The sequence below is a fragment of the Photinus pyralis genome, unplaced genomic scaffold (assembly GCF_008802855.1).
Source record: "Photinus pyralis isolate 1611_PpyrPB1 unplaced genomic scaffold, Ppyr1.3 Ppyr1.4_LG3b, whole genome shotgun sequence".
NCBI lineage: Eukaryota > Metazoa > Arthropoda > Insecta > Coleoptera > Lampyridae > Photinus > Photinus pyralis.
In genome coordinates this window covers 17,920,232-18,063,191 of record NW_022170510.1, presented here as the reverse complement: position 1 = coordinate 18,063,191, position 142,960 = coordinate 17,920,232, and the positions used below count along the sequence as shown (strand labels likewise).

Here is a 142,960-nt window from a genome sequence, read left to right as displayed (position 1 = left end):
AAACTCCGCCCCCCATGGTACACTTCATTTCTTCGTAATTACGGTATTTGCGAAAGACCGCATATTGATTGTTGAAATACTCAGCATCATGAAAATTTTCCGTTAACCAGGTCTCAAGTCAGTAGAATAATGTCGTAATTTGTAATTGCTAATTTATTTCTGAAATATTGCGCTTTCGTTCGCATTCCACTTACGTTCTGATCATAGATTGAGAGCGTTGATCCGTACCTATTTCCTTGCTCGATTAGTGTTGGGGATGGCCTAAAAAATCAATTCTGCTTCTTTCTTGATCGAGTCGTTTTTTGTAGACTGGACAATCAACACTCCAGGCCGGGTGCTGCACATCCAGTTTCAGTTTTAGTTTCTCAACGGCGTTGGCACAGTTACTGCATTTGATTTCCGCGTCCGAAGCTTTACAGCTCGCTAGGTCATGGTCTCCCGCACATTTGGGGCAGGTAGTAGTTTTGCAACAGTCAGTTGCCTTATGTCCGAACCCATTGCACTTGTAGCATCTTCTAGTTGTCACAGCATCATAAATTCTGCAACGGTCCCACCCTATGTTAAGCTTCTGTTCACTTAGAATTTTCCGGTAACTATTACCGTCAACCTCAGCGTAAGCCAAATACCTGTTAGGATTTCTTTTATCTTCCGTTATGTGTACGACGTTTATGGTAAAACGTTGACAAGTTGAAAGTGTGGTAGTAGGATAATCACATTGTAACGGCAAGGGCATGACGTGCCAAGATGAAATTGAACATTCCGTTCAGTTTCTACCCAAGGCCTACGACATAAGCGGGAATGAAAACAGCGCGATATAATAGTATATTAAGATACAAGTGTATAATCAAGTCTTTAAAGCACGCGCAACGAGTTTAAGGGCACGACGCAAAGCGGAGTGCCTTTAACGTTGCAAGTGCTTTAAAGACCAATTATACACGTGTATCTTATAGTATTTTTTATTATACCTGCAGTATAATTTAAAAATAGGAAATACAATGAAGTCATATTGACGTTATACTCGAATACATGTCTAATTAAGTGGGCTGGGTGTTCGTAATTTCACGATTGCCATGGAAATGTCACTTGACGTTTGCTTATAAAAATCATCGTCTTTGTGAATTAAACGATTTCCGTTGAAAAAGATAATACACCGTCCATTAAATCGATTGTTGTAAAATCTAAACAAACGTTGGTAGGTGTAAAATCCAACTCCAGTAAAGCCTATTATAAAGAATATGAAAAGTTGTTTCCATGGATGAATATAGGAAGTTACTTACGAATAAAGTCTTAAATGCATCCATAATGCTGGCATATATGAAGGAAATGTCAAAGGTATTTAAATCTTCTATATTTTGGTGCATTCATTCAAAACTTTAAAGCAATGCTGCGATTAAAAAGTGGAACAGATTTGGAAGCATACCCTAAATTACGCGCGTTTGTGAAAGCTTCAACCAAAGGATAGGTACAAAAGCCAAAGAAATGTTCTGCATTTACAGAAAGCGACCTAAGAGGATTTTTTATTTCATCCAGATGACAGTTTCAAAAGTCATACTTGAAGTATCGTTACTTAGCAACTTTAAAGCACGTGTGTTTTAAAGGCCCTTTTTCGCACGCATTTGAGTGTTTAAAACGGAGATTGTGATTCAGGTATAATAAAATAGTTATTTGTTTCATTAGTACAAAAAATGTCAGTTTTCGGGACGAGGAAGATAGTTGCTGGACGACGCGTTAGCGGAGTCCAGCAACCTTCCGAGTCCCGAAAACGCATTTTTTGTACGAATAAAACATAAAATTTTTTCTCCAACCCCCTTTACTTCAAATTATATTCGAATTTAGATTCAGTTACCGTTTCACTACTATAGTATAAGAACTTCTGCTTTCTTGTCCTCACGTGTCATGCCACTCTAGTTTTTAGGTTAACTTATAACCTATTCGTTTTTACCTCTTACTTCTCACCTCTCGCGACTTTGTAGGGAGCAAATCTTGAGGTAGCATGTTCTGCCGTTTCTATAATCTCTGGCGGAGTGCAATCCATGTCGCTATCAGTTTCAGTCATTTTATTGTATAAACAATTAATATTGTTATATTTTGTATTGAAATAAAAAACTTACCATACAGTTTTTTAATTAAAATTAATTGCAATTAACTTTTTCAAATTTTGAATTCAAAATGACAGTTAATAGTGCAATTGGTCTGAAGTAGATGGCGTTACGCGCGACGGCGGGTTGTCTACGTATTAAAATTACGTTCACGGAATAATTTTCAATACATGTACATTCGTATAGGTAACATCATTATTTGCATTGAATCTGCAAAAATATTTGATTTGTATGTATAGAAATATCTTACAACCTGCAATGTAAAACGATGTCAATGTGACATATCTCCGTGATTGTAATTTTTTAATTGGCCAACTTTCAAGGTCAATTTCTTTTTGGTACTAGGACCAAAAGTATCCACTTTTTGTACAGTTGCCATGGTGAAAGCGATTAATCCGCAAAACGTCAATTTTAGGTACCGAACACTGTCACAAAATAGCGTCTTATTCAGGTGGTTGGAGAAAAATGAATTTTTATGCCTGAAATGAAAAAAAGAGTATGGTACAATCGTCACTTGATACGACACCGTTGTCTTTTCTGCATGAATGAAACTCGTAACTTTATCTACGAAACCATAAACATTCCCTATGTTAAAATCGTATGGAAAGTGGTACTTTTTCACTTTTCAACGGGTTGGAGAGGGAAAGTGAGGTACTCGTACTTATCTCATTTTAAGCATTTAGTAACAAAATGAAATGGAACGGAAACTGAATTTCAGACATAGCAGTATTGTGACTTGACACAACGAAATAACAGATAACGATCAGATAAGATATCGGTAGATACAATAAGATTGATACGATGTAACTGAAATTTATTTACATTTATACTCGAAAGTTGCTATAATTAATAGCACTATTTTCAGTTAATAAATTTTCATGTGATACAACACTCTTGCTGGCGTACTGAAATGCGAATAGAAGGTCCAGGTGTGATGACGTCTATAATTCTGTTTCTATTGACAATATTTGTAGACGAATTATCGACCAATATGTGCTTTTAATTTTTTGAGCAATGCTGTTTTCCACTAATATTCGGCAACTTTGCTACTTTTCCCTCCCCCTAATCGCTTTAGACGTAAAATATCCGCTCCGGAGTCAGCTAACAATGTAGCAGACGACCTACGCATGCCTAGTATATTTTTCCGGTTCTGATAATTTGGCAAACTGCGCAATTTTTTGAGTAATGCTCGCGAAAAAGTGCTCTCCACATACTTGCCTGGTACATTTGGCATTTCTAAATGATAAGAAGAATCGACGATTTTGCATATTTGAGGAGCGTGAAACTATATACTTTCAGACTTTCTATACAACTTTGATACAACTTTGTCTTAGGACCTTAAACTATGAGGATTGTATCCTTGTCTTCAATATCGTCTACAGTAATATTCCCCAATTGTTTTCCACGTAAGACCCTAAACAATACAAAAAGGAAAGCGACCTGTAAAGAAAATGAATGTGTACATCCATAAGCTTCAACCACGGCTTCAACATAAAACATTTTACTTTTACTTGTTAATTACTTTTTATACATTTTATGTAGTTTGTATGTTTGTAATTTTAATACTATATGTTCCAATGTTTTTATGTGATTTTATCTTTATCTTTTATCTATTTATTTAATGTATATGTGCCCTAAGCTTACAATGCAGTTTTTAGCAGTTTTTTGTAACATGATGTCTGACTTGTCCTACATTCAAAACTGGATATATTGGATCAATAAAGATTATGATTATGATTATGATTACCATTAAGAACAGGTCATCTGGTGCAAAACGTAAAAATTCATTTTTTCTTCTCTAGTAACAACTTTGGCCTTCTTCCCCTCATAACCAACGTTCTTCTGCTTAATAAAAGCAATCACTTTGTCTTTGATTTCCAAACAAGATCGTAGCATGGAGTATAGTAGGTACTTAAAATGTAACAATTTAGAGAAGCGCACAAACCAAAGAGAATCAGATCAGATCATCAGACTTTATAGGCGGTTCGATCTAACTAGTAGAAGCTATAAAAACGTCAGTAGGAAATATAGGCATAATTGACCGCGCCTCCCTCCCCTCCAAGTTGACGTAGGCATTTTTGATTTTATTTATAAAACTTTACAAATAATGAGCTTTAAATAAACGCATACTCACCGGTCGTGCTGGTCGTGATTAGTGCCAAGTATAACAGGAAATCGTTACCGTTTATCGAACAACACATTTGTTCTTCCTCACCCTTAAGCCCGCAACGTGCTTCGTCCAAATAGGCGGCAGTTTCATGGTATGGGCGACTCTTATACAACTTTGTCAGCTCCCGACAATCTTGAAAAGATATACACTGCCCAAGTTGTTTTCCAGGCGTGGTGCAATCTGACTGTTTAGATGGAGATACTAAAATGTATGGCAGTAATATGGTTAGGTTTCTAATTGGATTTGGCGAAAAGTTAACATTTCTCATTAACGCTTAGGCGAGTTGCCAATAGACACCAATTGAATCCCCTAGAAGTCAGCAGTTCTCAACACAATATAAATATTACACCAGTTAAATTTTTGATTTTAGTAGTCTATATTCAAAGAGTTAAAATATAGTAAATGCTGGATAAATATACACTACCAATAATATACAATTATAAATATTTACTCATCACAAATAAATAAGAAATTCTATACATTATTATTTTTGATACCTAATAATCGACATGAAATAAGTCCATAAAATTTCGCGTGTATTTACAGTAAAAACTAAAGGCCTTACATCGTCTACAATTTTTTCACGATTAAAGGTATCTTTTCTTCTGTATGGATATACGCAGGGACTATTTTCCTACTTCCCCTTAAAATAAAAAATGTATTATTATATCATATAACATTAACTACAATAATTAGATCAGTATGGCACCAGTACAAATCTGATGTAATAATTAAGTTCTAAGGTAAATAAACGATTATTGTTATGACCCGTAGCCTACTATATGCATTGCATTACATTGTATTACGTACACACAAGCGTTATAATTTCGTTCGAAACTGGTGGAATATTTATAATCTGTGGAGAAATGCTGACTTTTAGGTGATGGGTAAATTCATTTAAACAAGCCGTAAGGATTGTTTTGAACAACTTGGGACCGTAAAACTGCAGTCTTTCCCTTACATTTAAGATGCAAATCCAAGAATACCATTCCTCGCAATACCTACTATTGAGAACTCCCCTAAACTTTTTCGCTGAATCCACTATATTGCAACAGTAATATCCCAAGTGCATAAAAATAGCCGATTAAATTTTGACTTTTTCGTCAAATGTTTTGCTTAAAAATACGTCGAGTCAATTTACCATGTTACAAAATTGGGTGGATTGTGGGTGGAGAATTCAGGAGAAGTATTTCTTTTTAGCAAAACAATTTGATTGAAAACGACAAAATCTATAATATTTATAAGCACGCGGGATATTCGGCTTGATTATTCCTTGGATCACGTAAGAAATTTTTGACACATTTTCAACCGCGGTAAAATTTTGACGTTTTCAAACAATCGGTCACAGTCACCATAGCAATTCTGATTATTTTACTAAATGAAGGAAATGATCAATATTATCACATGAATGAAAAAGTAGTTCGTCGTTTAGCGAGCTATGCGAGCCTATTATTAAACACGATAAAGCAAAATAAACACTTACGTGCATGTACCCATAAAATGAAAATCTGTAATCCTACGTAATTCGCCATCTTTCGATGTATATGTACATAATGGTACACTGGGTGTAATATTCCAATTAATAAAAATTACTTTCGCAAAGGTCATAGGTGATATTATCGCGATAAGGACTAATATCTCTATTGTGTGTTGCCTATTTTCAGGTTTTTCCGTTACTTTAGAACAACTTGTGATTACCCTTACTGTATGCTTCTTTTTTTCTCCGCTACGATAATAATCAGCTTTCTGTGAACAGCTGTGCGCAATTTACTCAGCGAGAATTTCTTATGATTACTTATGATTTGTCGCCGTTGTCCGCTGATAGCGCCCATTGGGATTGAGGAAATATCACTTTTGCTTTTGTCTTGTGCTTTTCTCGTTGCCATGGACAGGTACTTACTTTGCGAAAGATGTGAAAATCTTATGAAATTCCAGAGGCATTAAGTTAAAATTGCCAAAATGATTTATCTAAACATATTCACGTGAATGAGGTTGTGCTCACTTTAATCTAGGTAAGGATATTTTTCATATTGCCGTTGTTTACAGTATTTTTCATTATTTATAGGTTAGTAGTAGTATGATCTATTCTCTATTCCTATTGTATTTATATGGGAACCCAGTTACTGGGGTAAGCAAGGTTAATCGTTTCTTTTTTTTTAGTTTTTCAGTACTTTTCCTGGATATCTTATGAGCACCGAAACAGTTATCGTTAAAGGAGTGTAAGAAAAACGTTCGAGTTACTCTCCTAAGCATGTTTCATCAAGAACAGTGAACTTTTACAAAACTTTTACTTAACAAATTCCAAAAAAATACATTCCTTTAAATTAAAGACTATTAGACAAAGATCTCATTGTGATTAACCTATCTTTTAAAAATCATGGCCTCAGATGTTTGAGTATCCACGGAACGTATTCTGTTACTCTTGTGTATACACTAGGCCACCCATTTAGTCCACATATCTGCGGTCCAAAAGAAACGATTCCGATAATGTACCAGTTTATTTCACCCGGGCCAGTGTATAGATGCATTAAAGGACCACCACTGTCACCTTTACAGGAATCCTTACCGCTTTCACCACCAACACAAAGTTGTTGTATACTCAGCGATACACGTCTGCTAGCATAAACATCTTTACAATCTAGATTTGACCTTACCGGTAACTGCAATGTAAACTTCTTTATTACTCGACCGAAGATCATAAACTACGCACCGTAACTTTCATTTTAATGCTGCTGCCGCTACGCTGAGTTTCGGTTCTTCCCCAACCAGCCGTAGTAGCATTTGTCCCCACGAAGTATTCGTTTATAAGATTGGGATAGATCGGTAAGCAAACGGGCTTGATGAAGTCTAAAATTGTATGAAACTTACTTGTAGGTGGAAAATTTTCTTGTAGATACCTGTGTAGGGAATATCTCGAGCCAACCTTAAGAGTGCAATGTCGTTGTATTGGTTGTCATCGAATGGGCGGTAGTGTTCGTGTACGACCATTTCTGCGATAGGAATGTCAATATGCTTGTCGGCACACATCGGGTATTCGGGTGTGCTGGTGCAATCCAAATCTAGTTCCAAATTGTATTCACCTAGGCGGACACTAACTCTGAAAACACAAGACCACACCGTCAGCATGGCTCAAAATAATAACGCAATCAAGGGCAATAGCAAAAATATCGCGATTTTTTATTCGGATGTATTTAAGGAAATGTGTTGTGCAAAATATATCGCCGTCTTAATAATAGTGAAGGTTCAAATGCTGAATGCTGAATGCATGCTGAAGTGAGAATGTAGTAATGCTGTAACGTTCGGAACTGGACATGGACGTGTAACGGGAACGTTTATTTTACGTACATTTTTGCGATCGTTTTCAGTGAAGGAAAAGTTTTCAAGTTTAAAGACGGTCAAAGTTTTATTCATTATGTCAGGTTCAAGTTTTTATTTTGTAGATTGTAGTTCAGCGAGCTTCATATGTAAATCTGCGTCACAGCTACCAGTCATGTCTTTGTTTTAAATCGCATTTGGCGCCTTATTGACGGAAATTTGTTCGTTTTACAAGCTAAAAAGAGGTTATATAATGTTTCATTTATTACACTGCGAATTAAGCTTTCCTTGGAAAAATTTTGTTGAGTCAGTTTTTTCTGTAGACAACCTTAGAGTCGACAAACCAATGAAAACTAACGAAGTATCGCCGCCATGGAAGTCAGCGTTTTAAGTCAGCTTATGGTAAAGAGAGGGGACGAATTTTGCACAAAATTACTGATTCTGACCTTGGAAGTCGACCTGGTTAGATCAAACCATATGCCTTTTCATATAGCGGCTTTTAGAGCCTAAATAATCCGATTTGTCATTCGGGATAACCGAGCTTAAAAAGAAGAAGTTGATCCCGTTCATAGCGACAACTAGTGTCAATAATATTCAGTCGTTTTTTTTTGGAATTTATCATTTTGCCCCAGTAGGGAAGTTACTTGAAAAAGTGAAGTTCGTATTTTGGATTATAATAGAAAAAGTGTATTTTAGCTTTCGGTACCCTTAGCGGAATTTACGTGCAGTTGCCGCGCACCTTAGTTTGCAAAAGAAGTGTCATTTCAATAAGGATTAACGTGATATAAAATTAGGTCAAGGAACATTTACACATTAACGTGTAGGACTTTAAAAGCTCGCAATCGTAATACAGTTAGATAAAGACACTGTTCGTATTTATAAACGACGCGACGTGCTATTCAGCAAATTCCACAAACATTTTGCCTCATTTTACGCAGTGCCACAAATTAGAAAGAAAGATACTCTAATATCCCGTGTAAAGTGAAATTGCGATCAAAAAACTGTTAGCAAAGTCAGAAAATGTTAACGTTCATTTTTGTGTCGCTAAAGTTAAAATTAATCAAAGTGAAAAGTCTCCAAATTACAAAATCCTATTTTAACATTCAAGTCCGTGAATTTAAATATAGAGGTTTTCGAAGACTGTTAAAGCCCCCCCCCCCCCAGAATTTTCAAATTTAGATTTCTTAAATTCACGGAACTCTTGAATCATAGGATTTCTTTGTATTTTACACATTTACAAAATTAAAATTGTAAGTCAAAAATTTTGTGAATTTGATGTGGAGTTAACCTTCAACTTTTAGAAATCTCAAACCCCAAAAAATACTGTCGGTCACACTCTCTCGTAATTAAATTTTATTAAATGTTATGCCTCAGAACCGGTCAGCAGTAAAAATTAAATTTGGGAACGGGTTTTAATTCTTGGCATGCTTCCCTCGATGAATTTGTAGAAAATCATTTTTCAAAATTCCAAAAGAAAGAAATATGACTGCCAGCTTCAACGATTGAAAATTATCAAGAATTAAAAAAATTTAAATTAAAAAAAAAGCATCTCTTAAATTTGAATTGCTGACATTTGTGAATTGTGTCTAGTGGCAAATAATTTCCGAATATAATGAGCAACAGTTTTACGACTTAACTGCTATGAGCTTTCGCAACTTAACACTCCGGTCTGAGGCTTACAAAATAATAAAAAATTTACATTTTTGAAAATTCTAATTTAAAAAAATGTTAACATTGCAAAATTCAAATGTTTTTAAATTAGAAATCTCCCCGGATTTAACAAAAAAAAAGCATGGCAACGTCTAATTAATTTGTTTGTAATTGAAAACCCCTCTGGAGGGGCGGTGCCCGCTATCAAAAGGTGATACAAGCTCTCCCAATTTCGATATTCCGATAGGAAATACTTTTTTAACGGTAGGACTACTGGGAAATGGTTTTCACATTCTTGGCGTGCGGTAATTACACTTGACGTAATCAAAGCGTTGGGCCGCCCCTCCATTCAATTACCATCCGAAATTCCCATTTCTCGTGAAGGGAAAACCAATATTGTCGATCAAATTCATTTATCTGTGATTTTATCAACGAGAGGTCATTCATTTATCTGCTATTAGGGTCAAACACGGGCTATAATGTAACGAGGTTTAGAAAGGCCTAGTGTTTGATGGAGTTTGGATTTATGGACGAGAACAATGATTTTATTATAGATATGTAGTACCTACTCACCCTCTCATTTTTACTGACTTGGAGCTTGTGAAGGATCTATAAGATAGCAAATAAATGATTTAACTTACGCTTCTGGAAGATCTTTTCCTATCAAGCAATGTGCGGCGGTCAAGACATACCTCGTGTTAATCAATGAACCACCGCAATGGAAACCATATCCATCAACTGAATCAGAAAAGGACAGTTGTGTAAATCACCGAAATACTATAATACAGTATAGGTACCAACACTGATCAAGGATGGTGCAATGTAATAACCGTTTAATTTAAAAATAAAAACTTACGTGTCTTATACTTAATTAGAGCTATCCAAGGGAAGTCGAACATATCCGCGACTTCTCCGCCGAAAATTTTTTCTGCAGATGATTGTCCGCAGTCATATTTGTCTGGTAATAAGGACGACATTGGCTGTAAAACCTTATAATTGGTGTAGTCATTTAATGTGCCTTGTTTATCTCTTGTAATACTTTCTTTGTCCTTTAAAGAACAGCAAACTTTTGGGTTGAGATCTTTAAAGCCACAATGGGCCCTTTGCAAATAAGTAACGCTATCGCGTGCTAACGGGCGACGTTGAAGTATTGTTTCTAGCTCCGGACAGTATCGTAGATCTATACACCGGCCAGGATCTCCAGCGGGAGTGTCGCAACTGTCGTAGTCTTTGGCTACTAAATGTTCTATAACGAAAGGTAATCAGCTAACATTGTTAATGACAAATTGCGATGAAATGCCTCTCCATTGATGACTTGATGTACTCGGTGCTTTTTCTTCCACAGTAGATGGTTTGAACTCATGCTCGTCCAAAGAACAGCAAACTTTTGAGTCGACACCTTCAAAACCACAAATGGCGCTTCTCAGATACGCGGCATCGTCGCTTGTTAACGGACGACGTTGAAGTATGCTTACTAGTTCTGGGCAATTTCGAATATTTATACAGTGACCAGGTCCTCCAGCGGGAGTGTAGCAACTGTCGTAATGTTTCAATTTTAGATGTTCTACAAAAAAGTCAGTCAGTCAATCGAAATTACAGTTGTTTTAGTAGAAAATTGAGGTAGCACAGTCTGGAAACACAGACCTCTTAGGTATAGTAAATTCCAGAATTAAAGTCACCAGATATTTACTTTTGGTGCATAGTAAAATATTGTGCAATGTTGAACAGAAACTTACGTGCATGTACTTCACCAGCAACAAAGATGCAAAACAGTAATCCTTTGCAATTCATAATTTTTCTTGGTCTTTCTATGTACTGTGATTTATTTACAAATTCCAGCAAAAAAAAACTATTTATGCGAAGTTTATAGGCCAAAAAAACAGATAATGGCATTTGACCCGATCACCGCGAATGTTAGGTTTGTGCTGACCGGCGCGCTGCGAGGTATCGCTGTTTATCTTGCTTTAAAAATGTCTATGCTGACCATTTTAAGTAAAGCGCTTGCGGCTTCGTAAATTAGACGCGGCATTTTTGGTACCACAAATGGTTATGATTGTTGTTTTTCAGATATAAATAATTGGACCGTCAATCCTTATGGAATCATTTGATATCAAGGAAGGATTAACTTAAAATTTTGACAGAAAGTAGACAAAAGAATCTATGTCACGCCAAAGGGCGCTTTCACCCTGGGTGTGGTTGCCACCCCAACTCGAGGGTGGCAATTTATTATTGTACTCGTAATTTTAACACAGAAATAGATGAACAATTAATTCTAAGCAAAACGCGCTCTATACATACGTTAATAACTACTTCTCTAGTTATTCGCGACCGAAAGTTGAGTTTTGCATATTAAAGATCAATGTTTTTAATTGATTATTCCCGAAAAACTCAAAAAGTATGCATTTTATTAAAAAAGCTTCCCCAGAACAAAATCGTAGCTTTAAAAAAAATCAAAGAAAATGTTTTTTTAAATAATTGCTGTACTTATGACCAATACGAACAGAGTTGTGGCTTTTTAATGGTTAGCTCTTGTCGTCAAACGATAAATATGCGAGTTTGCACAGTCAACTAACGGCAAAATTATGCATTTTCCGATAAAAACTAGAATATTCTTTAAAGTATTTAAAAAAACATTTGCTTCTTTTTTTTTTAAACAAACTAGCATAAAAATTGAGTGAGTTACGATGAAAATATAAGGTAGATACGTCCTTTTTTTATCGAAAAAAATCAGCGCAGGCAACCCCCAATTACCACCCTTATTAAAATTAGTCCTTCCCCTTTTCCAGTTTTTCCTAATTACGTATTATTAATTCATTCTAGAAGTGTGACCAGGTTAGACGACTTAATTTTGAAATAATTGACGCTAAAACTGAAAAACGAATTTCTGCAATTTTGTAAAAAACGCCCCCCCTCTTCAAAATACCTACAAAACAACTGAAGAGGCGTAAAAAATGATGCAGCATCCAATTATAGCTTTTTTAATTCCAAACATTTTCCTCGCCGGGAATTTTCTGTACGACACAAATTTAGTGAAATACCCATAGACGTTTAAAACGTGTATTTATATGCGAGTACTACCTTATTTTAGCCCTTTCTGCTCACCCCATTTTAGGAGTTTTAGACGGGATGTAAATTGCCTGGTAGATTGTAAAAACCTAGAACTTTCCATCATAAAAAATAAAGGAGTTATGATTAAAAAATGAGAAAAACGTTTTCGCCTTAAGGCGAGTAACTTTAGCGCATTTTCCATTAATTGATCAATCATTCCCGAAAGGTCATATAACGGATTATCTTTGTGTACAAAGGAAAATAAGTTATGGCACAAATATTCTTATAAATTAGAAATCTAGCATTGCGTAGTCTGCTACTACAAGAATCTGTGGTTAAAATTTCAAAAAATCTCTATATATAAACAAGTTGCCACGTCTGATTTTTACAGCATGCGATATGCTCGTCTTTACTAGAAGCATCTGTGGTTAAAATTTGAAAGAAATACTTCCATAAATAAGAAATTGCGTATGCGCACATTAATCGTCAAGATTTTTCTTGGTTGAGGTGCCAGGGTTATTAACTACCGAATGAAAACCGAACGAACTAAATATCTTGAAAACTGTATGAGTAGTCAAGGAGAAGGACGGACGGACTCGCTTTTTGTCGTTCGTTAATAAGGCAAACTCAAAACGACGTTTGTTGACAGTTTTGACATTTGTAGATAATTATCACTTCCAAAGCACATGGTCTATTTTTTTCATTACGCATGGGTGTAGGTAATGGTATCATGCCTCTAAATTACACTTTATGACCTCATCTTCAGGCAGGACGAAAAAAAAACACAATACGTACACCAACATGAGTTGGAAAATGCGCTAAAACAATCACAATTTTTTTCCGAAAAATTCTGAAAGCACAAATCGGAGCATGATGATCTATATGACCGGTATATATTTCGTATACTACACATTAGAAACTTACATACACTCTTACATCCATTCCATGCACCTATACACTATGTACTGTATATATAGGGCAGTTCAAAAAGAGTACCACCACTTTAATGAATCTGCAACATAGGTAATATAAGAGTGAATGATATCCAAAAATAATTTTAAGAAAGTCTTAGTTATATTCTCTCAGGTTTCTGATGGTACTAAAATAAACTTGTGGGTTTCGAGTAAATCACATCAACTTTCGTAATTCTTATGGACGCCATATTGGATTTTTATGTTGCTCGATAGAATTACAAAACACTTAATATTTCCTCTGGTAATCAACCTACCTACCAATCTATTGGAAATAATTCCAAAGCTGGCTTGAAATTATTTTAAAATGTTCGTTTATTGTCTCTCATATAGTCACCATCAACACGGCCACGGAATTATTGCCATAAGAAATATGTACTTCAAGGCAAAAATTCAAAGTTGATATCCACATGAAATACCAAGTGTTTAGTATCACTGGTTTTGTAATTTTTTTCTATCGAGTGACGTAAAAATCCAATATGGCCTCCACAAGAAATAAGAAAGTTAATATTACGCGAAAATTCGAAACCAGAAGTCATAAAAATGTTATTTTACAACAATGAGAAAGCTGAAAAAATCACTTACCTATGGTTGGTTAAACTTATTTTTTGAGTTCCTTAGAGTGAAAATGAAAAAAAAACTCACCCTGTATAAAATATAAACGGTAACTTCAAACTTCTACAAGAAATAGAAATCCGTAGGAAACGGCAAACATAATTTTAAAGTTCACAATTGTATATTTTTTATTACAGCCCGTAGATTTTTGTGGTAAATTAATGCCAATTCTCTTTAAGTTTTTGCTTCAAGTCGGGTACCTATAGTTCTTTCAGAATGTATCCGCAGTACCTTTTTCATCTAAAATTCATTTTAAAAATGGCACACAGTGGTCTTTCATTCATTTCATAGCTTTTTGTGCGGTTTGCATGTGGCGCCCCGTCGGCTTGTTGAAGTTCCTGTTCTATCCGATATTTTTCCTGGTATAAATGTGATTCTTTTAAAATTTCTAAACATTCGTTTGTATTTATAATTCTGTCAATAAAATGAGGTTTTCCTATTCCTTTGTCCAAATGCTGCCCCAGAACTTTTTATCACATTTTTGCAAATTTATTTTTAAAAAGCTAGCTTTTGATCTTACTTTGTCCGGCTGACTGGCTGGCAGCAAATGAGGAATCGTAGAACGCTTGTAGAAAGACGAGGAGTGTACATGTACCTACCGGGACCGTGTAATTAACAACTTTGGAGACAGGGCTACATGATGTGGGGTCGGCAACATTTGGGCGCCATCTCCGAGCGTGGGTTTACTGACGTGGTAAGTTTTTCCTATCTTCTGCTACAGTTTTCGTCCGATTGCTTTCAAATTTGTGCCGTCGGAAAGATCTTGTAAACGCGCATAACTCTTGCGCAACGGAATTTTGTTTTTTTTTGTTTAATCGTTTCTGTAATATTATTATTTTGTAAATAGTCCTCTCATTAATTAAATTAAAGCTATGTTGGTTTTTTCATTTCATTTGTTATATTCACATGTTAATTTCAAGTTCGAGTGTAAATTTCAAATTCAACTCTACATTCACTATAATTACAAGGCTTAACAACATCACTTTCTTATCAGGACACCTGATCTGCCAAACGACTACCATTTTGTGTGGATGGTGAACGCCAAAGCAAATTTGAGTCTTGGCTAACCTGCAATGACAGCGCTCCGTAAATTAGGGCTACTAGCTCATTGGGTCAATTATGTTTGTGATTTTTGAATAGTTTCCTCTTCAAGGGACATTTCGACGACGACGAAGTGAAGTAGCACGGCCTATAGGTCTTTGTGCAAAGTAGTTTGTTATGTACAAGATGTACTAGTGGTAATTTGTTACCTGATAGGGCCCATAGAGCTGCCCTTTAGAAACCTTTTATTCAGAAGTAAGTATACATCGGAAAAATGTACAAAATGTATAAACATCAGGGTTTGATGTGTTTCAGTATCCATGGAACGTAATTTGTTACTCGCGTGTACACATCGGGGCCGCAAGTTGAATGTTCAAAAGACATCATTCCAATGAGTGACCAATACCTTTCACTAAGATGAAAGTACATTAGAGGAGTACCACCATCGCCCCTACAAAAATCGCTACGATTTGCAGAATATGCACAAAGTTGTTGTAACATATTCGCTGGCAGACCCGATAATTTAATCGCATCGTCACAATGTGGTAATATGAACAGCTAAAAACAAAAACTGTATCAGTGGTCAAAAACATGCTAGGTACTCAATATTCACATTAGCTTTTCGTTTAATGCTCCGGTTTGAGGTTTCCCAACCTGACACGGTGAGATAGCTCCACGAGAATGATGTGTTTACCACGTCCGGATAAATTGGTAAGCATATGGGTTTGACAAAATCTTAAAATTGTTTACATTACTAGGTATTAATCAAGTCTCTTCAGATGGTCACCTGTAAAGCCGACATCTTTTTCCAGCCTTAGGAGCGCTATGTCGTTGAAATTGTTCATAGGGTTGTAATCTTCATGCGCGATTGTTTCTACGACTGGTACGTCGATAGCTTTTTCGGAACATGTCCTGTACCGAGGTGTACCGGCACAATCGATTTCTTTGTTCAAATTGTATTCACCGAGACGGACACCCACTCTGCGAAAGAGACAGGCCCATAGACGTAATGTAGGTACAAAATACTTATGTTCTATACACTACAATGTTATATGTGTACTTGCATTTATTATATTTTGAACACTCAATCCAATTTTTCTCAACAACAATTTCTCAAGCCTCTTGTGCATAACATCACATCACACTTTGACGTTATCGTTACGGAAAACTACTTAATCTTGCAAAGACATTTTGAAATAGATATGATATGAGCAATGGAATGAGTGGTTTTATTGTAGCATTAGATTATCTGACTTTTTGTGGTACACGGTGTTCCAACGCAAATTTTTACTCCCTCTGAAATCCGGTAATATAAATTTTAAACTAACGAATCGATTGCTCGAAATGACCTCCACTAGCTTCCATACAATCTTGATCCAAACCCAGACTTAAAATTCTGAAGACCTCTGGTGTCATCCTCCGGCATTGGGCGATAATTGTTTGTCGTAGTAAGTAGTTTTCGTTGGGACACCTGATACACATCTTACTTTGGCTCCCGCCAATTTGGGAAAAATAACAACACTACTATTTTAAGAAAAGATCACTACTTACAACTCCCCGTCAATTGGCAAGTACCTCGGCTTCAAACAGCGTGCGGTTGTCAAAACATATCTATCGCTAATAAGGGAACCAGCACAATGAAAAACCGATATTGCATCTGCAACATAGGTAATATAAGAGTGTGATAGCCCAGTCAATGGTTCCAAATCGGAACTTACGCTTCTCAAATTTAAGAAGTGCTGTCCAAGGAAATTCATATAATTCATCTAGTGATTCGCCGTGACTGTAATCAGCCGGTTTTCCACAAAAGTCTTTCTCAGGTAGCAACCAAGTTGTGTCTAAAAACTGAATAAGGTCAATTTTTTTTAATGCGTTTACTCACCATCGTTCGTTTTGGTATCTGGTGCAAAAACTAAATCGAAATCGTTACCTTCTAGAGAACAACAAACCTTTTCTTCCACACCCTGTAAACCACAATGAGCATTTCCTAAGTATGCGTCTGTTAGGCTTGATGGATGAGTTTTAAACACTCTTATCAGCTCCGAACAATCTCGAAAAGGTATACAGTGTCCAGGGGTCTTCGCAGGAGTGACGCAACTCTCATATTGTTTAGGTGTTGTATATTCTAAAAATAAACTCGTAAACATTTAACTTTTGCAAATAATTAGCGCTAAATTCAAAGCCGCATTTTGCGTCAGAGAGAGATATTTTAATGCGCCGAAAATGATATTGCGTGTGCTGCTGTAATTGTATCTAAGACATTATAGCAGTTGTAGAAAAACCATTAAAATTTTTAACGGTAATTCCTATTTGTAAAATTTGACATCCATCCGTCAATACCAATGTCCAATAGTCATAACTTACCTGCATATACACATGCAACAATCGCGCAAAGCAATGATACTATGTAATTTGTCATTGCCCTGATGTTTACAAATACAAGTTCCACCAAATATTGGCGGTAGTTCTAGGGTTATCAAAACCTGATAACAGCGACGGGAATCCCATTTCCTTACTATCCAAGTTAATGACGATTTCTTCGTAAACTAGAACAAACTCGATAGTGTTTTTCAAATATTACTATACCATCGATAAGTTTTTGCAGCACTCACTAACACTAACACTAGCACAATATATTTGATCTTCTGTTAGACTAATGAGTGTGACTTTGAAACATTCTTTTGGATAATTCTCTTGAGTGATGTCTAATTCTTTGAGCCGTATTTCCAGTAATTGAAACGCACTGCGCTTAATGTCTAAAGTGGTTCTGGTTGAACAGTCTCCATAAATGCAGTAAATGCCCGAGTAAAAGCACCGCGGGCCACAGTACGTCGTTTCTTTAGTGCTTCCGTCATCTTCCACCAGACAGATTTCACAATCTCGTTCTCCTTTCGTTGTACACCGCCACCGTCCTGTCACGGTCGCCATTTATTACAAAAACACACCCTGGGAACGGGAGCCGCTAATTGGAGTGATATACTTTGTAAATTAAATATTTATTAAAAGAAATACGTAGGCAGAATGCACCTTATTTTTTGTTTTGACCTTCTTATCATCTTATTTTTTCTGTTTGAATACAAACACTGCTCTCCACGTACACATCTGCCGTCGTTGTAATAGAGGCACTTGTTTAACACCATTAGTTAGCAGAACTTTATTCCAAGTAAAATTGCCCCTCCACAAATATAAAAATACTCCCCGATATTCAAAATTATTGATTAAATGTGCAATCATAAAAAAATAAAAATCTTACCTGTGGGTAAATGTGCAGCTCTCCACAATGCAACTGTCACCGAAGGCAGATCAGAAAAGAAAGGAAACTCAGTGATTAAATAATGACTGCCTGAGAGGCCAACCAAGACCTCTACTTGTACTCTACGATTCAATATCCGATTACAATAATTCACTCGTACACTACTTCTAAAGGAAGACAACGTACGTACACCAACCATTGGTAACACGATCAAAAATCAAGTATTTATCCCCTTTAAGAGGTGATAAACGATACACTTTACAACAAAATAGAAGAGAAAAGTATCCCCTGGTTGATTAAATCCTGTTATCCCAAATCTTATCTAATTCCCAAGTGGCCATATGTCAGTTGAAGTCGAGGCGGGCTTACGAGATGGTCGTTCTCTAACTGATAAGAGCGAACAGGTACAGCTCCTAATTACGACGGTAATTTGCAGAGGTACAAGCCCTTGTAGTTATTGTACCCTCGAACTGAGATTTATTTTTCGGCAAGGGTACCAAAAAAAACCCTATAAAGAGACTACATAGAACGCCCATCTCCAAATCTAAATGGCACCTACCCCAAATGGCAGATTGGGTACCACGTGTTAAATTTCCCAATTAGATCCTCATAAAGGAATAAGTGTAATTCGAGATATAACTCAACCTTCGAAGTCACAAAAAATACAGGTGAATCTTCAGAGATAGAAAAGCTTCTAACCTACAACCCACCGTAAGGAAATTAACACACCATTACACACAATGACTCTAAATATTGCTTCGCACTTTGGAATATAAAAAAAACTTTTGAATATAAGGCTAAACAAATCATTACTATCATTACTACTAGAACTGTTGAAGCGGTTTTTATTATAAGGTGTCAGCTAAAAGCATTTTAGAGAAGCTTTTAGAATTACTAAGACTATCCGGAACTCCAACTAGAACTCGAACCAGGCCAAAAATAAAGTACAAAGTTCCCAAAAAACTCCGAAGAAATTTTTCCAAAAACTGGAAAACTTAGAAAATGTTTGTAGTCTAATTGTGGTGCAATTTTTGGGAGACATGATCTTCTCCATTGAAAACATTCCATTTCCTTGCGTAATTCTCATCAAACTTTATTTTAATCTGGAGCTCTACTAACTAAAAAAATAAGTTTATTAGGAAGACTTTTTAGGAAGACTATTTTTGATTGGATATTCCAGAACATGAGAAATGATTCTTAAAATTCCCACGAATATTTATAAAAAGGTTCCTACCGAAATGTCTAAGGTATTTCAGACTCAAAATATTATCAAAATAGATTTCTAGGAGGACCTTTAATTTTTGAGAAAATATTACTGACATTTCTTAAATCCCGTAGACGGTATTCAAGAGCTCTAGGACTATTTTTAAAATGTTACTTTAGAAGAAAATTGCAAGGTTCTGCTAGGTGTACTTCGAAGAAGACTCCTACGGTATTTTTTATGAAAATAGCACAAAAAAATGTCTGCATTAGATAACAAATTACAGTACTTTTGTATACGAGGTTGGCAACTCTTTTTTCGTTTGGCGTTTTAGAATTACGGTATACAGTTAGATCTAATTTAAGATTTTAAGATTTTCGAAAAATGAGGATGGCAATATTTAAATTTGTAATAAGTTTACTCTACTGTATTCTTCGGATTTCAACTGTCATTTATTACACTTTAATGCAAACTTGTTACTTATCCGAGTGGTAATCATCAAGAACAGCGATTTTTTCAAAGGCTTTATTTAACCACTTTTCAAAAAAATAAATAGACTATTTACTATCTAATAAAACATAATTAAGTTAAATACTATTAAACAAAAATCACAATGTCATTAAATCAAACTATACGTTTTACATTATGGCCTCATATTTTTGAGTATCCATGGAATGTATTCTGTTACTCTTGTGTATATACCAGGCCACCCATTTAGTCCACATTTCGCAGGTCCAAAGGAAACGACTCCCATAACGTACCAGTTTATTTCACCTGGCGCAGTGTACAGGCTCATTAAAGGACCACCACTATCACCGCGACAGGAATCTTTACCGTTTACACCACCCGCACAAACTTGCAGCTTACTCAGCGATACACGTGTGCCGCCGTATACGTTTTCGCAATCCCGATTTGATTGCACCGGTAACTGTAAAGAAAACCCTTCAACATTCCGCCTAAAACCAGACACTACTTACAGTAACTTTCATTTTAACGCTGCTATCAGTGCCAGTTTCTGAAGTTTTTCCCCAACCAGCCACAGTAGCGTTGGTCCCCGCGAATGTCTGTTTTAGAAGATTCGGATAAACGGGTAAGCAAATCGGCTTGATAAATTCTAAAATTGTATTCAGCTTACATTTGAGAGACAACATGGTTAAATAGGTACCTGTGTAGGGAACATCTCGGGCCAACCTAAGGAGTGCAATGTCGTTGGATTGATTCGGATCGAAAGGATTGTAATACTCGTGTGCAATCTTCTCTACAACAGCGACATCGATGGGTGGTTCTGAGCATGTCTTGTATTGGGGTGTGTTGACGCAGTCGACATCTGTTTCCAAATCATATTCACCAAGGCGGACACTTACACTGAAATGGAATAAGTTTTAGTTTAAACTGAAATGGAGATGATGATGATTTTGGTACATTGTTCGCGAAAATCTTAATCCGCCAACGTTTCGTTATTTATTTATTTTTATTATTATTTTTTATTTTCTTTATTTAATTACGAAAAGGCGTATCGAACCCAATAAATGTTTACAGTTGCATCATGTAGAGTTGCTGAGCAACATTTCCGCAAGTAGTCATGATATGGTCAATAATCCTGAATTTGTTTGGGGGTATAGGAATTACCATGCTACGAAATTGGACTGCTTTCGCTGAGAAGTAACTATTTCACAAAACGTATGAGTTTAGATACAATAAGCGTAGAAGATTCCTAACCCAACAGCGATCGTACGTTGAGATTTGTTTATTTTTCAGTCGTGGGAAGACTCGTGGTTATTGAGCCTGTTGCGTAGTAGATGAGTCGATGTATGACTGTTAAGAAATCTGATTGAGTAAATAGAAATAGTTTTATTGATGGAAAAGATTTACGTCACGAGATGGGTGTAAAAAAGGTAAAATTGTGGGAAGTTCGGGGAGAATAGCGAGTGAATTAGCATCGAGCTGCGAAAGAATTAATAACGAACTGCGAGAAACTTCGCGTCGAACCGCGAGAGCATGAGAACCCGCGGGGAATTGTCACAAAATTCGTGTTGAGCCGTGAGCGCACTTAAGTCAACAACATGTAATTTACCGCAGGGTAGACTTTATTTTTGTGTTATTCAAATTTGCGCCCAGAAGTGAGACGGTTAAGTTAACCACCCGCAAATGATTATTTTTGCAGAAATTGCGTGCACCTACAGTGCCGAGATTTAAGTAGCGGAAGTATAAACCCGTGAATTAAGGTTTTGTTGAGTTTCATATTCAAGGCATAACTTGCAAATTAGAAACTATTACGATAAATACGAACAATATCGGAAATTAAATTCTGTGACTCGAAAACTAGAAGAATTGACTGAAATTCATCGTCACACGTCTGAAGCGGCTTATTGTGTGCAAATAATTTTGATATGATATTGTAATTTGTCGTCGGAATTTTTGAGTGATCGTATTTCAGCTTCAAATAAAAGAAACCATTCATTATACCAGATCTAGCATTTTGTATTGATCGCCTTTTTGAATTTAGTACTAAGATTGTGAATTGTTAGTAAAGAGGATAATAACAATTTTCAGTATACCTTCTCACAACCTCAGTACATGAATTGGACCTAGAATTAACTTTAATTTGCTATTATTACAAGGAATATACGGAGTGATCCAAAATAACTACAGACAGCTTAAATTTTGCCCTTAAGGTGAGTACAATAAAGACAAAATACTTTGTAAGGACTATATGTAACCTTACTTTTTGGCTTTAAAGGGGTGGGGTGGGGGGGGTGGATTTTCATGCATTTGTTTTTAAAGGTGCACACGTTTAGAAGATGCTCATATTCGACTCGCATGTGCTTACTACAAGTCAACGAAAAATATGCTAATGGAAGTTGTCGAAGATATCAGAGAGCGTAGGCCAAAGAAATTAATTCGCAAATTATCTAAACAACCTGGTGGGTAAATCAGTATGAGTGATAACGTCTCTATTTGTTATTATCACAGACATCGCATAATACGTGGCCCACAATTTTGCACGAAGATATATAGTTTCGATGACAAACCATAGGTTCTTTTATGAGAATAGGTTGATACTCGGAACCATCATGTGGTCAAATGAAAAGAACTTTACAGTGATTTTGGAAAATTGGTTGGTGTTAATTTATTTTCTAAGATATCAAAAAATACTTTGAACAAACCCTTAGTAATTTTTTCTCAGCTTTCTGATGGTGCTATAATAAAATTTTTATCACTTGTGGGTTTCGAGTAAATCACATCAACTTTCTTGTTTCTTATGGACGTCATTCGATAGAGAAAAAATTACAAAATCATCGATACTTAGTATTTTATTTGAGAGTCAACCTTGCATTTATGCCTCGAAGTTTACAATGTATTTCATGGCAGATTGCGACTGAAACTAAATTCATTTGTTTATTGTCTCGCATAGTCACCATCGACACGGCCATGGAATTATTGACTCCCAAATGAAATACTAAGTGTTTAGTATCGCTTATTTTGCAATCTATCGAAGGACATCAAAAGCCAATATAGCGTCCATAAGAAATAAGAAAGTTGTAATTTACTCGAAACTCGCAAGTTATAAAAATTTTATTTTGGCACGGTCCGAAAGGACTAAGGGTCTGTTGAAACTACGTTTTGGTATCTTTGAAAAACAATGAACGCCAGCTCATTTTTGAAAATGACATCTTTCGGTTTTGTGACAACTTCGTTGTTTGTAGAACGACAAGAAACTCTGAAAGGGAAACTTAATCTACATAAAATTCTGCAACTCTTTGCCCATTTAAGCGACTTTGTATCTCTTACGGTTTACGAGATCCCCATACTGCACATAGGAAAAAACTCACTCTGTAAATGTGACCATTTTGAAGTTGAGATATTTTCTCGTAATTTTCTATCAAGTGGTTTGAAGCGGAGGACCGATGATTATAAGTGTTCAGGCATAGACAAATACATAAACACCGCCCAACATAATAAAAAATATCTAACATAGCAAAAAAGAGAATTGAATGGAGAAAGGATGGGGGATAGGGTCGAGAGCGGGTGGACGAGCTGGCTCGCGAAGTCAGTAAGGGGGTCTTCGTCGGACCCGAGCCTACTCTAGGTTTGCCCCCTCTGTCTTGTCAGGTCCAGGGATTAAAGAATGGATCACCCAGTCAATTCCAGGATCAGTGGCAACAAGAACTTGACTTAGACAGTCCAGGTTTTTTTTAAACAAAGCCCCTTGGCAAATCTGGATCTTCTAAGCTTCTAAAACTGAATAGAATCCAGATTAGGAAGACCTCCGGTGTCCTCACGGGGCAGTAGATGGTCAACTATCACCTGTACAACATTGGGCTTACAGGAGAGTCCATGTACAGGTTCTGTGCCGAGGCAGATGAAACTACCGAGCATGTGGTCTGTCGCTGTAACGCTTTAACCAAAGTCCGACATCAGCTCCTTGGCAACAGTTATCTGGAACTGGGGAGGCTTTATTGAGAGGAACGGTGTAAGCACAATGGTCAGGTTGCCCCGACGAATAGAATAGAATATTGTCATCTGGCATTCGACAAGGGATCGTGAGGTAGCAAACCAGATCGTTCAACAGGTCACGAACATAGAATACATGCTGACACAAGGTTAGAACATCCTGACCGTTTCCACCTTTGAATTTACAAATCAACTACTGTGGTTATTTACAGATAGGAGCGTAACTAAATTTGGAAGGATTTTGAGACCTCAATCTGTACATTGAGCTTTTATGAAGGGTAACGATAAGCTTTTAAAACAGTGCAGTTGTTCGTTATTATACATTAAACCCACACGGATTTCCCTCAAGTTCTATTTTTAGTGCATTTGGATATGTAAAGTACGGATGAAGCATAATATCTACTTACACCTCAAAACCGCTTGGCAAGTCATTTCCTTTCAAGCAATGGGCGGCAGTCAAAACATATCTCTGACTAATCAAGGAACCACCACAATAAAAACCATATCCATCAGCTGAAACCAAACGTTGTGGTTTAACACAGTAGCTATCATATAGAACAAATACGCTAATTTAATGCTCAAGGTTGGTAGAAGCATACATAATTAATGCATTTGTCCTTTAACTTAACCAAAACAAAACTTACGTCTTTTGTACTCAATTAGAGCCATCCAAGGAAAATCAAACAAATCCGCGACTTCTCCGCCGACAATTTTATCTGCAGATGATTGCCCACAGTCATACTTGTCGGGTAATAGGGAAGATAGGGGAACTAAAAACATGGAATTAGCATAGTCTTTAATATCTTTTGCGTACCTTCTGTAGTCGTTTCTTTATCTCGCACAGTAGTTGGCGTCAAATCATGATCGTTCAAAGAACAGCAAACTTTCGCGTCAAGACCTTCAAAGCCACAATGCGCGCTTCTCAGATACGCGGCACCCTCGTTTGTTAACGGTCTACGTTGAAGAACCCTTACTAGCTCTAAACAATTTCGGATAGATATACATTGTCCAGGATCTCCAGCGGGAGTGTAGCAACTGTCGTATTGTTTGGCTGTCAGATGTTCTACAAAGGAAGGCTAATGGCAAATTGCAGAAGTACGCTTGGTAGCAACTTATAAGAGAAATAATTTAACATAGTAGTAAATTATACATAATTATATTTCATCAAACACGCACTGTTTTAACTAATCAAAGTCAATGACAAAAAACAAACTTCAAAGGTCAGGAATCAGTGGCCCTGTAGAATCAACTACTGGTCTAATTTCTACTTTTGGGCTAGTCTAATTATTGTGCAAGGTTTGTCAACAGAAACTTACGTGCATGTCCCACACTTGCAACAATAACACAAAGCAGTAATCCTGTGTAATTCGTCATTTTTCTTGCGATAACTATGCACTGTGGTGGTTACAACGCACTTGGTCACAAATACCAGTAGCGCAAAATATTTATCTCAAGTTTATAGGGCAGACAAACACGATAATGAGACCTGACACGACCATCACAAATTTTGAGTCTCGTACTCTCGAGCGTGTTTCACGGTACCGCTATTTATCTTGTCTGCCTTGGGAAATCCGCATGCTGTTCATTTTAAATAAGCTAACTTAATTAAAGCATTTCATTCCATGCGGTTAAACTGGGGAATTGTCACAACCGAAGCGTAAACTAAACAAAAAAAATCGTTAATGTCTATAGAAGTTCTTATGGTAATTGTATCACCATCATTAGTTTGCCACCTACGATGCTGACGTCTTAAGTTGGTGGGAAATTTGGGAAAAAATTGATTTATCGCTAGGTATTCAAGAAAATATGATCTTATTTAACGTGAATAGTTTGCATAATGTTTACATCACAATTTTCCGGAAATAAACCTCAATTTGAATAGGGCAACTGTAAATAAACTTGAGGCTGGGATGATGAATTACTGAAGTTCTCGTCACTTCCGGTAAGTATATCAATCATGTAACAATTACAGAGGCAGATGCCGGTCACAACTCGGTTTTCTGGTAACAGAATTTCCACTACTTTGGTTTATAAATTGAGTTGTGAAAGTCCTTATTACTAACGTATGCATGAAATCATAATTGCAGTTTTTCTTTTTTCCATCATTATCACATAAATTTAATTTCCTTGTGTCAGTGTACTTTCTGTGCAGGAATCTACCTTTGTGTATGTTTCATTGGGGCCTATATCATTATTGCAGTTCTCTGAGGTGGGGTTGGATTCATGTATGGAGAGATTAGCCCTATTCCACCCTCATGCGATAAAGTTCATATCTTTGAAAAAGTCTACAATCTTCCTGGCAGAAACACTTTGCAGCATTCGAGAGTGCATCCTCCGAGCAACCTGTTTAATCTACATAATAATAATAATAATAATAATAATAATAATAATTAATAAATACAATTAAAAAACACAAAACTCCTTCATCCTCACAGACACTAATCGTTACTTGATTTTAATCCGTGCGATTAGTTAACCAGGCTAGACCTGAGTTCTCACAAGAAACACCGACCATAATAATAATAATAATAATAATAATAATAATAATAATCACATTTATTGAGTTTTAATTAAGTAAGACAATATTTTAACCCATTTATAAAAAAAAAGAATAACTCAATAGGGCGGAGTTCAGACTGGAGCTACCAAGATAACCCCGTCTGCTCTACCACTCAACCCTTCAACAATATGTATTAATTACAGTGACAAGAACAGCTGTTATTAAAGACCCGGTAATGAGAGAGAGAAAGAGATAACTATAACTAAGAGTGAAAAGCAAAAGCGCAGACTGCTATCTATAGCTAAAGTACAAAAATTTATAAAAAAGTAAAGAAAGAATGGTGTTGCTAAGCATGTTTCTGTCTTTCAAGGAGTATGAGGTACAATTTCTTTTTGAATGCATAAGAAGATAATTGTTTTAAATCAGTTGGCAATTCATTGTAGAGGTTGGCTATATTATAACTGAAGGAACGTTTAAAAAGTGTCGTTTTATGGTGGGGTATCGTTATTGAAAGCTTATCTCTAATATTTAAATCGTGAACGGAGCTCCTAAAGATTACTTTTTCAAATAAATATGTAGGTGTTCTGGTTTGCAGTATGGTATGGAACAAACAAGCGGAATGCAACAATCTCCTATTACACATGTTTAGCCAATTCAAGTTCGTTAGCTTATGTGTCACTCGGTCGTATTTACGTATTCCAAATATTAGGCGAAGGCAAGAGTTCTGCATCTTTTGAATTCTCAAGGAATCTCTTTGGTCAATACATGGACCATACACACAGTTACAGTAGTTAAATTGCGACAGTACCAATGCTTCACATAACATTATCTTAATGTTACGATTGATAATGAACCTACTATTAAATATAATCTTAAGATTAATAAAAGCTTTGTTTACAACTAGATCAATGTGTTTTTTGAAGCGTAGCTTAGAGTCTAACATTAAACCAAGGTTTTTATACTTATCAACGATTGGTAATACCGTATCTTTTAACCTAACCATTAATGCATGCTTGTACTTGTCAACAATTAACGATCTACCGAATAACATAACAGCTGATTTTCTACAATTGAGCTGTAGTCCATGCTTTTCAGAGGTTTGCAGAATGTTAGATAAATCAACGCTGAGATGCATATTCACGGTGTCCATATCTAGGCATGCATCAGATGTTTTATATAAGAGTTGCGTATCATCAGCATACATGTGATATGTACAGTGCTTTAGACATTTATGAAAATTTGAAGTGTATAAAATATATAATAGGGGTCCTAACACTGATCCTTGAGGGACACCTGTACGTACTGCTATAGATTTGGACACACATTTATTAAAAACTACACGTTGAGATCTATTGCTAATGTAACTTGAGATAAATTTAGCTGCTGAACTACCAAAACCACTATAATTTAGAATTGCGAAAAGTATATCGTGATTAATTCTGTCAAAGGCTCTGGAGTAATCCAACAAAACGAGAACTAAGATATTTTTACTATCAATAGCGGAAAAAATTGAATCTGTAACTTGTAAAAGAGCTGTCGTGCAACTATGATTTGCCCTAAATCCCGACTGTAAAGATGGTAAAATGCTTTCGCTATTCAAATAATTTTTATTTGCCCAGCCATGATCCTTTCCAGAACCTTCGACAAACAGGGCAATATACTTATGGGTCGCAGATCAGAATATTCTTTCGGGTGTTTAATTTTTGGTAGAGGTATGATTTTGGCTTTTTTCCAGGCATCAGGAAAAGTACAAGTACTAATACATCGATTAATAATATGCGTTATTACGTCAGATAGATATGGAAGGCGCAAATGTAGCATGTTGAGACTAATCAGATCTTCCCCCACAGATTTCGATTTTAATTTATATAAACAATTAAGTACTTCTGATTCCGTGGTAGCCACAAAGTTAAATCTATGTTTCAGATCCCTACAATTATTATTATAAAAGTGCAATAAGCTATCATAATTTGTGTTACTATTTGTAAGTGTACAAAATGATTCATTAATTGATCCGGTAGTGAGCCTGCCAAAAGATTTTTTAACCGAGTCGCCACCTTTCCCATCACAGGCTACGCCACTGACCATAATTAAATTCAAAGGCTAAATGCAGCACTCCCTGAGATCGAGTATTATAGCAAATGAATAATTTACACTCTTATTGTTGCAAATTCTTTCAGGAAAGATCTGGGGCGTTGATCCTCTACTCAAATAAAATACCAAGTAGATAACATCTTTTAATCCAATGAGGTGCTGGTTTTTTACAATCAATTCGTAATATCATCATCTCTTGATAACATGTGATAAAGCCTAATTGTAATTTGCTCCTTTCACCATTGTAATAATACAATGGTGAAAGGAGCAAATTACAAAATGATACAATGGTGAAAGGAGAAAATTACAAAATAGGCTTCGTGGATGCCATGGTTTGGTTTTATATTTGAAAGAAGCGTATTCGTTGAAAGTAGGTCAATGATATATGACTAAATCAACGTGTTTTGTCATTCTTTTAAGGCACAAGTTTTTTTCCCGGAGGGAGAAAACGCGACGCGGAACAAAAAGTGACAGTACACACTGAATTGTCAAACACAATTTAATTATTAATGGTTACTTGTATTGTACATATTTATTCTTGCACCATATTTTACACTTATTATACCGGTTTTCCATATATCTTTTTGAATTTGGAAGGCAGTAGGTTTCCTTATACGAGGCATGTTCAATAAATACACGTTCGAACCCTGTAGCACGAATGTTAGTTTTGCTATAACCGCAGAAAGTTACATAAGACGGTCGTCGGTAATGTAGATGTCTACTGTGACAGTTTGCTGGTGATATTCGTAGAATACCTTAGAGTCTTAGACCATATAGTATATGGACTGCTAATTGTAACGAAAATATGGTCAAGGACATCGCCTGGGTATGTGAATTTCAGGGTAAACGAGTCTGTCCGAAGTTGTCCGATTAGATACGATTTGAGACTGTCAACCTATAAATTAACAAACGTCAATTAATTAATCGCCTAGATATGCCAAAAAAGCAAACCCATCCTTATTTGTGGAAGTATAATGAAGAGTATTTAAAGCTTCCCGTACTACGCGGTTACCATAAAAGCTACTCTTTACGCGATCCGAGTGGTGTTCATACGACTTTAGTTTACCCTGAGATTCACATACCCACGACTATAGCGCCCTCTATCCGTGACCACTCATTTTGTATTGAAAGCATAGGGCGAATAGCAGTCATATCGTTGGAGCGTCCAAGATCGATCACCGATACTACCTGCTTTTTCGATCACCGTGGACCATGAATTTAAAGACCCTCATGTTAACATCAATGCTGTCCGATACAGTGAAACTTTGACTCGCTTGCGTACAGCCATAAAGAATAAACGTCTTGGGATGCTTACGAAAGGCGTGATCCTCTTTCACGATAACGCCCGTCCGAATATCGCTAACATTATCACGTCACAGATAGCGCGACTGAGGTAGGAGGTATTAGAACCATTGAGTTAGAAAACTAATGGAGGGAATCAAATGCTTGGCCAGACGTAGACCACGGGAACCAAAAGTGGCCTCTGGCTGTGATTAAAGTACCACACCACTTCCGTTATCATTAGCGTCTCACTTCAGTGGCGTAGAGATATAATTTTCTTTCCACTAATAGGAATAATAACAAAAAAAAACGTATAGAGGGAGTAAAATACATGCTCGTGGTAAAGTAAACAAAATAGACAAGGATGGGAAAGTATGCAGATTTAATATAATCATGGATTACAAATCTAAATATACATCGATGTGTTCCACTAGTACAATTATTAAGGCCAGTTTACTATAGCCACTACAACTTGACAACTCCCATTAAATTCACTGTGTTGATCAATTTGATTGGTTGGTCTCAGGTTCATTACAACGGCAGAGAAATTCAATAATAATTTATTGTTTATTGGTCTCAAAATGTATCCGCACTCGTAAAAAAACTCACACCTGATATCCATATTATAAACTCACACGTTTAGCTGTAAAAACAAGTTTTGATAGTACCTACTGCATATTTGATGAACATTTTCCGGTGCAACCTTTGGTCGAAATCACAGTCAATGAAGCGTTGTGAGCACAAAAGCAAATTTCGAGAGCTGTTCTTGAGATATTTACAAATGTTAGGTAACCATTTTGCTCGAAGTACTGATTCGTTTGGAAAACTAAGAAACATAAACTAGCTACAACCACGCCTACAACATGATAAATGACATGTCTTACCGATGAAAGAAAATGCCCTGTTTCTTCCCTTTATGAGAAATTTTGCATGCAGCTAATCATTCTCAATTCACAAAATTGCGTGTGATAAAACATTATGTGGCAGTTAGTTATTTATATAAACCAGATCACAAACCGATCCGAAATTATTAGCTACTTTAAAATAGCAAATTTAATAAAATTTGAATTTGGTGGAAAACTGACAGTGACAGGACCGCGTTTTCATATGTCAAATAATGTCGGCCAAAATGTACCTTCACGGGAACCTATCCACGCGAGTGGCCTCTATCTGTGGCAACTTCCGTCTACAAAAATTCTTACCCCCTCTACCATTATATTCCCTCCATTAGTTTTCTAACTCAATGATTAGAACACCCCCGTTACAGTTCGGTTCTGTCACCCTATGACTTCCATGTCTTTGGACTCTTAAAGAAGGCACTCAAGGGACGCTGAAGTCGAGCAGGCAGTTTTCACATGGTTCTGTCGACAGCCACAGGAGTGGTATGCCAACGGTATACCGCGTTTTGTGAAGCAGTGGGATGCCTGCTTATGTAGTAATGGCAATTTTGTTTAGCTTAAATGAACCGCTTATATGTAACACCGCTCGAACGTGTATTTATTGAACCTGCCTCGTAGCTTGTTCTTCAGAGTTTTAAACGATCATTTGTACGCCGTAGTTTTAAAATCTTTAAATCAAACTGACATTTATCGTTATACGGTCACAATTTGACATTACCAGGTATATTGATCCTACAATCAATCAAATTTTTTCTTTCAAATTTGCACTTTAACATTGAAATTGCCGTAGCTGATTACCGGAGTACAAAAAATAGCGTATATACCACAGGACTAAAGCGCGTCCTAATCCCTCGGGTTCTTGTTGCCCTTAACTACGTTTCGGGCAACAATCTGCACCCTCGGGATTAAAACACACACTTTAGTCCCTCAGTATATAATATACTATTATTAACCTGTCAATCCTATTGTTTCACCGTTGACAAATCCCATAGGTTTGAAGTGTGCCCTTGCCCAATTAGTTATAGTCGAAGTCGAGGTAGACACCCACTACTTATGCCTTATTTAAGACGGTGTAGATGTATTAAGCTCACACACACACAAGGTGTCCCAACGAAGATTGGAACTACGACAAAGAATTATCGCTCGGGAATAATTCCTGAGGTATTGAGAAATGTATTGTATTGTAGTCATTTTGAGCAATACATTCGTTAGTTTAAAGCTTTTTGGGCTTTTAATTAATTTCAAACTCTGAAACCTTAAAACGCGATTTGTCCGTACGTAATCGATCGATTTAAACAAATAAAAACGGTTGCATTCCTTCCAAATTATATGAGCAATTCTGTTATATTTTAAGTTTTCTTAATACCCCGTTTCCATCAAAACATTTTCATTAGTTTATGGTTGTTTGGTAACGTATATTTTGATTATTTTACAGTTATGAAACGATTATTATCTATTATGTTATATATTATATTATATTATACAATATATTAAAATTTCTTATTAAATTAATTTAACTAAAAACGAGTAATTGTTTATATGGGACAAATGTTACTAATTACTATCGACGTACTCGCCGAAATCTTCAATGGTCAAGAGCAGACTTCTGAGGCGATGATAATTACCGACTGTTCCACGGCGGGGCTGGCGAGCGTCGATGTAACTTCTTGCAGTGGTATGAGTGCTGTACTGTGTCGCCACTATGGGTAGCTCGGAGTAGTCATCAGTTGTCTGACTATAGGACAACTTGGCTTTGTTGTTTGTGTTTGTAATGCCTCACTATGAAATAGCTCCGCGTGGTTGTCGTCGTACTCTTTGGTTAGTGTAGTATATAATCAGAGGTCATGCCTCGCTATAGGAAAGCTCGGCTTGATCGTAGGACATACAGGTTCCACGGAAGTATATAACGACTATTATTAGAATGAGGTTTGGGCATGCGTGCTACCCAGCCCACTTACACAAAATACATGTCCTGGATTCCAGTCTGTGTCAACTTTGTAGACAAACAAGTGATCTAAACCATATCTTTTTTAACTGTACAAAATATAGACAACAATCCGAAAACTTAATCCATAAATTAATTAAAGAAAATCTCTTCTCTCCTCATAATATATGCTCCTTATTAGCGCTAAATAGAAAAAGTGTTTATGAATGCTTGTTTGAATTTATTTGTGAAACGAAAGTATTCCTGTGAGTTCCCTTAGTCTTGTACCTCTGTTACTATCCTACTTGTGGTAAGCCTTACCGTGGCCTGTTCTTGTTTGTAACAAAAAAAAATGTCTTGAAGGGTCCCTTGACTAGAAGCGTGTGACCTCGTTCATTATCCTTTTTCTCCAATTAAATTAATACATATACAGTGTGTCCCAAATCGGGTGGGATTGCATGGGTAACTTTGTTATTATTAAAGATAGAGAATTGGTTAAATGGGCAATGTTTTGCAGTTTTGGAAGCGTATTTAAAATTTCCTTATGGAAATTCAAAATGTCGCGTAGGGTCGACGTAAATTCAAAAAAACTAAAATTGGTCATTCCCTTGAATGTCTTATATCATCGAAACTATAAGAGATATAAAAAAAAGTTTTATATAAAAGTGACTGTCTTTGATACGCTTAATTTAGAATTGATGTCAAAAAATATTCAAGATGGCCACTTTTGAGGAACATTTACCAACTTCCTAAAGTTAAATGGGCGCCATATTGGATTTTTAGATGACTTGATAGATTTTTAAATTCTCTTTTCAACGAGCTATAACATAAGATTGAAAATAAGATACCAGATATATTAACGGTTTTGTATTTTAATCAAGTAGTCTGTGACGAATAAAAAAAAACAAAACAAAATCTATTCGAGGCAACAAAACAATGAAAATAATTACACCAGATGTTTAAAATACTGGCCATAATTAGTGAAACACACTTCAAGACAGTTTAGTTTAGGCAACGTGTTGCCATTGATGATTATTATTATTATTATTGTAGTGGTAGCTACTTTCACTTTACTTTTATTTTTTAATTAAGTACTTACTTTTATAATGTAATGTACTGTACATAATTCGTGAATTGTGACCTCAGCATCCAGTTTGTTGGTAGATAGCATAAACTAACCCTTCCTTCGAAACATACGTTGTCGAGAAAAATCCTTTAAGGAAGTTTATTGGAAAATTTGTGAATAATGGTGAGCAGTTAAAGATCCATCGAAGATTACCGGTCCAATTACATGACTTCCCATTATGCCATAAAATACATTAATTTAAAAAAATATTACTTGATTTCGGCGTGAAACTACAACATGTAGGTTTTCCTGTGACGAGTAGTGTTCATAATGTCGATTTGAACACTTCGCAGTTAGAAAAATAAGATTCATCTGTCCATATACTCGGAATGGTAAAACTGTTAGTTTCGATATTCTTGCGGATAAACCACCTACAAAATGTGACCTGGGACAATGCATCAATGGTAATACATTGTGTAAAATAAAGCAAAGTGTCTTGAAATGTTTTAACTGGATAATGGCATGACATTTTTTCGAGGAGATAGTTTGTAGTTATACCACCATTTGTAGGTATGTAAGTATGGATAATAAGATAGTCAATAAGTGATGTTATAACAATCAAAATTTTTCTAGGCCTACTTATATAAAATTTTGGATGGAGTTGTAATGCCCAAACCCCCCCTCTCATGAGTGCGCCCCTGATTTTTTAAACATCTGATGTAATTATTTTCATTGTTTTGTTGGCTCGAATAGATTTTGTTTTGTTTTTTTTTAATTCATCACAGCCTACTTGATTAAAATACAAAAACCGTTGATATAACTGGTATCTTATTTTCAATCTTATGTTATGATGGCTCGTTGAAAAGAGAATTAAAAAATCTATCAAGTAATCTAAAAATCCCATATGGCGCCTATTTAACTTTAGGAAGTTGTTAAATGTTCCTCAAAAGTAGCCATCTTGAATTTTTTTTGACATCAATTCTAAATTAAACGTATCAAAGACAGTAACTTTTATATAAAACTTTTTTTTATATCTCTTATACTTTCGATGATATAAGACATTCAAGGAAATGACCAATTTTAGTTTTTTTGAATTTACGTCGAACCTATGCGACATTTTGAATTTCCAAAAGGAAATTTTAAATAAGCATCTAAAACTGCAAAACATTGCCCATTTAACCAATTCTCTATCCTTAATAATAACAAAGTTACCCATGCAATCCCACCCGATCTGGGACACACTGTATATTGAAGCTGACTGAATATGCTTTGCATCAAGCCATTAAAAAAAAAACTCGCAGTAGAATGAATTCTAAAGCGTGGTTTACACGCTACGATATATTGTAACAATTTATCGTAACTATCGAATTGTAACTGTATTGTCACGTGTGTACAGGTGATTGTAGCGATTTATTGGAATTGTAATTGGATTGGATGGTGGATCCCGGCCGGCATCAATTTCTACGAATCGTAGCGATAAGTTGGAAAGTGTAAACAACAACAGCGATTTATCGCTATGATTTGTGACTCAGTTTCAGTTTTTCTTCACAGTAAACGGAAACTTATCTTAACAACTCAAGTCAGTTGTCAGTCATTGCTTTCATTTCGCAATTTTTTCAATAATGTTGTATATATGTATGGGAGGAAAACGCCGTATTGATTTTACTTATAAGTTATAACTGTGGTGTGATGTGTATCCGTTACCACATGTACCACCACAAGTTAATTCCATTCCACTCGTTACCTGTACAGGGTGTTACATATAAGTGTGTAAAACAATTGGGGATCAAAACAAGCACGTTTTCCAAATAAACCAAGGATTCAGCGTGTTGTTGCGGAACCACCCTCAAAAAAGTGGTGAAATTAGCATTTGTTCTTTAATTTTTTTCTCAGCAACCATAAGAGTTAGTGTTACAAAGACAGGTCTGTGAATAGGTTTTGGGGTATGCCCTTTCCGATTTTGCAATTGTTTTTCAAAATTCCTACTACGAGAATAGGGGTGCGAAAAAATTATAATTTTTTTTATCTCATGGAGTCCGAATGTAGGAAAAAGAAAAGTGTCAATAATCAGGGTAAAGATAAACAAAATGCAAATTACCTAATTAGATGAAAGTTTCTTTAAAAACAATTCACTAAATTGCGATAATAACGAACGGTGTTTGGATAGTGGTTGCACGTCACATCTCCGTAATCAACATTCAAAACATTAACAGAAAAATACGTCCCGCTTGACAAATTTTTGACGTGTCTCGTCGTTTTTCCTTTAATCAGTGGTTTTCGATAAATCCGTGGTGGGAGGTTTTCAAAACACCCTTTACCTTTTTAAAAATCATTTATGACGTTTGCATTGTGCTGAAGTAGAAAATACCACTCATACCGTACATCTAATTATGTTTCCTTCTTAAACATTTTTTTTATCTACTTTTAAGCAAAGTTTTAAGGAAGTAGGTAGTGGCATTGAATAAAGTAGGTAGTAGTAGTCTATACGTCGCTTGACTTCAGCCGAAGGCGCTCTAACTACTTTAAGAAGACCGACAGTGGAACAGCTCGCCAATGTCGACAATTAAGCTACACAGTTTACAACTGACACTTGTAAAATTTCGGGAAAAGAAAACCCCGTAGCCAATACAAGGTGGGTCGGGGTGAATATGTGGGGTTCTTATATACAAGCACAAATAAGCAAAAAAAGGAAACAGTAAAAGTAATCCGGATAAGCACCACTTAGTCTTCAATAAATGTAGAGAGAGAGGGGAGGAATACTTACCAAAAGGGTAAATGCAGGAAAAGCAAAGCAATGTCCTACTTATAATTAACGGAAAAGTATCATACGCTTACCTTTAAAAGTAAACGGTACGGTGATAAAGACTCTCAATGCAATATACTGCAGTACGGTGAAATTGTCAAAAAAAATCATTTTACGAAGGGTGGTTTCTTCGCACTGATCGCGCGTCGCGATATTTTGGAGTCCTTATATCTCCGAGAAGTTTCCGAGATCGCAATACTTCACATGCGAACAAACCACCCTGTATAAAATTGCAATGCAGGGTTGCTGAACATAAGTGGAAATCAAATGTTATTACAGATTTTTTACAGAATATATCAGTGTATTACAATAATTGTGACAGTTGTAAAAACCAGAGTAGATTGAAAACCCGAAGTTTTCAAACGAATCTGAAAAAATCTCCAAACATCATTACTACCTTAAAATACTTTGTTTCAATGAGAATAGGTTCTGAATTATAATAGTTATTTATGTATTAAGGGCATAATAGTGATTTTTATATTCTCGAGGGCGACAAGTTAAAAAGCTCGAGGGCCTATGGCCCGAGAGCTTTTTAGTCGCCCGAGAGTATAAACATCAGCTTATGCCCGTGGTACATAGGTACAAAATTTTATGTCTTATTAACCTTTCATAGCACATTTTATATCTGTGATACGCGGGCATAAAGTACCACTTTATCACCATAGTAACTCATTCATACTTAATGACAAAACTAACAAATATTTGCAGGTCATTGAAAATTAGAAACGTCAATTATGAATTGTCAATACCTACTAAATCACAAGATTGGCCTTATTTCGTATAGTTTCTGGAACTTCTTGCTCATTCACGATGAATTGAATTATTTAAAATTACGTTTGACGTTTGGATGGTTTCAATCACATTAACAAATTCGAACCACGCATACTTAATCAAACATAATGAATTATGTTGTACCTAAAGGAATATTTACTTTGACGAAGAAAACTATTTGTAAAACATAAAAGTCTTTTTAGGCTATCATCACAAACACGTTGATTTTGTGGTCGCTTTTGCGGCCATAAAGTTTCACTTTATTGTACGCTTCTGTCAAACTGTACTTTATTGTACACATCTGTCAAACTGTACTTATTTGAAACTGATGTGTGAGAACCAGTAATCTGTTTGATAGAAAGCGTCTATCTGGTCTGTCCTCATCAAGGATTGGGTCCATCCACGTGCGTTTTTTTCATTTTCAGACTTGTAGGAATGTTTCACACTATTTTGCGTAATCACAATGTTCACATTTAAAATTATAGTTTGACGTTTCAATCTTTGCTGCTTGCAGAGACCTGTTTGAAGTGTAGAACCAAAACATGAGGAAGATGTTATTGCTTACATTATTATACGAAGAATCACCAGCAATTAACCGAGAACACAAGTAGCTACCTATACCTACCATCAAAGTAGGTAATCAGGTTTCTAATAATTGTACATTAACTATAAGGTCTTGGAAGCCACAGTTACGAAGGACCTATTGCATTTGACATTATTAAAATCTTGTGCAACCGAGGAAGTTGCGATTGTACTTTTACTCTCAAACGCCTGCTTTTATATCATATATGACTTAGGGTCGCAAGCGCAACGCTTGCAGCTTCCAAAATTTCATTTGGGGTATCTGAACTGTCGCTATCACCCATTTTGATACGCACAAAACATTTGTTAGGCCTCATCTGAATTGCGGCCTCGGCTACCGCCTCGGCCACAAACAGCAGCTTCGACCAAAAAAGATCACTTTTACGGCCTTGGTACACAAATAACTATTTTCGTACTTCCGAGACTAAAGTGACTACTTCACTCCTTTATGCGACAAGTACTGAAGTGTCACTTTTTGTCTCGCCGGGATTAAATTTGGACGAAAATCCCGGAAGGATGAAATTACTAACGAGGCAATTTCAGTAGGTTGTTCCACATTTTGTATGCGGCACCACCTCTTAAACGCATCGTACCTACTGCTGCTCATATACTTTTTTGGATTTCGGTGGTATCAATTCTTTACCTAGTTTGGCTGCTTTTTATCAATATCAAATACACCTTTGTCACCTACCACCAAAATTATGACACTAGCAATGACAATTCCCAAATTATTTTTGTTACCATAGCATAGGGTTTGTCGTACCAACGCCAACGCAACGTTCCTATGGTAACTTGTTAAGCAGCGATTTTTTGAAAGAACGCGTTCCATACAGATTTTAGTGTTTCAGTTTCGGAAGTACGAAAAATATCGTATATACCTTGCGACTGAAGTAGTGATCTTAATCCCTCAGGTAAATTATAAACTTTACCTTCGGGATTAAAAGTACTACTTCAGTTCCGCGGTATATAATATACTATTTTTACATCAACAATACTGCGTTTGTTGTGTAAATTTGAATTAAAGGTATTCAGGTTTCTCCTTTTATCTCTTCTAAAATGATAATGAAGAGTGATTGCAAACTATTAATTTTATTCCCCAAATACGCATGATTATATTAAATAACAAAAAAATCGATATGACTACTGATCCCTTGCTCATTAGGTACATTCAACTACTTTTGGAGTGGAATGTTTTACAATAAAGTAATGCGAAATGTTCAGAACCGTCCGAATTACCCTTGACAGTATCGTTAGACTAAAATAATTATTCAAAGTTTTTGATGAACGGTTAAATAGTTCTATAAATTTAAAAATTTCCCAATAATCCAAGGAACATATTCAGTTACACGAGTGTATATACCAGGCCATCCCAAAGATCCGCACTTCTCTGCTCCAAAGGAAATGATTCCTGTAATGTACCAAAGAGCTGATTCCTCGTGTAAGGTCATTAGTGGTCCCCCGCTGTCTCCCTCACAAGAATCTTTATTTTGTTCTCCACCAGCGCAAATTTGCCCTTCACTAGGTACTATCATTATTTTATTATATATATGTGTACATTCTTCATGGGATTTCACCGGTAACTAAAACAGAAGTGATGAAAAACAGCATCCTAGTGCAACTTAAACCTACTTCCACGGAAAGTTTAACGGTGCTGCCACTACTGTCATATTCGGTTTTTCCCCATCCCACGATAGTCCCAATGGTTCCAGCAAATGATTGAGAGATCAGATCGGTTGTATATGGTAAGCAAATCGGTTTAATGAAATCTACAATTGGATCAAGATCTTCCATAATAATCGTATATAATTTAGGTACCTGTAAAATCAACGTCTCTTGCCAACTTTAAGAGGGCGATATCGTGATAACGATTTCCATCGTGGGAATTGTAGCGTTCATGCATTAGGATTTCGGCAATTGGAACATCAACAGGGTCGTCGCTACATACATAATCATAATCGCAGTCGATATCTGTGGCCAGGTCATATTCCCCTAGACGGACACTAGCCCTGCGGAATAGAAGATCGTGCTCTCACCATAAGTGTGTAACGAGAGGAGAGGTTTGGATGAGTTTTGCGGAGGAAGACAACGCACAATGTTTCCACTTTCATTATGAAATTCAGCTAATGTCATGATGAAAACAGAAACCCAACTTACGGTTTCGAACCTGGGGGTATATTATCTTCGTTCACGCAGTGTGCAGCCGTTAACACATATCGCTTACTAATCAGACTACCGCCACATTTAAAATAATTACCATTGGCTGAAATTAAGAAAAATCTATTGTTCAGATGACGCAAAGCAAGAGAAACTGCGGTTTCATATTTTGAAGCCAAAATTTAAAATAAACCTTACGCGTTTCGTATTCAATAAGAGCCATCCATGGAAAATCAAACAAACCAACCGCAGAACCATTGAAAATCTTTGAAGCTGCACTTACCCCGCATTCATATTTATCTGGTAGCAAAGAAACCAAAATCACCTCTTAAACGTAAGGAGAGTTAATTAAGTTAACTTATGTACGTACGAGTACTACTTACTTAAACGATTCTTTTCGGCAACTAAACGTTGTGATGATTCTTGACTGGGCGTAGACCTAGCTAAACCTAAAAATGACCACTGCTATTAGATCGGAGCGTTAAAATGCTTCTATACCAATTCCTGTTGTAGGCACGGTCGAGTGAACTGTGTTAAAAGCACAGCAGATTTTGGGAAGTTTTGGTCCATGAAATCCACAATGGGCTGCTTTTAAGTAGTCGCCACCTTTTGGGGTTAAAGGACGCGACTTCAACATTATCATCACCTCGGGACAAGTATCAATTGGCACACATTGCCCGGTAGAATTTTTTGGTGTCACACACCATTCGGTATTTTGGAACATAGTCTGATCTATAAAACGAGGAAATAAGCAAGCATGCCGTTTGTGCAAAATTAAGGGCAACTTTTTGGATAAATAAGTGTAAGTGGCAGATTCAAATTTGACCTGAAATTGTTTAGGTGCAAGCAATGGAAAAAAGTGGGCGTATCGCATCCGTTAACATTAGATTGTAAAGCTAATAATTTTCAAAATCGCTCTCTATGAGCTTCTGGAGAAGAACGCCGTAAACTAAGGTAGATAAGGATCATTAATATATCAAATGTAAACCTGTGATCACTTACCTGTACCAAACCCGCTAATAATGAACCAAAGTAATATCCCCACGCCTTTGTTCATCTTTTGTATACTTCACTACACTGTACAGTGACAGATTTAACTAACAGTAGCACTCGGTGAATATAATTATTAGGTATGTATTAGATTTATTGCCATGCTTTGGTTTTTTTGCACCACTGTTTACACATTATCTACTATATGAACAGGAAATGTAAATCACGTAAATGTCCGATTATAAAAATTAAAGGAAGACTGTAGAATAACACATCATTTGGTTTTTCTGTTTGTAAGATTACTCTTATAAAATGTTGACATTTAATATAATCCGGTATTATCGCAATCTATAATTATCACAGTCAGTACATAATATTTTCCTGAAAAATGAATCTATCGAATTAAACACAACAGTTTCTTATCAATACAGGCAAATAAACGGCGTACCGCAGGGATCCATTCTCAGTGCTATATTATTTATGATTTGGACAAATAAAATACCAACTCTCGCTCTTAACCCTAAAAAATTATCAAAGTCCTCGTGTGAGATCGAAGGGACTTCAGCGCATTTTTGTGTGGCAGATCAGTATTCTATTAGTCACTTTTGACTCAACCATGAATAAAAGATCTTGTCGAAGGATACCACATTCCCTTTGACGGTACCCACTTCCGATTTCCCGTTCATCCGCAATTCGCGTTTGAAGATTTAACTCCACCATCAGTAAGATCGTGTTGGGGGCTACCACATTCCCTTTGACGGTACCCACTTCCGACGTCCCGTTCACCCGCAATTCGCGTTTGAAGATTTGACTCCACCATCAGTAAGATCGTGTCGGGGGCTACCACATTCCCTTTGACGGCACCCACTTCCGACGCCCCGTTCACCCGCAATTCGCGTTTGAAGATTTGACTCCACCATCAGTAAGATCGTGTCGGGGGCTACCACATTTCCTTTTTCGGTGCATACTTATATTACACCCACATTTTGGTGGATCTCGCTAAAAACCTTCCACAAGATAGTACTTAATTTTTGGGGGGCACTTCTCATTGCTCGAGCTTCTATTGGCGACACGAGAAAGAGAGACAGCCATTCGAAATTTACGAAACGTTAAAACGCGTGACAGAATTCGCAACGGAAGGTAAAAGGTGCCCGAAGTTGACTACCTCTCGAAGACGCGCGCGCGCGCCTTGCAAAAGGTCGTTAATTTCGCCCCTAGGCCAAAAAACAAAATTCCGCCACGCAGGAGTTGTGCGCGTTTACAACATCTTTCCGACGACACCAATTTGAAAAGAATCGAACCAAAACTGTAGTAGAAGATAGGAAAAAACTGAAAAACCTTCACGTTAGTATACTACGCTCGAGGACGACGCCCAGATGTCGCCAACCCCACATCATGTAGGCCTGTCCCCAAGGTTTACAAATTACACGGCCTTGTAGATACACGTACACCCGTTGCCTTTCTACAAGAGTTCTTCTACGCGCCCACATTTGCTGCCAGCCAGCCGACCAGCCAGCCAGCCAGCCAAAGTGAGATTAAAAGCTACTTTTTACAAATAAATTTGCAAAAATGCGCTAAAAATAAAAACATATCTCTATGTAGATGATCTTGCTATAAATTACAGCGGGAAAAACCAAGACAATGCCAAAGAATTGTTAGAGAGTGCAATAGAAAAACTTGAGAACTGGTCCGTGAATACGGGGTTTAAATTTTCACCCCGTATCGCGGTTATCGCCCGTTATTTACAGAGAACAATTATGATAATACCATTTAATCATCAATACTCTTCAGTCGTGTAATTCATGGCTAATAATAGAAATTAAGCATTAATTTCAGTATGTCGACTTCATTTTGCAGTCATCCTTTGCCTCAATAATTGTTCCCTCGTTCAGGGGTTAATCAAAAACTTCGAAAGTTATTCTTTTAGATACGGATTTTAATGCTCTTCAAATAACCTAAATAGATTTTTACTCTAAAATAATTAGGGAAGCCAATAGTTAACCTCCTTCAAATTTACATGGGATTTCCTATGTCCCGTCCGTCGATGCAACACGCTGTACATATATTCCTCAGCCAAAGATAAAGTCTCTCTTGATCCGATTCAAAATAATACAATCCGATTATCAATGGGTGATTGCAAACAAATCCATACTATTGCGGCAGCAACTTCTTTTCATTTACAGCGTAAACGTGAAAAATTCTGATAATCACACGACAAAGTATCTATTCCCATCACTTCAATCGACATCCAGACAAAGAAATCTGCCTCCAGTAGTTCACCAACGGCTGAGAAAAGCATACAACGAGCAATTCACCTGTATCTACACTAAAAATTAACGATACGTCTACAGTCTATAAATCTGCAATTCGAACAAAGACGATACAATCCCTACTATCCCTACATTTTCAAAAGCACACTGAAGGAAATACAAGACAGCCAGTCAGGTAGTCGTGTCTAGTTGTCTACACAGATTCATTAAAGACGGATAACGGAAAGCTTCAGTTGTCACCAAGGGACTTTACCTCGGTTTTTCGCCACCAATGAGGTGTTAGTATTCTGAAGTTTTTGAAATATTAAAAGAACCACGACTGTGTTTTTTATTAATTTTTCTAAAATGCGATCGATTTCGGGTTATGAGTTACCCATCATCAGGCTATGCTAAAATTACAAGTTAATGAAGTTGATAAAGCATTAAAATTAATTAATTAATCATTAACTTGTAATTTTAGCATAGCCTGATGATGCGTAACTCATAACCCGAAATCGATCGTTTTTTAGAAAAATTAATAAAAAACACAGTCGTGGTTCTTTTAATATTTCAAAAACTTCAAAATCTCAGCGGAACCAGAAATGGAGAACTTCATCACATATATGTGTTAGTATTCATACAGCCGAGCAGTTCGCCATCTGGCAGACTCTTAAGCATATTAACGAGGGCAATAATAAGAAAGATAGCCTCATTCGCACAGATTCCCTTAGTGCAATTATGAGTATAAAATAGTTTAATCCAAAAAATTCAACAAGAACTATATAGGGCTCACTGCAAAGTTGCATTTATATGGGAACCCTTCCACATAGGAATAGAGGGAAATGAAAGAGCTGACTCTGTCGCTAGGGAAGCGGCAACTTCAGGAGAATCCCACAACATGATCCTAGTTGAGGAACAACAGTTCGATCTGCTATGTGGGAGCCGTTCCAAAGAGTATGGGATCAACAAGATAAAACAATAAACTTCGGTGTGTGAAACTGAAAGTCGAGCCATGGCCTGCCATCGGCACAAGACGAGAGTAGATTCTTTTACCAGAGCTCGATTTAGTCACAACAGAGTCACTCACTCGCACCGGATATCTGTGACATGCGACACTGAAAACGCCGTTTCTCATTTATTTATTTAATTGTACCTCTTGTTCTAGGCCCTCAACAGGCTTACGCCCAATTACAGAGTGACCCGCATATTGCTTTTTAGAGGTGCCCCTGCAGAAGGTCTTAAGTTGTTCCATACTACTCCGGCAGACAGAATGCTCGAAACTAATCTAAGGAAATTCCCTTCTTTGTCACAGATGAAAAATTCACCTCAACTCAGGTTCGAACACCCGACATCCGATTTTGTAGCCCAACGCTCTACCGCTGAGCTACAAAGCCGTTTTATTGTTTTGAGACATGCTTGATAAAGTACATACTGTAGGTAGTTGCATGTGTGGTGGAAAGGTCTGTTCTTTTCTTGCGATTTTTGTAAATTGACTTTCACCCGTGCCATAAGTATAACTTAATTTTTGGCCCTCGGCTCAGTGAGGGTTTAAAAATATACAACAATGGTATTACTAAAGCTTCATTATACTTTCGTCACATATATAAGCACTATCTTAATATTGTTTATAAATTAGTAACAAGTAAAATATAAATATTGCACAACGCAAGGTACCTAAAGGTTTTTACTGGCTGTAGCCTGTAGATTTATTGGCATGCCATGTCAGAAAATTTGTCCTATTGACCGTAAAAACCCTGTACTGTGCGAATAAAATATGTAAAAGAACTATGCTGATGCGGAGTGTCTCAATTATTTATCAATATTGATCACAGTAATTTCCCGTAAGTAGGTATGATAATGAGTACTGCAAAATGGAACTCCAGTTATGTTGACTCTGCATTTCATCTAAACTCTAAAAAAATCGATGAGATTCCTGACGAAATACGTTTGATTTACCAGTGCTTTTATCGTAGGCACTAATTACCAGCACAAATTGAAATTTGTAATTGTAATTAGTGCATTCACTGAAGCAATCATTCCGCGCACTGCGCATGTAGCGTATAAGCGTGTGGTAGATAGTTGTAAACAACGCACTTTTTACTTGTTATACAAATTACTTAGCGATTAGAAAATTAGTATATTTACCTTCTGATTAAATTATTTTACCAGAGCATGATTCACGAAGTCTATTTTCGTAGGTTTGACCGAGGCCTCCTGTGTCTGGTAAAAACGCCTGAGCGGATGACGAACATCACGATTTCATGATATCAAGGGAAGGCCGCAATATCAATTTAGTGCTAAGTTTAAACCTGAAGGCCGTTTTTCATGCTGATCCGCTGTATTGAAAGTTTCCTTTCTTAATTTCTTAATTATGTAGTACCTATAGCGTATAATTGTCTATAAGGTACTGTAAGTGTGATTCATTTCTTTGACAACTTTTTCAACTTTTAACAGATTTGACTTTACTGATTTTAGTTAGCGGACAGTGGTCATTAACCAACCTTCAATTTGCTTACATTAATTAACATAATTTACAAAACTACACAACGTGAGGACAGTTGCGGGGGAGGGGTAGATCTAGGGTTACCAACCCTTAAAATTAAAAATACCCATGAGGGTAAAAAACTGAACACAAAATAACAATGTATGAGTAAAATGTATGAGTAATTTTCTTTAAACTATTTTATTATAACACCTATATTAAAAATACGAAATGTATACCTACAGAAAAGGGCCAGGCGTCGCTTCCTACACCATCCCTTATGAGTTACCATGCTGCTATCAAAGCAGCAGTTCTCGATCATCGATCGGGAAAATATCTGTAGCGCCCGTTACTAGGTCTACTGTCATCGCAGTTCCTAAATCCCCCGACCTCTCAAAGACAGCCAACAAGACAAAGACAGCACTCATGACAGTCCTAGACCCTAAAAGTTTAGGCTTACGATTTGACAAGGTAGTCAAGATTGGCAAGAACGCCGTAAAACTTGAATTGGAAAAGAGAGATCTTTCCAAAATCCCCGTAGTCCTTCTTGAGAAATCCGCCCTCACCTACAAGTCGCAAGACAAAGCCCATCCATCTTGGATCTCCTGTGATTTCTCTTCGGAACAAGGCAATGAGGCCATCCTTGGCGGACACATCCTTAAAGGTGATGTTCCTGTTTGGTCCGCGCAAAAGGAGTACGTGTCACTGGATACTTGAGTACGACGGTTCCGTACTTAAGCATCTCTGGGTTAGCCATCGTGTGTACGTCGCGTGGGATACCTGTCACATACAAGACCATATCCGGATCGTGTAGTGCTTTAAGTGCGAAAATTTCGCCCATAACTCTTCTTAATGCCGCGCTGTAGTGAATTTCAGTGCGGTCGCTGCACAGGTAGTCAGGTAGTTCCCGAAGCTCCCACAGGACCCCTGCTGCGCAAATTGCATGAGGCTACGGTAGGACATGCGGGCGATGTTATCAAGCCTCAAGCTGCTTTTGTAATCTGAAGCACAAGTTTTTAACGCGCACCATTTTAACGTTGGGACATATTAAAAAGGCACCTAAAACTATTGTCGTTTTGGGAGAATAATACCAAATCAATAATTTTGGATTAAAGCCAGTGTATATTCAAGTTACTGCCAGCTAAACGTATCGCTCAGCGCGGAAAAAATGCATCACCATTTACGTGCAAATATACTGGAGTGGAAAATTTCTTAAAAAGTGAAATCATAGTAACGCGTAGCAGAGGGTCGCAGATTTCAAAGTACCGGGACGTGGCCATCTACGACAACGACAATCTGCGAGTCGCAGAGAAAATTCCAAAATTCGACATCGACCGAATCATCAAGTTCAACAACTCCAGCTATATAAAGAGACTTCATTCATAAGGTAAAACCATTGAATAAGCACCTTAAAGAAGTATAACGCCCGTGTTAACTGATGAAATAAGAAAATCTGCCCAGAATTCTGTCGTCCCTCTGTTGTGGGGGAAAGTGAACCACAAATTTAAAGCTAGTTACCGTCTTTGCAGGTTTCTTTACTTCTTTCAAATTCCAACGTTGCCAGACTTTTGGCAAGCGCTTTGAGTTTGAATAAACTAGATTAAAATATTGAATAAGCTTTTATTCAGTGCCAATAACCATATTATGTAAGGGAGGATCGATCTGAAATGTAAGATCATAAGGAACAATAAATAACGTAAAAAATGTAGTTTAATCTAATAAGAAAACAATAAGAACTGTTCTAAGGACCATTATCTTTACATTAATAAACAATCAAACTTTACCTAGCTCCATATAAGGATCTGGTAAATATGACAACACCGTTCAACTCTGATAAACAAGGAAAACAAAGGACCCTAAATATAACTGGTTTCCCTGCTTAAAATAGTCATTATTTACCGCCCGAGGCCAAATATCCTTCAATATTTGTGGTAATTAACCACTTTGCAGTGTATGCAACACACCTTACACCAATTTCAGGTTTTCCTATGTAGTTATACTTCTTTAAAGTGCTTATTCAATGGTAAAACACATTATTCCTTTATACTAATTAAAATCCGACGGCGTAGGTAGGCACATATTTTAAAACTCGCGGTCACCTTACGGAGGAATTAATGACAATTTATTTATGAAGTTGAATTTAACCCGAGGACTGAAGTGCTAAAGTATTGTCAAAAATTAGTATTGTTTAGGCTTTTAAGTTTTAAGGTTTAACATAACTATAATTATCTGCTTTATTTGTGTGTTTAATTAAAATAAATGTTTTCTAATCTAATCCATGTAATGTTTTGCAATCGTAATTATTACCAAGAATAATCTTTAGTAACAGGAACAAAAGGTTCTGAAATTCAAACGCACGCTGAATAATGACAATTGCAAAATTCCTCCAGGCATATTAGAGTGTCAATTTCGGTAGTAATCCAAAATTTTGATTACTATCATTCTGTTGAAATTAATGAAGTACCTAACTGCGAAGATCACAATTATTTCCTCATTTATTTACCTAGCTGGAAGTATCCGAAATACTGAACACCGACATCGACCGAGAAATGAAGGATAAGAAGAATATACACGGTGAATCGATAATTTGTAATCGTCCGTTACAGTTCTCCTTGTAACGCAAGGTAGACGTGTAGGAAGTCCTGATGGACATTGTGGAGAGTGACCATCGACTGATACGATTCGATATTGCAATAGAAACTACTTTACCTACGATCGTTGATTTCAAGCACTTAGATCCGTGTGAGAGACTGAACAGGGTGAAAAAGGTAAGAATGAAAGGCGCAGTGGCATGGGTCCTATGTCAGTCTGCAAACGAAATAAAGTGGCAGTAATTCAACTCATAGTAGTGTCATTACTACAACAATATGTGGTAATGTCGATCGGTGAGTGAGTACTGAATATACAGGTGAAGGAATAATGAATTTCGAGTTGGGTGGATTTTGATCTACCGTTCTTAGGGTGCCGTGCTGAACAATCGGGGCACTAAATTAGGACTTACGACTTAATATTCTTAGTTAGGTAGTTACTAATTATCTATTTCACATTGTGTTGCTTATAACGGACGATCAATAATGAATTGCCGTCGAGTCTCCTTTGGAAGTTCAAGTTAAATATGAATCCCCATGGAAAAAAAATTCCAAAGCTGACTCGACAGCAACTCATTTTTGATCGCATAGGTAAGGAATGGAATAGGTTACTCTTTGATTAAGCGATAATATGGACAAAAACCATCTTCGTATCCGTTCAAATGAGTCAAATCACGATAGCGAATTTTCCTTGTTTAAACTTATCTCTCCCAACTTCCTCTGCCCCTTCACCAATCCGGAACATCATGATACTTGCAAACATGCACAAAATTCTATACAAAAAACCATACGCCTATATCTACACTGGAATCACGCACTGGAAGTTGATGTGACGGATCAATCGTCATGTTATGACTTTTTTTAGAAAAGCCATTGTTTACAGCAAGTAGACAAACAAAAAAAATTTGAAAAGTTGCACGAAAATAAAAAATGTAATTCCGTATTAACAACTATTCTGAAATGAAAATTAAGTACCTTGGCCGTACTAAATTGATTTTAAATAGTCTTTACGCAGTCAATCGTAAAAATCGTTAGGTACTAACATTGTATTTGTACAATGGTACCTACTAATATCATAATACTAATACGGCTTGTCGGTTCACTAACAAGAGCGGCACAATATTAATTTCCTGGCCTAGTGAGTGCTGAATAAAAACTTTGACCTATACCGACATTCCTCAACTTTCATTTCTTCCCCATCAAAGAAAGACCTGTGTTGCCTTAACACCACAAAAAATTGTTAAATTAATAACACTTTTCACCAATCCCCACAAAGACCACAGTAGCGTGAAACTTGACAACCACACCAGATTTAGCCTTAATCAAGTTGGGATTTTAACTGCCCAAACGATCACCTAATCTGAAAACGCCCTTGTATTTCAAATGAAAGGAACAAAGCCCGCCTAAACTAAAGAAAATGAATAATTAATGATTTTTTTACAAAAAATAGACAATACATTCTAGACATGATGGTTGAATTAAATAAAAACAACTATAGTAAGTATAATTTAAGCTTTTATAGTCTTGAGTATCCAAGGAATGTATTCCGAAACCTTTGTGTAAACTCCAGGCCAACCAGCTACTCCACAAGGTGAAGGTCCAAAAGAAACCACTCCCGTTGCGTACCAATTGTAGTCACTAGGAACATAATACAGTGTCATTAAGGGTCCCCCACTATCACCTCGACATGAATCTTTCCCCTCAATTCCACCAGCGCATAATTGACCCTTGGACAGTTTAACATTCTTGGTGCTGTACACGGGTCCACATTCATCCATAGATCTGACAGGAACCTTAAAATGAAATATTCACGCACTTATTAAATGATTACCTAACAATTTACTTGCAACTTCAGCTTGACCTTACTCTCAGATTTCGTCTCGGTTTTTCCCCAACCCGCCACGGTCATATTAATACCCACATAATTTCCTTGTAGCTTTTCCGAAGTAGGTAAACAAATTGGTTTGATAAAAGCTGAAAAATAAACATTTTATTCCTTTAGTGTATCAAGTAGTGTTTTTACTAGTAAATTGAACATCATATTCCAGCCTTAGCAACGCAATATCGTGGTACTGGTTTTGGTCAAAAGGGTCGTACATTTCATGGACAACCACTTCACTGACCGGAACATCAAGTGGAGGATCTGAACAATACTCATATCCACTTTGCGGGATGCAATCCTTTGCCGTTTGAGTATTATACTCCCCCAGGCGGACATTAGATCTAGAAACTGGCATAATTTAAGTCCAATAAATAGTATCGGGCACGTACATTTGCCAAGTCTTCGGCAAATCGCGTCCTTTGACACAATGGGCGGCAGTGAGAATATATCGTTTACTAATTAAAACTCCTCCGCAGTGAAATCCGCTGCCACTAGCTAAAATATGTATTAAAGGTTGGTATAAAGCTAAAATTATCTTACGTTTCCGATATTCGATAAGTGCCATCCAAGGAAACTCATCTAGCTCGGCTACCTGTCCACCAACAATTCTATTCTCTGTTGCGGTCCCACACACACTTCTATCGGGTAGTAAATTTCTAGAAGACACTGGAAACGTACCATCTGGTTTCGTGATACTTGGGTAAACTGGTGGTCTTTCTTTGGTGCTAGACGCTGGAACTAAAAAATGAATAGGATTAGGCAAAAATTTCGTAGAGTGTGCTTACAACCAGCCATGTATCCATCTTCGGACGTTGGTAAGGTATCTTCCTTTCTGTTGTCATCATATTCATCCATACAACAGACTTTTGGATTCCGGCCTTCAAAGCCGCACTGTGATTTTTTTAGAAACATTATCGTGCTATAACTCAAGGATTGTTCTGCCATAACGGATATGTAGTGACACTGTGAAATTGCCTTACATTCGCCGAGCTTTCCGTCGGGCGTTCGGCAGCTTTCATACTTCGAGGTTTCTGAAAGTTAAGATCTTTAAACTCGTTGTACGGCCATGGCTTTTAACAATGTAAGGATATGACGACTATCAGGGCCGATTTATAGGGGCATTGAAACTACTAAAAATATTCTGAGGCTCAAAAAGGCTCTTTCATCGAAGAAAACGTTCATAATGAGTTTTGGTCCTTTTGAAACATTGATGCATTCTTTTTACAAGTTAAGCTCGTCCTGCTTAGCCGGAAGTAGCTATATAATAGTATAGTATACATGTGGTAAACAAGTGTACTAAGGGCTAATGGACTTTCCATTAGTATCTGAACTTCGCCCTTTTAAATCGCGCCTATGTATAGTATACTTTGTTTCAAGGGTGCTGAACCTTTCGTCACACTATCTGACGTCATAGCAAAATTAAGGCAGGTCGTAAATTAGTAGTTGGTTTACATATTGACGTTTCAACTTATTTATTAAGGTGTCACTATCGTTCATCATGATTAGACCGCCCAAGTTGACAATCACTTATAAGGCATCTGGTCCTGATAGGTTTTTTCCTGTTCTTAGGTTTTATAATGGGTAAATGGTCATGTATTTTATGTAGAGGAAGTCCGTTGGTATGAATTAAACCTTTTCCACCGTTTGTAATCACCTCATGTAACCGATTCTTTGCACCGACAATCCAAATGGATACTGCCAGAGCATCCGAAACTCTTTGAGATGAAGTGTATGATGGTTACAGAAAACGCATAGGAACATTTGTAACTTAAAGTTTGTTTAGGCAGTTCGTAAATTAATATTTTGTTTACATAATGTTGATGTGAAATTAAGTATGCTACCAATGTGAAGAATACGCGTTAAGTTGCGCGAATTTTAATGACCCTTAACTAGCCATTTGCAGAAGTAGAATAGGCCATGGTTTATCGGTAAGCCTTTCGCATTTATACATCTTACAAATTTGAGATAAAGCGTAGTCATTATACCACTGGCTCATTGAAATAACAACGCATACATACAGTTTCTGTTCTTTTGCCACACAGTTGAGATATTCGCATAAGGATCTTGAATATCTTCTGATCCGATTTATTTAAAAAAAACGCAATTGTGAGAGAAAACAGGTAGTGAAGAAAAAACTCTCAAATGTTCATATTCAAATCGTATGTACAAAAGAAAAAACGACACTACCACAAATCCATCTTCTGATCCTGCATGGAGTATTAGGTATATACCGGACCCCTTCACCACTTCTTTTTCTAACTGTTTTGAGAGTACCATCTTGCCAGCTTCTTCTAAAAGACCCTTTACTGTATATCCAAGTTTCGTCTAAAACCACAGGTCGTAATGGAAAGAGTGAAGTTTCGTTGTGTTTAAAGTCTCTCAAAAATTGTAGTCTTCTTTGAACTGCATAGGGCTGTTCCATTAAAAATAATCTATTGGAAACGGTGCATCTCCGCCACGTGAATTTCAGTTTCTTCAAACTGCGGGACAAAGAGGTAGCAGATATTTCTACGCCATCAAGTCGTTGAAGATTACTGTGTAAGGAACGGAGTGTAACATTCTCACCTATAAAATCAATTCAATACCTAAGTGTTCTAGCGAACCTCTTCATTCTGTGTATCGGTTCGTCATATTTACCTAATGGTAACGGGAATGACCTAAATTCATGATATGAGCGAATCGAACCATTATGCGGTAAAATTTTTAAAATACTTGTCTATTAACGGCGTTTCTGCACTGTCGACTTGCCTAAGCGTTTTTAACTTTGATGATATTTACTTCACTTTTAACACAAACTACCTAATCAACACTGGAAATCTGTCTATAACGAAAATCGTTTGACGGATTGAAATTATGACAGATCAATTGGTTTATTTGTCACGACTTACGTTAATGACGTAATTTTTTGTCTCAATCGATTTAAATGTAATGAAGAGAGAATCACATTTATGACGTCAGGTTCAGCACCAGTGAAACAAAGTATACTTTGTTTCACTGGTGCTGAACCTGACGTCATAAATGTGATTCTCTCTTCATTACATTTAAATCGATTGAGACAAAAAAATTACGTCATTAACGTAATTCGTGACAAATAAACCAATTGATCTGTCATAATATCAATCCGTCAAACGATTTTCGTTATAGACAGATTTCCAGTGTTGATTAGGTAGTTTGTGTTAAAAGTGACGGAAATATCATCAAAGTTAAAAACGCTTAGGCAAGTCGACAGTGCAGCAACGCCGTTAATAGACAAGTATTTTAAAAATTTTACCACATAATGGTTCGATTCGCTCATATCATGAATTTAGGTCATTCCCGTTACCATTAGGTAAATATGACGAACCGATACACAGAATGAAGATGTTCGCCAGAACACTTAGGTATTGAATTGATTTTGGTGAGAAGTTACACTCCGTTCCTTACACAGTAATCTTCAACGACTTGATGGCGTAGAAATATCTGGTACCTCTTTGTCCCGCAGTTTGAAGAAACTGAAATTCACGTGGCGGAGATGCACCGTCTCCAATAGATTATTTTTAATGGAACAGCCCTATGCAGTTCAAAGAAGACTACAATTTTTGAGAGACTTTAAACACAACGAAACTTCACTCTTTATACATATTACGACCTGTGGTTTTAGACGAAACCTGGATATACAGTAAAGGGTCTTTTAGAAGAAGCTGGCAAGATGGTACTCTCAAAACAGTTAGAAAAAGAAGTAGTGAAGGGGTCCGGTATATACCTAATACTCCATGCAGGATCAGAAGATGGATTTGTGGTGTAGTGTCGCTTTTTGTCTTTTGTACATACGATTTGAATATGAACATTTGAGAGTTTTTTTCTTCACTACCTGTTTTCTTTCACAATTGCGTTTTTTTTTAAATAAATCGGATCAGAAGATATTCAAGATCCTTATGCGAATATCTCGACTGTGTGGCAAAAGAAACAGAAACTGTATGTATGCGTTGTTATTTCAATGAGCCAGTGGTATAATGACTACGCTTTATCTCAAATTTGTAAGATGTATAAATGCAAAAGGCTTACCGATAAACCATGGCCTATTCTTCTTCTGCAAATGGCTAGTTAAGGGTCATTAAAATTCGCGCAACTTAACGCGTATTCTTCACATTGGTAGCATACTTAATTTCACATCAACATTATGTACTTAAACAAAATATTAATTTACGAACTGCCTAAACAAACTTTAAGTTACAAATGTTCCTATGCGTTTTCTGTAACCATCATACACTTCGGTCTAATAATGATGAACGATAGTGACACCTTAATAAATAAGTTGAAACGTCAATGTGACAATATGTAAACCAACTACTAATTTACGACCTGCCTTAATTTTGCTATGACGTCAGATAGTGTGACGAAAGGTTCAGCACCCTTGAAACAAAGTATACACTTTATTCCGTATAACTTCCGTTGCACGTCATCATATTCTATGACGTAATTACTATGCAATAATGCCAAATCTAGTTTTGAGCGATTTAGGTTATGTCACTTGTCAACAAGACAGTGCATTCTTTGTGTGAACAATCCACACCTTAAATAAAATAAAAATAATTTTTATTATTCATTTCGTTAATTGGAACCACAATATACATACAATATACTTTAATAACTTATGAACTGTACAAATGTAGCATCTCTTTTACAGAGAAAGTAGGTACTAAATATAAAATTTTACAGGTTATGTGATGTGATGGATGATATTCAAATTAATCGGAATCATCGGAACTGCTTTCGTGTTCAAAGTTTATAATAATAGTAGCAACGTTTTCAAGATCTAATTGCTTTTCTCTTTCGTACCACTCGTGTATTAACAGTTTCCGTATCCTTAACTGAATTGCGCCACGTTTCGGAAGTTATCGATTGTAGTGATTCTTGTCACATGTTTATGCAATTTTCAATGCTTCGTCCATCTCTACCAATGTGTCGATTGTAATAATTTTTCGCTATGCCCCAAATATGTTCGATAGGATTAAAAACACGATGATAGGGTGGTAATCGTAAAACGAAGTAACCGTATTGCTCGGCTAAGTGGTCAATGCCTTATGCGGTACATTTTAGCTGATTTATTCCTAAAAGTATCAACAAGATTTATATAACATCAAATAATTTGCGAACGTACTTACTGTGCAACCTTTTCAACAGTTCGGCTGTAAAATCATTTTCGGAGAACTGCACATTATGATCACCTAACCACACTTTAATGTTGTTTGTTTTCCCATTATCGAACACAATTACTAACGGGTTATCTAAATTCTTCAGTAATTTCTCTTCAAACCAATGCACAGCGAAAGACGTAGAAAATAATCAAAATCAAATCAAACGAAAAGTAAACCAAAAGCAACCTGTCAAATTTACAAATTTAAACGCGACAACATAGCGAAATGCTACCAATTGTTGCGGCTAAAATAAACTACATGCTTAATGTGTTGCCTAATAAACGAAAGTAAGTTTACGTTGGTACGTCGTTTTCTTCAGGGAATGACGTGCAACGGAAGATATACTGAATAGACCGTATATATTATTTAGATATTCGTTTTCCGTAATGTGATTAGCGTGATTTAATAAAAGACATTATTATTAAAGACATTTTATTATTAAAACAAAAGTTATCCGCGTTAAAAGTATTGCGAACACTGGACAAACACACATTTTTGGCTGTATATGTACTTGATATAACAAAAATGTTTCTTTTGTTCCTTTGTACCACTTTATTACATACCTTTAGGTTACACCCTGCATGATATTTTAAAAATAATTAGTAGGTAGCAAATGAAATCTGATTTTCGGGCATTTTTTGAGTTTAGGAAGTTTCACAAAGACAATCCGTTTTATTCATTCCAGTGCATTTTGTAAATAGATCTAGATCTTGCTAATGGAATACTACAAAGCTAGGCTAGTTTTCAGTTACCATATTATTCGAATGATTTTAAAGACTAACATTTTTAGAGGCTCGTAAAGTTCGTAAGGTACCTACTCATCAAGACCCTTGGAAACTGTTGGAAATCTCGTCATTTTAAAGCGTTGGTGGATTATGGAGATTCTTCGAAACAGTAGGCGACTCTGAAGACTATTTTATAATTTCGTAGATGCCCTTAAGGATTCATAAAAGCTTTTTACAGATAGATTGAACACTGAACAGCTTTCTTTTAAAGTCTCCTTAATGCTTTTAAAGGCTCTTAAACATGTTTAAATGCCATTCAATCCTCTTAAAAGCACTCAAAGAGAATCAAAAAAGCTCTTAAAATCTGGATTCTTTAAGAGAGGGGAGATTTCAAGGACTCTAAAAGGTTCTGGGAGAAGTTTTTGGAACTGTTAGTTTGATTACATTGTATTCTTCATATTTTCTCTGTTATTGGTGATTTGAGCAACCATTGCTTTGTAAATAAGTTTTTGAAGTCACCGAAACTTATGTTGTACTTGTATAATTTTGAATTGATTAGACTGCATTGCTTTTCAATAGAAACTTAGTTAATTGAGTACCGTAAAGTATCTTTCTTAATTTAACTTCTATGCCCCTGACTGTAAGGACAGTCGAAGTGTCAAGTATTTCTAATTTTTTACTCTTTTTGAGTATTAATTACAGTTTTAGCATACGATTAACCTCCGTGTCAAACGTTAGCATTGCTATTGCGCAATTTTTATGTGCAGCGCGATTCACTAACTCTTTTATTTATTTATTTGTGTGGTGGTCTATTACAGATTTGCAGTCGATTCCCTGATTTAACGTTTGAATACATACCATGTACCCGTCAGCTACCACCACATTAACATTATAATTAATTTTAAAGAGCCAAAGCAAATAATACAGTCAATAATATAGTATATGGTGCCATAGGATGATACAAACTCTGCCAATCCACCAGGATGCTGTGGATTGAGCCACTGCCTAAGAGTAATAATGTTCTTGTTGCAGGCGTACTATGCCCCAGATAGGTCTATCCCTTCTTCCAATAGATTTTGATATAATTCCCTTGTTCAAGTCCCTTCTAGAAATGCCGGCCCAATAATTTAATTCCCAAGAATACATGTCCAAGCATTGATTTTCTGTGGAAATTCTTTGATCGTAATCATTCATTCATTCATAATGGTACAGTCAAATTAGATCAAAAAATGGGCATTCCGTGCATCAGATATGTCATCTCTAATTCTTCTTTTAAATTGTTAGGATCAATATGGATGTGAAAAATCCAAGTTTTCGACATTGAAAGACCTGTGCGAGCGACACAGCACTTGAAAATATGTCATTTTTCTTGCGATTTTTTGGTGTTAGTAAGTTTTACTCTTGAAGAACCGATTTTAATGCAATTATTGTCGTATACTTTTTTGAACTAGACAAAATTTATGACAATTTAAGCCCTTAACGATCTCCGCAAGTTTAATAGTTTCCGAGATATGGCGCTTCAACTATCGGTAAATTTATTAGTTTTACAAATTTTATCAAAATTTGCGTTTTTTCTTCGCAGAAAGTAAACTTACAAAATATGCACATGCATATGAATTGTCGTAAGTAGTGAGTCGTAATAAACTTGTTGTTGAAGAAGTGCTAAAAATTACGGATAATGTAAGCAAATTAAATATTGAAGTCGAAAAATATCCGTGTTATATATGATGCGTTATTCATTCAAACCATGGTGTTGTGAGTAAGCTTTCTGCTACTGTCACAGATCTTCTATATTCGGTGTCCCTTTTGAATGGTCGAGCAAGGTCAGGCAAAAGGAAAAAATTCACAGATTTCGAAATCCATGCAACAGAGGTAGTGGATCTTGGTGAAGAAGAAGATGGCAACTTTCTTATCATGGGAGATGCTGGGGATCGAGAGGATATCAACATTCTAGCTCTTTCTGTGCGGATTTATGGAGACTCCTCACCACAAAGTCCCTCCAAACGAACAAAATTATAAAAATGTTCATGAGGTATTTATGCGAAAAAAAGGCAAATTTGATTAAAACTGAAGAATTTACCAATCCTTGAAACGCTGTATCTCTAAAACTATTAGACTTATAGAGCCGGTTAAGGGCATGAATTGTCACAAATTTTGTCTAGTTTAAAAAAGTATACGACAGTAATTGCTTTAAAATCTGTCCTTCAGAACTAAAACTAACCAAAACCTAAAAATAATAGAAAAAATGGCGTATTTTCGAGTGCTGCGTTGCTCGCACAGGTCTTTGGTCATCTGATGCAAGGTATTATGATAATAATTTGACTGGACTATAACCAGACCACACAGAATTGATTTTGGGGGTATTTTTACATCGCATCGCAAAGGTTGTGATTTGATCGTTGGTTCCGGGCCAGAAACACTTCTCGCGAGCTATTGATTGTATGCGTGTTGCACCCGAATGCCCAATGTGAAGTTCTTCGAGTATCTGCTGACTTGGAGGAATGACAGGTCTCGTCGAGGAAGATACAATCGGCGATTATCCTCCTTTCCTTTTTCGGGGACGTCATCCAAGTAAACTGCTGATTGCAAACGTTCGACAGGTCAAGCCTAGTGAAAATATCATTTCCCGAGAGCGAAGCGGGCATTGATGCTGGGAGTCGGAATCGGATATTTGAAGTTTTTTAATACTTTGTTGAGATCCGTGGAAAAATCAGTTGTGACCCGAATAGATCCGTGCTGCTGCTAAGGCGTAGGAAATCGGCGAGATTACTTCCTCATTCTCGAGTTTTCGAAGAGCACCTTCAACCTTGTCAATGGCACCATGAGGCACCGGACGTGCTCGGATAAATTGAGGTTTTGCGTTCTTCTTAAAAGTGAAGGAGGCTTTTGAACCTCGTGCACAGACCCAAAGACGATGAAAGGGGAGAAGAAATTTTCCATTTACATTCACTGCGAGTTGCGATTGGTTATCGGTGACACTGCTGGCTTACATCAATATTGTAGAATCCCAGAGATTGAGGGCTTCAATCGCTGGATTCCCAAAGAGATGTACGGCACTCCGGTGCGCAATATCTCTCAACTCTTCCGACATTATTGCAGTGGATAAGTATATCTATCCAGAGATGGTTATTTCGTGGTAAAGCCATCAAGCTTGTTTACGAAGTAATAAGTAAAATAGCGCCATTTTTGTGGGACGAAAGTCTCATTCGGATTTCGGAAGAATTTAGCGATAAACTATTTGCAATGATGAGTTTTCCTACTTAGCAGGTATCTTCTAGCGGCTTCATACGCTTAATCTTCAGCAGAAAGAACTTAAATGTATTTGGTTTTAATGAAAAGGCCATTGTAAAAGTGCAGTCTGTCACTTTGAAGAAGAAGAGCAGATTATAGTCACTAGGAATAGATCTCAATACTAAATCTTTAATACATTCCTATCCATGCTTCTGGATGAATTCCCTTTAATAGAAGTGAAAGCAATTCGGATATTTTTCGTTTTAAATACCTACGCCACCAAGTTAGGAGGTGTACGCGTGTTAGTCGATGTAATTTGATTCTAAAATAGTTGCTTGAAAGTAAACGCTTAATAGTACATTATATATCAAGGTAGAGAAGTACAGTATTATTGCCTGAGCGCCAAGATTACATCTCGAGGCGCTTGCGCCGAGGGGTGTAAGGTGCGAAGGCAATAATAGACTTCCCCACCGTGGTATATACACTATTTTTTTCACTACTAGCACTTGAAATCCTCTAAATTAACATATTATATTGATAAGAAAGTGAACGGTTGAACAGAATTTTTTGTTTATTAATTTAACATGTCAATCAAGTACGTAGAAGTACAAGTCAAACAGGCCGTATTTTGTTCTGTGATTGAGATATTTTCAAAGAGTAATTTCGTTCGAATTTTTTCAAAATGTAATAATTTTAGGTATGTAATTTCTCTGGAACTGGCGATGGTGACAATTATTCATTTTAGAGAACTTGTTCAAACGTTTATTGAGCGAAATTTCGGGTTGTGTTTTCGAAAAGTGACAGCGTGACAGTTCTCATTATTGACTACTAGTTATAATAATGTCCACATTTTTAACCACTTTGAACAAATGCCGAGAAAGCCTACTTTACAAGTGGAAAAAAGGTTAATAATCATGTCATCAGACGCTAGTAGTGAAAAAAATGAGTTTGTAATTCAAAATTTAATATTGAAAATTTTTAAAATCAGCTTTTGCTATTTCCGTTTCAATTTACTGCACTTTTCATACGAAGTAACACGCCGTCAGGAAAATGACACATTACTAGCGAGAAAATATTGAACTAGGAGCCCCCGTTGGGGCCGAGTATACTTTAATTTCCGAGTCAAGTAATGTCATTTTACTGACGAGTTTTGTATTAAATTTTACCCGAAATCGTATTCTAATATAAAATATAATTTGTATATGTAGTGAGTGATATAGTGATAACAGGAGTCATTATAGACATTTAACATGCGCGACCGGTAAAGTGACGGCGCGGCCAGTAAAGTGAAAACTGCGGCTAGTAAAGTGACAGCGGAAAGAAACGTAGTCTGTTCTGCCTCTGTCATGGAAACTAAAATTTCCTGGCAGAAAGTAGACATGAAAATGAAGGTTTCAGGACGACTTTGGGTAAAAATATTTATTGTCCTCTCACAATAGAATATCCAAAATTTGCGGAAAATAGGATACTTACCTCATTAGATCTATCAACTATCGTACTTCTGGAAGTAAGTAGTTTATAGAAGATTTTGGGACGAGTGACAACTAGATTATCAGAAAGGGCTTTAGCATAGTGGTAGAATGACGAAACTCCAAAATCGGAGGCGTGTGCAGTACAAAATGCTCAGTAGTAATACCCCGAGAGCTTCAAAATTATCGAATATTTCCCGAAAGTTTGGTTGCATAGCAACGGTGCGGTGACAAATTTGGCAGAACAAAAATCCCTGGGCTCGGGATTTTTGTTCTGCCAAAATTTGACACCGCCCGTTGCAATGCAGCAAAACTTAAGGGAAATATTCGATTAATTTTGATGCTCGAGGGGTATTTGGCTAGATTATTTTTCAAATTTGGAAAGTAAACCACTTCACCAATTCTTGTCTTAGTTGCAAGATTTTTTATTTGAAATTTAATAATTTATCACCAATAATCATTAAGTTATTTACATTACACAATTACAAAACTGCAGATTGCATACAATTAATTTAAGTAAAGATTAGTACAATTGAAGGTACAGTTGTTGTAGACATTATTGTTTGTTTTAGGGGCATTATAGCTTGTGGAGGTAGCCGAATTCATTTCAACTGTAGATGTAGGATCTTGCCGCATTTTCTTTAATATTTGTTCATGGTGCTCCTTATCTAGCTGCAAGTATGGTTTTATTGAATTGGCATTGGAGTGCCCGGTAATTTTAATAATTTGCTGCTCCCCAACTCCAGATTTTGCAAGTGTGGATACAGCAGTGGCCCTGCTCGAGTGGTTCGTTATTTTCTTGTCGGTAGTGTTAAGCCCAGCGCGTTTTGCAGAATCGTTCATCCATTTTCCCATAACATTTTTTCCTACAGGAACGTCTTTGTACCAGCCAACACCTTGCAAATCTCTCCAATTGGGGTTTACAGTTAAAAATAAACGGTCCGTCTTTATATTTTTACCTCGAAAAGACAATAACTTCTTTAACAACCTTACCGGACAGTAATCGAGAGCCTCTTCATTTGCAATTAGCCACTTACTATTTGCGCACTTCCGTTCTCCACCTTGTGTTGTCTTTGTGAACACAGGATTGTACTCAATTCTACCAGTATAAATACCATCGTTTCCCAATTCCTCCTTAAAGTGATGCACGAGTGCCGTTAGTCCTTCATTACCCCTCCAAGCCAATTCCACGGAAATGATAATAATTAGTTTTCGTTGCAATCCCTCTGGTGTATTTTCGTTCCAGACGTTCATCATAGCTATTATGTCTTTTTTGTCCAAAGCCGTTGAACTGGTGGTACGTTTGGTTGGATCGGCCTGAAGTGTGCGCCTTTTCGCATTTCTCGCATCCCTAGCTACTTTAAAAGTTGGGTTTTTGAATGGGTCAATCTCTCTGTTGAATTCGTTGAAGTACTTGTCTTGTATCATTTTTGCAGTCTGGTTCCACATAGTTTTCACCACATTTTCTTTATAATTTTCTCCGTTCGATTTTCGCATGTTGAAAGCCCAATCTGTTAAAATATGAGCGAGTTGTTCATTTGAAGTGGTTTCCATTAATTCATAATTCCTGTCGGCGCAAAAGGAAGAAAACTGTTTCCAAACCATGTTTTTCGTTTTAATGGTGTTTAACGGCACATTTTCCTTAGTTTTTTCTTGTATATTTTGTAGCGATTCTACACCGAAACGACTCATTTTAGAGAAAGTGTTGCACTAAACTTGTATTTTAACTTACAATCGTCAAAATTACGATGCCTACTAAGCGTTGTTAAACAAATGTCTTTATAGACATGGGTTGCTATTTGTTTCAAAAATATTTTCGCTGCCTAGCAACAAGCAGGGGTATATCCGAAAAATATCCGAAATAATTCTCTCCAGTAGCTTTGAATACGGCGTTTTCATTGGTCGACTGTTAAATGTGAAAAATAATCACCCATATAATCGATGCACTGAAGAAACTTAGACAATATTTCCTGTTTACCTACCGATACCATAACACCATGCATATTAATAATGTCAAGTGACTAATACTAAGAGGAAATATTATATTCTACGTTCGTATAGGATAGGAGTAATGGTCTTAATTTAAACATTCTTTATACGTCATGCCGATGGTTTCTACGCCTAACCTTGGGGAAAAAAAATCTGTCCAATTTATTATCCATATATAAAAAAGGTGTTTCCATTATATCGTGTGGGTATTAGTTAACGAATTAATTTATTGCTATACTGTCCCCAATTGTCTGAGCTATATTTCGTTCGTATTTTATTTAGTGCCAGGACATTTGGGTACATAGATTACCCTGGATAATTAAGGGATACTTTCAGATCACGGGAAGCTTGCAAGAATCACTCTGGAACCCGTATTTGGATGCATCCAAATTGCGTAAAAAAACTGAAGTGCTTGAATAATGGTAGCCGCTCAAAGTGCAGGCGGGAGACAAATATTTGCTCAACTCTCTGATAATTCAGAAGAAAAACCTGTTAATCAGCATCAGAGCTCAAGGTTTTCCGATAGAGAGCATGTGTATCTGGTCCAATTTAAAACAAACACCTGGTGGTAATAACAATAATCTTCGGCTATTGGTAATCGTAATCATCACGTCAACCTTCAATTAAACAAATGAAACTACTTACGACTGTAAACAAATGCGACGTTCAAAAAAATCCATAATCCTCTCATTGTTTACGAATCCTTAACCACACGCACACCCAAAAATTGCATGAACTATCACTAAATGCTCACAAATGTGTTTACGCCATTAACAATTCGGTATCGCCAACACACAACTTTACGTAGGTACACAAATCAAACCAACAATAAGACAATTAGCTTTAAATGACCACATTAACTTTCAATTAAGGTACATTAGCTAATCGGTATGTGTATTCTTTGAAATAAAAGGTCACAATAACACATCCGTCAGCAATACAAGTTTATATCGGCTCAAGAACGTATGCAGTACAAGTCTACCTGTGTGTGTGTGTGTAAAGTTTATATTTTAAGATTAGTGAACATACAGAGTACCAAAACAAACATTATTTTTCAAATTATGCAAATGTTACATTTAGGAGCACGTCCTCAAATTTTGCAATAATTTTGCATCACTAATTAATGGAACTAACGCCTTTACCATACGATTATGGCTATGTCCTTTCCGATTATGTAAAAATTTTTACCCAAAAATATCGTGCGGATCTCTACGACATTTCCTATCTGGGAGTTTTTCGATGTAGCCCCAAAAATGGCAAACCTATGTTACACATTATGCTCCCAAAAACTGAACTGAATAGCAGCACATTCCATTAATAACATTTCTCGGAAATATGTTATTGAGAGAAATTTTTTGGATTTTGTTGAACAAACTGGTATCGATCTTTTACATTTCTAGTAATACCGCGTCTAATATAGCTCAAAGGTTAGGTAAATAAAATTTTGAGGCATTCGTCGAAAACGTTAAAAAACAAATCTCCAAAAGCTTTTCTAATATATCTAGAAAGAAAAGTAAGAGTAAAATAAAACATTTCGTGAAACCATCACAATTTTTGTTGTTCGGCTAAGAATTGCAAACGGATATGGGTGCGAAATCACAATTTTGTGTTACCCTATTTGTACACACTATAATCCCCCCTCTAACTTATTCTCTAATAAGTTTTGCAAAAATAAGTTCAATGCAAAAGTTTGTTTAGCCGAAGCACAATTTTTCAAATATGGTAGTATTTTTTATATAGGGTGTGCCAAAAGGGGCCTACAGCCTCCAACTTAAAAATTCGAAATAGGACATAGTGTATGTTATTCTACTATTATTATATTCTACGTTAAATTCTAACACAAATCTATATAAGATAGATCCGTAATATTTTTTATCGTTAAAGATTGTTGAATTTTGAAACAATCCAAATTTGAGGCTATTGTATCTAAATAACTATATTAAATAGAGTTTGCTTTATAGCTTCAGTCTGAGCAGAAAGACGTGAAAAGCGCATTTTAATAATTATATCTTATAAGAATGTAGTTGGCCATGCAAAAACAAATATGTTACTACTTTCAAATTTTACATTATATCTCTAAAAACGGGAAGAAAATGAGATTTTCCTCTCTAGTGAGGAAAGTAAAAAAACAATTACTGCGTTAATCTTCATAATGACATTTAAAATTCAAACATGCCCGTATCTAGATTGCTATGCCAAACTTCATTATTGCATACGATAATTTTTCAATTTTGATTGTAGTTTCAGAAAAAAATATGTCTAAAACGTGAGAAGAAAGTGTTTTCCTTCACGAGATGAAAAACTCCACTTTCTTCGCTAGTTGTACAAATAACTATTATCTTAAGACTCTGAAAATAAGCCCTGCTTGATGTGAATAGAGTTTTATGAATATTTTTAGGTAAACTGCACTTTTTGTTCATGATACGACAAAATGTTACTAGGAAAAGTTGTTCGGCATGAGAAATCCATAATGTTAAATTAACAATTAGAACGCGCTGAGAACAGCCTATCTAATTATTCGCAACGAAAAGGAAATCACGTTTCCAACGAAGTTCATATTATTTTGTTTCGCAGTCGCTCGTCAACGATTAGCGACACGATTATAATACTAGAGAATAATTTATGATTTTGCTATCAATAAAATGTATACCTATCAGTGGCGGATTTACATATAGGCACACTAACGTGCCTAAGGGCGGCAGCTTTAGAGGGTGGCATTTTTGCACTATATTTATTTTAGGTAACATTTTAAGTTTTAAAATAAGTCCCCTAACAAGTTACAAATGACAAATATTTTTAATTAAAATTATGAAATAAATTGGAATTGGTAGATAGTTTAAACATACTGTAACTGTAAGAACGATAATCGACAATGCAAGTTTTGACGTGTTTGAAAACTTAATCTTAAGTATACTGTATTTCTTTTCATATTATAGTTTAAAAAATTTCAAGTTATAATTTGAGATTTATTAGCATCTTAAAATTTATTGCAATTTCAAGATTATTTTGGGGCGCATATCTTTCGGTGTGCCTAGGGGCGCAAAAAATTTAAATCGGTCACTGATACCTGTATGATCCAGAACCATTGTGAGTGTATTCGTGTTTCATTACTAATAAAGCTTTATAGCAAAGTTTTTATCACCGTGCAAATTGCCTCCGCCAGGATGGAATTGCATCCTTTATAACGTGTGAAAAATGAGTTTTCAAGAGCTTCAGCTGCAAGAACCATTTTAGTTTTTCGATAAACAAAGGTCATTAACAAATCATCAAAATACGTGTTATATCTGGAGTACACACTTAGTTTAATATAGATTGAAGGGCAGTGAAACTAGTGTTTACCCACTAGCGTCAAAATTAATAGAAAGGGCGGTCCACCAAGGACTCTCTAACTTCTAGAAAAATATTTTGTTGTGCTTTTAATATTTACGTTCAAGTTTAATAACTTTCCTTTCAAAGCTTTGTTATCTCATACATTGTGATAATGAAACCGATAAAAATGACAATTCTAATCTCGTTGCAGTAGTTTACTGCAGTCAGTCATACCACCGTCACTTAAAGTAGTACTAGGCGTTGATTTAATATGGATAGAGGACAAAGCAGTAAGTAAGAAATTTTTTTAACAAAAGTAGTATTCCGTTGTATTGCATTGCAGATAATGCCACAGAAACGAGTGACTTAAATGATACGCTTACGTCGCTTCCTATATACTCATGTAGAATATGTAACAATTTTCTATATCCACCCATACGATTGGTCTCCAAGACTGGACAAGTTTGTGGAACTTGCAAGATACCGGATGGAACTGTGGCAATCCACGATACGGCGTTAGAAACGATCTTATGGAATCTGATATTTCCATGCCCAAACGCAACAAAAGGATGTAAGGAACGATTAGTTTATTATGACGTTGCGACTCATATTTTGACGTGTTTACATAGAGATTATCAGTGCCCGTTTAGCTTTGTTACTGACTGCATTTGGCAAGGCGGTAGGTCGGATATTTTGGAACATGCAAATGTTCAACATCCTGAAGGTGTTATAAGTGCTTAAGAAGCACGAAGCGAAATGTAAAGCTAAACGCGAGGTTAAGCAAAATAAAAGTAAGTAACATTTGTTCAAGAGATATGTATCCGACAATATTTTCAATAATTGTATCACACCAAAGGCCGTGGGTTATTTTTGTAAATTTTATAAAATTATCAATGCTCAGAAAATTAACCACTCGATGTTCAAATGAAATGTTCCAATTATTGTAAATTTTAATTAAATATTTATACAAAATAACCTAGTTAAATTAAACAAAAACTGGCTATCAAATTTTGGGTTCAGTGTTTCTTGCATTCGCCACATTCGCCCAATATTTGTTTGAAGACGCACACTATAATGAAGTTACATTGGATAGCCCTTGAGTCGTTGGAACATTGGGAGTCATTTGTTTGGAGACCGCCTGTTTCCATTGGTCAGTGTTCAACTGGAACGCCATCATCCTGGATCATAAATAACCAATGCACCGTTTTAAAAAAAAACAAGCCAGTTCCCTTTGAAGGTTATTAAGATAATCTCGGCGCCATCGTCGCCAGAACTCTTATTGTAAGCGCTGAAGATATTGCTATCTTGACAGACGGTTCATCTGCTTTCTACGATAGGATCTGAAACTGTGGAGCAGCTTCCTCCAATTAAAAGATGGAAAAACGTCACTGCTTGTGGATCGTTCGGATTGGAAGATACTGAAGTGAGCGGCCTAAGATTCAATATTGCCTCTACTTGAGCGAGGACTGTAGTGGATTCTTTATAGGTGAGCGAAATATCAATGAATTAAGAAGGCTTGCTTTTTTTACGTCAGCTTCCCAAAGATGGGGACTGTATGGCGGAATGAAATGCTACTGAGGATTCAGAACTGTTGCTGCTTCAACAATTGAGGCTGGTTGTTGCAACCGGAAGTCGGCGAGTTGTCGTGACGCTTCTAAGAAATTCCTCCCATAATCTGAATAAGTACGAGCTGACATACCTACTTGCGAATCGGCCTTTAATAATAATAATAACTTTTAGAAAAAGTTACATACAATCATCAAAATAAACGATAAGAAAATTTAAAATCCTGTGTCCAGTTGCAGACTTAAATTAATAAAGACGCGAATTACCTACTCATTACGCGTTAAAGAAAAAACTGCATCTGCGACTGCAACAGAATTTGTATAAAATTTAAGGTAAAATTTTGATTAACTGATATTAAAGGATTCAATCAATTTTAAAGGCCTAATATAAATAATAGTGTGTGCATCGAAGAGCCCATTGAATTTGGTGCAGATTAAAGATTCATTTTGGTTTCAGAATTTAAATTTTATTCAGTAATTTAAATACATGAATCTGCCCAAATTTCATTTATTGCCGAGTGTGAAATGTGAATAAAAACAATAACTATTGTTTATGTGTGTATCTAAGTAGATATACTGCTGTGTGCAATAGCATTGAAGCTTAAAATGTTTATGATCTCGCCTCGTACACCTCCGGTATTTTCTCAAAACAAAATCCTAATGATAATATATAATAATTTGGGAGACTCCGAAGCCTCGATAAACGTCCAAAAAAAATTCCAAAGAAATCGATTACACAAATTTTGTTTAAGACCTGAGATCCTGAAATATTTGGCGCAAATAGAATAAATATGAACATGAGAACTCTATCTGGATCGTACAATGGATTCAAATAAACACAATTAATTGATGGACAAAGACAAAAGAATGTAGTTCGAAACTCGTAGGTACGCCAAAGCTACTGAAGACAAATCTGGAATAAATAGGGACACAAGCCCGTTAAATTTACCCCACGCGCAAATGGTCGACATAAATAAAATTGCTTACAGTTTTTCAAATTATCACTTAATCCTGTTGTAACAACGGTCGTGCGATATTCCGACGCACTTAGCACCGAGAAAAAATACTCGCTGAAAGCTTCAAGAAAGTTCACCACTTTTCTATTTCATTTTAACAATGGCAATTTTCAATGCGATGGCTGTTCAAACGGGTCTTTTATTACACAAAAGTATCCTCCAACAAGGTCTCGTTATGCACTACAAACTAACTTCTTCCGTAAACGGACAAACTACATTAACTTCTCAAAACACTTTAACCTAAACCCTGTGACGTTATTAATTAAGATTTGGTGTGCGTATTGTGGAACAGCCTGTATGTACATAAAGAAAACTTCGCTAAACTAAATTGCTTATCGCCAAGTGCAGGCGGGCATTGTAAAACATACACATTTTTGATTATTTTTATTTGAACGTGAGGTCTACTCAAGCACGTCGTATTTAAAGTGTAATTGCGTTCACCAAGCAATTAAGTAAGCAGTAATTTAGTCGCAATTACCTATATTAGACGGATAGCTGTATTATTGACATTCCTCACAAACTGGAAAGGATTGGGCTCGGATTTGTGGGGACGGAGTCTCATAGAGACGTGAGTGTTAATTATTCCTTTTGGACTTACAAAGTATTGCGGGTTAACCTATAAGCGTACTTTCTTACACAGTCCGGTTTACGGGATACCTCATTATTACGGTTGGAAATTGGGTAACCGTTTAAATCAGCCACTCCATCGGCTTACGAACGCTGCCATCAACGTGACTGAGTACTGGGATTATTCGCTAGCTCCTGGCCGTCTTGCCTGTACCTGCTGCACCACCTGCAACCCCAACATAGGATCTAGTTCATCTGTAATCACAATAGATACTCACCGGAAGCGGAACCATCTCATCTCTACCATACCTACCATCTGACCATAAGGGTGAGCGTTGCTGAGTGGTTGCGTGGATGCGAGGGTGTTTGTATTGTATGTTAGTCTGTAAGCTATCACAGGATTTGTTATATTATATTGTAGTCGTCCATCGCATGTTTTGTAATTAAATATATATATGCTAACGTATCCGAGTGTCTTCCGAATAGTTGTTTGATTTAGTCTTCCCCGGAGATTCGCCGTTACTCCGTTTATTGGTCCCAAACGGCGTGGCGCCCTGTATATATTGTATATGTCATTAGTTTGTTGTAACCCACCCCTACCCCCTGAGTTGTCGCGCCGAAGAGCACGTTACAACCCCTTCTGCACTGAATAATTTAATATCGACAAAACTGCGTTTTTAAACAAAAAGAAATAAGAGTTGCTTGACGAAATTAGTGTACAAAGAGACACGCGCTCTACTATACGGCGAAGCAGCCGCCTTGGGCTCACCAGCAGCCTTTCTCTCTCCACTAAACATCCTAAGGGTGCTGGCTCATCATAAATGGGGAGCCCACCCTAAAACCATGCTGGACATATATAAAGCCTTGATATTATCCCGTATAGACTACGGATCTCATGTCTATTCTACCTGTAGTAACGTATTGTTGGGACAGCTGGACAAAATCCAAAACCTGGCAATAAGATATTCACTTGGCGCCTTTCCAACATCTCCAGTCGTATCTCTCCATGTCGAGGCTAATATTCCCCCTCTTGCTCTTAGAAGAAAGCAAATAAGAGCAAATTATTACTTAAAAGTCTCGCTGGATGGATAGGAATCATCCGAACTATCACGGAATGGTTGATGTAATAGAAGGTGCGCGTTTAATTAGGTGTCGATCGTTGGCTGTGACAGCCAAAGAAATGATGACCGAATTGACCTGATAGCCGAAGACATGTCTCAACCATCCAAGAACGCCCGTCGGTCCCTAGTTAAAGGTCGAATATGGGAAATCTGGAACGGGCAGTGGAGTGAATCGGAAGCGTTCCTAAGGGAGATGAAGGAGGTTGTGGGTCGGATATTCTTACCAATTAAGGGAAGATACAATCTTGAAAAGATATATCGGCTCAGGTTGGGACATACTGCCCTCACGTAATCATTTCTTTTGACGAGTCAAGATCCTCCCCAATGCAAACAATGTTTAATCAACCTAACTGTAGATCATATACTTTGTGTGTGTCCCAAATATAATGTAGAAAGGGTACGGTGTAACCTGAGTCAAGAAATAATAGAAACCTTGACAAATAAAGATCAATGTGGAGCAGTTATAATATATCTTAGAAATACTGGCCTAATATCTAAAATCTAAATTACACTGGTACCTATATATATTTAATAAGGCAAATGACCATAGTAGATGATGCCTCAGGAGGGGTTTTAGTGGGTATACCTGGTATCTGGGGGAGCCCCGCAATTAGTGCGTCATTGCATTACCCCTCCTGAAGAAAAAAAAAGTGGAGTAACGTATAAAATAAAAAGTAACACTTTTTCAGCTAAAAATAAAACCTATGCATCATAGTGACATAAGGAGACGTAAAATCATACGAGAAAAACAAAAATGAAAAGGTAAGTAATACAAAATCTTAACTTTGTGATGTAAATAGGATATTGAACATCTCAAACTTAAATTTGTTACTGGTCAAACCCTTGAGAGACGGAGGTACAGTGTTATATACCGAAGCCATATTGTAACTAAATGAACGGCGGAATAGAGATTTTTATGGCGGGGGATGGTGAGTAGACCCCTATGCCTTAAATTTATGTTATGAATATCTTAAATTCATGTTATGAATATCTGTCCTATACCTGATTTCATTGTATAAATACGCTGGTTGTTTGTCAGTAATAATTTTGTGAAATGGTGTCGCAGATTGAAGATAACGTCTGTTTTCCACTATTGAACCAATGGGCATCTTTTAATTTATGGGAGATGTGATGCTATTTTGGAATCCCATACGCAAATCTGAGCCAAAAATTTTGGATCTGTTGGATACGTTGTGATGTATCGTACGTAATGCAGAATGCATACACAGATGAACAATGGGAAAATTGGGAAAGTACTAAGGAATTACATAACATTAATTTGACTTGGGTGGTAAGAGACGATTTGTAAGGATACAATAATTTTAAGCTAAAAAATGCTTTTTGTGTGCACCTATATGCGACTTAAATCTAAGCGATGGGTCCAGAATTACTTTTAGATTGATCAACAAACGGAACCATAACATTATAGGCAACTGAGAAGGCACCCACTTATTACTGAATAGTAAAGCATTCGATTTTGATGGATTCAATTGTAAAGCATGTTTATCACAGAAAATGCGCGTTTGCTCCAAATCATTGTTAACTTAAAAAATCGCCTGATGTAAATTAACGTGAGTGAAAGACCGATAAATCTGAGTGTCGTCGGTATACATGTGTATATTAGAAAATTTTAACTTGTTACAGAGTGCACTCGAGTAGATTAAAAAAAGCGTTGGTCCCAGGATCGATCCTTGTGGTACACCATTATGCTTCTGTTAAAGGCAAACATATCTGATATTGCAAACTATAGATGTGCGAATGCGCAGTCAGTGCCAACTTCCTTATTTATGAAGATATTTCTTAGAAATTGTTACCATAGATTCTTCTAGTAAAGAAAAACATAGTCATAATACTAATAATAATAATTTATTGTGAAAAACGAAGTTAATTTTCACAGATGGAACAGAGTTATCCATGGGCGATCTTCCACTCTTCCAGGAAAACTGTGACATGATATGCATAAATCAAAATAAAATTCTTTGACATGAGCAGCGTAACTTAATGATCTAATTAAACATAGATATACATGCTTGAAAAAGACTAAAAACACAAAGAGAAAGAAGAAAAACTAGAAAAGAAAAAAAATTGCACAATTCGTACCTATTTAAACATCATTGACAATGGTATTCTAAAAACTCTATTTGCTTTTACTTCAAAAATGATTGTTCAAAACACATGTCAAATATTATATTATCCAAAGTGAAATGTAAGTATTCTTGAATTTGATTTAAGGTTGAAACCGCAATGTATGTGAAACTGCCTCGAAATTTTGTTGTTAGCGCATAGCGCACATAGCTATGGGCTTTTGGGAAGTACTGATCAATTCATAGAAAATGCGCTGAAGTTACTCGCCTTAGGCCGAAAACCTTTTTACTTGTTTACATAACGTTCATTCGTTATACTTTTTTGATATTCGCACAAATGATCTCTGCATCAGTTTTAGTTCTCAAAATGTCGCCGAAAAACATCCAAAACAAGCAATTTGGAAAACCCAGTATATATCTCTTTTCATTGTATCTACCAAGCTATGGGAGAAAAGGGCAAGAATGTATTGTGAGCCGCCCCCGGGCACCTGCTGTAGCTACTCCGTCACTGCACGTTCCGGTTTCATAATTTTCCCCTCGAAACTTATCTCATACATTGTGATAACTAAACCGATAAAAATGACAATATATTTCTCATATCGTTCCAGGTTCCAGTGGTTTACTGCAATCGATCATATAACCGTTACTTAAAGTACTACTAGGCGTTGATTCAATATGAATAGGGAAGAAAGTAGTAAGTAAACAAAATAATTAACAAAAGTAATATTTCTTTGTATTGTATTGCAGAGCATGTCACAGAAAGGAGCGACTTAAATGATACGCTTACGTCTCTTCCTATATACACATGTAAAATATGTAATAATTTTCTATTTCCACCCATACGATTGGTCTCCAAGACTGGACAAGTTTGTGGAACTTGCAAGATACCTGATGGGACTGTGGCAATACACGATACAGCGTTAGAAACGATCTTATGGAATTTGATATTTCCATGCCCAAACGCAGCAAAAGGATGTAAGGAACGATTAGTTTATTATGATGTTGCGACTCATAATTTGGCCTGTATACATAGAGATTATCAGTGCCCGTTTAGCTTTGTTACTGACTGTATTTGGAAAGGTGGTAGGTCGCATATTTTGGAACATACAAATGTTCGACATCCTGAAGGTGTTATAAGTGCAAGCAATGGAAATTTTTCATTGAAGATTAATATTTCGAGTTCAAGTAATACTATCAAAATCCTTCAGATGAATGGAGAACATTTCATTCTACACATCAAATGTGATTTGCCTTGCAATACCCTGTATTATTTTCTTTATTACATTGGAAGTAAGGAAAAGGCACAGGCGTATAACTATTCGGTAGAACAAACAAATAAGATTGGTCACAATTATTTCTCATTACAGAATAACTCCAAATATAAAGCTCTACATGACATTAACTTTAAACTAGAAGGCGATAAAAATAGCGCAGGCTCCGTTGATTTGTCGTTGATTAAACGGCTAACGCGAGGAGTATCAGTAGGAGCCGTCGTAAAAATATTTACTGAAAATAAACGATTGGATAATATATATTTTGATGCATTGGTTAGCGTCTTGGAATGTCCTATTTGTGTCAATTTGATGAAGCCTCCGATTTGGCAGTGTTTAGCAGGTCACAGCATATGTGATAGTTGTGGATGGAAGGTAAACGATTGCCCAATGTGCCATATTGCATTTGGCGAAGCAAGAAACTACTCTTTGGAATCTTTAAGTGCAGTTTTAAAATTTCCTTGTGTGAATCAACCTATGGGATGTGAAACGGTACCTACTCCCATTCCAAGAACTTAAGAAGCACGAAGCGAAATGTAAAGCTAAACGCGAGGTTAAGCAAAATAAAAATAAGTAACATTTGTTCAAGAGATATCCGACATTATGTTAAATAGGTAATTGTATCACACCAAAGACAGTGGATTTTCTCAATAAATTTTGTAAAATTAGCCACTCGTTATTCAAATGAAATGTTCCAAGTAATACTGTAAATTTTATTTAATTGTTTGTACAAAATAACCTAGTTATTGCTATATATAAATTAAACAAAAAATGGCGATCAAATTTTGGGTTCAGTATCTCTTGCAACGATGCTCAGTCCCACGTTCAACATACCACATTCGCCCAATACGTGTTTGACGACGCACACTATGATCAATAATGTAGATACACTAGGATATCCCTTGAGTCGTTGGAATATTGAGAATTTTACTGGAATATCAATACACAGCGTACTTTCAAGTTTAAGAATGGCTTGGTAACAAACCGGATGAGATCAATTAAAGAAGCAGATGATGCTAACAGAGATCAATCACAGTTTGGCTTCGGATAGTTACGAATGTGGGTTCGCTGCCCTGAATGAGAATCTCTAGTACCTACTTGTCAGATATTCAAGTAATGATTTATTACCCCTAGGGTTGATTTTAGTGCTCCCCCATGTAGTATGGTAAGCATTTGAGCCTCAGCTTATAATGAGGTGTTAATTGTTTTTCTCGCAGAATTTCCCGGGAGATATACTGATGCTACCACTACTTAAGCTTTGCCCTTTATGTCACAGCTTAACTTTATAGCCGTGATATTACGGCCACACATGTGTGGCAGCAGAAGAGCTTTAAGGTGGCTAGGAACATAATTATACATGTATTTTTTTTGCTTAATAGCATATTATGTAATCTTGTGAGATTATCTTTTAGTATTTTAATTCTTCATCGTTCTTTCCAATAAAAATCAATGTTTCACGGTTAGGTAGGTAGGTACGTTCAAGGTTCATTCACATCTACGAATTTATTAAACTAATTGTTTTAATACAATAAGTGAAATTAGGTGGGTTTCATTCAGTATACTAATCGAGAAAGAGTATTTTGAGCCTTGATTTTTAATTAACGATTTTAATTGCATTTTTTCTAATAACGCCATTGGATTTGGTCAACTTAATATCTCGTATTGTTAAATCCATAAAGTATACTTTAGCTTGTGATTTGTCATGTAAAGAATAATGTATTGTGTGCTGATAAAATTACAATTAAATATAACTTCGTGCGGTACAACATCACGTCGTACAAGGTGGGTGTTACTTAGAATAGATTTCTCTACTTGAACTACGTCATATGCTTTTTTTAACACTTCTAAGCTAGTTGTTATCTTCACATCTTTTCCAAAACAAACCAAAGGTGTCAAAACCGTTATAATGGTAAGAGAATGTCCATTTTTAGCGCATTTTCCAACGAAGTTGGGTGCGTTGTTACACCCACTTTCTCTGTCCGTTCGTCTGCTCGTCTGAACGTCTGTCCAAGGCTTTAACTAATCTAAGATATTTAGTTCGTTCTTTTTGCATTCGGTAGTGTATAGCTCTGGCACCTAAGCCAAGGAGAATCATGACGATTAAACTGCGCATGCGCAGGCTGCTCAATGTCAACTTTTTATTTATGAAAATCTCTCTCTTTTCCCTCCCTCTCCCTCCCCCCCCTCTCTCTCTTTCTCTCGAACTAAATATTGAAAACTGTAGAAGTAGTTATGCCTCGGACGGATAGACGGACAGAGAAAGTGGCTGCAATAACACACTCAACTTCGTTGGAAAATGTGCCAGGAAATATTGATCTCCTTGGTGTGTAAAAGCGGATCCAAGGTAGATAGTTTTGTATAAAAATCAGAGCTGGTGTAGGATACGAAAGGAACATTTTATGATATTTTAAATCAATGATAAGCTAATACAATTTTTTTGCGTAAACAACTGGTTTAGCGTAACTGAGCGTAATTGTTATGGATAATTTGAAAAATAATGTTGTTTTTATTCTTTGTCATTTAATCGAACGCCCACTGAACGATTACACAGTTTCGCTGATTTTCTCGTAGTATGTAGGTAGTTGGAAGGATATGAGTTGCAATTTTCGCCAACTAATTATGTTTTTGTCATTATTCGAAAATTTCGGATACTTGCTTGTTTTCGTTTGCGCTATTTACATTGATTAGATACTAGTGTAAATGTTGGCTTTGTTTTTAGATAAAAAGGGCAGATAAATCCATATATTTATAGTGAGCTTTCTAGACGTAATCACATTTTGTTCAGACTAGGTTTCCACTATTTTCCAGTGATCGGGTGTCGAAAATGAGTTGTCATCGAGTCACCTTTGGAATTTTTGTTTAGGTACATACATGGGAAAAAGGCGACTCGACTGCCACTCATTTTTGATCGCCATACAAGCGATGGAACTGGAAGTCTCATGTTTATTCGTATGTGGGCATGCCATTCACTAATTTTGCCAATAAAATTAAAATATGTCAACATTTCAATTTTTTATTTACATCACAAAATAGACAAGACAGTTAGAACTGAGTTTACAAAAATCACCTTATTTGGAGTGTCACAAGAATAAAAAGTCAGATTACGTAAATGAGAGAAAATTACCACAAATTAAATTTTTACTTGAAAATTAGATGAAACGAATAATCGAAGATCCGGACAGTAGTTTTGGTCTTCTTATATACACAACTTGCGACCATTCATCACGATGTCTTGAGCTCATGGTGCTATGTTGTTCAAGATCCAAATAGCATACGACGTTATCCTCGTATAAACACCAGGCATATGCGGTGTACCACACTTTTTCACCCCGAAAGAAACGACTCCCAAAATATAGTAGCGTGGAGAATTACCATGATTCACTTCCACTTTAACCAATGGTGAGCCGGAATCACCTCCACATGAATCTTTGCCAGTTAGTCCACCGGCGCAAAGTTGTGTTGGTCCAATGTCGGCGTAAGCCTCGAAAAGGGTTCGGCATACTTTATTGTCGATTATGGGTAGACGTACGAAGCGCAACACTTCACTTGACACGGGATAACTTACGTTATGCACTCCCCAACCGGCTACTTCAGCGTTCGATCCTTTGAAAGTTTTCATTAGCTGTTCGCCGTATGGAAAACAAATTGGTTGAACCCAGCCTAAAAGTAGATTAAATCACACATAGGACGCAAAGATCTAATCGTATGTGGTTTGTAGGTAAACCTTACCATTGAAAATAGCTGGGCGACTAAGTCTAATTAACGCAATATCATTTTTGTACGTAGGTTTGTTATAGTTCCTGTGGACGAGAATTTGGATCGGTCTGAAGTCTTGGGTGGGCGCTGCACAAACTCCTGCTTCGCAGTCTATCGTAGTCGCTGTGTTATGCTCGCCCAGTCTGACAACAGCACTGAAATAGAAGTACTTACAATATTACGTACTTAACACATACCTATTGTATAGCTTAAATGTTATTTGATATACTTTGTAAGTACCAAGAGTTCTGAGTTAGAACTCTGGTTACAACCAAATAGTATGGAATAATGTACATATCTTTGCAAATATCCATGGGATATTGTTTCAAAAACAACAAGGATATAAAATATTAACACTATTTTATAAGAGAAAGTACGAAACCAAGCTGAGGTCTTTGTAGATCACTTGGGCCAAAAGTTATAAATAAACAACCCTCGTGCACTAAATTCTGCAAATTGTTGTTTTACACGTAGTTAATATGTATACGCCAATTTAGGTGAAGGTGCCACCACATCCCAAAAGCTAAATGTGAGTATTTTGGGCGGATCGTCCTCCACTTAAAGTTTTATTTACCTACACCTATAGTTCCATTCCGTTGCACGTCATCGACATTAATGGCCAATTGCACCGTCAAAATTAAGTATAGCTTAAATTTAAGCTTAACTTAAATGCCATAGCAAACGATTGTCTTAATAATCGTTGCCATAGATTTTAAGTTCGACTTAACTTTAAACAAGGCTTAATTTTGATGATGCAACTGGGCATAAAAAACCTGTTGTTTTTCAGAGCAATATTTGAGTGTTTATTCCCCTTAGTCCAAATGCGTAAGCATTTACATGCATAATCTTGAAAATAGGTTTATCTCGTGGAAAGATGTACAGTGTGTCCTATTTTTGTTGAGACTGCAGTGTATCTCTAGCTGCAGAGATTTGCAATTCTGACTATACAGTGCCACTTTCTTGTGAAACTTTTAGTACCACAAACAGAATCAATCTAGTTACTTTGTGTCTGAGATACAAGGTGAAAACGGAAAGTTTGACTTTTTGGGATGATATCGTATCGTATTACGCATCTCAAATCGAAAAAGGGTAAAAACGTCTATTTTAGATATTTAGACGTAGAAACCAGTGGCGTAGTAAACAAATTTTTTTGGACTACCGTTTCTGAGATTTGACTCGATGTATGTATTTTTGAGAGGTAACACTCTGTATATCTTAACGTCAATTATTTTTCATTATTTTCCTGATTACAATGATGTATCACAACCTATATTTTCTTAAATTTTAGCCATGAAACCTTATTCTTTTACTGTTTTGATTCATTGAGATTTTGTTTTGTTTATTGCATCTATGGTATGTAAGGCACCAATCAAAAATGTCGACGGTAAAAACATGCCATCCCAAAACTCTCATGTGCTGTCTCTTTCTTATCATGGTGGTGTTTACTTTTCTCATCCATTACCGCTCGATCATTTTGCCCATTATTGGCTCTTCCTCCAACTGCTCCTGGAAATGTTCCCTCCATCTATCCATAATGTCGACATGTTTCTTGTTGTTTTCTCGCTTCTTCGATCTAGGCGCTCCCCATAATTTGGCTACCAGTAGATAATGGTCGCTATATATTTCCGCCCCTCTTCTTACTTTTATATCTTTAATTAACTTGAAGTTATTCCTCTCTGTTACCACATGGTTTTATAATAGATTTTTCATTTTTTCATACGACTTCGCTCATCTTCCGGAAATTGTAATTCTGCGGTTAATATCCTCACTGTTCTCTATTTTTGACGATCTTCTCATGAATTAGAAAATAGAAAATTGGCATTGCGTAGTCACTGCCACACCTAATTTTTACTATGTGCAAAATGTTAGCCTTTACTAGAGCATCAATGATTAAAATTTGAGGAAAATGTCTGCGTAAAAGAAAGTTGGCATTGCGCAGTTTGCAAATGCACACTTCTGATTTTTACAATATGCGATAGGCTTTCTTCTTGGACACATGGTATGAGTGTAGGAGGTTTGACTGGTTTTTTAGAACCCTGTTACCTGTGACTACGTTGACTTGAATTTCAAAAAGTTTGAAAAACTCAACTTTTTAAGGTTTGAAGTTATTAAAATTGACCATTAGCTTTAAAACACCCTGTAGAAGCGCGATCAAAATCTAAATCATTTTCATGTAGTAACAAGTCGGTATTGTTGATTTTGGAAGACTTTTTGAAATTCAAGTCAACGGAACCATAGATACAGGGCGCTAAAGAAAAGCAGTCAAACGTCAAAAATATTGACAAAACTTGAATAACCTTTGATATTTGGTATAGGGAAATGTATCAAAGGACGTAGATTTTCCGGTAGATTCCGAAAATACAATAAAACATAGGGCGGTGTTTTATTTAAAATAAGAAAGTTGTTATCCACATCCGGTCAAACAGGAAGTGAAATTATTATTATTATTATAATTTTAGATACCGATTTACGTGAAACAGCCTGTATATCTGTTTACTGAGTGAAATACATTTTTTAGCAATTTTGATAATAAACAATAACACATTGCCAATGGGTAATTAATATTTCTGCCTGCGTTTGGATATTTCCTAACCATACTTAGTACCTACCTATTTAAATACGATTTGTTGTTTTTCAAAATTCACGTTGTCATGTAATGAATCATCTAGTATCTAGATACGCGTTGAGACGCAATCTAGTGGGATTAGTGCATAAATAATGATTTTTAAATTTTGGTAAATCCCATTTTATTTATTTATTAGCCCATCCAAGCCGAAGAGACATGGTACTGGGGCGGCTGAGATAAGAGTAAATCAGTTGCCCTCCACCTCCCACTTCCACATATTTTCTGCAATCAATTTAAAAACTGTAAGAATGTTATTTATTATACAAGACGATAAAGGGATATTTTAACCATTGAGTGAATTAACTTTCACGAGATGGTTAGTTTCTCTTTACTGTCGAGTATAATACAAAACTTTATTTTACAGTAGAAGCCATATAAATCATTGTAAAGCTTCTGACAATTACGAGGAAAATTATGAATTTAATTTAGAGTCGTCAAATATAGCAAGATTAGGTTCTGCCGTTGCGATCGTTTCCATTGAAACAGAATTGTCATATTTCTGAACGACATTTTATATCGTATGTTTAAAATAAGAATGACAGATGTGATTAGAATGCACAATCATCTGTTTCACTTTATGTACTCTTACAGTTAAAGTCATCACTTTATCTATCCTTACGGTTAAAGAACGGCTTAGTCACGAACTTCTAAATTAAGATGGACTGCTGATCAAACAGTTGCATAGAGGTAGAAATGGTCCTAACATGGGCGCCGCCATGATGTGCACATTTTAGTTATTTTCTAGGGGAATTTTCCTACTGCTCAAGTTTTGAGACTATTGCAGCCTTGGAAAATGACATGTGTCACAGTAATTTATTTAGACAACGTGAGGTTAATGCTTGTTTATTAGTCGATTTGAATTTCGCGCCAAGTGAGTGCACATCATGGCGGCCCCCATGTAGGTGTCATTTGTTAATTCAGCATTAGCAGTCCATCTTAATTTATAAGTTTGTGGGCTTAGTCTACTCATTCAAACCTATTAAAATGTCAATTTAACATATGCTATAAAATAAATGAAATTACCTTGGTGTTGTGTCATTGAATTTATAAGTTATAAATTCAATTGTTGTGTGTATACCTACATAATTATGCATTCCATATTGAAAATCCAATTATACAATAAAACTAAAATGATGATATGTCAGGAATAAATTACGACAAAAACACGTATACTACATACATAACATCCCTAAATATTAGTTAATTTTAGAATTAAAAAGGCGAGGATGTCGAGACCATTGGACCTGGGGCGCTTCGCACTCAGCTTTAAGGCCGATTCACACTATCGGCCCGATCACGTTGCGATCACGGTTCGGCAATAATATACGAGTATTTCTATTTAAGGAAAAATATTTTCTGCACGCTTTTTTGGGGCACCCTGTATACGTACTAAATATGCACAATCCAAAAGCAAAATCGACGGGCCCGAACATATTTAGGAACACGCCTCCATTTCATTTTTATTAAATTTATCTGTTATTAAATCACAACCCTTTATATGTATGTATACTTTTACCAATCTTCTGACTGTACGTGTTTTATTTATCAATTATAATTAGTCGATGCAACAAAAAAGGGGCTCCAAAAATTCTCATTGCTTAGGGCCTCTCACGGCATTAATCCGGCCCTGTTCGAGAACCACCATGGGGATCTGGGAAACTGTAAGAAATACGTAGGTACTTTAAATTTGCCAAAGTTAAAGCCCAATTTGAAGGTGGTGTGTCGATCTATAATAATTCGCATGAAGGGAAATCACAGCCGAAATTTCGATACTTGAGCAATTGCACAGTTCACTTCTCTTTTTTTGCAGACACTTAAAAGAGCTTTTTATTGACAAACCAATCAGGCTGATTCACATTCGAGGGACACCATGGGGATCTCGGAAACTGTAAATATTTATTTATTAATTTTTACCTTTATTTTTGAGTGGACGGGGTTTCAGCAAAGGCTACTCTACCAACCTAACCCACTATACACTTACAAATATCCATGCCCGAACCCGGATTCGAACCAGGAACCCTTAGTACTGCAGTCCAACATGAACTAAACTGCGCCACAGGAGTCGTTTTTGTTTTTGAAGTTATTTAGAAAGATATTGCAATATAAATGACATATTATTATGGTCACTTTTTTCACTCTACAAGATACTAGTTTTAAAATTTAATGTAATTCCGGTTAACCATCATCAACTTGGTTTTTTGTTGTGGAAGCCATTTTCTTTTTTTTTCAATTTCAAAACGCCATTTTGTTAAGTTTCAAAATACGCAACTTTGCCAAAATTAAACTACCTTCATATCTTTTACAGTTTCCGAGATCCTCATGGTGGCGCACTCGAATTTGAATCAGCCTGAAAGCCTCTCAATAAAAAGCGCTCTATTAAGTGTCGGCAAAAATAAAGGAGTGAACTGTTGATTGATGGATAAATGGATATCTAGAAAAATGCATAACGGATGTTAATTAGGCTAGTGTGAAATGCTCAAGTGTCGAAATGTTGGCTGTGATTTCCCTTCATGCGAATTATTGTAGATCGGTACACCATAACACTACCTTCAAAGTGCTTTAACGGGACGGATGTGTTCGATGATACCCTACTTCTACTAACGGAATTGATCAACGATCAATATTTAATTATACTTTATTGTAAAGTGGTTTATTTACACGTTTCATCAAAATAATACATAATAAATATCAAAATAAAACCATTATAATGTAGTAATCAACTTACAATTATTTTTGATATTCATGGGATAAGTGTAAAATGGACATAAATTTGTAATGAGAACTCATATTTAATTAGGGAATAAGCCGAATTACAATCAAAAATTATATTATGTGTAGGCATGCTATTAAAATATGTTTGATTTAGTCCATCTTCCAAAAATGAATGATCTGATATATCTACTTATGGGTGAATTATTTATTTTATTCTATTTTAGATTATAATCCTTTTTGTAAGCACCCAAATGAGGGTATTAATTGGACTTTATGGCACAGAACTGTCAAAAATTGCCTAGCAACGATACTGCCACTCGCAAAACTTGCTGTATTCTTTTTCATATAGATCTTTGGATTTATGAGGAACCACTTTACCTTGTGCGATTTCGAATTCACGTAATATTTCGTCAGAATAAACGTTTCCCATTTCAGCTACACTCACTTCCAACAGCGAATTATTTGATAAAAAGTAAACAGTCTCAGTATCCATAGCAACACAAAAAACGCCAACTATCTACACCACTCATATTTGGTTCGCGACAAATTCCTGCAAGAACTACTAATCCCTTTTAACTTCTTAGAAATTGTGCTAAAATAGAATAAAACGTTGTATGTACCACGGGCATAATCGATTATGGCCCTCGAGAAATTAAAAGCCCTCCTTCGTCGGGCTTTAAACATTCTCTCGTGCCATAATCTTTTGATTATGCCCTTAATACATAAATAACTATTTCTAATCGATTACACTGTTATTATTTTATCGTGAATTTATGGATTATTGTGAGTTTGGTGTGAAAAAGGACACTAAACTTATATTTAGATCATTGGTTTCGACACTTATGGCAGATTTCACAAACGATGATTAAGGTTAATCACTGATTACAAATATTAGAATGTATGGAAAACATCTGAGCGTATAATCATCATTTTTAATCATTGATTAACCTTAATCGTCCTTTGTGAAACCGGGCATTCCAAGAAGTTCTCTTTATGTAATAAACAATCACAATTTTTTTTGTCATAAATCAATTTTCTTTATAGATTACCTACGCTTAAATGAATTATAATAAACAAAGATCTAGAGGAGAGAACAAAGAACTGTTTAGGCCTGGACCCCACGCGGGTATTACGTATTCAAGTCAAATTCACCCGGTAAGTATATAGTCTGGCACAAACTGAGAAGCCGCTGTAGAAATGTATAATTTCTATACGTAACATAGTATTGTCCACGTCTGTTTGGTTTCAATGCAAAAATAAGCTAACACGTATTAAGTTTGATCCACGCCCTCAATTACAGAAAAAGATTGAAAAAATTGGTACTTACATGTATGCCTTTCGTGGTAGCTTATACACGCAGTGAGCCGCAGTAACAACATAAAGTTTATTAATAAGGGCCCCTGCACATTTGTACACAATATATGGGAAACGGTAGTCTTCTACATAACCGAAACGTGCCAGCCAAGGGTATTGGCCCAAAGTCGCATTAGACCCCCCTATAATCCGATCCGCCAAAGTAATTCCACACTCCTTATGTTCCAAAAGCTGCCAGTGAGGATGGCGCGTAATATCCACAGCGTGGCCTTGAAAGGAAATTATTTTCAAAAACTGCACGACTTCCCTATGTTATTTAACCGTAACAGAGAAGGTCTTACCCTTAATGATACCAGTTTGAAAAAAAGTAAAAAACAAGGCGAACGTGCTAGCACTTGCACAAATCATATTTGTGGAGAAACTACATAGGAAGATTTATTGCAAAACTTAATAAGCAGTTCAATTTTATTTTCAATTAACCTACAACAATTGCCTGAAACAGTGACTTGCAACAGAGCGCTCGTAAAATTTATGATTCGTTATCGATGCGCATAAAATTGGTATATTGATCAACGTTTAAATACATAGCATGGGAAATTAACGATTCTAGATCTTTGAATTACCTACCGATTAATTTACACCATATCTACCAATGTGTAACGGAGTTTATAAAAGTTTGTCTATTAAGGAATGTGTTGTAACGGAACGATAATTTAGTGCCCACACGAAGCTTACGCATCTTCTGTAATTTATTTTCATTTATGCTTCAAAAGATCATCGTATATGACCATGTATCGGTTACGTTGATGAACTGTCCTGTGTTTCGGTCTTCAACAGCTGCAATGAACTTTTTTTGGGAAGTAAACGAACAAAAAAAACAACAAATTAGATACCAATCATACCCAATCTTATCGATTCGCGGTTGCAGTTTTCCTTCCCAATTTAGGTGAAAAATAGCGACGACGTATGTTTGCATTTACAGTTTCCGCAACGTTTACTACATACATCATGCACAATTTGATTAGCTGTGGAGCATAGTTTATTGCTTACCTACTTTGGAAACCAAAACCTTTTAAGTAGTTATTTTGGCTTTGAGCAAGTAAAATAGCACCTGATCAAAGTTAGACTTTATGTTTTCACTCGTTTGGTTAAAGAAGCTTAGTGTTAATTTCATTGATCAACCTAAACCAACCCTTGCAAACTTACCAGTATTGAGTATGGTATGCTAGCGAATGCATAAATTAAAATTACCACTAAAAATAGATAGAGCAAAAGGTGTGCGCATTTCCGTATCAGGTATAAAAACGTTTCTCCGACGAAAAGAAAATGATCGATAACGATATACTTTAACCTGTCTTTAACAAATAGCGTTTTGTCGCTTATCTAGCAAAATTGGTAAGAAGGTAGGCAAAGTGTCTGAGTATATGGGTGCAGTGTCGGATTAAGCGTACCACCCTCGTGCGTATGGCCTACTATAACCAGAGGACTTCGAAAAAGAGGCAATGGATTAAAAACCATTCCATACAACTATTTCAGCAGTGCTCCAACGATCCCCTGAAATTGGAACAAAGTAGCTGGTATTTGTTACAATGACTACTTTTTAAAATTCGATACTATCTAGCAAGTATGGGAGTTTCGAAGGTAGACGGGGATGCGGAGACGTTTGCATGAAGAGGAGGTGGAGTTTTATGGTCCCATTATGTATCTTCATTTTTCGCATGATAATGGATGTGTGGCGATTATATGCACTTTCCAACGACTCTAGAGTCCATCATACTTTCATAAAAAAAGAATCTTCACTGTCCAAAGGAAATCTGAAAAATAGATGTATTTCAAAATTTTGTTTTACATACTATCGCTACGGCAATGGATCTGTATCACAACCGTACCGTGAAAGAAGACTATTTTAAGAAATAAAACATGGCTACCACCACCTATGAAATGTAATTAATTCTCGTTTCTTATGTAGCTTTTGACTTTGTTATATTATACGATTTACAGTTAACCATTATGTTTTACTTTACCGTAAATATCAATTAATTGTGAAAGTCGGCCATATTGAGAAACCTAATTGGATCCCAACAAGCACACATTATATTATGAATGCAACCCTCCTCCCTTAGTCTTTTATTTCAATGGTAAAAACAGTCAATTTAGGCATGACGTTAAATAAATGGAATCTAGTACCTACTGAAGAATATATCATGGACATCGGCCCCAGAATCTGATAACAGCTTTCGGAAATAAAAACAGAATGTCAAGGATATGAATTGGAATACACCAAAACACTGAAGGCAGACGATTAGGTTCAGTGCTTAATTTGCTAGAGGTGGTTTAAGTGAAGGTGGTTATTCTACAGATTTTATGCTTGCAAAAACATAAATATTTGATTGTCTTCGATGGACCGTCTTACTCGTAGTGCTTGGGTGGTCTAGCCCGTTGACTACGACTCACGTAAACGGATTTATTTTTAGATGTTCATTATATTAGAACAATTTAAAACACGTTTAAAAAGTTTCTTAAAAAGCAATGATTAACTTCAGTTTTGTTTTCCTCGATTCTTTCACCGCTTCAATTTCTTCGGAATTGATGCATACTGCGTCGACACTGTGATATTCTATTTCCTTATTTTAACGCATTTAAAGGAAATTCACAAATTATCAACTTCAGGAATAACTTTTAGCTTTCAGACTAGGCGATGCAGGAATACCACGATAGTACGAATGTAATCCCGAAAATCAGAAATTTCTAAAATATTCCGTTGCCGAGATCTTGATCGATTTATAAAAGGTGCCCGTTAGTCAAACAATAAGCTCCTTTTTGAGAATCAAAAATGCGCTAGAAAGTGAACTTACATGGATCCATTAAGACAGCAGGAATCGCACTGGATAATAGAAGCTTTTGTAATACCTACCATATGTGATTTGTTAGGTAAGGAGCACCGTACTAAGACCAATTAATTACTTAGATACGGCCACAATCAATGGAATCATACTACTTTTTTCTCAAAACTTGAAACGTGTTGTAACTTCATTTGTAACTCATTTTAATTTTCGTATTTACACATTAACCATTAATTCCGCATCCTTTATTAAAATAATACATTTTGTATAATTATGATTTTGGTCTGTAGATTTGGGTTGGAATACGTAAACCATAACACTCCCTTGCAAGTTTTAAGGCTAGCAGAAACATCAAAGTTGTTGCAAACGTTTGCGCATAAAAACGATTTTGGAAGAAGTCGTTCACTTTCTTGCGACATACTTTGCACGCGTTCAAAACTGTGGCACACAATTCAACCACTCGTTCCCACTGTGAAGAGCTGGATTCTTCTGGTTCGTAATCCGATAAATCACGCACGTATTCTCCTAAAGTGTCATCCGTTTCGTCGGTATCTGTCATCGTACGAAATTTTGTAAATTGTCAAAATTTTTTGGGTTTTCAAATTTAGCAGGACTGTCAGTTTGATGGATTGATCTGGCAAAGGTAACTACTAATTAGGGACATTTAGCAGCTGTCGTCAAAGCTGTATTATGTAATTGGGTGCTTATAGTGCAAATAACGGTGTGAATTAGTACAAATAATGAAATAACACCTGCTTTTTTGTGTTCATCGTTTATTTCGAAAATTTTGCTTATAAAAACAAAAACAAAAATTTGGCATTTATTTATCCGCGTACACGTATCGTAAACTCGGTAAATTTATTTATATCGCGCTCTTCAAATATGGGGCTCACCCCGTAAAATGACAATGATCTTCGTAGTAGTCAGGGAGACATTTCTGAAAAGTGCATGTCTAACGGCGTTTTGTGCTACAAACTGGCAACAGGCGGTTTTAGACTAATTGGCACCCGCTGAAACGAAGCGCCCTGTTGCCGGATCCGATTTTGGCATTTAAGCCCTTAAATCCAAGATAGCGGGCGAAATTATCGTTTTGCGGTTATTTCGAGCCCACAAGGCACGCCATTGAACGTTTTGGGTAGTTTAAGGGTAGATATCATCTAGTACACACGTCGACATCGTTTAGGCACACTTTCGTGTTCATATTAGGGGCCTAAATGCCAAAACTCCGTTTAAAAACGTCAAAAATGCAAAAATTCGTCATTTTTTTCTGGCCGGTTGTCGGCGTCCAATATGTATTCACATGGTAAAGTTAACATTTAAGTATGTGGGGACCTCCAGCAGCGCCATATGCCTGAGGCCTAAATATCAAGATGGCGCCTGGAAAGTCCAAAAAACAGTGAAAAAGTCGTTCTTTTTGCCGTATTTTTACTACACTGGCCACACATTCCCCATTTCGATGGCCTGGAGCCATAATATGAGAATTGCGAATATCATTCTGGATGTTACACAACTGAAGGGCCTTAACTGCGGAAGTGGGGATTCGTCTCCTATAAATTAACTATGGAACCAAGAGGCAGAAGTTGGTTTGGCGGCGTAATTTGAGGGCAAATATATTAAAACATGCTTCCCAAGTTTTCTTTAATTTTTTTTTAATTAAAACGTAACACTTGGCAGTCGAAACTGTTTAGAATATTGAGCACTAATACTATGAAGAAGGTATTATGCAAGAATAAGAACGTTACAGAGTTAAACGTTGTCTCTTGAAGCACTGACGTTTTCTCTCTGGACTGTTTTTAACATTACACATAGACTAGGTACCTACTGTTAAAATCACCACCAGAGGATGATTAATGCTGCATGGCCTAGGGAAAACTGAAACAGTCAAATGGAAGTCACCACCGCGAAAGAAGACATGAGCACCATTCTACGATCAATAGAGATGTGGCCTAACGTTTGAATAGAGCACCTTCATGCGTTAGAATGTAATGTGATATCATGTTAAATTAGTATGAACGAGCTTAATGTTAATGTAAATGTTAGAGTAAGTCGTTAAATCCCAGGTTGACACCCAAAAAGAGACAAAACTTCCCCATACTATTTTAATAGACAAATTGTATAAGCCGCGACTAGTTTCGACCAACGGTCATCTTCTGGCTTAAGGAAATTACAGAATAAAACTTGTTAAAATATTTTAGAAGTACACAGTACAAAATTTGAAAGGCAGCATGGTGAAAAAACGATGACAATTAAACAATAACATTAAAAAATATCTTCATTGAATGTAATCTTAGTTACATGATGTAACATTTATTGACTTTTAATATTCAATGAAATATCAGGCGTAGGTGGAAGACGCCATCGAAGCGACACAGACGAACTTCAGGAGCGGCTCCGAAGAAGATGCACAACAACACGCGAGTGCACTGATTGATAGTTTCGCGAATCCGTTCGGTTGGAGATCATAATTCCACCCCCCTCTCGTGGGGGTGTATTATGTCCGGGGTGGCAGTCGCAATTACTCATAATAATGGTCCAGAACACCAAAATGAACAGCGAACGTAAAGAGTGGCCAGTGTAGTAAAAATACGGCAAAAAGAACGACTTTGTCACTGTTTTTGGACTTTCCAGGCGCCATCTTGATATTTAGGCCCCAGGCATATGACGCTGCTGGAGGTCCCCACATACTTAAATGTTAACTTGACCATATGAATGCATATTGGACGCCGACAACCGGTCAGAAGGAAAAAATGATGAATTTTTGCATTTTTGACGTTTTTAAGCGGAGTTTAGGCATTTACGCCCTTAATATTGAATACGAAAGTGTGCCTAAACGGTGTCGTCGTGTGTACTAGATGTTATTCTACCCTTAACGTTCAGTGGCTGCCTTGTGGGCTCGAAATTACCGAAAAAAATGGCAATTTTGGCCGCCATCTTGGATTTAAGGGCTTAAATGTCAAAATCGGGTCTGGCAACAGGGCGCATCGTTTTCAGCGGTGGCAAATTAGTCTAGAACCGCCTGTTGCCAGTTTGTAGCACAAAACGCCGTTAGACATGATTTAGAGAGCCTTTTTCAGAAATGTCTCCCTGACTATAGTCAATGGTCAATATATTGCAGATAATCAAGCTCGAGGAGATTCGATGGTTGACTAGATCTACTCTGCTTTTAACTAAAATTTATAAGCAACCGCACAGGGTGGGCTCATTCACGAAAAATGTTCTCGAAAAATCTGTTGCCTGTGTGTATGCATCACGATGGCACCTTTTTTATAACCATACCCATTACTTGGTCTCATGCTATGAAATTGGTCAATTGAAGTTAAAATATGGTTGTAAAATTACTCAGATCAAAATAGTTATGTAATCTCTGAGACGCGGAATATTATAATCAATTTCGTACCTGTAGGTACTGTAACAGGTTTTAGACAATTATTCGTCGCAATACCTAAGTAGTAAGATAATACTGTGTCACCGATAACTAACTATTAATCGGTTGGTTGCTATGTTAAAACTTGACTGTATCTAATAATGAACCGTGCTTTAAAAATAAAATGCATAGATAGGTGTATCACAATCAAAAGATAACGATTTAATTACTTCTGTTACATCGCAATGTCCACGTTGTTGATGGGATATTACATGCAGGTTAGTGATTACTAAAGCGGCGTCGTGGCGTGGGAACGGGGGCTTAAATCTTTCCCACATATGATGGAGTATAATTAGCTATAAATGATGTATGCCATCAATTTAAAGACAGCAAAGTACTATTTTTGAAATATACGAACGGGCGGCGGGGGGTGGGGGTCATTTTTGTGTAATCTACTTCGCCACGAAAACTATATCGAAGCTGTTGAACAATAAACGGCTTTAGCGTTATAAGTGGCGTACAAATTGCAAGATTTTTGTAATTTTGGTAGTAGTTTGAATGTTAAAAAATTGATAAAACTTGGACACAGAATAATTATAAAATTTTCGACTGAGGAGGATATGTGCCCACAAGATATTCACGAACGAATGATTTCCATAACACCGGAGGTGCAAGCTAAAGGGATGGTGTCGACAGATCGAAGAATTATGTTGCAGTGGGAAATGCACATATCAGAGGCAATAGTTTTGAAAATTTTCCGGCGATTTGGGAATAGACAATATGTCCGCAAGATGGATGCTTTAAAACAAGATCCTCCCTGCCTTGACGTTGCGACTACTTTGAATATAGTCATAGCAACGACCTTTGGTCATAGTATAACATTTAGAAAATGCACTCTGACGCCTTTATTTTGAACCCGAGTCAAAAAGTGTTTTACTCTTTTTGTAGAGCCCACCAAGACACATCTTTCTTGTAATTAAAATATTTCACTCTGATGCTTACCACCTTTTGAGAAAAATGCATATAAAAAATAAAATAAATAGTCTAACTCTTCAATTCAAAACTTCTCAAAAACTAAGAAACCCCCAAAAAAAGTGTAATGAACTTTTGTTGTGTAGAATTTTTTAAACGGCATTATCGAGTGTAAGTGAAAAAAATTTAAAAAAATTGTTTCAAATCGTTATGGCCCTTTTAAACTTTTGACACCCCAACAACCATGAAGATTATTATTATTATTATCCTGTTTATAAAAAACGACCCACATACTGACCTACACACCCACAAACACGTACAGACTAAAAATTACTTGGGGGTCTGTAGGCTTCAAAACATATTGAAAATTTCACGATTACAATACTTTCCTTTATACATACCTACTTTATACTGGGTGGTGCACGGTAAGTAAGAACATAGGGATTTAACATGGGTAATTAGTTTTATGCAGTATCCAGCCCTCGTGTGCATTTTACAGAAAAAACTGGTTGGTTGTTTAATGTTGTTCAGAATTAAACGGTGTATACAAAACTGTTATTTTTACATGTTTTTATTAAGCTTTTGGTATACTCGCAAATTTAAAAATAAATTTCACATTTTTGTTATTAGTATCAATTCATAAAACAACAAAAGTCATGGCTATTGCCACTAATAACAGAAATGTTGAAATTTATTTTTTAAATTTGCGGGTAGGTATACCTATCAATTTTGTATGCACCTTTTAATTCTGAACAACTTTAAACTCTACAGTTTTTTTCTGTAAAATGTACAGGAGGACAGGATATTGCATAAAACTATTTTCCCATGTTAAATCCCTATGTTCCTACTTACCGTGCACCACCCCGTATGTAGTCGGAAAGTAAAAATTGTCACTGGTGATGAAACCTGGATGCATCACTGGGATGCTCCAACGAAACAAAAATCGATACAGTGGGTGCATATCTTCAGCACAAAAAAACAGGGGGATAAGCGGAAAATTTGGGCGCAACGCTTTTCGGATTATAAGGCTCAAAAAGTTCGACAAGTTATCGATAAATTTCAAAAATGTAACTTCTCGAAATTGCGACCTTGTAGTCCGGATTTAGCACCCTGATAGCTTTCACTAATTAGAAAGGACACTTACAGCGCCAAGGAGTCAGTTGTAAAGTACATTTCATACCGCTAATAATACTTTGTGCGAGCCGCCGAAACCCAGCTTATGTCCCATGTCCCATCCGGGAGCGGGATATTGATGCAACGCAGTCTTCGAAACTGAGCATATCTCCCAACCTAGAAAACGAGATTTCCCAAATGCAGTACAAAGTTCGGGGGGTCTGCTAGTTTAATAATATTAATACGACGTAAGCCACGATACTGCTGGAAAATTAATTTATTTAACGAAGAAATAATACTATAGTCATGAAAATAAATGTTTATTACAATAATTGCTCACAGTACCATCATCACAGTAACTGTGTTTTTAATTTGATGAATATATACTACATTATCTACTTGCTACCGTCAGGCAGTTGCGGACTCATAGGATAGTTTCGACTCGAATTCATTCTTCCCCCGCTTGACACACCCTAAATATGGAAACATGTATGTATTTCAGATTAAACATCCAAATAAATAATAAAACTGAAGTGATTTTTAAAAGACACCCTAAGTATTGCCCCCCCCCCCCCCTTAGTTTCAAGTTGATTAGAGATAGCATTGTATTCAGATTCAATTTATTGTCAAGGTTCCATTACGCAAGGAAAATTTAATTTTGTTAATTCATGATATTTAGTACAAAGACATATTTTACGGTTGGATTAATTTTAATTATTAATTGATGACTACGAAAAACGCGTCTTATTTAATACGTAGAAGGTGGAAATCGATCCTGAGTGGGTAAGTATACTAGCGGTAACCCATTTCTAAAAATAATGCAATCGAAGGGTTTAAATTTGATTACTTGGTTATCAAAAGGTGTTTGCCCTAAGGCGCATTTTCCATGTATTTGTCAGTACTTCCCAAAAAGCTATGGCTATGGTTTTCTTTACTAAAATGAGCTATCGTTAAAACTTCAAATAAATATCATAATAAATAAGAAAATTGATATTGCGCAAGCTACGCATTCGCGCATCTTATTTTTGCAATATGCGATATGTTTGTCTTTAGTAGAAGCATTTGTGAATCAAATTTCAAACTAGAAGTACCTATGGTTAGAATTTCAAAGAAATAAATAAGGAAGTTGGCACTGCCCAGAAACCGCATTGACTGCCCATTTTTAACAGAAACATCTGTGATTAAAATTTCAAAAAGATATTTCGATAACTAAAAGAGTTGATATTGCGCATCTTGCGCACATTAATATGATATTTACAATATGCGATACGTTTGCTTTTTCTTTGGTTGGTTTGAGATGGTACCTAAACATACATTTTTAAATTCCCCAGTACATAAGTTTGTGTCATAAATAAAGCAGACGATCTGCAGTTGACAGTATTTAAACACACTGGACATGGACTAATATTATATATTTTTAATTTGAAGGAAAGTCAATTTAAGTTAAATTTATCTCTTTTTTTTGTATGTTTTGTACCGACTGAATGAATGTATAGAGGGGGGTTAAATTGGCCTTAATTGGCTTCGCCTAACCCTTAATAAAGATTATTATTATTTATTGTTTTAAAGGTAGTCAGGTCACATACCAATTTTGAGCTTGAGGGGATATTTAATATAATATAAATATAGCACAATGTCTTGTTCTTGTCATAAACTTACACAAATCGTTGAGTGAAGGTAATACTCAATTCCCAAATTAAGTTTTAGATGTACAAACAATACAATATTTAATTACCACATAACAATAATATTTATTTATATTTATGTTATTATATTTAATATTCGATACATGTTTAAACTAATAAACTTAATAAAGCTGCATGGGCATTGGGCACAGTCTGTCATTCCACAGATCTCTATCTGTTTGGCATGTGTCTGCACTACATTTCCACTCATCTTATCATTTCTCACGGCCTTTGAATATAGACTACAGATATCATATAGAGGGAGCGTACTGCTTAACCCACCGCCTTATGGCGAGAGAGTTGGACTAGAGTTCTCCCGTTTCCGTTCTCATCCAAAAAAGCCTCTAAAGAAACGTTTTGGATTTTATTATCAAGGAAGATGCTGCTAGCATTAAGCATACCAATTTGAGCTGCTCATTACGACGGGAATAATGTGATGCTTGTGTCCGCATACGGGGTAGTCTAGGTAGCTGTTCACGCAAAGAAAGCAGAAGGGAAATCATGACAAATACGAATTTTGTATTTGTTATTTGTATTAATTCAAATAACAAACATGACTAAATCATGATTATCTTGACAAAAATCGACATTATAACTCCATCGTATTGTAGTCGGTCTTCGATCGGAAGGTAGGCAACACACATACGCCAACAGATTTGGCATACGCTAAAAACTGGAGTGGCGCCACTGGTTTAAAGCCACTCTAATGGAAAGTTTGACAGTTGACCTTGACATTCCATGTAAGTGAATTTGACAGCATTGTGATTGTCTATTGATATTTTCCTGTTTTTCTTTTACTCCTCAAGGAAGAATGTTAGACATATTTATAGGAAATTGCCGTTTATGCTGCATCGATAATAATGCGAAGGGTGCAGTCATTAAGCAACAATGTAAAGAGCTTCTGGTAACAATATCAATATAACCTATTGCCTAATAATAATAAACTTCCATAGGGTGTCAATGAAGATGAGATCTACCTGATTTCGCAGGGAAGATTGGTATCAAATACCAGCGTAGTTAGCAATGGTTCAGTGCACGTATGCCTTCGAAATGTGGGTGGCAAAGGTGGGTTTGGTTCGATGCTACGTGCGATCGGAGCACAAATTGAGAAAACTACCAACAGAGAGGCGTGCAGAGATCTGAGCGGTAGAAGACTTCGCGATATAAACGAGGAAAAGCGTTTGAAAACGTGGATTGCGCAACAAGTCGATCGTGAACAAGAGGCGGCCGATAATAAACAGAAGAAACTAGAGAGGTTATGCGAACCTCCTAGACACGAATTTAAGGATGAAGCCTATGAGAACGAGCGTTCAGCTTTACCTGAAAAAGTAGAAGATGCAGTCTTGCAAGGGTTAAAAGTGGCAGAGGGCAAAGAAGGTGTGAAAAGAAAGCAGGCGACTACTTCTAACGTTAAAAAGAAAAAACAAAAACTATGGTAAGTAGTAATGTTGTAGTAAACAATTTTTTTACTTATCCATTTCCAGGTTAGATGCCGATGAAGATTTTGGTTCCACAAGTGGTGAAGATTCAGAAACTGATACTCCCAGTTCAACTTCACAATGTACCAAAACAGAAGTATCTGCATAATAATGAAATATTTTTTATTTTCAAATCCCAATTTAATATTTAAGTGCACACATTTTTATAATCATTATTGTTTTTTTCTTTCTGTAGTATAATTTTGTAAAATCTGATATGCTGCAGCGTTGTAGGAACTGGGAACCTCTCGGTAGGGATCAACAAACTCAATGTATTAATAATTATGTGAAAGTATAACATTTATTTTATTTAAAATATAAATAAATCATTTTCTAATTATTTTAAACATTTCATAGTTTTTTTTAAATTTTATAAAGGTGGAGCCCCCAAATCTTTCACCCGATCGTTGGTCCCGGTACGATTTGTAAGTTTTTACCTCTATGTGGGTGAAGACCTCGTCACCAACCGACTTCCTTTAAGAAATTCTAAAATATTAATTTGTCCTCGTCTTCTAAATGGCAAGAAATATCTTGACGGGAACGGTTGCAAACGGCGGATTATTTACAGCTTTTGTTTACGGTAGCGTCGGCTGAAACACAATTCTAGACATTAAATCAAATACCTTTGCTAGTTAATCTGTGCCTTTACCTTCTGTCTTTAATTCCTAGAACCAACATAAATACTTTCAACATGACACTTTTCGTAATAAAGATCCCAACTTTTAAAACGCTTTTATTAGTTACCGGGTGTTCATCTACAGATTGATCACGAAAACTGGTAACTTCAAGGCGGAAAACAGGTGCGTCGCGTACACGTCTTATAGGCCCAAGGATTGGCGGTCTCTGAAAGTGTAAAGGCACGTCCTTATACCTAGTAACCAAGATGATGTGACCTACTATATACGGGCTGTGGGATGACACGCCCGCCCATCTTTAAATGGCTCCAGAGGCAAAATCCAGATGTCAGGACGAGCATATAGAAGACGTTTTTTCGCAGGGAGGGGTCTGGTAGGGTTCCGCTCGCATTTGGGTGTCTATGGAGCATCCTATCGGACAGGTATAGGTAAGTACTCCAGCGGCAGAACTTCCAAGCGCACGCGGGGGTCTTACACGTCACATTTGTGACAAAAGGGAGTGATTCAGTTGCGCCAGGTAAGAGAGAGGACTCCAACGTAGCAGCGGGACCCAGTTCCAGCGCCCAAAGATACAGAGAAAGATGATGACGAGCCGGTCCTTGGCTCCGACCAGGAGTCGAACCCGTCGGCATCACTAGGGGAGGAGGAACATAGCAGGTACATTATTGATGGACGAGGTAATCTTGAGCAATTTGCAGCACAGCGTATATATGCAATAACAGTCAGACAGCGTTGAGGACCCTGTCAGTAGACAGATATCAGGTGTTATACTTGAATGACTTTTTCCACTATTTAAGGGATAACAAATATAATTCACATGCAGTTCAAAACAACTGTATATATTTCGATCATAAACAAAATTGATGACTAAGTTAGTATAAAATACCATATATTTCATCTGACCTCCATTATATTGGGTATGCACACAACTGATATCTCCTCTTTAAATTATCCGATGCGTAGCCAACTATGTCTTATCCTTTAATAGTGAATGAAATTCATGTTATACAATATTGTAGCGAATATTCTAGAAATCTCGATAGACATCGAGGCGCCATGAAATATTAGTCATCGGCAATAAGAAACTATATAAGGCGGACACACTCTTTCCGGGAAATATGACGTGTTTGTTCTAGAACAGCGGTTCTCAACCTGGTGGTACATATATTATTTGCGGTGGTTCACAAAAACAGACTTAAAACGTGAAACAGCTCTCAAAACAGCACCACATAAAATAAAAAAATGAAAACTTTATAAAATAAATATATAAATACCTAGGAAAAAATTGAAATACAGAAGCATTTGCACACTGGTAATCTTGCTGCCGGCCATCGTATTACCGCATGGGATAATATTTCAATACCTCTTTGATTTGATGAGTGATTATAAACAGATAAATTTAGGTTAGCCGCGAACGAGGCTTCACTAGAACTGCGCAATTCGATCTTAGATTACTTACAATTAAATAATTATTCTTTTCTGTTTATTTAAGAAATTTACAACAAAAACTAATTTATTACTTTATTTCATTCCCTGCAAGTGATTTCCAGCATTGCTAACAATATAGTGCAATCAGATACATATTTCTGCATGGATTTAATGCACTTTTGAAATTGCCGATAAATACTCAATCACATTCGCGCTGGATCAGCTAGTTGTGGCATGTTTAACAATGGATTACTTCTAAGAGACTCGTGCCATTTATATTCATCTGTTGGTGAAGTATCTATTTTTTGAGGATAAGGTGGGGCAGCCGCTCGACTAGGTCCTTCGGGTTGTTGTGCCGGTTCCATCCCACTACTTCCTGAGGCTTCTGCCTGTTTAGGAGCGGCTAATGAGTGCACTAACCTACCACCCGATGGGAGCGATGCATCTCGTTTTTTAATCCACTCATGTGTAAGCACCCTTTCCAATGTGAAACGAAGAGTAATGTCTGGCTCCAAAATATGGCGTACAATCGACTTTGCTGATGGCGATATGGTGTCTCTGATTCTCGATCGAAATACCCAATTACGTGTCATTTGATCTTTTAGAAGTTTTCGTAAATTGGAATCATCAAAAGGCATCGATGCATTCAACATAATAAATAAAATGATACCTAATGACCACACGTCTGAAAGCTTGGGATTGTACGGTGTACCATTCACAACTTCAGGGGCAGCATATGCCGCGGAACCACAATAAGTTTGACTCAAAACACGGCGACCGCCCACAAAACAAAATCGAGCAAATCCAAAATCGGCAAGTTTTACATTAAACCTCTTGGAAATTAAAATGTTCTCACATTTCAAGTCTCTGTGGGCGATGTTTTTGTTATGCAAATATTGCAAACCTGTCGCCATTTGACGAAACCAAAGCCGCGCTTGTTGTTCCGGTACCACTCCGTTACGTTTAATAAAATCTAATAGATCACCATTATCTGCATACCTGCATATAAACTGGTTAAAAAGTAATTGGTTCAAAATACGCACCTCATAAATATAAAAACTCTGGGTCCTCTTTGTAAAATACTGTGAACCTGAATAATGTGTGGGTTCTCAATTTTTGTAAGAATTTCCAATTCCCTGGGAAAGAACTTTTCCAAAAAATCTGTAGGGGCCTTTTCCTTGTCAAAAATTTTGCATGCCAGTCGCATTCGTTTACTGCCCGAGTTACCATCAACGTAATCGGCTAAATGTACCGTAGCATAGGAACCCTGACCAATTTTCTTTCCAATCAAGTATCCCCGTTGCTCCAGCGCATTAATTTCGGAGCTACGTGGACTCAGCCGTTTGGCCATAGGTGTACGTACCTTAATTTATCAGTTGATTCACGATTTTGAATTAGCCAGGTGTTCATCGACATCCATTTACAATTTTAACACCAAACAAATTCTTGAAATTTGTAGGCCCCCCAGTTCAAAATCATTAAATTTGCTGCCACAGAAAATTTATTTAATGTCCCCTAAAAGTGGTAATTGTGACTGACAGATATACAAATTTTGTCACCCTGGTCTCTTGGATATTTTTCTTTTATTTCGAAATATATTTGTTCTTAGATGGTAGCATTTAAAAATAATATAAGTACGCATAAATTACAAAGAACTACAAAACTTATGCTTAATTTACAAATGTAAATGGCGGGATCCTACTGATCTTCACCGTCTTCCTTTGCCTGACTTTCATTTTCATGTGTTTTCTCTCCCACATCTTCAGACTGGCACTTATCGTCATTTTGTATCGTTTGTGTAGCTTCCTCTTCCATTTGCTCCACTTCTGCATCATCAATTGGTTCATCTTCAATCGGAATGGGCATTTGCACCTTTTCCTCTTCTTTCTCATCTTCACTATCAGTATCTCTGTCCTCTCCAGGATGGGAGGAAATGAAACCCTCATGTTGCTTCACTTCACATGTTCCAGGTTCAGTCCATTTCACTTGCGTTTGCTTAAAGAAGAAAAAGTGAGATGACCAGAGAGAGGTGTTGGAACTATTGATAAAATTGTGAAGCAATATTGTAGTCAATGCCATGCAAATTTAGGCGATGGCGTTATCTTACAGAAATCAGGATCGCGCGAACTTAATTGAAAGTATAGTCAAGACGGAGAGAGATCCAAAAAAATGTGTAGAGCACAAATATAAATACGTCTCAACATAAGTGTGATAGACTAAATTTGACCTCCGTTTCTTACATTCAGTATGAACTTGTTTCACTTTGTGCTTATAGTCAAGATACAGATAAAGTCTATATACACCTCTGCACTTTGGAAATGAATAAAGTAGGTAATATAATAGGATATCTTCAACGGCGTGCGATTATTCCGAACGAAATTGCGTAAATGGGAGACTCATAGGCGCATTGATACTTCAGGATGTGGAAGTTTAGTTCATTAAAAAACTTTTCACTTACATAATATTCCTTTAAGGCTTTAACACGTTCCATATAATAATTATAAACAAAATTGGCCATTTGAGACATATCCTCCACAATGAAATTCTTAACGGATTGCTTAACATATCTAGTGGTAGGATAACCTTCATTTAATACCAAGTGTAGTTTCAAAGGACGAGCTGTAAACTGAAATGAAATAGCTAATTAAAACAGTCATTATGTAAATTTATTACTTGTTGAAACGCAGGCGTAAGTTCAAAACAATTTTGGAATAGTGACACACGCGCGAATACATACAACCCCAGCCTTGCTCTCGACATAGCTACTACTAAACGGCGAACATCTCTCAGGTGACCCACAGCTTTGGTTCGTACCAGTGACAGAAGAATATAATCATTCTGTTGCCCTTGATATTTATCTACAGTTGTAACCTACGAACAAAATTTGCACCATTCTATATTATTCTGACCAATACCTTATGGGGCCTTCCGATAAGGGGATTGTTAGCACACCGACTATTAATCACATCTCTGATTAAATGCTTTTGTCCATTGTAAGTTGTCAGTATTGATATTTTATGAGCAGGATAACCAATGAGTCTCATATACATGAAAACGGCAACGCAATATTCAGCTTCTGCAAGATTCTGCGACAAGATTAAACATGAACTGGTGCGTTACACAAGCAAAGCTCACCTGGTAGAAGTAGGGATTGGGTTCCGACTCTCCGATTCCATTGAAATCCTCCACGTTAATCAGCTGAAAGTCAAATGCGAAACCTGGATTCGCATGTAGGTACTCCTTCCATTGTTCCACATGTTTCAAATTGCCTAAATTGCGATACCTCCATTTGTATAAGTTGCATATACTGCAAGAAATGAATTGAGACAACGCTAAAATATGCGAGATTACCTTGGACGCGATCTCCCCTGGCCATCGAGATCAATGGTTGGCACTCCCAGTCGCACTAATCGTGTGAAAAGACTCTGCTCCATGTTGGAATATTTTTGAAACGCCATGTTTTTAATAACTGGAGGTAACTGATGATGATCCCCAATCATAATCCACCGTTTCAACCTATTATATCCGTCCTGAGGATTTTGAAGTAGCAATGGGATGAAGGTTTCGATTTCTAAAATTTGTGCAGCTTCCTCCATTAGTATGTTGTCATACTTAAATCCTGTAACAGTACACAATGATTGGGCATAAGGTGGTAGTTTACAATCGTACCCATTTCTACTAATTCTTTGCGTTTTAAGGCGGCATGAGTACACGTCATTGCGATTATTTTCGCTTCCTTCACTAACAAGTACTTGGAACGGTCTAAACCGGATCGCAACAGTTCAAATGCTCTAAACTCCTCTAATTCATTGAACATGTGTTGAATGTATCTAAAACAGCTTTGAGCTATCTCCAAATCTTCCTCGTAAGAGTGGCCTTTAAAAAGGTTATCTATGTTTTCAAAGAATCTTGTGAATGGAAATTCTTGCGCAATAGCTTCCACAGCAACTGTCTAAAAATGAAATATTTATACATCCTCAAGTGAGAGTGTTAGATACAGATTTAAAATTTTCAGACACCCGTTATTTATTGCGTTACAAAAAAAATCTATCACTGGTACTGCTTTTTCAGATGTAAAAGGTACAGAGGAACCAAGTAGTGATCCATAGAGGGCAATGAGATGCCTTGAAAGCCGCAACGCGGGGGGTCGTGGGTTGGGGAGGGGACTGAGGTATAGCAGGGTAGCAGATGACATTAGAGCAGGTAGCTTTTTCTACGTACACAAGCATCTCTTGGATAGCCGTCGTGTATATGTGGGGTGGAATGCCTGTCATATACAAGACTATATCCGGATCGTGCAGTGCTTTAAATGCCAAAAATTCGGTTATACCTATTCTGACTGCCGTAGTGAACTCCAATATCGTCACTCTGCAACAGCAAGGCCTACCCGAAGCGCCTCCTGCGCAAATTGCATGAGGCCAAGGACATAAGGGCGATGTTATCAAGCATAAGACCTGAGCCTCGAGCTGCCCTTGTTATTTGAAGCGCGTTGACTCCAAGATCGCGAACAATAATTATGGACAGTGAGGAAACACTTAGATCTCTCAAGTTTCTGGAAGTGAATCTCCAAAATTCTCGAATTGCGGCCTTTGAGGTGAAAGCAAAGTTGGGAACATGTTGAGTTTCATATGTCGGCTAACCCCTGGAGATTAGTATACCGCATATCCTCTCAAAAGCAAGCTCCTTTCGGCCCTTTGTTCCAATATTCACGACGGTCACAGATACACTGTTTCCGCACAGCAAACAATATACACGCAATTTTGAATACCCTCTTTCCTGACGACGCGACCATCCGACAGAACTGGATGGTCGCTTGGCAAAATATCCTCACACAAGCGCCAAGAATCCCCAAAAATAAAGTTCCTGGAGTGGACGAAATCTACAGAAACGTACTAAGAACGTTATTGGAGACCCTTTCTGACATTCTAGTCGAACTATTTAATTTCTGTATAAGGCTCGGCTACCTTCTTGTCAGATGGAAAAGTGGTAAAATTATAACTATAATAAAAATTGTAATGTCCATACAAAAATTTGTGAGTAGGAGCGAGCGGGAATTTTACGAAAAAATACGAATGACAGGCACGACGTTCATTGTGAAAGCGACTCGTTAATGATGATATTGAAAAAATGCGGAAACGTGTTCCAAATTCCCTTCTTTCCAATGCGTTATTAACCGTTACTTCGAGATCGGAGAGACCAATTTTATTTTTTATATTGAGGAAAATCGGAAGCGTTACCATTTCACCTTTTTATGCGAATTAGCCTATTTTCTCCCGTATAGCTCGAAAACGCCCTAATCGTATTGTAAAAAAAACTTATGTACCTACTAAAGTCGGTACAAGGTGGCCACACATTGATCCTTTTGTCAAAATCTATGAATCTACGAAGATGTACTTACCTGCCCACCTTTAGGTTTCACAACACTTAAATAGTTCTCCCAACGTGACAACACTTGGTATAAATAGAAATAACCAGCAGTTTCACAAGTGTAAGCGACATCTCCTTTTACTTCCAGTGACTCTTGCAGCCTTTGGACTTCCATCAACAAATCCAATCGCTTCGCTAAAACATAATTTACTCTTCCGTATCTGCTAAAATCCTTCTCGGTTTCCAATGCTTCCTCGCCGTGACCGAGACGAAGTAAATGACGCTCGTCAATATCCAAAACTGCTATTTTTTCAAACAGTTGATTTAGCGCTTGATTTGAATGAGTAACTATTAGCGTTCGTTGATTAGGGAAGTTGTGGTATAAATTCGAAATAATCTGTACGGCAACATCGGTTTTGCCTGTTCCTGGAGGACCCACAACTAAGGTCAAACCAGGTTCCATGCCCGATTTGATTGCTTCCACTTGTGTTGGAGTGAAAGGTATAATGTTTCTGTAATAAAAAATGAAACATTGTTGAAAAGTTCCAATGCTGTAGACTTACTTTTTTGGTTGGTTAAATGAATAAGGACCGCGGCTCGGAATTACATGTGGCTCGACCACAATAACCTTGTTTTTTTCTGCTTCATCGTCCGTTCCCAGATCCTCAAAAGTTAACCTAGACACACAATCGCTATTAACAAAGAAGATATTATTGTACAACCCATACTTGAATGGCTTAACCAATTTCGCAGGATCGTCATTTTTCACTTTAATCTGATAATCTGGGAAACACGAACGGAGGTGGTCCATATTAATGAATGTGTCATTAAAATCTAATGTCTGTATAGGTTTGGGAAGTTTGCTGTAATGCGCAGCGCTTGGATCACCATATCCCAAAATGATATCATGTAGCCAATCAGGTACCACACACTCAGTATTCATAAGTTCACGAATCGTTTCCAGTACTGCTTTGAAATTGTTTTCCTTTGGCTTTCTCCTCATCAGGATATTAAAACCCTCATAAATATCTTCACTGCCTTCGTTAACGTTGTTCATATCATCCCTGTATTGATTGCAGTCCAACCAAACCCGAAAGGTTCTATTGTCCCCAGGTAATAGCGGTTTTGCTTCGGGCCCGTCTTCAATAACCCGTCCATTATTGTCTAACATTCCTTCAATTTCACATCCTCGCACACAATGTAAACCGACTTGGGGTAAAAATGGCTGTTTGTAATCGAATTTTGTTCCTACAACCGACACTTACATTTCTGTAATTATTATATAAAGCGGCCATACCGATGGTGTTGCTTGGTTTAACTGTGATCAGAAAACAAACGTCATGTTTGCGTAAGTTCTCCCATTCAGATTTAATTTCTGGTCTCACTGATAAATTTACAGTGATATCAGCCCTGACTCGACTGGGCCTTTTCTCGCCTAAAAATACACGTTTTACATTTTTTCTTTATGGCATGAATGTTACTGCCATACCAATATTTGGTTTAGAAACTTCAACAACCGCAAAGTTAATGATCGGTTGTCCCATTCTTGCCCAACCTCCCCAACAAACACTACCATCTTCGGATCTCCTACAAGAAGACCAACATAGTTTTAGAGTAGTACGTTTCAACCATGATTTATTTTGACCTGCTTTAAAGTCAACATTTGAAAGCAGCAATAGCATTTGCTAATTTGGTTAACACTCATTATATTTTCATTTATTTGTAAATAAAAACTTATAGTACAAGATCTCACAAAAGATCAATCTTCACTCATCTGTTTACCGAGTAAAATACATTTTCTATCAGTCTTAATATGTAAACAAACACATTGCAAATGGTTGTCTAAAAAATTAAGTCAAGACTACCCGTCTTGTATTTTACTTTAGTGTGAATTTTAAGGCTACTTATATTGAAGACTATGAGCGTGGGTAAGTGTTATAAATACTTACCATGGACACATACGACTGACAGCATCTTCAATATCTTGTCTAATTTCATCTAGAAAGGATCAATCGTAAATATCTTACCATAAAAAAATGTGTACTTACAAGTTGATTCCAGCCTGAATAAATTAAAGTTTCTTAACAAATAATCGTGAAGCGTTAAAAATTGTAAATTTAATTTTGGTAACGCTAAGCAACCTTCTCCAGAAAAATATGCAGTTGGTACGATATTTTCGTCCCAAATAACCTCTTCAGTCGGATATAGGGGCATTTCATTTAATGCTTCTAACTGAGATGAACGCTTTTCATGGCGAGAGACCTATAAAATCACATAGTAAAATACAATCAGAAGTGTGACTATAGTAGGTACCAAAAGTTCACGTAAAAATTCTTCATCACATCTACACCAGCTGTAGTCCTTTTCAATTTCTGGAGACGGGACTAGATTTAAATAAACTGCAATGGCGCGCAACTTTTCTTGACTGAAGATCAATTTCAAAATAATGTAGCATTAAGTAGGTATACGTCTTTCGCTATAGAAACCGTTGCACGTCATTCATTTGTGTATCAATTTTAGACATATGCTGCAACACTGCAACATGTACAAAAAAAAAACAAGTGTGCGAAATCTATAGAAAACTTGTCTGAAATTGATTCATAAATCAATGACGTGCACCGGTTTTTATAGCGAAAGACGTATACACAATGATATCAGTTATACTTACGAGAGTGGTCCAAAGTGTTTCAAGAGAGAGCTTCTTGTGTCGACACTAGATACATTTGCCAAAGAAAAACTGCGAAGCTCAGGAAATTTGGCAAATGAGGCTTTCTGTGAACAAATACACTATTTGTTGTAAACTGGTTCAAAGTAAGTACCTAATGCACATTAGTTTTACTTACGCACTTCAATTCTAGGATTTCTAAACAAAAAATAATACAACGGTTGCAGATTTGAAAAATCTTTTGAGTAAAAATGGTCATAAAATAAAAAATTAGCACAGTTCTATTCTATAAAGCAGACTTTAAAATTTCAAAAACTAAAATTTATGTGTTAGTGCATGCAACCAGAATGAGGCGTTGTGTATATCCGCACTAAACATAAAATATACGATGTTTATTTAATCTTTTCTGTGGATAATCCAAAACTGCATAAACATTAGCAATCATTAATGTACAAGGTGCCCATTATATATGGAATATATATGTATCTCGATAAATAACATTTGAATACAACATTTTTCTAGACAAAAGTTGTTTAACATTTTATTTCTCATAATAAGTCAGCATTCATCAGTTGTTTTTATTTCATACAACAAAAACAATTGAGTTTTTTCAAATAGCAATGTACCCTTCCATTAGGCTCATTTGATAGAAGTCTTCTTTCTTTTTTCGATAACGCAATATGTTAGTACCCTTATACAAAAAATTAAAAAAAAAACTTTATTATAATTACGCGAATAACAATCTAGATATCCTACATCAAAGTAAAACAAGTGATTGTGTACGTTTCTTGTTAAACCTTGAAGAAACGAAACGAAATGAGTAATAATTGCAGCAGTAACTTCTCCCAGAATACTCAGACATTCATTTCAAGCTTTTCGTGATAGGTTAGGTTGTTAATGGCGCATATTTTGAACATTTATGAAAAATTTCTTTGTTTAAGGCATTGTTTAAATACCTAGTTAAATACTTTAAAACAATGGTTAAGGGTAATAACATATTATGTGATCGAAAAAAGAAAAAAATGTTTAGCCTAATGAAAGGGTATATTGCTATTACAATTTCAATTGTTTTTCGCTACTCATTTGTTTTCTAAAATAAAACCAACTGAATGCTGCCCTATTATAGAAAATAAAACGAGAAATAAAATGTTAAACAATGTTTATATAGACAAGTGTTGTATACAGTCAATATATTTTACTGAGATATATACTATATTGGATTCATAATGGGCACTCTGTATAGACCCTTCTTTACTTCTTTAAAATGTAAAAATTTAAAATCGTAGAATTATGAATGAATGGATGAAAAATCGTTGTAGTAATACGATTTCTTGGAAAACGTCGCAGATAACCATGACATTGAAAATGAAAGTAAAACAATGACCCACATTTCCTTTGCGGTCTTTTAGAAGTCAATGCTGGTAAAGATACGAGAGTGGTTAAGGTGAATTTAATGAGAATGAGGATTTTTCAAAGGAAAATGACGTTAGTTGAAAGTTGTACCATTGAATAAAATTCAATGGTTGTACATAGTCAAGATAGGACCAAACGCAAAGTTTCCGATGCGTAACTACTTCAACTTACCTGTAAGGAAGTAATTTTTGTGTAATGAATTTGAGTCATATCGTGATCTGTCAACGGATCGCCTGATTCGTCGCTTATCTCAAATCTTGCGTAAAATTTCAGCATATCCAGGAGCTGGAAAGGAAAAAAAAATATTTTATTTGTCATACGTATACAATAATTACATTAGAAAAACTAAGAGTGGCCACCCATGATTTAAATTATTGCTCTTCCGGTTGTGAAGGTTTTTTATAGCGATTCACCCTCACACTAATTTTTTTACACAAAATACAATGTGAACCAGCTAACATATCGTTAATTTGTATAGAGGGTTAAGGGGGTCAAACTTATTCGGTAGAAACAAAATACAACCACTAGTCAGTGTACAAATCAATTTACGCAAATTATAACAGTGAAAATAATGAAGGAGAAGAACTTCAAAGCAGCAGATTAAAAGCTAGATAGAAGACAGGACAATAAATACAAAACTGTAAAAATGGAAGTTATACCACAAGCTTCAGAACCATCATTAACTCGAAATTTTGATCATTCAGATTGTGACAACTATTTTTCTGAACCAAAGAAAATAGAAAATCAACAAGAGCCTAATGAGGGTAATTGTGTGTTGGTAACATTTGCGAGAAAGCGCACTTTTAGTTATTTGTCGTCGTCGAGTACACCTTGGTTAAATGGTTTTAGTTTGGCTCAATAACTCTCGTTTTATGAGCATTACAGTTTGTTAGTTTGAATAAACATTAATCCTTTAGGCGAGTAATAAAGGCGTCACATTAGCCATGGAGTGAAGCGTATTTTTTCACCGAATCTTCGAATCATATTTTGCAAGTATTTGATGTACATCAAAATCGCTCCATAAAATCAGTTCTGCACATGCATACTATGTTCACCAGATTCACTTTTATGAAGTTGTAGTCATGTAGTTAAAATTTGGTTGACATATAAATCACAAAGGGGTGCGCTTGTGCAGAAACGGAAATTTATTTTAAATTGTTGCTTTTCCCTTCGCCTCTTGAAGCCTATAAAATAAAACGTAACATTCCACCAGATTGGAGTGTTGAGATCTCTCCCCTCAGACAGACGGACAGAATTGTCGCTAATGCTGGTGGAATTTACAATAAACAATGCCAACTGCCAAATTAAAAATTTTGTGCAATTACAAAGCATGGGTGAAATAATTTTGAAGAATGTTTTTGTACGTAGAGGATTTTTCAACGACATATAGCTCTACTAATAATCGTAGTACGAAAATTCTTTCAAGATCGACATAATAAACAAAACGGTAATCATTATATGTATTTACCCATTATGGTGAGAGACTATCCCGTTCATTGCAAACTTCATCATTTCATCCATTTACATGTGTATCTATGTATGAAGGGTATTTGTATTACTGTATCTGGTAAAATGAGTAACAAATTACTCCCTTGTGATTTTGAGGTCAGTACTGGTTTTTACAATGACTGACAAGGTGATTGTTGTTGGATTGGATGTTTTTTTCCTAGGATTCTTGGCCTCTGCTAAGGCCGTTACGTCTACAGACTCGATACTCGTAGATTTAGCTCTGGCTAAAGAGGTTTTACGTTTGGCACCCCTGGACTCATCATCCATTGCTTCCGGTGGGTGGTGCACTTTAGTTGGCAGTACTAGTCTTAACAGAGACTCATTTATGTGATTCATCATTGTGGAGTTTTGATTTCCTCGCTAACTATTTTTTTAATTTCAGGAACAATATTCGTTTAACTGTAGGTGGTTGGTGGTGCAGCTACAGTTGAGTAGAGGTTACCTGTAGTAACACCACTATCAACAATTATCGTTTTTTTTTAAATAGAAATCGTGTGTCAATTTTTTAATAAAATTTAATTTAGGGTCATAAATCCTGAAATTCCCAAACGCGTTTTGAGGTTTCCCGATTTCAACAGAAACAGTGTAACAGAACACGTGGTGTACGAATGTGCAAACACTACAATAATCGTTATTTTTTATTATACAAGACGATAAAAGTATATTTTAACCATCGAGTGAATGAACTTTCACGAGATAAGAATGACAGATGTCATTAGTGCACAATCATCAGTTTCACTTTATCAACCCTTGCGGTTAAAGTGATCTCTTCATCTACGTTTACGGTTAAATATCGACTAAGGCTCGATTCACACGAGCGAGTGGATTCGAGGCGAGTCCGTTGCGTTCTCGCCGCGAGCACGCTGCGTTCTCGCCACAAATCCATCTCTACTGAAAATAGTATTAACGTACCACTGTACTCAATTTTCAGACGCCAGCGCAAGCGACCGACGAGCTACAGGGTGTTAAAATTTAAAAAAAAAGTGCGTTTTTTAATTTTTTATCACTGATATTTTTGTGTGCCGTACGTCGTTGTATTCGGAATAAAAAATGCTACTCGATACAGTATGTACCTTTATTACGGACCATGTAACAAAATAAAGTTGATTTTTCCAAAATGTAACGTATTGGAAATTCCTCAACGGTTTCTTGTAAAGCTCGCAAAGTGGCAATGAGCAAGGGTTTTTTTAAAATTTTGTTTGTGTTTGTTCAAAGAACATAAGAAAATTTCGGTATCTTGAGAAGCAATCGGAATTTTCTGGTTTTCTTTGAAATATAACAACTCTTTAATTGTGCATCTTTTTCCTAATTTAATAATAATTAATTAATCATCAATACTACAACTTGTAGTACCATTGATCCCAGATCATGGCTCTGTAGCGTTCGCACTTAAAAAAAATCAGAAATTTACCTCTGCGCATTCGCACGTGCACACCTCACAAGTTTAATGTAATCGATGGATTGACCTTTCCGGCTTTACCAAAACTGTTAAAATTTCAGTAAAATCGGTCAAAAACTAAGATATTTCCCTTTGTGTGCACTGCTTTGTACAAGTTGAATATAATCAATTGATCTGGCTTTGGTAAAAAGTGCTACAGTTAAAATAAATAAGATCGGCCCATAAATAAGAAAGTACTTATGTATCCTTTTTTCTAATTTAACCGATTTTGTATCTCTTATGGTTTCCGATTTTCATATGCTGTCCCTTCTTATCTTGGACACAATGTATATTACTCGAGATATTACTTTTTCTTCAGTTTTACAATAGTTGCATCCATAGCGCGGTGAAATATAAAGCAATACTTGATCCATTGAGTTCTCACAATAGATTTAATTATTTTCGATTCGAATATTCGCTGCCCGATAGCTTGTGCATATAATCCGCCAAATATGATTTTAGAATAGAATCTTTTGGACTCGCGGCATGGAGATGGACAAGTTTTGTTCTCTATGTGCGCCAATTTCGGTAGAGAAATCCAAGGTTTTATTTATCACGATGTTCCACAAAGTACTGCCCAAAGCCAGCGGTGGAATGTCTTTTGCTAAAACTTATTGAATATTTTTCATAACAAACCCAGATGTTAATATTAAAAATGTACAATTGGAATGAATCGCGAACCAAAAATATTTACCTTTACGTAAATTTGTAGCTTATGTAATTAAATTATCAAGTTACAATTTGATTTCAAGAACTGCTGACTTGCGAAAAAATCCCATTCTCTAAAAGTCTAAAAAAGTAGGTAGTCTCTCTCGTACCGCGAAGTTCAATGCATCATTTCCCACCATAAATCGACATTTAAGAAGACATAATCGTATTGACGTCAGCAGGGCACATTCCTAGCGTAACATCATATTATTTATATGATACATGTTACTTTTATTTTAAAAAAATTGTTATTCTGTCAACTACAACAGTAAAAAAAACCAATAAAGATATAAAAACAAACAAATTAACAATTAATTATACACATGTCTGGTGATAACTTTTTGGTCAATGACAAATGAATCTGTCAGTGTTGTAGATCCAATCAATCGATTTTGGGAAATTGCAAATTGCGAACTGAATAATAGTATCGAATCGGAAATCAATCCAAGATCTCAAACATGACTATAGTCTGTGAATACCACTTAATGTTTACTTCACCTAGTAATCGACCATTAACATTTTTTAGTGCATATTTGTAAATTTATGTGTAGCTTTTAATCTCACTTTGGCCGACCGGCTTGCTGGCAACAAATCAGGGCCTCTAGAAGAACGCTTTTAGAAAGACGAGAGTGTACGTGTACCTACCTATCGGGGCCGTGTAATTAACAACTTTAGGGACGGGGCTAAATGATGAGGGGTCGGCGACATCTGAGTGCCAACCTCGAGCCTGTTTTAACAATATAATGATTTTCTCAGTTTTTAGCGCATTTTTGCAAAAATTTTTTTTGTAAAAAGTAGCTTTTAATCTCACTTTGGCTGGCTGGCTGACTGGCAGTAAATGCGCGCCCGTAGAAAAACGCTTGTAAAAAGACAAGGAGTGTACATGTAACTATCGGGGCCGTGTAATTAAGAACGTTAGGGATGGGGCTACAAGATTTGGAGTCGACGACATCTGGACGCCATCCCCGAGCGTATTATACTAACCTGGAGATTTTTCAGTTTTTATCTATCTTCTTCTACAGTTTTTCTCCGATTGTTTTCAAATTGGTGTCGTCGGGAAGATCTTGTCAACGCGCACAACTCCTGCGTGGCGGAATTTTTTTTTTTTTCCTAGGGGCGAAATAAACCACCTTTTGCGCGGCGCGCTTCGAGGGGTAGTCGACTTTGGGCGCCCAAAAGTTTCTTACAGCGCGAATCGCGGTCTCTCTTTCTCGTGTCACTAATAGAAGGTCGAGCTATGTGAAGTACCCAAAAGTTGAATACGATTTTATGCCGGGATTTTAGCGAAATCTACCAAAATGTGAATTACGAATGAACGGGACGTCGGAACTGTGTATCGACAAAGGGAATGTGGTAACCCCCGACGAGATCTTACTGATGGTGGAGTCGAAACTTCAAATCCGAATTGTTGCGGGTGATCAGAAGTGGGTGTCGACAAAGGGAATATGGTAACCCCCGACGAGATCTTACTGATGGTGGAGTCAAAACTTCAAACGCGAATTGCGAGTGCACGGTAAGTGAGAAAATGATACCGACAAAGTGAACGTGGTAGCTTTCGGCAAGATCTTATTGATGGTGGAGTCAATGTTGGCTAATAAAACACTGATCTGCCACACAAAAATGCGCTGAAGTCCCTTCGATCTCACACGAGGACTTTGATCATTTTTTTTCTCGTTTCATATCTACGTATTCTACAGTTTTGGTCTGTTTGTATTCAGATTGGTGTCCTTGGAAAAATCTTGTAAACGCGCACTTCTGCATGACGGGATTTTGTTTTTTTTTTGCTAGGGGCGAAATTAACCACCTTTTGCAAGTCGACTTTGGGCGCCCAAAAGTTTCTTAGAGCTCGGATCGCTGTCTCTCTTTCTCGTGTCGCTCGAGCTATAAGGAGTGCCCCAAAAATTGCGTACTATTTTGTGGAGCGTTTTTAGTGAAATCCACCAAAATGCGAATAGCGGGTGAACGGGACAAGATGGTGGACTCAAAACTGGCTAATAGAATACTGATCTGCCAGACAAAAATGCGGTAAGTCCCTTCGATCTCACAAGAGAACTTTGATAATTTTTTATTAGGGGTTTCTTCTGTACCTGTAGGAATCAAAAAAGTGCCCCATATTGGATAACTTGTGGCAATATGTCGTAACTCATCAAATACATGTAAATTGTCTACAAGATCAACGGGGTTGCAAGGTGCTCTCATTTTACGAAATCCAGGAACCAATCGTCTTTTGGTCCATCAAAACCTCTGTATAACACAAAATTTTGGCTTTCACCTGAAATTTCTAGTTTATTAGTCAAATTTGCTAGTTTAAAATGGTCCAATTTTGAAAATAATCTTTATCCATCACCGTCTGCATTTAAATATCAATATAAATGGAGCCCACACATTATCGCAGTACAAACCTTACTGCAAAAAATGTTCTGGTTAGTTTTATGTAAACGAAGTACAATAAATGAAATTACGCCGTTCCACAAAAGTAAAAGAAAAAACAGGCCTCGCATTATCATAAGAATTCTGAAAAAAATTAGTATGTAATGAATGTTCATTATCACTCAACACGGAATTTGTGTACAATTTCTTAATTAATATTGATGTCGTAGACAACAAAACGATGTTACATGAAAATCTAATAATTATTTAAATCTTATTTTCTTAAAAACGTAATTATAATTATTGCAAGGTTTGTTAGAAAATCTATGACTGCGCATTAAAAATTACTTCAGTTTTGTTGAGACAACCACTGAAAACACCGAAAGAACAAAGCTTTATGCAGTTCATGCATTACTGGATCCATAATCAGCGTAATTTCAAAAGTAAAAAATGAACTATCTATTTTGCTTGGTTCATCCATCTTTCGGTCTGAGTGTGTCAGTAACAAGTCTCTGGTCAGTAACAGATCGTTCTCAAAAATTCTTTCCCTATTTTATTCAACTTGGTCAGGGCCGTAGCCAGATGGGAGCAAGAGTAGGCTACTACACGTTGCCCCTCTTGAAAATTGATTAATATGACGCAATAGCATGTTCATAAATGATCAAATATAAAGAAAAGTTCGGAATTATGTGAACTATTAAAATTGGCCAATTTCACGTGTGTGAATAAATTATTTTCCCTGTACAGGATGGCGGCCAAATTTAGTCGTTACTGTGGGACAATTCTTAAACTATAAGTGATCAAAAAATTGACCTCGGAGTCTTGATGTATTATGTTGAGATAAACGCGATGGTGAAAACCAAACTGGGCTACAGTCTTTTGATTTTGAGTTGATTTTTTCAATTTTTAGACAAAAGCCTTCTTTTTCTTCTTTTTCTTTGTTTATTAAGTTAAGATAAAAAAAATTTAATATTTTTTAGGAATACTGTGTTAGCACTGCCATCTATTATAAGATAAACTCACGACTAACCGTTTTCGAGATATTTGACATCACCAACATTGTGGTTCAACGGAAAAGCGTTGGGCTATAAATCCGGAGGTCGGGTGTTCGAACCTGGATTGAGGTGAATTTTCATCTGTGGCAGAGATGGGAATTACCTTAGACCAGTTTCGAGCATTCTGCCGGCTACTTCGAATTAGGTGTCCTACAGTTTTCCTAATTCGTAAGGTAAATGCCGGAGTAGTATAAAACAACTTACGACCTTCTGCAGAGGCACCTCTAAAAAGCATTATGCGAGTCACTCTGTAATTGGGCGCAAGTCTGTTGAGGGCCCAGAACAAGAGAGGGATAATAAATAAATAAATGGATATATTTCTATGAGACGTCCCAATCGGCCTTTGAAAGTACCCTCTGACAATCTGTTCTGAGAAGGCATGTGTATGCAAAATCTGAGATCAATTGGTTGCTGCATGTAAAAATTCTGCACGTTTTACTTCCAAAAACAACATCTAAGGAAATAATTCATTCATGCCCCTCTCCCCTACAGCGAAATTTGCTGACCGTTGGCACACCTTCAAGGTGCTACCTATTGAAAAAAATTCCAAGACTCTAGAACCATTCCCCTACAAGTAATTCAGTTCAACGCTACAGAAGTGGGTCCGGACAGACGGACGGACGGATAAAACGCAAACAATAGCCTTTTTTTCTTAATCGATCAAAACATGCGCTAAGAATTAGCGAATTTCCACCATTATAATCGAATCATCTACAAAAGTACCTACTGGATCAAGTACACGAATATTTCCCTTGGTCGTTCTATTCCAAAATTTCCAGAAATCCAGTCTAGTGAAGGTTGGAACCCTCGTTGAAGCTTTTGTTTATTAATGACACGAATACGACTGACGCAATAAATTTTTAAAATTTGAATATTTGATTGATTAATTGGTATGTTTCACTAATCCAGGCAGATAATTGTGAGTGTACGTGCAACATTCCTTTCCTATTTTATTTCTAATGAATTTTAAAGTGAAATCGTACATGTAATATGAATAATTTATTTTCCTTAAAGTTTACATCCGTTCGCGTTTTAAAATTAATTAAAATCACAATAGCGCGAGTCATACTTTTAATAGATATATTATTTATTCATAAGGGATTATTTCATCTGTCATATAGGTGCCAAAGAACTCATTAAGAGAGAATTTTGTATGGACTTGCTTTTAGATTTTAAAAGAGAAAAGAGTGTGTTTATTCATGATTCCTACTATGTACTTTCCGAATTGTACTTTTTTTAATTAATCAAAAAAGTTTCAGGGCATCGGGACATTTTCATCTCTTTTAGAATTGCTTGTGCAAAATCATTAGCAAAAAGTCTACTTAATGTAATTAACGCCAAACAAATTCCACATTTTACACGTGCCAGGTTTTCGATTAATATTTGTTATTACAGATGATTGATCAATATGGCATGGCGTAGGTATAGAAGACATAATGAAACAGAAGAATTCCAAAGACGGAAGTTTTGTACTGTTTGGGATGCACCTTGGTAAGAGAGAAACAGGAGTTTTTATCGTAGCAATCAATTACTCTGTGCAGTAAAAAAACGGAATAGATGAAGTGTTCACAATAGTCAATGGGAGTGTCTCAGAAAAGTAATTGAAACCGAAAAATATTTGGCAACAACTGAAATACTCACTTTTTTCAAACAAATTTGGGAATGTCTACTACCTACTTCATACCGGGGCGATAACATAAAACCTGAAGCTATCAACTTTAATGGGAATGAACCAATTTAAAGCTAATAAAATCACTTACTACTTCTCAACTAAATTTCAGGCGGTTGAGCAACGCTATAGGATACATATGTATTAAATAAATAACATTCTTTCACACAAATATAATTGTAGTCGTAAATTTAATTTAGACTCAACTGAATGTCAAACGAAAATTTATGTGCGATTTGCTTTTTACACCATACCACTTGGCATCTGTTGGAAAGATGTACCAAATTGTAAGCGTAAGTTTACCTATTTATATAAAAAAACAGAACATTAACATTGCATTTCGTCAGACACCTAAATCAGATGACGATAGGATTTGGGAAAACGATCCAAAAGAGATTATTGTTCATCCCAATAATTAATAACAGAACCAGAACATGAAACGAATCATTCTTGTATTTCTGGCCGTTTTACGGACACAAAAACCCACTGCTACAAGTGCAAATATATTATCGACTATTTCACGATGCAAAATTGCCGGCTATTTTCTTAAAATGAATATAATACATCATACCTGGCTCGTGTCCAAAGATCTAGCGATTCCGGGTCTGACCCCTTCGTGAATCAGCGTGAATATTTTCACTACGACAATTTAAATTTAGAAACCATTTTCTGTAGCTCTAACAACGTGATCCTCGATTTTGTCGACACGGGCATTTGGATAGTCAAATGTGATATTTCTTCCGTCAACTCTACTTTGAAATCCAATTATTAATTAAGCAGCATTCCAGTAGCAAAAATAGGTGCTTACTGTGCAAAAAATTATATTCGCATTTTTCGTATGTAGCTTTAGTAGTCTCTTCTTGTATAACATGTTGTTCCCGTATCTATATATTCATAACTTTGCGCTATTTTCTTTCGTATCATAGAAAGGTTTCCCAATTATTTATGGAACGGCAATTTTTCGTATCTCGAATAAGTGCTCCTTTTTTTAACTATATTTTAGCACATTTTTGATTCTCAAAAAAGGAGCTTGTTTCACTAACTGTTGGTTGTTGAGGCAGCTTTTATCAATCGATCGAGATCTCGGCAACGAAATATCGTAGTACTATCGTGTTATTCCTGCATCGCTTAGTCTGAAAGCTGCAAGTCATTCCTATAAAATAGTCAGACCTTATCTTAAGGGGCGCATGCTCAGTTTCAAGTAAATTCAGCACTCCGAACAGATGCTGCAGTAAATGTTTACATAATTTTGTTGTAGAATCTCAAAATGTCATCATTATTATTATTATTTATTGTTGTGCTGAGAGACCGTACAGTCTTTACACTTGTCAGTGTAGAGACATAGGACACATTGGCAAATTTAAAATGACACGCTTACAAAAAAAAAACAAAATGGAAAATTTATGAGATCAGGTGACTAGACTCTTCTACCGAGTAAAAAACATGTCACTAAAAATGATTTTAAATTATGTCCGAAATTGTTACACTTACGGCAATTGTCTGACATTTCGGGGGACAATATTGTACATGTATCAAAGAAACGCTAGGAAGCGTTCTACGCCTTTTTAGATATGTTTCGTCCCGACGATTCATTTTTCTTTTCCCATTCGCAGTGTAAGAAATATAACATTATATGACCTCTTTTTATCGTGTAAATGAAACAAATTTCCGTCAATGGGGCGCCGAATACGATTTAATCCAAAGACCTGACTGATAGCTATGACGCATATGACAAATAAAGCTCGGCGTATTCCAATCGACAAAATAAAAACTTGAACGTGACATAATGAATATATTTTGTTTGGTTGAACGTTACTGAAACCTCGACTTCTTTTAAACTTAGAAATTATCCTTCCACATATACCAATGAAAAAGATCGAAAAAATTTACATAAAATAACCGCTCTAGTTACAATGCCCAACTTTAACTATTAGCAGATTTCTGAAAAATGAAAAAAGTGCACTGTTGTGGAGAGAATAGATCAATAATTTGATTATCTTTATACAGGGGTTCTTAAATAAATGATCTAAATACGGAAGGGGCTAATTCTTTGGCATATTTTGTTTTCCCCTTCTATTAAAACAGAATTCCGCTGCATCGAATTTGCTTTTTTGGAACATTTCTTTTTCATTTTTGGATGTTCCGTATTTTTCTGAATTTTGGGAGATTTTTGGATTAAATCTATTAAATCTAATGTTTGTCAACTGTTCAGATCTACGGTGTTAGTCAACTTTTTTTCAAATATCTTCTGCGTCTTCGTCCAGTGTTGCATATGTCGGGGTGGGAATGTGGGAACAATATTTACAAAATCGAAAACAGGATACTTACCCTGTACCTACCTTACCCAGAAACCTAGCCAAAGGTTAGTGGTTAATTTTACCACAGATTTACGACTACTTCTACAGTAGATAAGACCAAGTAACGTGCAGATTATCAAGTAGGCGAAAGGTTTTTTTTTACATATCTACATTGGTCGTTTCCGTTTATGGTGTTCGCGGACGTTAACCGAAAAGTTGGAAGCAAAGGAAATTGTTTACATTTACGCGAATAAAAACAGCAAAATAAGTTTGCGCGCAAATGATAAAATTCCTAAACAATATTTATTTTTTTAGTATAGTCAATTTTGGCGATTTAATTTTAGTAAGTACAGTGTTATCAATAAATAATTTTTAATGTAAATAAAAATTGATGTGTGAATGAGAAGGTTAACGTAAATGCGGTTTTGGAATTACGTTCGTGGAGTACACTAATGAGTTTAATCGCGATAATACGAATTATCTGTGACTGTTTATGATCAATCTATAGTATGATTAATGTGTGAATGGGCGATGGAAATATTGATGCTTAAAGTAGATGTCGATTACTTTTGCAAAATATTATTGATTGCAGATCAGAGGGTTCGAATTGACCTTTTATTTGCAGATAAGCTTACGATATGCACGGTGCGTATATAACAGTGAATAATCGAGCGTGAGCGTCAGTATCAGAGCAGTATAGTTTAAAGGAAGTTGTTCAATAAAAACAGTTTCAAGTGCCATGATCGTGAAGTGCAAAACACTTTAAAAGATAATAAAAGTGTATATTATGACAAAACTGGACAAAAATATTTAAATGTAAGACGTTGACCACCCAACCATAGAAAGCCGCGTGTTTTAATAAACAATTAATTGCAAGGATACGACCGTGTTTACAATTTGAAGGTAAGGCAATTAAGTCAAGAATAGCAACAAATGGGTATACATAAATCGGGTATTTTAGTATTAACCATCAATTTCTTCTGTTTCCATAGTATTCTAAATGAAAAGGTGTCTTTTAACTAATTGACATATAATTGTTTTTAGTTTGAAAGATATAAAGTTAATGATTACAAAGTCATAAAGTTGCTTAAATACCTAACGAAGGCAAACTTTTCAAAAGTTGATGGATGGTAAAGTATCGTATGGTTCACGATTTTACTGGAATATTGCACTGACTCAGTCATACGTCAAACCAGATCAAACAATCACGTAAAAGGAAGAAGGCAAAAATCAAAGGATGGTTTTAATAACGTCACGGTACTCTCAACAAATAATTACCTACAGGAAATTCCTTCCAAGGACCCTGACATTGACATCAATGCGCAAATATTTATAAACAATTAAGTTAGTGCAAAGTATCCGCAAATATTTACACAACTTATAAAATAACTATAACTAATTAGTCTAATTACCAGGCAACTTGACTTTGTTAAAGTCTTGAACCCGAGGACAACTGGCCGTAACCTTTTCAATTCAACTATAAAACTTGTAACACTTTTAATAATTTACAAATGAAAAGCAGGTAAATGTTATAGTAATTCTAGTATAGTGAATATAAATTTCCCTATTCTTTACCAATTATTTTGGAAGTAATTTTCACATGTCTTGTATCACCACACCACTCATGGTTCATGGCACCCGAAATTACTGTACTCATTTGTAATTTTTAAGCATATTTGCATATTAGAGGTGTTAATTGAGAAAAGTATGAAAATGAAACTGTTTTCATTTGAATCTTTATGGATTGCATATTTACACATACAGTGGTTCCCAAAAGCCCCGGGACGGAGCTATAAGTTTCAAACGAGCGAAAAAAATTCCTGTAAAGGACCAATTTTTGGCGTTCAGTTTAATGAGTAAGTGCAACTTTTTGTAAAATAGAAGTTATGGCTAGTTCATCATCTTCGCTATCGCTAGATGACGACAAAAAACTCTCCCAACGCAAGAAACAAATTCAAATTAGCAGCTCCACGAGCTCTCGGACCTCGTGCGTCGAAATTTGCACTGAGTGCGTAATTGTTGCATCACATTTGCCAATGGAACACAGAAAATTGCCCTAAAATTACCAATAGAACGTAAAAACGTGCAGCACGAGTTGCCAATCGAAAACGCTATAACACGCCCCAGAGACCAGAACGCCAAAGGTTTGTTTGGTTTGGTCCCTTCCTTCGCGAGTTATTACCGAATATGTGCGGGGAAAATACGCTTTCGTCGGTCGCCAGTGACCACGTTTTTAACTCTAACTGAAATTTCCGAATTGTGACTTTAGATACTGGTTTTGGCATTTTCCGCAAAAACGGTATTCTACGAGGACGTCTCGATCAGTTTGAGATAACCCAATTAACGCCTGATTAAACTACTATATACTGCACGTGATATTGATAGTGCCACTCCAAGTTTTAGATGAACAGTGGACTTTCGCTAGGGAATTATGCGCGTATTTTTAATTTTAGAAATGCCCTCACTTTTGGTCGAAGTAACTACCCAAAATGTTATCAATTAATCTGACGATGTGATTTTCAACTTTTATTCGGTTTTCATATTTGGACTTGGAGGCGTTTCTTTCAGATATCTATTCTGATACTCGGTACGAAAGTGACGCTTTATACACCTCTTCACCTTCTTGGTAATTGATTACATACCGAACATTGAAAGCCATACTCTTCACGCGGGTGTGATATCGCCATACTAGACAAAAGACTAATATTCCAATATCACACGAGTGTGAAAGATTGCACACGATTAGGACTCACACTAAAGCGGCCCAGTTACAATACGAGCCCACACCCGCCTCCAAACCGACACGAACCATTTATGAGAGTTGTATATTGAACATAGTGCACTCTAGATATAACTTTCATATTCTCGAAAAAGGAAAAGGTTTCCTTGGTGGTTACTTGCTTTCATTAGAGGTATTATATTCGAAGTGGGAAAATCGTAATTATCGCGATAACGCTTCAGCGAGCTCGGCATTGTCATGCGAAAAATTAGACCCATTTCACATAACTTAAGGCGTCGCGTGACGAGGTGAGGGATGAGATGAATTTACTAAATTGGGGGAAAAGAAAACCAGAAAATTCCGATTACTTCCGAAGATATGCGAGAAAAACCATAATTTGTCGATTTCGTTTGTATTTTTTCTGATGCTTTTCGAACAGATACAAAAATAATCACAAACACTTTCTCATTCCCAATTTTTGAGCTCTACAGGACTAGAAGACACCCTTGATTTAAAACGTTTCGTTTTGGAGAAATCACCACCAACTTTATTTTTTATATGGCCCGTAAAAACCAACATACTGTATTCAGTAGCATTATTTATGACGAATACAACATTAATAATAATAATAATTTATTTTATTTTTATTATATATTATTATTATTATTATATATTATTTATTTCTTTTAGTGGGGTAGTAAAAAAATTGTTTGAACCACCGCGTCGTTTCTGATAAGTTAATATTTTTAAGTGCAACTCCCTGTATATTTCAACGTCAATTTGTTGTATTCTTTTTCCTAATTACAATCATGTATCACAACCTATATTTTTTCTATAATTATATCTCGAATTATATATTATATAATATTTTTCAAAAGTCATTTTTATTGATTGGTATTAGCTGCCTTAATTACCCTGGATACCATAAACAAAATATAATCTCCATGAATCCATGGCATACTATTTAAACAGTAAAAAAAAATAAGGGTACCTTTGATGATTTATCGGATATGGGGCGATAATTACACCATTATAAACAATTATCAGTTATAATTAATCAAAGCATAAAAAAACCTTCTTTATGCTTTACTTTTGAAACTTAGAATGTAGATATGGTTCCAAGGATAAAAAGTTACGCGATAAATCATAATAAATTTTAATTTTTTATACCAATTTACATAAATCATTTCTTTGGTCTGCGTAATAAATGAAGAATACAAGCAGAGATGTGCTCATTTTGTGGTTATCTCTGGTCATTAATTTGACATTGATACCATACATCTTTGATCTTTGTTTGAGCAAAGACATCCGCGTCAGGTGATTATCCACTGCTTTCAATACCGTCCCCAGTGGGACAGTACAGCACCATTTCACTCCAAAGGAAAAAATATAGTGAAACATAACCTTCACGATACTTCTATTAAACTTTGTGCTGATGAAAATTCATCTCTAAACAAATTCTTCTCTGGAGTCAACAGTTTCATGCAAACCACTGAAATAATCATTGTGAAAAAACAAGCTACTACAAAAACATTTTATTTTTGTGCAGGTATCTTTGAATAGGAAAAAAACTAATCGAAACCATTAACCATATTTTGAATAGTTTGGTCCAGACTATTCAATATGTTTTGACAAAAAAAATAGTTCCCGATCCAAACTGGGTTTTTAGGTGCAGGATGGTTCAAATTCTTGGCTCATCATTGAGATCTCCGCAATGGTAAGATATACAGTGCAGGTTAAATGGGAGCAAAGTTGTCCCTTCTTATGACTAAAAACACGCATTAGAAATGGTTGAAAAATGAGTAGTATCAAGTATCTTTGATAGTAACTGAGATATCACCGAAAAAGTGAAAATGTCAAATTTCGTTTTCATTTTTACTAACGATCGGAAATGAACGGTTCCCGATAGCATTTTCTAAGGGCTCCTTTTTGCGAATCTCCATACCATGCCAGATGCCAAAGCTACATGCTACTACTTTCTAAGGGTACGTACAAGTTGCACGCAAGTAGTCCGATTTTCAGGTCCCACAAGCCAGCAGAGCCATTTTAGAAAAATGAAGGACGAAATACATCAGAATTATAGGCTGATTATAGGCCCTTTTTGGACACTTGAACAAATTTTCAGGCGGCATTTTTTAAAGAAAAAAACTATGATTTTGCTGGCTAAAGAAGAAGCTAGCTGATCACATGTGCGATACGTTATGCCCATGCCCAAAATTTTTGCCTTGTAATTAATATCGATCCATTAACAGTGACTGTATAAAGACAGTGTGGTCATATGCTCTATATCCGCCATGTTTTTCCCATATTCTTCATTGAGCTGATCGGTTTAATGGAATTGGTAGATTTTGGCATTTTTCTATGGTTACAATATTATTGCCACAACTGTTTGTGACTTGATCACCTTGGATTCCAAGTTAATTTCCGCCAACCCGATTTATTTGGTTAAAATATGGCGGATATCCCACCTACCAATAAAAAACCAACACCAAAGTATGACCAAACTGCCTCTATACAGTAGGTATACAGTCACTGTAGATTCATTATAAGTCACTAAATATAGAAAGTACCGCAATCCATTGGGCCCGTGTGTTAGAGAGAGAGAACGCATGTTTTTTGCCCAAAAACTGCGGAAGTTACCAGATTCTAGTAACTTTAATGTTAGGGATTGTTCCACCTGTTTGGAGACATCTGTCAAGTAGGTATTTGAAATTTGAATTTTCTTTTACTAATAAATCAAATATATAGCAAGTTGTTGTGTTTCAGGTTTTAAAAAAAGTAATGTTAAAAGTGTCTTAGTTGTCTATGCATCTTCTCTTATATTATAGGAGAATGCATCTTCTCTTATATTATAGGAGAAGAAAAGTTGAAACGGTATTCCTGAATTGGAAAGAAGTACAAAAAAAAATTAAAATTATTCGTCTCATTATATTATTAACGAACCTCGAGATCGTTTATAATTTTGTATTGCTGCCTGTCTGTGCGTCTGTCTGTCTGTCAGTGTGTACGATAACTTTGTGTAGCAATGTCCGATCGCTTTAAAAATTGATATACACATGTTCTTCAGGATATAACAAAATTCGCAGTTGTTTTTCGGCTACGTAGACCAACAGGCCAAAAAGTTACAGACCAAAAACTGCGCAAACCTCCAAAAAGGGTTTCTAACTCTTGTTACAAAGAACATATGAATGTCCGGTTTTCTGTGTTAGTAAATATTCCTTAAACTTCAGGCAACTATGCAGATGCAAACAAATACTGCGCATGCGCATAACAACTTTTGTATTTGCGCAATCCTAATTTTTTATTTGTTAATATATTTAAATGAAATTCTGTATCTAGGCACCTCGAATAAAAGTGAAACTAATGCCAAATCAAAAACTTTATTTTGCGCATGCGCAGTCGGTTTTTTTATTTGTTAAAGTATTTAAATGAAATGTTGTATTCAGGCACCTCAAATAAAAGTAAAACTAATTCCATTTCAAAAAATGTGTGTTACAAGCTATGCTGATCAGGTGGGACAGAATCAACCCCTTAGGGTGTATTGTAAAAATGATGTATGTGTGAAGATCTTGAGGATCGTTTGGTATTCAGTTGTATCCGATTTTTGAAATATAAGTTGGGGTTTAAATAAATATATTAATTGGGCGAAAGCCCGTTGAGGGCCCAGAACAAGATAGGGACAATAAATAGCCAATAAATAAATAATTTTTATTTATCCACTACATCTCCGAGAGGGGAAAAATCAAACCGATCTGGATGATAGTTTTTTTTGTTTAAAGGATGCCGCCTCAAAATTTGTTGTAGTGTCTAAAAAAAGCCTATAAATAGCCTATAATTCTGATGTATTTCATCCTTCATTTTTCTAAAATGGCTCTGCTGTCTTGTGGGACACCTCCGATTTTCGACGCAGACTGTCTGACTCCGAGAAGTAGACAGACATGACCATAAAGTAAGCATGTTTGTAAGCGTGGAAAAAAGCTGAAAGGATTTTAAATCTAGATATCGATATTCGTGAAAGACTTATTTCAATCCTTAAAATTTAGGTGATATTCTTATCTTACGCCATCTAGAGGCATACACCGAAGGATTGCCTATCACACAAATGAACGTAAATAAACAGTCCGAGTTGCCAGAAATCGGAAACCAAACTGAAAAAAAAAATAATTCCGGTAAACATCGGAGTCAAACGTGCAGGAAGTTTGCGAGGAGGTGCATTATTGGAAATATAGCTTAGTATAATACGCATTTTTTTCATATTTTGGCGATTTTGTCGAAATTTTTCTACCGGAATAATATTTTTATATTTTTTTTTATTTAAATATGTCTTTTTTGCTACCCCGTGCAGCTCTGTACGATGAAAAAAATAGATTTTTCATCGTCCTGAAAAATAGCTGTTTTTTTCGAAAAACGTGAATATCTCAGAAACGGCTCAAATTTACGGGCCCAAAAAAGTCTTCTATTTTTGTCATAAAAAATGACATTTCCTGCGATCTTTAGAAAACCAACGTTTTCCGGTTTTTTCCACCCAAAAGGAGTATGCACTTTACGTCACTAAATTGGGTTTTCCGCGTTTTTTCAAAAACCTTGAAAATGAACTCCAAGCACATTAAAAAAATTAGTGGTACTCATTTTTTTGTCAAGAGAAATTGTTGTGATTAGCAAACACGATTTTAAAATGAACGGCGTTTGAAAAGTTTCGAATGACCGCCACGTTGCTGTGACGTCACTACGTACGTTGGCGCTCAGCCGTATCATTGCTTACAATCGATTCAGAGAAAGAAAACGTCGTTTTGACGGAAAAAAGCGTGGAATAATTATTGCATTTGTGCCTGGGTGTGATAGCAGAAGACATCGCGAACCTAATAAATTGTATATAAATGTCCCAACAGGAAATATACGAAAAAAGTTCGACGTGATACCGCGAGTTTGACATCCCATTTGTATTGTTTTGAAGACGATTCTAATTAATTAAAGTACATAATGTCGATTTACTTTCAGTCAGTTATCGACGAAAATCCATCGATATATAATATTGTAATTGTAATTCAGAATATGATTTACTTCGAACTCTGTTCTTGGCATATCTGTGCCCTTACAGTGCACACATTTGTCTCTATTTTCACTTCCACATATCCAACACCCTAATTTTCTCGTTGAAATCCGTAAGGTGCATACTTTATTAGGTACCTACACTATACCTTGCACTATACACACAAAACTTGATGTTATACTTCCTATGAACCATAACAGATTTGCTTCTGGGCCTTGACTCCACTCAAACGAGTGGCATGGAAAAACTCACTTTTCGAGAAAAAGGCGGCGACCATTAACACGTCAACCTTTGGCAGACTATCTAACTGCCCCTTTACGAACCAGTCAGAACTCAGTTTATGGCTGATTGCCATAATAAGTCGAATCGAACTCCTATCAGTGTCATGCACTAATATAACTCCCGATCGGCAACTTGCGTAGTGACGTAAGCGACGCTCGACCAATATCGGCATGTCGTCGGTTGCATCAGTTGCATGACAAAATTTGAAAGTTTTACGATATTATATTAGTACGGGAGGTATAGCGTCCTATTTTTACGGGTCATTTTCGCACAATTACTTTCTATTCTGCCTGGTAGTTTTTACTTAGTTAACACTTAAAACAAGCGTCAGCTGGCGCGACTGCGTGGCGTGATGGTATGAGAGGCTGAGAAACACGTAAAAAATAGTATATTGAAAGACAAGTGTTACAATGCGACCTATTGTAATACGACTGTCTTGTGGCACGAGTGGCGACGCGAAGCGTAGCCACGAGTGTCCGCAAGATAGGAGTATTACAATAAAGCATTGTAACACGCGTTTTTCATACTATTTTTTCTATTTCGGTGCTTTAATTTAATTAAAAAAATCATTATCAGAAACTATAGGGAACATTAGAACTAACATGTTTTATGTTGGGAACACTTTTTATGCCGTTAAGTTTTAGGTTGGCAGCGTAGTAAGACTGACATTTTGAAGTTCAAACATGGAAGTACCCAACGAAGTACCTACTTGTACTAACTAGTAACTGCCAACTTAAGAGATGAGTTACCAAAAAAAACGACTATAATCACTGTCTTTGTGCAACTGATTTCGGCCGAAAACAGTTGTACAAAATCATCATTGTAACACCGAAATAGAAAATAGTATATTGAAAGACAAGTGTTACAATGCGACCTATTGTAATACGACTATCTTGTGGCACGAGTGGCGACGCGAAGCGTAGCCACGAGTGTCCGCAAGATAGAAGTATTACAATAAAGCATTGTAACACGCGTTTTTCATACTATTTTTTCTATTTCGGTGCTTTAATTTAATTAAAAAAATCATAATCAGAAGCTATAGGGAACATTAGAACTAACATGTTTTATGTTGGGAACACTTTTTATGCCGTTAAGTTTTAGGTTGGCAGCGTAGTACGACTGACATTTTGAAGTTCAAACATGGAAGTATTGTACCTACTTGTACTAACTAGTAACTGCCAACTTAAGAGATGCAGATGAGTTACCAAAAAAAACGACTATAATCACTGTCTTTGTACAACTGTTTTCGGCCGAAAACAGTTGTACAAAATCATCATTGTGACACCGAAATAGAAAAAATTGTTTTTCGGACCATTTTCACAAAGCTGAAAATGGTATATATAATAGTGTACAATGTAAAAAGAGGATAAATAACTGTCAGCTGATATTTAAATGTGGCAAAACCTGTTAGCTGGGTGTCCAAAGTGTAGCGTAGCGTTAGCGGGCGCTAGCGCACGCGGCGACTTTAAATTTTGATGGCCCAGCTAACACATTTTTCCACGTTGTCGTGTCAGCTAACAAGTGGTTTCCTTTTTTTTGTACCATAAACTGATGAGGTACTCATTTCCATACATGCTGATGTCATATTATTTGACAATTCAACTCATGTATAAAAAATCGCATAAGCCGCAGTGCAATTGTCACTTTGACGGCGGCAAAAGTTACCTGCAACTTTTCCAGCGACAAATGCACTAGTGGTTTTTTCACTTATTCATTTTCGAACCAAATATCGTATTATCCTGTCCCATATGACTAGATGACGTCTGTCAATAATTGATTAGTTTGGTGAATTTCTTGTTCGTTAAATTGTCCTGCCGAATTACACTCGAGGTTTGTATTTAAACCGAGTAAATTGGTGTTGTTGCAATTCAAATCTGTTGCCTTTTAGCAATTGAACTCTAAAAACTGTCAACCTAAAAATGCTCCACCTTCGGTGTCGCATTTTTATTAGTTGACAGTTTTTCTCGTCTAATTGCTAGGCAACAGATTTTCATTACCTAAACAACCCAAATTTACTCGCTAAAATACAAACCTCTTGTGCAATTATAAGTGAGAAAAATATGATTGAGAGAGAATACATGAGTAAAATGGTATCACATACTGTATAATAATATTATATATAAATTGAAACATTGTATTTTATAATTTGTAACGTGGTTAAGGACATAGAATAAATCACAAGAGACAAAACAAACCAAAAAAAAAGGAAACTAATAGCCCTAACCACGGCTGCGGCTGCTTACGTAGAGATTATGGTACGTTTGTGTAAGATTATTTTAGGCGCTACTAACTTTTATTTTCCTGTTAGGACAAAACGCAACCAATAACACATTTCTTAGACAATTCTTAAAAAATGCGTTACAAGAAAACAGACCGGGTCTGCGGGAGTGTGACTGAGACGGACTTATGCGACAGCGTGCGTGTTAATAAAGGCAGGCGTCGCGTCGGTCGGTGTTGCCAGGAGCTGAGGCGCTCGCGTTACGTTTTTAATAAATATTCAACCTCTTATATTTCTTAAACCGTTGGTCTGATTGAAAAAATGTTTTTTTCTATACCCTGTGTAAAATGACACGATTTTCAACTGCATATGCGGGGCTAAAGTGGCTCATTTTTTCCCTAGGGAAAAAATGAAATGACGTCACGCAAATTAGGAAATTAACTAAGCCAATCACAAATTATCTTCGAAATGTCAATCATCAATTTGAACTTGAACGTAAATGATTAACTATAAACGTAACATTTCAATATTTCGGAAAATGTCATTATATAAATCATTCCTTAAAGGAAACTGATTTAATCGTAAAAAACCGTATGTAAGTACTGTAAAGAATTTAAATTTTACTTATCTACTTATAGGTTAGGTGATTTGGAGGTTAAGAAAACGAGACTATCTTTTTAGTTCTTACTCCGAGGTCTTTGTGGTCACTATTTTAATTGTAGTTAAAACCTACACATTTGGATTCAAGGTACGGGTATCAAGAAAACTATTTATTTGGTGCAAATTTACTGTTATCATTATTAATTGAAAAAATTTCTATTGAATTTGCAGCAGCAATTTCTATTCCTTTGGAAGGTATCTCGGGAATAACAGAAGCAGATTCGAATGGAATGCAGCAATTATTACATCAGGTGGAGTACCGGAAACACTACATTCACTATCAGTCTATCACTGTCCATTTTTAAAGTTCAAGTTTGATGGTTTTTAGAAATTCAATTATTGGTAGTTGTCGCCACCTCGTCGCTTTGTATGGATTGGAATTTAAAAAAAAGACTTCAACCTCAGAGCTTTATTGTAAAAAAGTTACATCGCAAAACTATTAATTAAATTTCTTACGCAATACATTGAGAAATCATTTCACCGATTCGTCAAGTGGGATGAAAACATTGGAAGCCCCGAAAACCTCAAGGGTATGAACGCCAGAGATGTACTCACACTCGACATAAGAAGCATGTAGGGCGAAATTGTTATAAAAATGAGAATGTAATTTCTATGTAAAACGAAGCTTTACAGCAGCGTAAGAACACCATAAATCAGTGGTACAAATCGGAAGAAATAACGTTGCAAACTTTTCTGAAAGCTCGGGTGTAGATTACCTTTTACACTTTGACGAACGTTTTTATAAACTACAATTTGTACTACATGTATGTTAGTTTCTATTACCTACCTACATGTGTCAATTATGTAGGTATAAGTACAATCAAAGAGTATAATACTCTCTGGTAGAATATATTTTGCAGCAAAAAGGTACTTATAGTAGAACTTTTGTTCCACATTACTTTGTTTGTATGGATAATATACTCCCAGTAACTTATTCTCCATTTTTAGCGCATTTCCACAAAAATAAAAAAAAATGCGCTATTGTGGCCACTTTGTCCGTCCGTCCGTCCGTCCGTCCGTCCGCTAACTTTGCGACGCTACTAGTTTTTTATCTTAAGAGCTATTGTTCTACTTTTTTCGCTATTTGGTTCGTTATGGTGTCGAGTCTTGTACCAAGGAAGGAATTTTTTCTGTACCGCTTACAAAAAAAGTTATTGTAAAAAAAACAAAAAACCGTTTTTTACATGTTCCATAATTTTACACTTTTGCCGTTTATTAACGATCCTAGAGATCGTTTATAATTTTGCATTGCTATCTGTCGCCTGCCGGTTGGTCTCTCCGTCTGTTCCTTTGTCTGTCTGTCCATCTATCTGTCCGTGTGAACGATAACTTTGTTTAGAAATGTTCGATCGCTTTTACATCTCCGTTAGTTATGAACTGAATTGCATGAAATTCAATATGGGCATAGATTTAGCCATATAATACGCAATGCCAAAAGTTGAATCGAATCGATTCAAAATTCACAGTGCCCTTTTCGCATCTCGACCATTTATAAACCGAATTGCAACTTTTTTACTTATAAAAGTATTTGAATGAAATTTGATACATAGGCACTTGGAATAAAGGATAATCAAACGCCAATTTCAAAATTTGGTTTTGCGCATGCGCAGTGCCAACTTTTTTATTTATGGAAGAATTTAAACGAAATTTGATACATAGGCACTTGGGATAAAGGAAAATCAAACGCCAATTTCAAAATTTGGTTTTGCGCATGCGCAGTGCCAACTTTTTTATTTATGGAAGAATTTAAACGAAATTTGATACATAGGCACTTGGGATAAAGGAAAATCAAACGCCAATTTCAAAATTTGGTTTTGCGCATGCGCAGTGCCAACTTTTTTATTTATGGAAGAATTTAAACGAAATTTGATACATAGGCACTTGGGATAAAGGAAAATCAAACGCCAATTTCAAAATTTGGTTTTGCGCATGCGCAGTGCCAACTTTTTTATTTATGGAAGAATTTAAACGAAATTTGATACATAGGCACTTGGGATAAAGGAAAATCAAACGCCAATTTCAAAATTTGGTTTTGCGCATGCGCAGTGCCAACTTTTTTATTTATGGAAGAATTTAAACGAAATTTGATACATAAGCACTTGGGATAAAGGAAAATCAAACGCCTATTTCAAAATTTGGTTTTGGGCATGCGCAGTGCCAACTTTTTTATTTATGGAAGAATTTAAACGAAATTTGATACAGAAGCACTTCGAATAAAGGAAAATCAAACGCCAATTTCAAAATTTTATTTTGCGCATGCGCCGTGCCAACTTTTTTATCTATGGAACTATTTAAGTGAAATTTGATACTTAGGCGCTTGGAACAAAGGAAAATCTTAGTTTATTAGTTAGTTATAGTAAATTAGTTTTAAAATTTAGGTTTGCGCATGCGCAGTTCCAACTTTCTTATTTAGAAAAGCATTGAAATGAAATTCTTCTCATAAACTGAAATTGAAGTAGCACGTCAACAATGGATTGCCCATGTGCAACGCTATCTTTCATATTTGTGGCCGGATTTTTACGATTTTAACAGAAGTTGCATCTTACAAATGGGAAATGAATGCAAGTGGAAATGCGCTTTATGTAAATCGTTTACGATTACTTTTTAACTTGTTATTTGTTTTAAGAAGTTATTTTGTTTGCATAAAATTAGGCGCCCTTCAGAAGAATTTTGTCATTTGAGAAGATGTAGATATTTTTATTTTTGTGTGCGATATTTAATATCGAGATTCGTTATATATGTCCAATAAAGAGAGCTTCAATAAAGGTCTTGTCGCTTCTCGAAAATGTAGGCGCTTGTAACAATGAAACTCAACAAATCATCTCTGATCGTAACAAAAAAACAACCAACCTTATAAGCTTTAAAGGTGTAACCAATAAACAAAAGTAAGCATCTAAGGTAACATTTATTTGTGCACTTTGCAACTTACATATTATTAAACGAAAATTGGAAATACAAAATCACTTTACGTGAAACATTGTAAACTTGCAACTTGATCCTGATTCAACTTGCGAGAAATATGGATGTGAAGGTTTCACGTTATTACAATTAAAGACATTAAAACCCTCGAGAAGCAACACTGTATTACGATTGTTTAAAAAAAAAGTAAGCGTCTATTATTTTTTGTCATGTAATAGTAGGGCACGCTGATTCTCCATTAACAAGTCTCAATAAATGAATTGTAGAGAAACGAAACATAATTACACATAACGACCAAATTGAATAATACTGGCGTTTCTATACTCAATCAGTTTAATGATAATTCGAGAATTCGTCAACAAAATGTAAGTATGGGTATATGAATATGTGACAAAAGGGTTTGCCATCACATTGATCAAAGCCTCTACTATTGGCATAAATATTATTCAGATATCCTTTTGCGACATCCCTAACACGTTTCTACCTAGGGAATTGATATCTTTCCATTTATGTCGATGTGTATTTTTGCAATCCCGTAATCCGTTTTCATGCAAATCGTAAATTCCCGTATGTCAATAATTTGATTTGGGAATCAAACAATGAGCATGCATAATTGAGTCGGGGCATACACATCTCAACGCTTTACGCAAAACTAATATCCATATTTGAATTTAACTCGTGTTAAATGTTTATAGAAATAAACGAATGTACGAGATTAAATCGCGCCTTTCTACTGGTTTAAAATTTTCCCTTTGAAAATTCGCATTTCCATTACAATTGCTCGATAAGCATATTACTTGAGAAGTCGTAGGGTTTTTCAGATTTTAGCTCGCATTACGAGCAACTTCCAAACAGATTCCAGTACTAACAATTTACCTACGTGTAGGAGAAACTTTATTCAACTTCTATTGTTTATTTGTGGCGGTGAGACGCACATTTCCTTTTTTGAGATAAATAAAAAACGCTTTTCTCTAGGCATCGCGACCGTCGGGGCGGTTAAATGACGATGATTAAACTATTGTCTCGTGCAAACTTTACAAACCACAACCAATTGGATATTAATGAACGACGAACTAATTACGTATTAGACTGCGGTCAGTTTGACTACATTAAAAACAAATGTTTTGTCGTAACTTTATTGTATGGAATGCAGATAATGTGTTTGTTTAGCTACAAATACATTTTGCGTGAGAGACTAGAACCAAAGAGTAATGGTTACTCTTTGCTAGAACAGTGGGATTACAACCGAATACATAGGCTCACTTGGAAACATGACTTACAACGACCTTCGCCCCATATCTTTATTATCTCCATTTGCAAAAGTATTCGAAAAAATGATTGCTTCTCAAATTACGAGGTATTTTGAAAATTCCCACATTACACCCGTTTACCAATCAGCGTACAGGAAAAAATACAGTACCAACACAGCTCTTATGAAGGTTATAAATGACATATCTCACAGTTATGATAAATCCCTGTGCACCATCTTGATATTGCTAGATCAGAGTAAGGCCTTCGACTTAGTAAATCACGAGCTGCTCATCGCCAAACTGAAGCACCTAGGTTTTGATGACAATAGTGTAAGCTGGTTCACAGCATATCTTAATTGCCGATCTCAAAGAGTCAGAATCTCTCATAGGTCGTCAAGTTTCGCGAGAATCAAGAGAGGTGTTCCTCAAGGGAGTGTTTTGGGCCCCTTACTTTTTTCGGCATTCACCTTCGACTTACCTACAAGTCTTCATCAACTTCGATACCATCTGTATGCGGACGATTTACAACTTTACATAGAGTGTAGTACATCAAATATTGAAGAAACCATCGATGTTGTAAACTCTGATCTTCTTGGTGTACAGACGTGGTGCCAAAACAATGGTTTGCGATTGAACCCTGCCAAATCCACTGCTATTTGTGTGGGTCCTCGACTTCACTCGGAGTTGGTGTCTAGTTTTCAGTTACGTCTAATGAGCGAAAGCATACCATGGTCTACCACGGTGAAAAACTTAGGCATTAAAGTAGATAGTAGGTTAAGTTTTACTGATCATGTTAATCACATAATTAGAATTGCATATTTAAAACTAAAGTCAATCTATCACCTTAAATCTCTGCTAAATGAGTCCAGCAAGCGTAAGCTAGTCAAATCTCTTATTTTACCCCATTTTGATTATTGTTGTATGGTGTATTATTTTTTTCTCACAAAACGTGACCAAGCAAGGCTGCAAAAAACTCAAAATGCGTGCATGAGATACATTTGCAATATTCCCCTTAAGGCCGCTTTACATACTGCAATTCTTTGTGCAATACAGTTGCAGCAAGTTTAATTGCAAAAATACTGTACATGCAATAATTATTGCACTTTGGTTTTACACGCGGCAATTTTCTTTTTGCAATAGTTTGTTACCAACATTCGCATTTAAAATTGAACTAAAAGCTTTATTCTATTCAAAATTCATCAGGTGTTGTTATAATATTCTGAATGCGTTTTGAGTAAAAATGAATAGACACTTTAATCGAAAAAAGGCAGTCGCAGCTTCAATTTGTGTAGTAATAGTAAACAAAGTCTAGTTTCAACGTTTGGGAATTCTAGAACCTGGCGTTGTCAATACTTTCCCCCAAAATATCACGTGCAAGTGCAATAAAAATCGCGCGCGACCGCTAACCTGCAATTGCAAGTGAATTGCCAAAATGAATCAGCTGTTTCTCAAACGCGCATGCTTCTGGGCAAGTTTTATTGCGTATTGCATGGTCTTGCATGAAGAATTGCAGTATGTAAAGCGGCCTTTAGAGAGCACGTCACGCCGTATTATCACAGACTTAATGAGTTAAAAATCAAGGATCGTGTCAAATATCTATATATGATAATGCCTTATAAAATTTTACAATTTAGAATACCGTCATATTTATATCACCTGTTGATAAGAAGATCGGCTGCTCATTGTGTAAATTTAAGAACTAATTCTTTTACAATACCTAGACATAAAACTGCAAAATTCCAGGGTTGCTTCACATATGTTGCACCATCGTTGTTAAATTTAAGGTTAGATGCATTGCACATGAACTATCCTCAGTTTGTTAGATCTACTAAGAGCTTTTTCTTAGAGAATTGTAATTAATTTAGCAAGACGACTGTTTTTTTTTATCATTTTGTGTCTTACAGGATGAATTGAAAAACGTCTTTAGGCCGAATTCATTACCTTTTGAGCTGTACATGTACAACATTATTATTTTATTTACAACATTATTATTTTATTGTTTTGTTTGTATGTATGCTCAATAAACATTATTATTATTATTATTATTATTATTATTATTATTATTATAAACATTCCTCAATTAATTAAATGTCATCTAATACTCTATACGTGACTGTTATGGTTAGGTGCAGTTATCCAAAATCATTAATTTCAATGTTACTGGAACAGTTTCGGACTGAACACCAAGGCAATAAGGGTATCAAAATTGCAAAAACTGAAGTGTTCTCCTAATAAGGTTTTGGTTGATGGGATATAATAAAAAGCCGAAGTGCCGAATAGCGTTCTGGGTAGTTTTCTGGTAAACCTTAAATTAAAAAACTGGGAAGATATCTCATATATTCTGATCCTGGTGTTATAAGCAACGTGATTGTTTACCTTTCATTAGAGTACCATGAAGGATAAAAGTAGTTCCACTCCCCCCCCCTCTCCCTTTACCCCGTACTTTGATAAGAGGACAGAAAGAAGGGCAGTAGTTGGTAGAAAACGGTTCCTTTCGTTGAGACCTTTAATTAGAATACAATGAGAGGCAACATTAATTTTTAATCACCCCCGGGCCCCGTTGCTCACTGATCTCGAAAAAGAGTCGCACTGGAAAGTTATAGTTTGTACAAACCAATTTATTTCGATGAGACCTTCCATTAGTATACCACGAAGGGCAGAACTCTCCCCTCCCCCACAATTTCCTAAAGTTTAACTTGGCACCACTAAAGGCATGCGAATGAAAAATCTGAGACCAATTGGTTGTCGTATGTAAAAATTATGCACGTTTTACTTTCAAAAACAGCATCTCAGAAAATAATTCCTGAGGGGGGCCCCCTTTTAGACAGCGAAATTTGATGGCCGTCTGGCACACCTTCAAGGTATAGGTTAGTTACTGCAAAAAATTCCAGTACTCTAGGACCATTCTCCTAGAAGTAGTTCAAGACGGTAGAAGTGGGTCCGAATGGACGGGCGGGCGGACTGGAAAATCGGAATCAATAGCACATTTTTTTTATTTCTTAAAAAATGCGCTAAAAAATATTGGAAACGTTGTTCAGGGTTCAGCGTAATTTCGGAGTGCTGGTAGAGTTCCAAATCATCAATTTATGAAACCATTCGCGCCAGAAAAACATAAGATTTGAAGAATAAATATTGCGGTAATAACCCTTAATGTATTTGAAAGTACAGTTAGTATAGCGATTAAATTGTACATATGTATACTTATACATTTGCAGGTTTCATGGAAATTAGCACTTCCACAAAATGTGATTTATAAAATGCGAAGATAACTTAAGAAGAGAAATAAACTTATTATGGTTTAACATTTATGAAATCAATTACTTGCTGTGAAATTACGAAGTTTTAAAGAGCTTCTGTTCTTAATTGTACGAATTTTCTTTAATGTTGTTCATTAGGTACGTAACATTTATTTTACACAGTTTTACTTTGAGAAAATTTTTGGAAGGGAACACGTTTAGTTTGCCATAATTTGTTCCACTTGTACGGGTATTTTACAATTAGGTAAAACTTTTGTTTAAATTTATAACACAGTAAACTTATTGTTCAAATTTGTGAATGTAATCTTCTTTGAATATTGATGTAGCATTATTATTATACGGGGCGGGCCGTTAGTACCTACGTGGGTGAAAGATTGTGTTTGGGATATATGTGTTATAATTTGAATTGGTGTTTCAAATCGAAAAACACTAAATTAGAAACTGCGAATACAAAAAATATCTACCTATGAGGTAAATGCCGACACTCTTCTATCGTTAGAAAGGCAATAAAATTCTACATTTAATGCAATAAAAGAAACATGGTAGTTCAATTCAAAAAAATCAAGTTACTTTTGATTGAAATTTTCGAAATTACAAAAAAAGTTTAATTTGAACCGTTCGACGTATTATGTTAGTACATTTCATAATTAGCAACACTGCAGTCACGACCTTTTAAGTTTTATGACTGCGATACTTCATTTTTACTGGACATCTACTTTTTGATAAAATCGTTGAGTGAAGGATTAGAATTACTCAATGATACAATGACGAATTTCGGCTAAACGACTCATTTTAGATTATGTGTAATACACTAAAATTGTCCAAGTAATCGAAATCTACAATAATATACCGGGGGTTCTATTTACAAAAAAATGCAAACTCTGGCATGACGAGTTTTCGTAAGTGAATTTACGTTAGTAAGATAGATTCGTTAAATCCCAAAAAGACACAAAACCTAATTTAATAGAACAATTGTAAAAACAGCGACTAGTTTTTACAATTGTTCTATTAAATTAGTATGGGGAAGGTTTTGTGTCTTTTTGGGATTAAACGACTCTATTATATACAACCCCATTTTGAGTTACTTCACACCATGGACATCTCCGATTCATTCGTGAGTAAGATACCTTGCATCTCCGAGGAGATATTGCCGAGCGCGAATTTTTCATGAAAGGATATACTGGCTTCAAATATTATGGAGCCAAAATAATGTGGGAAGGGAGAGGAGTCAATCCACCTTATCTATCACAACATAAAGATATTACTGTTCTTGCGATTGTGAAAAATTCCGGCGTGTGGGCGAATATTCTGGTGGCGAATTTCCTCGGGGGGTGGTGTTATTAGGGGAGAATATTCCCGGGTGACATTTTGGGAGCGAATTTTTCTACAATCTGCCGATAATGACCTAAAAACTATTACTAAATAATTATTTGATTGATTGAATGGAATTGTTTGAATAATTATATTTTTCCAAAGGATTTTCTGCTGAACTGCAAGCAAAACTTGATACTGAATACTCAGTATTGAAAGCGAAATGCATAATTATATAAACCTAGAATCCAAAACGTTTACAATGAGGTCACATAAGAAACAGTGCATTAAATGAGGACCGTGAACACTCGAAGTGCATTTGAAGGAAGCCACACGAGATATCGAATAAAATGTGGTAGAAGAAGAAAAAACCAAAGAATAATCAATATTTTTGTAAACCGTATGACTAAAATGGCTCTTCCTTATATTTGTTTGACACTTTCAAACTAAATTATAGCTGTGGTCATGTCGGAGTATATTGTCTAATGAAAGTATTATTACGGAAGTAGTTTGACTGTTTTCCTATTATGTAAACCATGACGTACCGGCATTCTTTCTTTGCGAAAATAGTATATATTTAAGCTTCGATTTAGTTGCATGTCATTATGTCGAGGTTCTAAAAGTGGATGAAATGTTTCGTTTAAAAGATTTTAAATGTAAATCAATTGTTGAAACGAATAATAAACCGAGAAACCATGCGCCTTTATATCGTCGATTAAAAAACGAGCAGGGGTATAAGTATAAGTACAACAGGAACTGTATAGACGTGGTCACTTGTTACCGACGAAAGCGCATTTTCACCGTACAGAATCAGGAATAACTCGGGAAGGAAGTGACTAATCAAAAAATTTTGTCGTTCTGGTCTCGGGGCTGTGCTACACCGTATATGAAAGAAACCACAACGAAAAAGTTTAAATTGGAGGACTAGGAATGGTACAGACGGGCAGACAGACGGACAAAATGCGGACAATAGCGTTCATTTTCCTTTTGGAAATTACGCTAAAAACAATGCAATAGAATACCTGACGTTGTTGTCAGCAGAGTTGGACTGGGTCACTGGGTCACTGGGTCAACTGGGTCACCTGGGTCACTAAATTAAACTGGGTCACTGGGTCGCTGGGTCACGTCGTACTCTTTTCAGTTAGACCCAGTGACCCAGTTGACCCAGTGACCCAGTTTGACCCAGTGACCCAACTTGACCCAGTTTGACCCAGTGACCCAGTTTGACCCAGTGACCCAGTTTGACCCAGTGACCCAGTTTGACCCAGCGACGCAATTTCACCCGGGGACCCAATTCGACCCAGTCACCTAGTTTGATTGAATTACGCAGTTAAGTCAGTGCCCTCGGTTCAAGTGTACAGATTATGCAATAAATGAAATGCTGGTTTGTTGAAAATAATAGGTACTCGATTGCTTGACAACTGCCATTTCTGTGATGTTTGCTTTAATACTGCCGTAAAAAACTTTCCATGTCCCGAATTGTATTAGAATAATGTTATGTCTTTGCTTCAGGGCTTACCAGTTTGCTTACAGGTGTTCATTCACATTTAATTTTTTTCTACTAGTTAGCTTAATCGAAATAAATATTTTCTCTAAATACTTTCATTGACTACTTGACCACAAACTATAAACAAATGCATTTGATTTTTTTAGGTATTAGTTCTCTGGAATGAAATTGGGCTACGTGCTTGTTGCCGAATATTATTGAGGAAGTTTTTTTTTAAATTATTACTTGAAATTGTTTTGGATGATACCTAACAATAATTTAATTACTGGGCTACCGGGTCAGGACGGGTCACTGAGTAAAGCTGGGTCAAGATGGGTCACTGGGTCAAGCTGGGTCACCGGGTCAAGCTGGGTCACCGGGTCAAACTGGGTCAAGCTGGGCCACCGGGTCAAGCTGGGTCACTGGGTCAAGCTGGGTCAAGCTGGGTCACCGGGTCAAACTGGGTCAAGCTGGGTCACTGGGTCAAACTGGGTCAAGCTGGGTCACCGGGTCAAGCTGGGTCACCGGGTCACCGGGTCACTGGGTCACCGGGTCACTGGGTCACCGGGTCACTGGGTCAGTAAACTAACTGGGTCACCGGGTCACTGGGTCACTCTATGCTTGACCCAGTCCAACTCTGGTTGTCAGAGCGGCTCCCATAACTACCAGTGGGACTTCCACACTTATACTAAAACCACAACTAGCTTTGTAAGTCAACAAAAGTTTCATATCTTTAATAAACTGAATCATTTGGGATTGTAAGTAAAGCAAAGGTTCAAAATGGTTCGTTGGCAGTAACTTCAGCAAATGTCCCAATATTTGCGTTCCTTCTTTAACTTTTCTCAAATTTTTCCCAAATGTTACAAATATTCTTTCTTAGCTCATGAAAATACAACAACTTTTGGTGCTCTCTGTCTTGGGGAAAAATTTTAAATTCTTTTTACGAATTAGATAAAACCATTAGTCGGTTCAGTCCGTCAATGCGTTATGGTGGCTCAAAGAAAATTAAGTACGAATCGTCAATTTTGAGACTTTTAGCGCATAGACGACCACATAGGTACCTACTTCATGTAATGCTTGTAGAGGTGTAGCTTCCAAAAGAAACAAGTATGTAATGCAACACAATAAATGCAGTAAGGAGTACCTACTGTAAAGGACTGCTTCTTTACGATTTTGTTTTTATTGTTCCCGATATACCTATAGTAAATATTCAGTTTAAAAAATAGATTAGAAACCAATGTGTACGTGCAATAATCAAAGACAAAAAATAATCCAAAATGGTTTGATTGTTGCGCACTTTTAAATTGTAATGAGCTACAAAGGAGTCGTATTTACGTCCAAACGTGCAAAAGGCATGAATGTTGAATAAATAAAATCTTCATTTAATAATACGTTGCAAACTGTTCAATGTACCCTTAATTAGAATTATTGCTCAATATAAGCTGACAAACTTTGACCAATAACTCTAATTGATCTACTAAGATTTGGATAGAGTTGAACGCCTGTCGTGACTCACTCTGCTTTGACGTAGCAAATCCGCCAATAAACCGTAGTTGTCGCACTCGAGGAAAACTTAATTTTTTAGTCAATAAAGTCGACAGATTTACATAACCACGCAGATTGCTTGGCTTAACGAACACAACTTGCGACTTTACAATCCGATAAAAAACCTCAGATTGCTTTAGGTTGATTATAAATCGTCAAGAAAAATAAATAATGCCCAACTCGGAAACAGTTCATTACTGAGTGAATACATTGCACCATCTTTAAATGTTAGTTCTCAAATTGGATTGTATAAAAAGTGACTAAGTATATAAATGTGTGCTCAACTCCAAAATTAACCCACAGAATGAACATTTTGAATACATTCACCGCAAATAACGTAGTTTCTTTAATTGATGTTACGCTTATTGTTTAAGCTGGTTTTATGTGAATTATCTATTTGCAGTTCACTTAATATTCGTTCCTTTTAATTAATTGAAAATTATATTGCCCGTTTAAAAAATATAACTAAGAGCTCACAGGGAGAAATATTTGTGTGGTGTATTGATTGTTTAATTAGTTCGAGAATTAATTCCCATTCCACGCTCCAGGAAATTTACCTTCTGATTTGATTAAGAGGTTACAACCGGTAAGGAAGTATTTCCTTGTTGTACGTTTGTACAACGACACATATTCACTATGCGATAGTTGACATCTATATTGATAAGGATAACTTTAGATTTTGAGCTGACTAACTATAGAAATCTATCTTAATTCATGGGTTTTTCTAAAGAAAAAAGCATTAGTAAAATTTTCCCATTGTACCTAGTGATGTTTCTATTTCTACTAATTTTACACAATCCTTGTGGTAACCACAAAAAATACACTTCAGAAACGTGTAGAGTACCGACGTGGGTCAACTAAATAATTAGTTATTCATGTTCATATTTGAAAATTTTTCTAAACGGTCGATTTTAGAAATTCCTGCCCCGATTTAATACGTTGCAGTCTCTGAATACAATATAGTTTTCTAAGAAAACAGTAATGGTGTTATACGGTTTCTATGCTCATAAATTCTCATGTAATAGGTCATGTATTTGCCTATGCGAGAAAAACAGAGAGAAACGTTTCCAACGAGGCTTGATGTGGTTAAAAGGAATGGATATTTAACTTGTAAAAGAAGCGGGCAGTCAATGAAACCCGATTGTAGAGTAAAGTTATACTAAAGATGTGCAAGGTTGTTTGACAATGTTAATGAAGTTCGAATCTCAAAATAGTGCACGGTAATATCTTTTAAATTACCATTGCTTAATTGAATTGATACATAATAATTGTCACGTAGCCCTTTAATCCACGAAACTTGCATAATGTGGTCTAATTGCCTCGAAATAAATGCATAAATACAGCCACTGGGTGCGTAATTTGGGGACATGGCTGAATTAAAGTTAAGGTTTCCGCAACTGTACCTTACACCTTATTATTTTCAACCCTTAATATCAGTTCGCGTTTCCGTAGTTAATCGGTTCTGAGTACAGTAACTTATCCGTACGTTCCTAATAGACCGAAATTTAAGGGCTTTGTCTGCGAAAAAGAAGTGAGTAAGTATCACGCATTCAACTTCACACTTACCGGGTATAAAATGACATACAAAGCAAATGAAATCTGGCATTGCGAGTGGTTCGGCCCGTCTAGTGTAGAATTTTCTTAGCAGAACTACAAAAAGTCTACGTAGAGGGGTGAAGACTTGGGTTCGTGATTTGTATTCCAAAAGTGGTCCCCCTCGAATACAAAATTGACGTGTTCGAGGATTTTTCGTAATTTCCAAATTTAATACCCTAAAAGCCCTCTGTATACTTCTCGTTGGCCCACTCTGTATACACTCAATTTATATTCCAAATAGTTTTGTTGTTGTTATTACTTGTTTTCTGCATTTACGCAAACCATTGATTCTGTTAATGAGATTTGACATTATTTGCAGGTAGGGAAAGTGACACAAATGCTATACAGCCGGGACAACAAAGTCAATAATCTGTCGCTTCGCGAGCACTTTGGAATTTAGAAATTCAGATATAACTAACCGATTGTGAGTAATAATTTACTTCCCCGTCTGAAATATAATTGTTTCCTACAATTGACCTTCTTGGGTGTCATGGATTCATTGCACCATGTGCTAAATTATGTAATTCTTTTTACTCCATGGACTTGTCATTCATTTAAGGGACTAAAGTGTCACTTTCTCCTGGAGGGAGAAAAACTCGACGCGGGACAAAAAGTGACAGTACACACTGAATTGTCAAACACG

General features: G+C 36.2%; 11 protein-coding genes and 4 long non-coding RNA genes across 26 annotated transcripts in view; 6 read left to right on the top strand and 9 right to left on the bottom strand.

Moving 5' to 3' along the window:
* The window catches only part of LOC116166551 (serine protease easter-like), a 9,228-nt gene extending 3,369 nt beyond the window's left edge, over nt 1–5,859 (bottom strand). Inside the window, exons 1-2 of one of the 4 annotated variants that reach the window (XM_031481543.1) lie at nt 5,753–5,859; nt 4,234–4,470 (exon numbers count right to left, since the gene is read on the bottom strand). In XM_031481543.1, the coding sequence (XP_031337403.1) occupies nt 4,234–4,470; nt 5,753–5,801 (286 nt within the window). In that variant the 5' untranslated portion in view covers nt 5,802–5,859. Of the gene's footprint in view, nt 1–4,233; nt 4,471–5,274; nt 5,702–5,752 lie in introns of those variants that run through there. The other 3 variants (XM_031481544.1, XM_031481545.1, XM_031481542.1) reach the window with 3 other exon arrangements.
* Nucleotides 5,860–6,564: 705 nt separating this feature from the next.
* On the bottom strand, nt 6,565–15,194 carry LOC116166545 (CLIP domain-containing serine protease 2-like). 2 transcript variants are annotated; one of them, XM_031481533.1, is made up of 8 exons: nt 15,119–15,194; nt 10,971–15,065; nt 10,535–10,798; nt 10,091–10,480; nt 9,876–9,972; nt 7,167–7,366; nt 6,980–7,116; nt 6,565–6,929 (listed from the first exon to the last, which is right to left on the bottom strand). In XM_031481533.1, the coding sequence occupies exons 2-8, from the start codon at nt 11,125–11,127 to the stop codon at nt 6,645–6,647; spliced, it is 1,530 nt and encodes a 509-aa protein (XP_031337393.1). In that variant the 5' UTR covers nt 11,128–15,065; nt 15,119–15,194; the 3' UTR covers nt 6,565–6,644. The 2 variants fall into 2 exon arrangements, with proteins under 2 accessions (XP_031337393.1, XP_031337394.1); XM_031481534.1 differs by lacking the exon at nt 15,119–15,194 and adding an exon at nt 9,808–9,843 and having other exon boundaries at nt 9,927–9,972; nt 10,971–14,969.
* Nucleotides 15,102–18,288, bottom strand: LOC116166553 (serine protease easter-like). 4 transcript variants are annotated; one of them, XM_031481549.1, is made up of 8 exons: nt 18,163–18,288; nt 17,274–17,455; nt 16,792–17,034; nt 16,628–16,747; nt 16,461–16,566; nt 15,697–15,890; nt 15,523–15,644; nt 15,102–15,467 (listed from the first exon to the last, which is right to left on the bottom strand). In XM_031481549.1, the coding sequence occupies exons 2-8, from the start codon at nt 17,326–17,328 to the stop codon at nt 15,204–15,206; spliced, it is 1,104 nt and encodes a 367-aa protein (XP_031337409.1). In that variant the 5' UTR covers nt 17,329–17,455; nt 18,163–18,288; the 3' UTR covers nt 15,102–15,203. The 4 variants fall into 4 exon arrangements, with proteins under 4 accessions (XP_031337409.1, XP_031337407.1, XP_031337408.1 ...); XM_031481547.1 differs by lacking the exon at nt 18,163–18,288 and adding an exon at nt 17,522–18,090; XM_031481548.1 differs by lacking the exon at nt 18,163–18,288 and adding an exon at nt 17,532–18,090.
* Nucleotides 18,289–19,872: 1,584 nt separating this feature from the next.
* Nucleotides 19,873–25,393, bottom strand: LOC116166549 (CLIP domain-containing serine protease 2-like). Its single transcript, XM_031481539.1, has 7 exons — nt 25,135–25,393; nt 24,633–24,881; nt 24,463–24,588; nt 24,226–24,331; nt 20,529–20,728; nt 20,341–20,477; nt 19,873–20,291 (listed from the first exon to the last, which is right to left on the bottom strand). Exons 1-7 carry the CDS (start codon nt 25,190–25,192, stop codon nt 20,007–20,009), a joined length of 1,161 nt encoding a protein of 386 aa, XP_031337399.1. The 5' UTR covers nt 25,193–25,393; the 3' UTR covers nt 19,873–20,006.
* Nucleotides 25,394–38,808: 13,415 nt separating this feature from the next.
* On the bottom strand, nt 38,809–41,079 carry LOC116166548 (CLIP domain-containing serine protease 2-like). 2 transcript variants are annotated; one of them, XM_031481538.1, is made up of 9 exons: nt 40,895–41,021; nt 40,678–40,841; nt 40,391–40,624; nt 40,276–40,341; nt 40,091–40,219; nt 39,893–39,998; nt 39,554–39,744; nt 39,368–39,504; nt 38,809–39,318 (listed from the first exon to the last, which is right to left on the bottom strand). In XM_031481538.1, the coding sequence occupies exons 3-9, from the start codon at nt 40,614–40,616 to the stop codon at nt 39,037–39,039; spliced, it is 1,137 nt and encodes a 378-aa protein (XP_031337398.1). In that variant the 5' UTR covers nt 40,617–40,624; nt 40,678–40,841; nt 40,895–41,021; the 3' UTR covers nt 38,809–39,036. The 2 variants fall into 2 exon arrangements, with proteins under 2 accessions (XP_031337398.1, XP_031337397.1); XM_031481537.1 differs by lacking the exon at nt 40,678–40,841 and having other exon boundaries at nt 40,895–41,079.
* An 8,542-nt stretch (nt 41,080–49,621) lies between these two features.
* On the bottom strand, nt 49,622–63,458 carry LOC116166546 (CLIP domain-containing serine protease 2-like). Of its 2 annotated transcripts, none has more exons than XM_031481535.1 (7): nt 63,320–63,458; nt 50,869–51,114; nt 50,624–50,821; nt 50,473–50,578; nt 50,225–50,424; nt 50,045–50,175; nt 49,622–49,994 (listed from the first exon to the last, which is right to left on the bottom strand). In XM_031481535.1, exons 1-7 carry the CDS (start codon nt 63,363–63,365, stop codon nt 49,710–49,712), a joined length of 1,212 nt encoding a protein of 403 aa, XP_031337395.1. In that variant the 5' UTR covers nt 63,366–63,458; the 3' UTR covers nt 49,622–49,709. The 2 variants fall into 2 exon arrangements, with proteins under 2 accessions (XP_031337395.1, XP_031337396.1); XM_031481536.1 differs by having other exon boundaries at nt 50,872–51,114.
* Nucleotides 63,459–63,643: 185 nt separating this feature from the next.
* On the top strand, nt 63,644–74,242 carry LOC116166558 (E3 ubiquitin-protein ligase SINAT3-like). Of its 2 annotated transcripts, none has more exons than XM_031481555.1 (4): nt 63,644–63,706; nt 66,131–66,273; nt 66,327–66,707; nt 73,465–74,242. In XM_031481555.1, the coding sequence occupies exons 2-4, from the start codon at nt 66,255–66,257 to the stop codon at nt 74,124–74,126; spliced, it is 1,062 nt and encodes a 353-aa protein (XP_031337415.1). In that variant the 5' UTR covers nt 63,644–63,706; nt 66,131–66,254; the 3' UTR covers nt 74,127–74,242. The 2 variants fall into 2 exon arrangements, with proteins under 2 accessions (XP_031337415.1, XP_031337416.1); XM_031481556.1 differs by lacking the exon at nt 63,644–63,706 and adding an exon at nt 65,638–65,925 and having other exon boundaries at nt 66,195–66,273.
* LOC116166573 lies at nt 68,343–69,614 on the top strand. The gene is made up of 2 exons (XR_004144341.1): nt 68,343–69,132; nt 69,205–69,614. It is a non-coding gene; the product is annotated as an uncharacterized LOC116166573 (long non-coding RNA).
* A 2,595-nt stretch (nt 74,243–76,837) lies between the features above and the next one.
* Nucleotides 76,838–84,489, bottom strand: LOC116166563 (CLIP domain-containing serine protease 2-like). Its single transcript, XM_031481564.1, has 4 exons — nt 84,357–84,489; nt 84,029–84,284; nt 77,337–77,518; nt 76,838–77,267 (listed from the first exon to the last, which is right to left on the bottom strand). The coding sequence occupies exons 1-4, from the start codon at nt 84,421–84,423 to the stop codon at nt 76,846–76,848; spliced, it is 927 nt and encodes a 308-aa protein (XP_031337424.1). The 5' UTR covers nt 84,424–84,489; the 3' UTR covers nt 76,838–76,845.
* Nucleotides 84,486–86,020, top strand: LOC116166578. Its single transcript, XR_004144346.1, has 2 exons — nt 84,486–85,585; nt 85,637–86,020. It is a non-coding gene; the product is annotated as an uncharacterized LOC116166578 (long non-coding RNA).
* Nucleotides 86,021–94,725: 8,705 nt separating this feature from the next.
* Nucleotides 94,726–95,819, top strand: LOC116166566 (replication stress response regulator SDE2). Its single transcript, XM_031481569.1, has 3 exons — nt 94,726–94,896; nt 94,946–95,427; nt 95,477–95,819. Exons 1-3 carry the CDS (start codon nt 94,804–94,806, stop codon nt 95,577–95,579), a joined length of 678 nt encoding a protein of 225 aa, XP_031337429.1. The 5' UTR covers nt 94,726–94,803; the 3' UTR covers nt 95,580–95,819.
* A 1,793-nt stretch (nt 95,820–97,612) lies between these two features.
* Nucleotides 97,613–99,090, bottom strand: LOC116166555 (testis-specific serine/threonine-protein kinase 3). Its single transcript, XM_031481551.1, has 2 exons — nt 98,577–99,090; nt 97,613–98,532 (listed from the first exon to the last, which is right to left on the bottom strand). The coding sequence occupies exons 1-2, from the start codon at nt 98,882–98,884 to the stop codon at nt 97,737–97,739; spliced, it is 1,104 nt and encodes a 367-aa protein (XP_031337411.1). The 5' UTR covers nt 98,885–99,090; the 3' UTR covers nt 97,613–97,736.
* A 7-nt stretch (nt 99,091–99,097) lies between these two features.
* Nucleotides 99,098–107,263, bottom strand: LOC116166539 (RNA helicase aquarius). 2 transcript variants are annotated; one of them, XM_031481517.1, is made up of 17 exons: nt 107,150–107,263; nt 105,569–105,672; nt 105,214–105,325; nt 104,949–105,162; nt 104,850–104,898; nt 104,390–104,487; nt 104,198–104,335; nt 103,629–104,148; nt 103,464–103,577; nt 102,932–103,412; nt 101,203–101,485; nt 100,885–101,152; nt 100,669–100,840; nt 100,449–100,619; nt 100,207–100,404; nt 99,992–100,159; nt 99,098–99,528 (listed from the first exon to the last, which is right to left on the bottom strand). In XM_031481517.1, the coding sequence occupies exons 1-17, from the start codon at nt 107,252–107,254 to the stop codon at nt 99,232–99,234; spliced, it is 3,492 nt and encodes a 1,163-aa protein (XP_031337377.1). In that variant the 5' UTR covers nt 107,255–107,263; the 3' UTR covers nt 99,098–99,231. The 2 variants fall into 2 exon arrangements, with proteins under 2 accessions (XP_031337377.1, XP_031337378.1); XM_031481518.1 differs by lacking the exon at nt 107,150–107,263 and adding an exon at nt 105,744–105,883.
* Nucleotides 107,264–108,069: 806 nt separating this feature from the next.
* LOC116166579 lies at nt 108,070–115,972 on the top strand. Its single transcript, XR_004144347.1, has 3 exons — nt 108,070–108,425; nt 115,454–115,549; nt 115,600–115,972. It is a non-coding gene; the product is annotated as an uncharacterized LOC116166579 (long non-coding RNA).
* A 12,947-nt stretch (nt 115,973–128,919) lies between these two features.
* LOC116166576 lies at nt 128,920–129,415 on the top strand. The gene is made up of 2 exons (XR_004144344.1): nt 128,920–129,041; nt 129,125–129,415. It is a non-coding gene; the product is annotated as an uncharacterized LOC116166576 (long non-coding RNA).
* The last annotated feature ends 13,545 nt before the right edge of the window (nt 129,416–142,960 follow it).

What these genes read in the sequence shown, in the direction of transcription:
- LOC116166545 (XM_031481533.1), bottom strand. Translation starts at nt 11,127, where the DNA reads ATGCCATTATCTGTTTTTTTGGCCTATAAACTTCGCATAAATAGTTTT. An exon ending in TCTAATTAAGTATAAGACAC is followed by an intron (nt 9,973 to 10,090) that starts GTAAGTTTTTAT and finishes TTTCTGATTCAG; the next exon opens with TTGATGGATATGGTTTCCAT. An exon ending in GGAAAAGATCTTCCAGAAGC is followed by an intron (nt 7,367 to 9,875) that starts GTAAGTTAAATC and finishes TTGTGTTTTCAG; the next exon opens with AGTTAGTGTCCGCCTAGGTG.
- LOC116166553 (XM_031481549.1), bottom strand. Translation starts at nt 17,328, where the DNA reads ATGACAAATTACATAGTATCATTGCTTTGCGCGATTGTTGCATGTGTA. An exon ending in ACTTCTTAAATTTGAGAAGC is followed by an intron (nt 16,567 to 16,627) that starts GTAAGTTCCGAT and finishes CCTATGTTGCAG; the next exon opens with ATGCAATATCGGTTTTTCAT. An exon ending in TTGCCAATTGACGGGGAGTT is followed by an intron (nt 15,891 to 16,460) that starts GTAAGTAGTGAT and finishes TCTCTTTCGCAG; the next exon opens with AGTGGGTGTCCGTCTCGGTG.
- LOC116166549 (XM_031481539.1), bottom strand. Translation starts at nt 25,192, where the DNA reads ATGACGAATTACACAGGATTACTGCTTTGTGTTATTGTTGCAAGTGTG. An exon ending in TCTAATTGAGTACAAAAGAC is followed by an intron (nt 24,332 to 24,462) that starts GTAAGTTTTGTT and finishes GTTTGGTTTCAG; the next exon opens with CTGATGGATATGGTTTTTAT. An exon ending in CCGAGATGTTCCCTACACAG is followed by an intron (nt 20,478 to 20,528) that starts GTACCTATTTAA and finishes ATACAATTTTAG; the next exon opens with AATTTATCAAGCCGATTTGC.
- LOC116166548 (XM_031481537.1), bottom strand. Translation starts at nt 40,949, where the DNA reads ATGAACAAAGGCGTGGGGATATTACTTTGGTTCATTATTAGCGGGTTT. An exon ending in CGTGCCTACAACAGGAATTG is followed by an intron (nt 40,342 to 40,390) that starts GTATAGAAGCAT and finishes GGTCATTTTTAG; the next exon opens with GTTTAGCTAGGTCTACGCCC. An exon ending in TGCCGAAAAGAATCGTTTAA is followed by an intron (nt 40,220 to 40,275) that starts GTAAGTAGTACT and finishes CTTACGTTTAAG; the next exon opens with AGGTGATTTTGGTTTCTTTG.
- LOC116166546 (XM_031481535.1), bottom strand. Translation starts at nt 63,365, where the DNA reads ATGAGAGGATTATGGATTTTTTTGAACGTCGCATTTGTTTACAGTC. An exon ending in TTGCCGAAGACTTGGCAAAT is followed by an intron (nt 50,425 to 50,472) that starts GTACGTGCCCGA and finishes GCCAGTTTCTAG; the next exon opens with ATCTAATGTCCGCCTGGGGG. An exon ending in ATATGATGTTCAATTTACTA is followed by an intron (nt 50,176 to 50,224) that starts GTAAAAACACTA and finishes TTTATTTTTCAG; the next exon opens with CTTTTATCAAACCAATTTGT.
- LOC116166558 (XM_031481555.1), top strand. An exon ending in AAATGTTCAACATCCTGAAG is followed by an intron (nt 66,708 to 73,464) that starts GTGTTATAAGTG and finishes GACATCCTGAAG; the next exon opens with GTGTTATAAGTGCAAGCAAT.
- LOC116166563 (XM_031481564.1), bottom strand. Translation starts at nt 84,423, where the DNA reads ATGATTTGTGCAAGTGCTAGCACGTTCGCCTTGTTTTTTACTTTTTTT. An exon ending in CTACCACGAAAGGCATACAT is followed by an intron (nt 77,519 to 84,028) that starts GTAAGTACCAAT and finishes CTTCTATTTCAG; the next exon opens with TGCTGTTGTCAGACTGGGCG. An exon ending in TCGCCCAGCTATTTTCAATG is followed by an intron (nt 77,268 to 77,336) that starts GTAAGGTTTACC and finishes ATCTACTTTTAG; the next exon opens with GCTGGGTTCAACCAATTTGT.
- LOC116166566 (XM_031481569.1), top strand. Translation starts at nt 94,804, where the DNA reads ATGTTAGACATATTTATAGGAAATTGCCGTTTATGCTGCATCGATAAT. An exon ending in AACAATGTAAAGAGCTTCTG is followed by an intron (nt 94,897 to 94,945) that starts GTAACAATATCA and finishes AAACTTCCATAG; the next exon opens with GGTGTCAATGAAGATGAGAT. An exon ending in AAGAAAAAACAAAAACTATG is followed by an intron (nt 95,428 to 95,476) that starts GTAAGTAGTAAT and finishes ATCCATTTCCAG; the next exon opens with GTTAGATGCCGATGAAGATT.
- LOC116166555 (XM_031481551.1), bottom strand. Translation starts at nt 98,884, where the DNA reads ATGGCCAAACGGCTGAGTCCACGTAGCTCCGAAATTAATGCGCTGGAG. An exon ending in AGAGTTTTTATATTTATGAG is followed by an intron (nt 98,533 to 98,576) that starts GTGCGTATTTTG and finishes GTTTATATGCAG; the next exon opens with GTATGCAGATAATGGTGATC.
- LOC116166539 (XM_031481517.1), bottom strand. Translation starts at nt 107,254, where the DNA reads ATGCTGAAATTTTACGCAAGATTTGAGATAAGCGACGAATCAGGCGAT. An exon ending in ATTCAGGCTGGAATCAACTT is followed by an intron (nt 104,899 to 104,948) that starts GTAAGTACACAT and finishes GATCCTTTCTAG; the next exon opens with ATGAAATTAGACAAGATATT. An exon ending in TTATCGGAAGGCCCCATAAG is followed by an intron (nt 100,405 to 100,448) that starts GTATTGGTCAGA and finishes TTTTGTTCGTAG; the next exon opens with GTTACAACTGTAGATAAATA.